This window comes from Oryctolagus cuniculus, chromosome 10, assembly GCF_051225735.1.
Source record: "Oryctolagus cuniculus isolate XC-2025 breed Fujian yellow rabbit chromosome 10, ASM5122573v1, whole genome shotgun sequence".
Classification (NCBI taxonomy): domain Eukaryota; kingdom Metazoa; phylum Chordata; class Mammalia; order Lagomorpha; family Leporidae; genus Oryctolagus; species Oryctolagus cuniculus.
Window position 1 is genome coordinate 18,782,366 of NC_142876.1, and position 119,390 is coordinate 18,901,755.

General features: G+C 47.9%; 2 protein-coding genes and 3 long non-coding RNA genes across 12 annotated transcripts; 2 read left to right on the forward strand and 3 right to left on the reverse strand.

The window, feature by feature from the left end:
• Window positions 1-32,937: 32,937 nt before the first annotated feature.
• On the reverse strand, window positions 32,938-38,054 carry LOC149123692 (uncharacterized). Of its 3 annotated transcripts, XR_016213927.1 has the most exons (6): window positions 37,227-38,054; window positions 36,299-36,391; window positions 35,875-36,051; window positions 34,922-34,980; window positions 34,722-34,839; window positions 32,938-33,875 (listed from the first exon to the last, which is right to left on the reverse strand). It is a non-coding gene; the product is annotated as an uncharacterized LOC149123692 (long non-coding RNA). The 3 variants fall into 3 exon arrangements; XR_016213928.1 differs by lacking the exons at window positions 34,722-34,839; window positions 34,922-34,980 and having other exon boundaries at window positions 37,227-38,041; XR_016213929.1 differs by lacking the exons at window positions 34,722-34,839; window positions 34,922-34,980; window positions 35,875-36,051 and having other exon boundaries at window positions 37,227-38,024.
• Window positions 38,055-49,510: 11,456 nt separating this feature from the next.
• Window positions 49,511-90,760, reverse strand: LOC103349392 (uncharacterized). 3 transcript variants are annotated; one of them, XM_089305023.1, is made up of 4 exons: window positions 61,950-62,086; window positions 55,237-58,858; window positions 54,292-54,438; window positions 49,511-53,469 (listed from the first exon to the last, which is right to left on the reverse strand). In XM_089305023.1, the coding sequence occupies exons 2-4, from the start codon at window positions 55,292-55,294 to the stop codon at window positions 53,390-53,392; spliced, it is 285 nt and encodes a 94-aa protein (XP_089161149.1). In that variant the 5' UTR covers window positions 55,295-58,858; window positions 61,950-62,086; the 3' UTR covers window positions 49,511-53,389. The 3 variants fall into 3 exon arrangements, with proteins under 3 accessions (XP_089161149.1, XP_069906193.1, XP_008259644.1); XM_070050092.2 differs by lacking the exons at window positions 49,511-53,469; window positions 54,292-54,438; window positions 61,950-62,086 and adding exons at window positions 59,683-59,829; window positions 90,304-90,760 and having other exon boundaries at window positions 56,997-58,858; XM_008261422.5 differs by lacking the exons at window positions 49,511-53,469; window positions 54,292-54,438 and adding an exon at window positions 59,683-59,829 and having other exon boundaries at window positions 56,997-58,858; window positions 61,950-62,089.
• On the forward strand, window positions 62,606-75,364 carry LOC108177148 (uncharacterized). 4 transcript variants are annotated; one of them, XR_016213925.1, is made up of 4 exons: window positions 62,607-62,744; window positions 63,008-63,140; window positions 63,865-63,997; window positions 74,649-75,364. It is a non-coding gene; the product is annotated as an uncharacterized LOC108177148 (long non-coding RNA). The 4 variants fall into 4 exon arrangements; XR_016213926.1 differs by lacking the exon at window positions 74,649-75,364 and adding an exon at window positions 64,475-72,837; XR_016213924.1 differs by lacking the exon at window positions 63,865-63,997.
• Window positions 90,761-90,832: 72 nt separating the features above from the next.
• LOC149123693 (uncharacterized) lies at window positions 90,833-94,626 on the forward strand. Its single transcript, XR_016213923.1, has 3 exons — window positions 90,833-91,096; window positions 91,897-92,043; window positions 92,871-94,626. It is a non-coding gene; the product is annotated as an uncharacterized LOC149123693 (long non-coding RNA).
• Window positions 94,627-102,092: 7,466 nt separating this feature from the next.
• Window positions 102,093-107,113, reverse strand: LOC149123694 (uncharacterized). The gene is made up of 3 exons (XM_089305024.1): window positions 105,621-107,113; window positions 104,676-104,822; window positions 102,093-103,851 (listed from the first exon to the last, which is right to left on the reverse strand). The coding sequence occupies exons 1-3, from the start codon at window positions 105,990-105,992 to the stop codon at window positions 103,795-103,797; spliced, it is 576 nt and encodes a 191-aa protein (XP_089161150.1). The 5' UTR covers window positions 105,993-107,113; the 3' UTR covers window positions 102,093-103,794.
• Window positions 107,114-119,390: the final 12,277 nt, after the last annotated feature.

Below are 119,390 nucleotides of genomic sequence, written 5' to 3' on the forward strand. Positions count from 1 at the left end.
CTTTTTTCTTCTGGTGTTGAGAGACACCAGCGCTGGCTGCAGTTAACCAGCCCTGGGAGCAGCCTCTGCCCCCAGCCTTGTCAAAGGCCAGTTTTAACTGGCTGGGTTCTGGCCGCCCCTCCACCCTGAACTCCCTCTATAATCTGATGCAGGTGCTGACCCAGAAAAAGGTCACCAGTGTTCAGCGACGCTGGGCCTGATGCCTGATTTTGTCACCTTCGTAAAGCCTGTTTCCTCATTTAGAAGACAAGATTCGAACATGATATCATAGAATATTACGTAAAGATGTACTGGAAATGCATACTTGGACCAAAAATTTTCCTACTGTCATTGGCATTAGTATAACATAAGGGCTCTTCCAAAAGTTCATGGAAAATGCTTATTAGGGGAAAACCGTGTAGATTTCAAAAATGTTTTGCACCCAAATAAACTCCTTTAATGCCATTTTTCCACAAACTGCTTTTTGGAAGTGCCCTCCTGCTCCTGCGGAAATACAGCAGATTCCTAATACAGAAAGCACGCACAGCTTTAAATTTAACAAGAACAAAGGGAGACTTAACACTTCTTCAAGGTAAAAATAATACTCTTCAATAGACAAATTTTAGAAAATAGCTTTTAAATGTTAGTTCTTTGCAAGAAAGATACCTGAGAAGAGAGGAAGTGCCTCTTCTAAAATAAGATGACTTTTGAGACCAAATGTCTTTAAACCTCAGTATTTCTAAATCCAAGTCTTTGAAACAAACTTAGTCAAAAATTGATCCATCCCCTGAGCAACGGACTGCCCTGCTACACCAAGTATAATGCCTGAGATTCACTTCTGTCTCTTTGTAGCTCTGTCATTTTGGAGACTGTCTCCTCCCCAGGAGGGAGATGAAGGAAGCCATGACCAAAATGTTTTTTCGTGACCCCTGCCTGGGCTGTCCCTATCTCCGGTCAGCAAACAGCAGCTGCTTTTGCTATCCAGTTGCTGGTTTCCTCTGCACCTGCCCATCTCAGCCAACGGAGATCATGTGCAGCAAGCATGGCCTCAGAGCTGGGAGCTTGGCAGCGTTCCAGAGTCTTGTTATCTTGATAGTGAACAAGGTCTGGCCTCAGCATATGACGTTCAGTCTGGCTTATAGACAATGTTAATGAAGTAGCTCAAAAAGTATCTACGAAGAAGAAATTTGTGTTAGGGACCTTGGGAAATACTAAAGAGGCAGAGGAAAGACGTGACTGTGTCTTTTCAGTCCTTAGCATCCCTGTCCCTGTGGTATGGCTGTTGCGTTAAGTTTTTATGATACTGAAATCCTGTTGCACATATTACTTAGCCATAAAAAGGAATGAGATTTTGATATATGCTACAATATGGATAGACCCTGACACCATGCAAAATGAAATAAGCCAGACACAGAAGGAAAAACATTGCTTGTTTCCATTTAAATGATAGGACTAGGTGGGCAAATCTGGAGGCAGAAAGTAGAATAGAGGTGACCATGGGAAGAGGGGTTGTTATTTTCTAGTGGGTACAGAGTTTATGCATGATAATGATAAAACGATGGTGAAAAAAGTTCTGGACATAGAGAGTGATGCTGATTACACAACACTGAACACATGTAAGGCCATTGTATTGTATACTTATAAATGCCTAATTATAAACATTATCTTTAACACAATTTTTAAAAGCAATAAAAGCACTAGTTTGGGGGGAAAGCTGCTAAGTTCAGTTTCTCAGAGAAATCAGAAGCTTCAAATCCAACTTAAAGAACAGTGATGTGAGCACGTGTACAGGTATCATACACCCCAACTTCAAGATACAGCTTATCTTTGGGAGGGTGAGAAGGCAAAGATCAATGGAGAGTTACCTTGGCTATCTCTGTGACTCTTTATTTACAAAATAAATCTGAACAACTTATGGCAATACCTTACCTGTTCAATCGCAGTGATTGTTGATAAGCATCTGTCACACACACACACACACACACACACACACTAAATAGATACAGTTTTCACACCCTCGGTTCTTTCCTGGTATCTCCAGCATCCTCCCCAGCCTCACTTACTGCTGATGACCTTGGTTTCTACTTCTGGAAAGACATCCATTCGGTTGGAACTCCCCCAGCCTCCCCAGCACATCCACCCACCCCTGCATCTATGCCCACACACTCTGCCCTTCCTGCCGTTACTATGGAGGAGCTATCTTAATGCGATTTTTTTTGCTTGTGCATTGTCATTCATCTATTCAAGACTAGATCTGAAGTAGCTCTTTAGGGCCTCTCTCCTCTGCTAGAACACTTTCTCCACAAAGCCACAGATTTTTGTCCATGTGGCTCCCTGATGTACCCCAGACGTAGAGATCAGTCCCTGGTCTGCGGTAGACTCTCCATAGAAACTGATTATGTGAATGAGTCTTTTCTTTTTCTACATCTTTGAAATATTTCAGTTAGTTTAATAATTGAATACTCGAATAGAAAAACAGAACTTAAATGCATGAAAATATTTGAAGTAAAGTCCTCTGTTATTCTCGTAAACCATTAAATTCTCAGAAGTGTCAGTATTTCAACATCTAGGCTACATCTTCCAGAAGTCACACCCAAACTACTCAGTAGTCTCATTGTTCCCACTATTTGTCCAGAAGTTGGTGTCTCCTTCCCCCAGCATGGTGTGTTTGGACCTCTAGACACCAGAGAACCTGTCCACATTCCAACTCTCAACATCAAAGCCATCCAAATACAATGAGTTAAAGGCTGGATACACTTTTTACACAGTAGAAATTGCCAAAGTAAGTTCCATCTGACTGATTGTAAAGCTGAACATCTTGATTCTGAATTACACACGCTATGCATCTCAAAACACTAAACAAAATGTAGGCTTACGGTACAGAAGTGGTTTTTTTTTCTTTCTTTTTTTTTTTTTTTTCTTTTTTGGCTCCAGGTCTACACTCCTTGTCATCAAAGCAAGAGATAAAAGTCACCATTGAAGAATTGTTGTTGAGGCCGGCACTGTGGTGAAGCAGCTAAAGCCACTGCCTGCAGTGCCAGCATCCCATATGGGACACCAGTTCGAGTCCTGGCTGCTCCATTTCCAATCCAGCTCTCTGCTATGGCAGTAGAAGATGGCCCAAGACCTTGGACCCCTGCACATATATGGGAGACCCAGAAGAAGCTCCTGGCTCTTGGCTTCAGATTGGCGCAGCTCCGTTGTTGCCATCTGGGGAGTGAACCAGCAGATGAAGACTCTCTCTCTGCCTCTGCCTCTTTGTAACCCTGCCTTTCAAATAAATAAATAAATCGTTAAAAAAAAAAAAAGGAATTGTTGACTGACCGGAGAACACTCTGAAATGCTCAGTTGTAAAACACTTTGGAACCTTGTGGATGTTGGCCTTAACCTCCACAAGTTACAAAGCTGCGGGGGTGGGGGGGGTGGGGGTGGGAGGGGGTGTCTCCAGGCAAGGCTCATTCACCAAAATTGCATGCATCTTTTTCAATTTAAAAAATTTCAATTCTAGTGATTTAAATGAAGTTAGAGGCTTGGTACAGTCCCTTATGTTCCTCTCTAAAATATAGTTAGCAGAATTTTAGACTGAACGGGAGCTAACAATAATTAACTTGTACTTCTAAATATTACATGCTTATTATTAAACACTATAGCTAGCTATTCCATAGTATCTTAAGCCAAAAAAGCTTAGTATTTGAGTAAGAATTTTTAAACATATTTTTTTCTATGGTACATGGTGCTTTGATGTTGCTGAAGCTGCCTTGTGAGCATTTTGTGGGAGAGGATTAAGCTTTAAATTAAAGAATAGGACTTCTTTTCTAGCCAAAATTATGTTCTATGACCTAATTTAGGGGAAAACCAGACCCAGGGGCCAGAACAGCTTGTTAAGACGGAAGAATTCTAATCATCTCTCCGGGCTTGTCTTCAATCTAAAGCATTAACAATTGCTTTCACTTCTCTGTGGCTCCATTTCTACATCTCAAAAGTGGAATGCTACACTCACCACCACACAGATGCCTCCCTGAGTTTGCTGGGCAGTGGATTCAATGGATCCTGGTGCTCTCTGCAGGGCTCCGCCCAACATGAACATTCAGGATTGACAACAAAGCTGAAGTCTATCATTGTCTGTGCCACCAAATGATTTATGTTCATGAACTTCCTTGTTCTTGGCACAAGAATGAGTAATTTTTTATTTCTTTTTTATTTGCACAAGTAAATATTTACAAAGGAGACTCCAGTCTGCTATTCACTATGGCATAAAATAGAGATATAGAGTTGAAACCAATTAATGTGAAAGATTTTGTCTTTCAGTAAGTTTCTTTTCAAACTATCTGAAACTTTAATCAAGTAATCATTTATGAACATTCAATTCAAGTCAATGAGTCATTGAAATACAATTTTGTCAGCTACCATTAAAATAAAAAATGTCTTCATTGATAAGAAGAGTTCATTGTAATACACAGTTGATATCAGAGTGCTTATAATAACACATTAATATTAATTGTTATATTGGACATCAATATTGTTAGATAGAAACATACGTAGGTAGGTGACTCATCTTTATGATTCATTATGAGGTTACTAAAAAAACTCTAGAACTCATATATATATATTTGTATTTGCTCTACAATAATGTATTTCCCTTCAAAAAGCAACATTTTTAAAAATTATTAAACCTCCTCACTTAAGAACTCCAAATCTCTTCTGAAGTAGATGTGTTTTTGAACAACCATGTCTCATTAATCAGGGAATAGTTTAGAGATAACTACCTTAAAGTTTTTTCAAAGGAATCAATGATAAGGGAAATGTAGGCTTGGAAACATATCAGGTTTTTACGCACTCCTGCTTTAAAAGAACATAAGGTATAAGGGGAAGAGAATTTCTGATTAAAAATAGGGGTCTAAGCCTGAGTCAACCTTGCCAATCTCATGACTGGAGTTCTGGAAGCAAATTTTGTAGTTACCTTAGTTACTCAAAGATCACCATCTGTTGGTAACCATCTACTGCAGCAGCTCCACTTAACTTTCTAAAATGAGTAATCCCACACACTCCAGGAGACTGCCTTTCACATAATCCTATGGTCTCTTCTCTCCTGCCTTTGCCCAGAAAGCAGAGTATGCTCAGCAGGGTTCGGTAGGAGAGACATTTCGCTCCCCCCTGGAGATCTCAATCGACTGCAGAATCTCTTGCTTTCATACCTTAGCCATGGCCTTAGAATCTGAAGCCAATCTTTTCCCAGCTGTTTTTAATGAATTTCCTGAAAGTGTGCTGTGTGTGTCCAGACGCTGAAATCTACTGCCAGGTGAGGTGTCAATGTCAATAAAATATATGTAAGAACATTAAGATAGGCCTGTTTGTCAGAGAGAATTTAAAATCAGTGTCCTGGGGCCGGTGCTGTGGCATAACAGGTTAAGCTGCTGCCTGTAACGCAGGCATCCCACACAGGTGCAAATTCAAGTTCTGGCTGCTCCACTTCCAGTCTACTCCTAATGCACCTTGGAAAGCAGCAGAGGATGGCCCAAATGGTTGTGTCCCTGTGCCCACCCTGGAGACCCCTGTGCAGCTCCTGGCTCCTGGCTTTTACCTGGCCCAGTCCTAGCTGTTAAGGCCATTTGCGGAGTGAACCAGCAGATGAAGACCTCTCTTTCTCTCTATCCCTCTCTCCTGCTTTCTTTCCCCTTTTTCCTCTCTGTGTAACTCTGCCCTTCAAATAAATGCATCTTTAAAAAAAAATAAAATAAAATCAATGTCTTAGGGAAACCAGCAGAAATTTCTGTTATCTGATTTCTTGCATCATATGGTTCAATGCACTACTAACGGTTTCTATTTGAAAAAAAGCAAAATCATTTAGAGAGCTGTTTTGTAAGACAAATAAGAGGTCTTAATGTTTTAAGAACACCAGTTCTTTAGAAATCCGAGCGATTCAATCCGAGAATTGCCAGTCATAGGTTCTAAACATAACTCAACAGTACTTTGTTTTACTTGAAGTGGTAAACGCTAGACCATTGATGCACAAATGGGGATTCACATACATACCCCTCAGTGAACTCGTGTGCAAGAGATAGAGGTAAACAAGCACAGACAGCTTCATGGATGACCCCATTTCTTAGAATGTTTGCCTCAAAGCTGCCTCAAGAAACCTCTCACTGTACAAAGAAGGAGCCTCCCTCCACACTGGTGCATTCCTTCAGGGGCTGAACATGTCAGTCACAATTTGGAGATTAATGATAAATTCGCTATAAACCTGCCTTGCAATATATATTTTAAGGAAGACCAAAGAGCGCCTTTAGCATGGGGATATTTTGGCTGAAATCAGAATGAACTGTACTCAGATGTGTGATAGAGTACACTGTTGGAAGTGAATTTTCCTTGTTCCTACTCTCATTATTTTCAAGCAGTAAATCTCTCTTTCAGGAGAAACCCTGTGAGCAAAAACAAAAGAACCCTCAAACTGAAAATGGCTGCTCCAATATATGTAAATGTAATTGAATAAGAGATGGGTTTTCAAATGTTATGAGGGGCGGGTTGTTAGGCCTAATGGAGTAGACACTCACACCCAGTGTCAGAGGATAAGGGTTCAATTCACAGCTCCTGACTCCAGTCTTCCACCAGTATAGACCCTTGGAGGCAGCACTTATGGCTCAAGTGAATGGGTTCCTGGCATCCATATAGGAGAGATGGATTGAGTTCCTGGCTTTAGCCTGGTCCAACCACAGTTGTTGCTGGCATTTGGGGAGTAAACCAGCACATGGGAGCTCTTTGTATCTCATGCCCTCTCTCTTTGCCTCTCAAATGAAAATTTTAAGTGCTATGAAATGTGACCTCTTGCATGAAATTGGACTCCGATGTTTTAATATGAGGGGACTTCAAAAAATTCATGGAAAATTGAATTAAAACATGTAAGTGAAAAATAAAATGCATTTCTCCATATAAGCTCCATCAAGTTCCAGTTTACAAGAGATGATAGTAGTCATTCCATCCGTCCCTAAAGCACTGACGCTCTTGGGAATGTAACCAGTGCTGCCTTTTGTACACTATTAACTGAGAAGGAGTGGGTGTCCCTTCAAGAACTTTGTTAAGATTAAGAAACCAAAAGAAGTTGGAAGTAGACAAATCAGGATTTTAAGGTGGATTCCTAGTGAGTTCTCATCAAAACTTCCACAAAGTTGCCCTTGTTTGGTGAGAAGAATGAGCAAGAGCAGTACTGGGATGGAGAAGAACTCTCTGGTGAAGGGTTTACAAGTATTTTTCTGCTGAAACTTTGGCTGACTTTCACACAACACTCTCCTAAGAAATCTTTGACCCTCCAGGAAGTCAACATGCAAAATGCCTTCAGTATCCTAAAAATCGATGCTGGTATCTTTGCTCCTGGCCAACCCTATTTGCTTTGACTGGACCACTTCACATCCTGGTCGCCATCGCTCTGATGGTGCTTCGCCTTCAGGATCAGACTGGCAAAGAAAAGTTTCATCTCCTGTTACAATTCTGTAAAGAAATGCTTTGGGGCCGGTGCCACGGCTCACTAGGCTAATCCTCCACCTTACGGCGCCGGCACACTGGGTTCTAGTCCCGGTTAGGGCACCAGATTCTGTCCCCGTTGCCCCTCTTCCAGGCCAGCTCTCTGCTGTGGCCAGGGAGTGCAGTGGAGGATGGCCCAAGTGCTTGGGCCCTGCACCCCATGGGAGACCAGGAGAAGTACCTGGCTCCTGGCTTCGGATCAGCGTGGTGCGCCAGCCGCAGTGCGCCAGCCGTGGCGGCTATTGGAGGGTGAACCAACGGCAAAGGAAGACATTTCTCTCTGTCTCTCTCTCTCTCACTATCCACTCTGCCTGTCAAAAAATAATAATAATAATGCTTTGGATCTTGATCCCACTTATGAAAAAATTTCTGATGAAACCTCTGCTCTTGTCCTCAGCTGATCTGGGTGCAACAGTTTTGGTACCTGTCAAGTTCACTCAACTTTAATTTTTCAGGCAGGACTGTGTGAGCTGTCAGTTGTGTTGGCTATTGTTTCTGCTGTTCATCATTGCCCCCCTTCAATTAGGACATGAACAGATTCATTTTTGCCTCACAAATTGATGATGGATGTTCTGCGGCTGTGGACTTCATCTTCAACACCCTCTTGTCCCTTCTAACATGAGTCATCAACTTGTAACTTGCAGATTTCTTTAGTGTATTCTCCCTGTATACTTTGCGTAAGTTAGCAGTTTCCTCTTCCTTCCAACCAAGTTTCATCACCAATTCATTTGTTCTTGCTCTAGTTTTAGCAGAATTCATGTTACTCTGACAGGAGCTTCTTCCAGGTCTCCCATGTGGGTGCTGGGGCCCAAAGTAGTTGGACCACTTTTCTCTATTTCCCAGGCACATTAGCAGGGAACTGGATTGGAAGTGGAGCAGCCAGAATTCTAGCCTTCACGCATATGGGTTACACAAGCAGTGGCTTTACCCTCTATGCAACACTGGTTCCATAATACGCATTTTCTATGAACTATTTGAAGACTCCTTGTTGTCGCTCCCCCTCTTCGTGGAGGAACGACACAGGACCCTGCACTGTTCTTTTGTCTGCTCGGCCCTCCCCGGGTTTGCTGCTGGTTCTTCCCGGGTTGGCTGCCGTCCCTTCCACCTTCGTGGAAGGGCGGTTCCCCCTGGCCACTTTCCCCACTTCCGCAGGGGAGCGGCACACCGCCGGCCGGCTCTCTCGGGGGCTGCACAGGTGTTCCCCTTAGATGTTCCTGGTGCATGTTGTCTCTCTCCTCCTTTATAGTCCTTTTCCACCAATCCCAACTCTGCTACCCACACGCCGAGTACGCTGCTCTCCTCCAATCAGGAGCAGGTCCTGCTGTTTATTAGTTGAACTGGAGGCAGCTGTGTAGAAGCTGCTTCTCCCTTCTCAGCGCCATATTGTGGGAGAGCAGATGCATAGAATAAGTCTTAATTCCAGTAACTTAGTCTAGTCCGAGTTGCTCCCCACACTTGTAGTTAACATGTATCTTTGTCTCTATTTATGGTTTTGAGCCAATTTTCTTAGAGTAATTTGCTGCCTTAATAAGTAGAAGGTAAACCAATTTAGAGTTTAGAGTTTGATGCCTGGAAAGATAATTTCACTTTGGAGTAATTGAGCAGACTGTAACCTTGAAGAGTCTATTTTAATTATACCTAATCAGGGGCTTCAATTTATTTATCTTCAAACACCATCTTGTATTTACATTACATTTTACAATTTGTAAGCATTTACCCTATGTAATTTTTTTATGTGTGTAACAATTCTGCATAGTGAGCAGAGTTATTTAGTTAAAGAGATTGAAGCTCAGATCAGAAATCTTGAAGCAGGAACCACACCCAGGTCTCTAAACTCCTGGAACAATGCTCTTTCCATTCTATCAAACTGATTCTCAAAGTTAGATGAAATCCTCCTATGAAAGCTTACAACACTTCTTCCTTTCCAAATCGCCATTTGGGGCCTATGCCTGCATCCTTATAAGGAAAACCATGACAAAGCAGAAACGAATAGGCAAGATACTAAATACAAAATATATTAACACTAATATAGTTGACAGTAAAAATTTGCATGCTATATGCGGCAGTTTTAATCCACTATTAAACTATACATTTTAGCAAATACTTTGATAATACAAGAATTGGATTTTTACCCAGTACTCCCATTACATCATTGTGCTCTTGGAGACTTAGAACAATGATGTTCTAAAGTGGGCTTGTGTGATTGTCCCAGAGCTGAAGCAAATTAAGGCCCATCAAACTTAAAACAGATAATACTTATAGTTCGCCAGTGCTGTGGCTCACTAGGCTAATCCTCCGCCTGCGGCGCTGGTACTCCAGGTTCTAGTCCCGGTTGGGGCGCTGGTTGCTCCTCTTCCAGTCCAGTTCTCTGCTGTGGCCAGGGAGTGCAGTGGAGGATGGCCCAAGTGCTTGGGCCCTGCACCCCATGGGAGACCAGGAGGAAGCACCTGGCTCCTGGCTTTGGATCGGCACTGCGCACTGGCGGTGGCAGCCATTTGGGGGGTGAACCAACGGAGGGAAGACCTTTCTCTCTGTCTCTCTCTCTCTCACTGTCTAACTCTACCTGTCAAAAAGAAAAAATTTTAAAAAAATTTTGAAAAGATAATACTTACAGTTCATAAATTATACCTCAGTAAATCTGTTAAAACCATATACACCCTATATGGGCTGAATTTTGGCCCCCAAAACATTCTTGTGTTTTAGTCCTAACCCCCAACACCTGGGAATATGACTGTGTTTGGAGATAGGTCCATTAAGGAGGAACGGGAGAGACAGACATTTGGCACAGCAGTTAAGACAGCTTGAGTGGCCCTCACCCCATATCAAAGCTCCTAGGTTTGTGTCCTGGCTCCCTTCTGATACTGGCTTCCTGCTAATGCACACCCTGGGAGACAGTAGGGGAAGCCTCGGATACTTGGGATACCCCATCACCCTCATGGGAGAGCCGGATTAAATTCCTGGCTCCTAGCTTTGGCCTGGCAGTGCCCTTGTTGATGTAGGCATTGTTGAGTGAACCAGTGGATGGAAACTGCTGTGTGTGTGTGTGTGTGTCTGTTTCTTTGCCTTTCCAATAAAGAAAAGTAAAAAGTAAGAGGTGATGGAATTAAAATGAAGTTGTTAGGGTAGGTTCTTGCCCAATAGGACAGGTGTCTTCCATGAAGAAGTTTAGACACAGACAGACACAGAGGGAAGGACCAAGTGAAGGTGCCAGGAGAAGACAGCCACCAGCAATGCAGAGAGAGGCCTCAGAAGTGACCAACCCTGCTGGTAGCTTCGTCTCAGACTTCCAGCCTCAGGAACTGTGAAAAACAAAGTCCTGTTGTTTCAGCCACACAGTCTTTGCTATGGCAGCACCCCCCCAGCACCCCTCCATACTTTGTTCCCTAAGATGCACTGTATGGAAGCCTGCCTTGATGAGGAGATACTCATTTTTACTTTTCCCCTGGGGGGCTTTATCCTCATGAAATTTGTAACACTTAATTTCAATTGTTTTTATGTTATTGTTAATTATTATATAGATTTTAACAATGGACTACCAAAATTTACCACGTAGGAAAGTTACAGACAGCAGGTTAAGCCGGCACTTGAACCACTTGGGACACTCACATCCCATAATGCAGTGGCTGGTTTGAGCCTCTGCTGCTCTGTTTCTGATTCAGCCTCCTGCTGATGTGCACCCTGGCAGGTGGCAGCTGGCCTCTGCCACCCGCATGGGAGACTGGGACGGATTTCCAGGCTGCAGGCTTCAGCCTAGCCCAACTTTGGGTGTTGCGGGCATTTGCAGAGTAAAGCAACTGATAGAAGATTTCTATCCCACCCCACTCCACCCTCCAGCCTTTTTGTTCTGCCTTTCAAGTAGACAAAAATAAAAATTTAACAACAATAACAGGTACACAGTTTCATTAATTTTTTTAAATTTTTTTTTTTGACAGGCAGAGTGGACAGTGAGAGAGAGAGACAGACAGAAAGGTCTTCCTTTTGCCGTTGGTTCACCCTCCAATGGCCACCACGCTGCAGCAGGCGCACCGCGCTGATCCGATGGCTGGAGCCAGGTACTTCTCCTGGTCTCCCATGGGGTGCAGGGCCCAAGCACTTGGGCCATCCTCCACTGCACTCCCTGGCCACAGCAGAGAGCTGGCCTGGAAGAGGGACAACCAGGACAGAATCCGGCGCCCCTACCGGGACTAGAACCCAGTGTGCCAGCGCCGCAAGGCGGAGGATTAGCCTAGTGAGCCGCGGCACTGGCCAGTTTTATTAATCTTTAAAAATAGAAATTAACTGTGACTCCAGCATCATTGGTGAGGACTTTGAATACTGGGCTCTAATATCCTTATGAAACCCCAAAGCACACTGATAGTGACAGTGGGGGGCTGCCCAAAAGCTGGACCAAAGAAGTGGAAGATGGAGGTCAGAGCTGTGGCTCAGTGGGTTAAAGACGTGGCCTGCAGCTCCGACATCCCATATGGCATCCTGGCTGCTCCATTTCCAATTCAGCTCCCTGCTAACGCACCTGGAAAACAGCAGAAAGTAGCCCAAGTGCTTGGGCCCCTGCACCCACACAGGAGATACAGATGAAGCTCCTGGTTCCTGGTTTCCCTTTCTCCCTCTCTCCCTCTGCCTCTCCTTCTCTCTCTGTAACTCTGACTTTCAAATAAAATTTAAAAATCTGAAAAAAAAAACAAAGGGAGGCTGACATTCTCACAATTATGATCATACAAACTGCAGATGTCATGTAATTAGAAAGTACAGAAACCGTACAACGAAGGAAGCACAATTTCTTACTACACATCTTAACAGTAAAAATTTCCCTTGTTTCAATTCCCTTCCTAATTGTTCACCACAGTAACATGCAGCAGTTTGATGAGATCTTGAAATGACAGGAGAGGGGGGGTGAAGTACTGTTCTTACTCAGATGAGCCCTGCGTTGGGCAGCAGTGAGGCTCAACATCAACAGGAACTGAGGCGTTTCCTTCATGTGCCTGTCCCCACGCTTGCAGGGACACATTGGAGTGTGTGGCTGTGTTGGCCCTGTAACATCGTGCAGAACCCTTTGCTTTTTGAATCACAAATGCAACCAAAAGTCTAACTGACATAAAACAAGCATAAAAAGTTTATGAATGATATTAAAAGCACAAACATCATTCCCCGCCCCCAAGTTACCACATTAATTAAAGTAATTGGTTTTCTGTAGTCCTCAGGGAAGAAAAATTCTCCAGCAAACAGAACTGGGTACCTTGTAGAGAAAAGATAATGGCTAATCCAATGAAATGCTGGGTGGCATTTTACAACCAGAGATCTGCAGCCCTGCATTGGTTTTGTTTTCTCTTTAAGTTTTTATTTTGACAACTCATCCTATTCCATTTCTTAGAGTTTATAGAATGAAGACCAGTGATGCCATCTGCCCCTCAACACAATCACAAATAAGTTCCCAAATGTCCCAAGGTACTACCCCACAGCTCTCTGCCTTCTGATTTTCTCTATATTGACAGTCTTTAACAGCCACCACTTGGAACTTCCATTAAAGAAAGTATTTCCATGAAATGCCAAATCTCTCAAAATCTCAAATCCTGGTTTACAAAGCTCACTCATGTCCCATGTTAGCTGGCCAGTGAGCTTGAAATCGTCTGTATACTTTATCTCCATGCAAATGATCTGCACTTTCAAGAACATGCCAACCACAGGCTCCACTTCACAGACAAAGCCAACTCTTTTTTAAAGAGTTATGTATTTATTTATTTGAAAAGCAGAGTTACAGAGAGGCAGAGACAGAGAGAGAGGTCTTCCATCCGCTGATTCACTCCCCAGATGGCCACAACAGCCGGAGCTGCGCCAATCCAAAGCCAGGAGCCAGGAACTTCTTCCGGGTCTCCCACATGGGTACAGAGGCCCAAGGAGTTGGGCCATCTTCTACTACTTTCCCAGGCATGGCTGGGATCTGAAGTGGAGCAGCCAGGACTAGAACCAGGGCCCATATGAGACGCCGGCACTGCAGGCAGCGGCAGCTTTATCCGCTATACCACAGCGCTGACCCTGCAAAGCCAACTTTCCATTCATCAACCTGTGCAGCAAAGCTCATGTAGTTCCCTTGCACCTTTAAGGTTTTCTCGATATTGTGATCATCCAAGTAAGCACATTTGGACCATAGGACAGAAAATTAAAACACTAAGTCCGGTGTTCGATTACACGTTACTATGCTTAGGTTACTGCCAAAAGCTCAGTAGCTATGCTTTCATGATCCAGTAAAGTAAGGACTAGACTAAGAAATATGGTCTTTGGTTTCCATTTTAGCTCATAGCAGTGTGAGGAAAGGACTTTGCCTTGCCATTCTACCCTGCTTCCCAGTGTTGGCATCTAAGGGACCCATTCCAAGAACACCAGTTTGCCATTTCTGGAAATATACTTGCAAACAAGGAGCCCACTCTGTTATAGAAAAAATTTGAGGGTATCCAACATGAGGTTTGGGCTGAGAATAAGAGGAAGAGCTGAAAATTATATCTTTTTAAAATTTATTTGAAAGAAATACAGAGAGAGAAGGGGAGGGAGGGAGGGAGGGAGAGAGGGGGTGAGAGAGAGAGAGAGAGAGAGAGAGAACCTTCCATCCACTGGTTCACCTCCCAAATGGCTGCAATGGCCAGAGCTGGGCTGATCCAAAGCCAGGAACTTCTTCTGGATCTCCCAGGTGGGGTGCAGGGACCCAAGCACTTGGTCTGTCTCTGCTGCTTTCCCAGGCATATTAGCAGGGAGCTGAATCATAAGTGGAGCAGTAGGAACACAAACTGGTATCCATATGGGATGCCAGCACTGCAGGTAGAGGCTTAACCTTCTATGCTATAGCTCTGGTTCTGAAATTACATCTTAATAGATCATCGCTTGTTATAGTAATTCCAATACTTTGATTATAGCATCATCACATAAAAATATTATCCATATCTCAAGAAAATCACCAAAACTAGGAAAGGCATTGTGGCATAGTGGCTTAAGCCACCACTTGAGACTCCTACACATCTCGTATCAGAATGCCTAGGACAGAGTCCTGCCTTTACTTCTTTTTTTTTAACTTTTATTTAATGAATATAAATTTCCAAAGTACAGCTTATGGATTACAAGTAACTGATGCTCACTTGCCAGCAGCCATCTTGGCATGGCCTTCTCATTCCACTGATATTTATTTATTGTAGATAAAGACAGTGGGGATTGACCCACTGGGAACCCCTGCAGGAAGTTCGAAGTGAGGCTTCATTCTCCTTTTCAGTGTCTTAATAGATTCTTTTACCAGACTCTTAAATATACTGTTCTTTTAAAAAAATATATATTTATTTATTTGAAAGGCAGAGTTACAAAGAACAAGGGAGACAGAGAGAGACAGATTGATGTTCCATCTGCTGGTTCACTTCCCAAATGGCCCCAACAGCTGCCTTTACTTCTAATCCTGCTAATACACCCTTGGACGCAACGGATGGTGGCCCAAGTCGTTGACTTCCTGCAACCCAAGTGGAAGAACCAGATGGAGTTCCTGGCTCCTTGCTTCAGCCTCTGCCAGCTCTGTTGCAGCCATTTGGGGAGTGAGCCAACAGATGGAAGATTCTCTCTCTCTCTCTCTCTCCCTCCCTCCCCCACTTTGTCTTTCAAATAAATAACAATAAACATTTTTAAAAGTTTCTAAAGAAGGCCGGGGCGAGGCTCACTAGGCTAATCCTCTGCCTTGCAGCGCTGGCACACCGGGTTCTAGTCCCGGTCGGGGCGCCGGATTCTGTCCTGGTTGCCCCTCTTCCAGGCCAGCTCTCTGCTGCAGCCCGGGAGTGCAGTGGAGGATGGCCCAAGTCCTTGGGCCCTGCACCCCAAGGGAGACCAGGAGAAGTACCTGGCTCCTGCCATCGGATCAGCGTGGTGCTCTGGCCACAGCACGCCGGCTGTGGCGGCCATTGGAGGGTGAACCAACGGCAAAAGGAAGACCTTTCTCTCTGTCTCTCTCTCTCACTGTCTACTCTGCCTGTCAAAAAAAAAAAGTTTCTAAAGAAAATCACAAAAAATCCATTTTCTTATATAGTTTAGTAAATTAGCATAATTTTAAAAGCATTCATGAGATGAAGAAATATAATATTTGTAATTTTGAAAGCAATGCAGTTTTTTCACAATATGCATTTTTATGGCTTTTGAAGACTTCCTCATACTCATGGACTTCAACATGTTTGCACCAAAGCAAATGTATTTTTTAGTTCAGTTCTCCACGAACGTTTTGAAGCACTGTCATACTTTCAGACATAGCAGTGTAGGATGTTTCTGTGCCAGGTTCAATTTACAGAAGTTAAAGATACCATGAAGCACACCAAATCTGCCTCTATTTAAAGTGGAAGGTCATTTCTGTATTTGAAAGGAGGTCTATTAGCTACATTTCAGTAAACTTGGAAGCAAGGAAATTGTGAACTTTAATTTTCCTGCAGGAAGCCTGTTGGGTTTCTTCAGGCTGCTCTTGGTCACAATGGTATTTAGGAAACATCTAAACCATCACAGAGATCTTACCTACAGATTTCGCCCAGCCTAACTACATTGGTTTCCTAAGGCTGTTCTAACAAAGTTGTGCAAATTTGGTGGCTTAAGCAGTAGAAACTCTCCCACAGCTCTGGAGGCCAGAAGTCAGAAATCAGTGTTGGCAGAGCCAGGCTCTTGCTGTGGGTCTAGGGAAGAATCCTTCCTTGCCTCTCCTCTAGCTTCGGACAGTTGCTGTCATTTCTCAGCACTGAATACCTGCCCCATGCTTACACGGCATTCTCTCTGTGTGTCTCTGTCTCTGCATAGACTTCTCAGGTAGACGTGGATCACTGGATTTAGGGCCAAGCCTCATCCAGTATGGCCTCATCTTAACTTGATCACATATGCCAAAGACCTATTTCTTTTTTTTTTTTTTTTTTTTTTTTTTTTTGACAGGCAGAGTGGACAGTGAGAGAGAGAGACAGAGAGAAAGGTCTTCCTTTGCCGTTGGTTCACCCTCCAATGGCCGCCGCGGCCGGCGTTCTGCGGCCGGCTCACGGCACTGATCCAATGGCAGGAGCTAGGTACTTTTCCTGGTCTCCCATGGGGTGCAGGGCCCAAGGACTTGGGCCATCCTCCACTGCACTCCCAGGCCACAGCAGAGAGCTGGCCTGGAAGAGGGGCAACCGGGACAGAATCTGGCACCCCTACCGGGACTAGAACCTGGTGTGCCGGTGCTACAAGGTGGAGGATTAGCCTAGTGAGCCGCGGCGCCGGCCGACCTATTTCTAATATCAGCACATTCAGAAGTTGCAGGTAGGAAGGGATTTGGGGGACACTATTTAAGCCAATGCATTAATTGATGATAAAAGTATATTGTCATCATCAAATATCTTCTAGCAATCCATAATTTCTAAACATGTGTGCTCTGTTTAGAGTTCCAATGCAAGTATTGCTTTCAAGTTTCTTTATCTTCAAATGACTGAAATTACACCTAAGCATCAGACAACTTCCCATGCTCTGGATACAGCAATCGTTCCTTACTTTGTGATTTTTTTCCATCTTTCTACTATTGGTATTAACCAAAGGTAGTTCTTATTTAGACAAAAAAAATGCTACCAAAAAATAATCCAAATTAAAAATGGTCTATAGATCTAAACACACATCTCTCAAAGGAAAGCCTACAGGTACATGAAAAAATGCTCAAAAGCAGGGAAATGCAAATCAAAACCGCAATGAGATATCATCTCACTGCCTTAAGATGGGTGATCATCATAAAAACAAAAGATAGCAAGTGTTTGTAAGAACACAGAGAGAAAAGAACAGTCGCACACTGCTGATGGGAATGTAAATTAGTACAGCCATTGTGGAAAATGGTATTGAAGTCCCTCAAAAAACTAAAATTAAAACTACTGTGTGCCGGCGCCGGGGCTCAATAGGCTAATCCTCCACCTAGCAGCGCCGGCACACCGGGTTCTAGTCCCGGTCGGGGTGCCAGATTCTTTCCCGGTTGCTCCTCTTCCAGGCTAGCTCTCTGCTGTGGCCCAGGAATGCAGTGGAGGATGGCCCAAGTGCTTGGGCTCTGCACCCCATGGGAGACCAGGAGAAGCACCTGGCTCCTGCCTTCAGTTCAGCACGGTGCGCCGGCCGCAGCGCGCCAGCCATGGCAGCCATTGGAGGGTGAACCAACGACAAAAGGAAGACCTTTCTCTCTGTCTCTCTCTCTCACTATCCACTCTGCCTGTCAAAAAAAAACTACTGTGTGATCCAGCAATCTTGCTTCTGGGAAATGAAATCCACCTGCTGAAGACACAATCTGGCTCCCACGTTTGTGGCAACACTGTTCACAGTAGCCAAGGAAATGGAAATAACCAAGGTGCCAATCCACTGGTGAATGGATGAAGAAAATGATAGAATCTTAGCCATTAAAAAGGATGGAAGCTTGTCATGGATGGACATGGATGGAACTGGAGTCATTAAGTTAAGCGAAATAAGCCAAGCAGAGAAAAATGTCATATGATCTCACTCATACGTGGAGTCTACAAGTGGGTTGTCTTGTAGAAGTTATACATATAGTAGTAGTTATCAGAGGTTGCAGAGGGGAGAAGGGAGGAGGAAGTGGGGAAGGTTGATCCACAATTGCTAGGTTGCAACTAGACAGGGATAAGAAGTTGTGGGGTTCTATTGCACAGTAGAGTGACTATAGATAATGTACTGTATGCCTTTCTATTTAAAAACAGAAACCTAAAATATAGTATTTTGAATGCTTTCACTATAAAGCAATGCTAAATACTTGAAAAGATAAATATACTTATCCTAATGGAATATTACACAATATATATGGGTGATGAAACCTCACATAGTACATACACTGTAAGTATGTAATTACAAAAAATAAAACTCACCACAGAAAAACAAAAAAATGCTCCCACTGCAGGATATGCATATGCATATATATAGGTATGCATTGATATATATACATATATATGGAAGAATAAACTTAACAACCTGCAAAAGGCTATGCATTTTAGTTCCTTTTTCTCTGTTATACAAATCCACATCACTAAAAAACCTTTTTGAACATTTTACAAACAAAATATATCTAGTCATTATTTTTTAACTGCTTCTAATTCAATTCATTTGACATTTTTATGGCTAAGATACAAGTCTGTATGGAGACCCAGTACCCAAATGGGTGCTCTCTGGGGTAGCAGAGACATCTCAAAGTCACAGCATCTCAGTTCCACACATAATCTTCCCAACTCCAAAAGCATAAATTCAAAACTCCTGCTTGGATGACTGTCTCCTCCCTCCCTGGTCCCATTGTTCTCCATCCACATTCAGACCTTTAGGTACATGAGCCCTTTCTTTTCTACACATGCGCCGTGCCTCACTATCTTCTTTATCCTCCATAGACATGGTAGCTCCTCACCTCACATTGTTTCCTGCAAAGATCTCCTGTTCCTTTGTCCCAGGCAATGCCATGCCAACCCAAACTTAGCCAACAATTCCCCTTCCTGTCGTAGCAGGCAGCTGGAGGAAGCCCAACCACCCACAGATTGCAACTTAACATTGATCTTGCACAACAGCTATGTTCTCCTACACAGCTGTTCCCTTCATGCTCCAGTGGCTATTTTCAACCTCCCACCTCCCACCCTGGAAGAGCAGAGACAGCCAGCTGAGGGGCCCACCAATGCCTGCTATCTCCCAGGACACTCAGGAAAACTCGCGGCTCATCCCCTTGCTCCCAAGCTCCAGTCATGGGATGTGAGCAAAAGTGATGTCCTCTTCTCCCAGACCTTGCCTAGCCAAACCTCCCATACAGGCCTCTCTATCTCCTCCCCACCTGCAGAGTGGATGCTAAGGTTCGTGGCTGAGTTGGAAACCACCCGTTAGAGAACCAGAGATTTGTTCATCTGTGCACATGAATGACTTTGTGAAGAAAAATGGTGCACACACAGCCCAAGTCCTGCCCACTCCACTGTGCCAAATGAGCTTGGCCTGAATGAGAAATAAACTCAGGTTAACCACTGAGACGGGGTGGGGAGGACGCCAGTTGCAGCTGCAGGGCTGCCTTGCACAGTCACCCTCCCTTCAGTCCCTCCTACACAGCAAGTGGCCTTGCCTCCTGGTTCTACTGAAAAAGAAACATGAAAATATATTGTGTTTTCTTCTAAGTGTGGAGATCAGCTTACTGTAGCCCAAGTAATCGGTGTTTAAGGACAATTTTGGCATCAGGGAGAAGACGTCTCCTTGGGTGTAAGAGCAGCAGTCATCCTATGGCCTGCAGCCTCTGAAACTCAGCCCAGAGCAGGAGATGTGAGGGCCAGCGCTGAGGGGGCATTCACAGACCCTGCTCTGATGTGTCTTTCCATCCCTACCATGGGGTTATAACCTAATGCAAGTTTTTATTGATCTTCCTTATGTTTTTGTAGCATTATGAGGTACACAATTGAAATTTTATTTTTTTTAATTATTTTTTGACAGGCAGAGTTAGACAGTGAGAGAGAGAAAGACAGAGAGAAAGGTCTTCCTTCTGTTGGTTCACCCCCCAAATGGCTGCCACAGCTGGCATGCTGCGGCTGGCGCGCTGTGCTGATCCGAAGCCGGGAGCCAGGTGCTTCCTCCTGGTCTCCCATGTGGGTGCAGGGCCCAAGCACTTGGGCCATCCTCCACTGCACTCCCGGGCCACAGCAGAGAGCTGGCCTGAAAGAGGGGCAACCGGGACAGAATCCAGTGCCCCGACCAGGACTAGAACCCGGTGTGCCGGCACCACAGGCAGAGGATTAGCCTAGTGAGCCGCGGCACCAGCCCACAATTGAAATTTACAAAGTTGTATCCTTGGACCAGTATTGTAGTATAGCAGGTTAAGCCACCAACTGCAGCACCACCATCCTATTCTGGAGTGTTGTTTCAGGTTCCTGCTGCTCCAATTCTCATCCAGCTCTCTGCTAATGTGCCTTGGAAAACAGTGGAAGATGGTCCAAGTGCTTGGGTCCCTGTTATCCACATGGGAGCTTCAGGTTCCTGGCTTCCATCTGGATTGGCGCCAGACATTGTGGCCATTTGGGGAATGAACCAGCAAGTGGAAGGGCTCTCTCTCAAATAAATAAGTAAATAAATAAATATTTCCTCTGAATATAAATTTTTGGTTTTTTTTTTAAATATTTCGTTTGAAGGGCAGAGAGTCAGAGAACCACACACACACACACACAGAGAGTGAGAGAGAGAGAGAGTGAGAGAGAGAGAGAGTGAAAGAGAGAGAGAGAGAGAGAGAGAGATCTTCTGTCTACTGGTTTACTCTTCAAATGCCCACAACAGCCAGGGCTGGGCCAGGTAGAAGCGAGGAGCCCAGAACTTAATCCCAGTCCTTCACCTGGGTGGCAGGGACCCATGTGCTTGAGCCATCACCTTCTGACCCCCCCCTCACCCCCCGGGAAAGCACCAGCAGGACGCTGGAATCAGGAACTGAGTGCAGACTTGCAAGCAGGCCCTCTGATAGGGGATGCAGATGCCCCAGGTAGGGACCTTAACTACTACGCCAAACCCCTGCACATGCACCCGTAGGCACTGTGTTTTACTTGCCCCCACAGCACCAGAGGCAAGACAAAAAGTGGTTTCTCCTCAAACTGCTGAGTCCATGGACGCCAGCCTGCCCCACCTGTCTCCTCAGCATGCCAAGGGTGCCTTCCTCTCGGTCAAGGCTGACTCCCCCTCTTGGACTTGGAACACATCCTCCATGGACTCTTCCAGGATCTCCCATTTAAATGCCACTATGACTCGTAGTATCGCCAACCTCTGAGGTACCTTTCCTTTACTGTTTAAAAATGATGATTTTCCCCCTAGAAATCCATGAATCCAGGGATCTTGAAGTTCTCACAAAATGCATATCATAAGGGCCGGTGTTGTGACACAGAAGACTAACCCACTGCCTGTGACACTGGCATCCCACCTGAGCACCAGGCCCAGTCCCAGCTGCTCCACTTCCAATCCAGCTCCCTCCTAATACACCTGGGAAACCCAGAGAGGGTGCCAGGCTTTCGGTTTCTGCAGCCATTGAACCAGTGAATGGAAGATCTCTCCCTCTCCTCTCTTCTCCTCTCCTCTCCCCTCCTCCCCTCCTCCCTTCCTCCACTCTTCCTCCCCTCCCCTCCTCCCCTCTTCCCCCCCTCCCCTCCTCCCCTACTCTCCGCCCACTCCAGGATTTTGGTAAATATTTTGGTATTCAGGCAGGTTTTTACCTTCCAAAGTGGGCGCTGAATTATTGCCTCCTCTCCTCCCCATCTCTCCTCCCAACCTCTCCTACCCTACCCTCCCCCTCCCCCTCTCCTCTCCTCTCCTCTTCTCTCCTCTTTCTCTGTAACTCTGTCTTTCAAATAAATAAAAAAATCCTTTGGGGAAAAATGTGGATCATAAAAAACTATGCATGGTCTGGCGCCGTGGCTCAATAGGCTAATCCTCCACCTGCGGCGCCGGCACGCCGGGTTCCAGTCCCGGTTGGGGCACCGGTTCTGTCCTGGTTGCTCCTCTTCCAGTCCAGCTCTCTGCTGTGGCCTGGGAGTGCAGTGGAGGATGGCCCAAGTGCTTGGGCCCTGCACCTGCATGGGAGACCAGGAGAAGCACCTGGCTCCTGGCTTCGGACTTCGGATCAGCGCGGTGCGCCGGCCCGGCGGCCACTGGGGGATGAACCAACGGAAAAAGGAAGACCTTTCTCTCTGTCTCTCTCACTGTCCACTCTGCCTGTCAAAAAAAAAAAAAATCTATGCATGGATTTTAAAAAATTTTTGCACCAAAATCTGCTTATCCTGTAATTCCATTTTTTCATGAACTTTTTAAAGTAACTTCAAACAGCCTTGAGTAAGGAAGGCATTTCTAAGAGGTGATACCAAGTGAATTCTGTTGGCATGGAAACATAAAACTTACATTTACGTAAAATGTATCTTCAATAAATAAAGGTAAAGAGCAAGCAATGAAAAGGTCCAAACGACTCGCTGAATTCAGTTATCAACTCTAGCATTGCCTTTTCCTTTCCAATATTTGTTACAGGTATTTAATCTTTTGTTGCACTAGCTATAACTTCCAAAATGATGTAAGAATACTAAATAAGTTGAGATGGCAGATTCCTGTTTTTAATTCAATTGACTTAGGCTAATCCTCCGCCTGCAATGCCGGCACCCCGGATTCTAGTCCTGGTTGGGGCGCCGGATTCTGTTCCGGTTGCCCCTCTTCCAGGCCAGCTCTCTGCTGTGGCCCGGGAGTGCAGTGGAGGATGGCCCAAGTGCTTGGGCCCTGCACCCCATGGGAGACTGGGAGAAGCACCTGGCTCCTGCCTTCAGATCAGCGCGGTGCACCAGCCACAGCGTGCCAGCCGCGGCAGCCATTGGAGGGTGAACCAACAGCAAAGGAAGACCTTTCTCTCTGTCTCTCTCTCTCTCACTGACCACTCTGCCTGTCAAAAAAAATTTTTTTCAATTGATTTTGGTATCATGTTTGCTTTTGGGCTTTGGTAAAACTTTTTTTAGGTTTTTATTATTATTATTATCTATTTATTTGACAGGCTCAGTTACACAGAGAGAGAAGGAGAGAAAGAGAGATGTTCCATCCTCTGGTTCACTCCCCAAATGGCCGCAATGACCAGGGCTAGGCCAGGCTGAAGTCAGGAGCCAGGAGCTTCTTCCGGGCTCCCACATGGGTGCAGGAGCCTAAAGATTTGGGCCATCCTCCACAGCTTTCCCAGGCGCATTAGCACAGAATTGGATTGGAAGTGGAGCAACCATGACTCAAACTGGCACACATATGGGGTGCAGGTGCTGCAGGCCATGGCTTTAACCTGCTGAGCCACAGCGCTGGCCCCTGGAGCCAGTATCTATTTTTATTTGTTTGAAAGGCAGAGTGACAGAGACAGAATGAGAGGAAGAGAGAGAGAGAGCTCTTCCATCTGCTGATTCACTCCCCCAAATCCAGCAACAGCTGGGGCTGGGCTAGGCTGAAGCCAGGAATCAGGAACTCCGTCCATATCTCCCTCCTGGGTGGCAGGGACCCAGTCACTTGACCCCACCAGCTGCTGACTCCCATGGTGTGCACTAGCAGGCAGCTGGACTGGAAGTGAAAACCGGACTCAAACCCAGGTACTGCATTATGGGATGTGGATATCCTAAGCAGCGTTTAACTGCTGTACCACAACGCCCACTCCAGGATTTTGGTCAATATTTTGGTATTTAGGCAGGTTTTTGCCTTCTGAAGTGGGCGCTGAATTATTGCCTGTCTTCTGAAAACCTATGAATATAATCTTGTCAATGTTTAAAATAATTGCTTGGAAAATGTTTTATTACTGTGCTGTATTTGTATGTTTTGTTGAGGTACAGTGCAATATTTCAATGCAGTGTGTGTTTTTCTTTTGGTTTACTACTGTCATCAATCATTATTTATAGATTTTTTAAAATGTTGAGCAATTCTTGCATTCCAGAATAAGCCTATTGGATCTTGGTGTGTTACTCTTCTGACATGATACTGCATCTGATTTGAGAATATTTTATTTAGAATTATTTGGAATTTTCCCCTCTATTTCCATATGTGAAACCAGTTTGTAGTTGTACTCCAGACTTTTTGAGCCATGGACCCATGAAGAGTGTATAGAAGGCATCAAGGTGCTGGAGGGTGGTGCACCTGGCGAGGGCATAGAAGCCCTGGGCCTCTTTCCCCACACCCCACTCTCGGCACCTCTTCGTGTACTTGCTCGTGAGTTGTGTTCTTTATAATAAGCCATTAATGTAGGCTAGCATTTTCCTAAATCCTCCAAGTTACACTAGCAAATTATCAGACATGAGAAGGATAGCATGGGCATGAATTCCTGATTTATAGCCAGTGGGTCAGAGCCCTGTACAGACGGCTAACTGGAATGTCTGTCTGTCATGTGAAGTTGGGGAAGTCTCATGGGACTGGTCCCTTCATCTCTGGGGTCTGCACTAACTCCAGAATTAAATTGAATTTTAGATCATCTGGTTGGTGTCCAGAGAGTTGAAGAATTCCTAGATTTGGGGGGAGGGGGGGGCAAGAACGGCAGATGTTTGGTGTCAGAGTGGTGTGAGCAGACAGCCAGACACCAGGGAGCTGCTGGAACAGTGTCCATGAGTTTCCCCAGCTGGCTTGTGCAATGCCCCAGGTGAAGCAGAGGAAACCAGCACCCTTTTCTCCTTTCTGTCTTTTTCTCCCCTGCTGGATTAGGCAAATTGGAGGAGGGATCTGAATTTGTTGTTTCCTCATACCTGATGCAGCTGGCTGCTCTGCATAGCATCCTATTTGTTTAGAAGACAAGAACATGCTTCTGCTGCCAACCTCTGGAACTAGAATATTTGCTTGCCGTTCAAATGCTTCAATAGAGTTTTCAAAAAGCTTTTATTTATTTATTTGAGAGGCAGAGTTACAGACAGAGAGAAAGAGAGACAGAAAGAGGTCTTCTATCTGCTGGTTCACTCCCTCAATGGCCCGAGCTGGACTGATCTGAAGCCAGGAGCTAAGAGCTTCTTCCGGGTCTCCCACATGGGTGCAGGGGCCTAGGCATTGCTTTCTCAGGCTCTCAACAGAGAGCTGGATCAGAAGTGCAGCAGCAGGGACACAAACTGGCACCCAAATGATATGCCAGCACCGCGGGCAGAGGCTTAACATACTACGCCATAGTGCCAGCCCCAGTTTGGTAGATTTTACAATGCCTATTCTCAAGTTGGTACATGGAGAGTTTAATTGGTCCAAGTTCACACGGCAATGTAGTATCAGGGTCTAGCCTATATATTAGGCCCTGTTTCTCCTGTACAGCTGAATTCTACGCTCTCTGCACAGTTAAAGTAAAGAGAGTTTGATTTCTATTTTAGGGATTGCTACTGAATCATCCCATATTCGAAGGTCTTTCGTCCTTCTCGTCTGCATACCATTCCTGGATTCCCTGCCCTGGAGCTCTGGTTCAGTGTTAATTGAGGGAGCTATGACAGCTCATTCCACCAAGTCAGGTTAGAGTAGGGAGGAGGGAGCCAACTACAGGGTAGGAAACTGTCCCCTGGTCATGAAATGAGAATGGGAAAGTGGGCCAGGTTGAAGGGTCTGAAGCTTTCTTTGTTTTTTTTTCAAAGATTTATTTGTTTATTTGAAAGTTGGAGTTACACGGATAGAGGAGAGGCATAGAGAGAGGTCTTCCATCTGCTGGTTCACTCCCCAATTGGCCGCAATGGCCAGAGCTGCTCCGTTCCGAAGCCAGGAGCCAGGAGCTTCCTCTGTGTCTTCCCGCAGGGGTGCAGGGGTGCTAGGACTTGGGCCATCTTCTACTGCCTTCCCAGGCCTTGGCAGAGAGCTAGATCAGAAGTGGAGTAGCCAGGACTTGAACCGGCACCCGTATGGGATGCCAGCACAGCAGGCAATGGCCTTACCCGCTACACCACAGCGCCGGGCCCTCTGAAGCTTTCAATCCCCTGCATGTGACTCTTCCAATCCCTGTGGAAAGACTCGGAAGCAGAGGTCATGGGGCAAATAGTGGTGTCCTGCCCTCCCCTGAGTCTCAGTCACTACCTCCTGGAGCAAGTTCTGCTCTGACTCAGGCCTAGAGCTGGAGTCCTGGACACTCCCATCCGCACTTGCAAGCCCAGGCCTCGACCTCCAGATGTATCTGTTTAGAGATTAAGCTCACCAATTAAAGCTTCCTTTCTCTGATGAACACAACAGAACTCTGGTGCCCTTACTAGAGGGAGTTACAACACCATGCCGTGTCTTGCCCATTGGGTAAAAAAATCGGTGACTGCAATAGGAACAATGGTTTTAAGCATGAATCTTTCTTAAAGGAGTAGAATTCCAAAACACCTGCTAGGAAGCACATCTGGACTAGTGACTCTCCGGACTCATTTTCTCATCTCAGCTTCTTGTGTGATTGTCCTCATGTGTAATTAGCACTTGATATTTCCTTACCCTAAGTAGCTTCTACTCTTCCTAGAAAATGTGATGGTAAAACAGAAAAACAATAGCAAGTTGTTTTTTTTTAAGATTTATTTATTTGAAAGGCAGAGTGTCACAGAGAGAGGAAGAGTCAGAGAGAGAGAGAGAGAGAGAGAGATCTTCCATTCTCTGGTTGACTGCCCAGACGGCTTCAATGGCTGGACCTGAGCCAGGCTGAAGTCAGAAGCCTGGAACTCCATCCGGGTTTCCCACAGGACCCAAATTCTTAGACCATCTTCTACGGCCTTCCCAGGCACAATAACAAGAAGCTATATCAGAAGCAGTGCAGCCAGGACTTGATCCGGCATTCCAATATGGGATGCTGACATTGTAGGCCGTAGTTTAACCTGCTAAGCTGCAACACCAGCCCCCCATTCATGGGCAGCTTTATGGAAGATGATGATACCCAGCTGGGTATTAACTGTCGCTCCCCCTCTTCGTGGAGGAACGACACTAAACCCTGCCTAGGCTTCATATCCGAGTCACAGCACCATTATGTCGCTCCCCATCTTCATGGGGGAACGACACAGGACCCTGCGCTGTTCTTTTGTCTGCTCGGCCCTTCCCGGGTTTGCTGCTGGTTCTTCCCAGGTTGGCTACCATCCCTTCCACCTCCGTGGAACGGCGGTTCCCCCTGCCACTTTCCCCACTTCCGCGGGGGAGCAGCACACCGCCGGCCGGCCGGCTCTCTCGGGGGCTGCTCAGATGTTCCTCCAGATAGATGTTCCCCTTAGATGTTCCTGGTGCATGTTGTCTCTCTCCTCCTTTATAGTCCTCCTCCGCCAATCCCAACTCTGCTACCCACACGCCGAGTACGCTGCTCTCCTCCAATCAGGAGCAGGTCCTGCTGTTTATTGGTTGGACTGGAGGCAGCTGTGTAGAAGCTGTTTCCTCCTCTCCCAGCGCCATATTGTGGGAGAGCAGATGCATAGAATAAGTCTTAATTCCAGTAACTTAGTCTAGTCCGAGTTGCTCCCCACATTAACAACAGTAACAGTAAAGCACTTAAGTAACACTTATTGTGTACCTGACACTGTGCTAAGTTCTTTCCATGCAGTAAGTCTTTTCACCCACAACAATGCTGTGAGTTGGTTCTATCATCACACTCACTTCACAGATGGGAAAACCCATCTGTAAGCCACAGAGAGGGGAGGTGACTTGCCCACCTATGAAGTGATGAATTGGATTTGAACCCAGAGCCTTTGACCTTGACCTTGCTTCTCACGTGGTATATTCTGAATAGGATCCAAAAAATCAACGATGTTAGGTATCAATGGAAACTGTAATTCAAATTTTGGGATCTTTTTATTCTCCAAATACCCACCCAAAATATTAAAAAAGGTTTTTGGTCAACTACTCATTTCTAAACACTTCTTACTGTGGTTCTTTTGGTGAGAAGAATAATGGCAGAAATGAGAAGGTGTCCATCAACTGCTGACTCGGTCAAGAAAACATGATGCACACACACACACACTCACATGCATGATGGAATAACAGCCACAAGAAAGAATGAAATCCTGGCATTTGCACAAAATGGATGTAACTGGAGATCATTATGGTAAGTGAAATTAGACTCAAAAAGAAAAATATCACATTTTCCCTTATTTGTGGTAGTTACTATATATAGATATACTACGATAGTTTAGTGATCTGTGATTGCTTTAAAATTTACTGTATAGGAGTGAAATGGACACTCTTTCTTGTGATTATTGTTGATAGCCCTTGCCTATACTTTTGCTGAATAGTGGTATTTTCACATCATACTTGTTGAACTCTTTATTTAGTGGATCTAAGCTTTTATCTATAATGTAAATTTTAAAATATGCTATCTCAAATATTAGGAAAGGAAGGAAGGAGGGAAGGAGGGAAGGAGGGAAGGGGGAGAGAGGATAGGCAGTATCATATTCTTGGAACTGTATCTATCAACTACATTGAATCGATTCTCTTTGTAGTAATATCACATTAACATACATGATAACTGTGTGGTAGCAATTATCATGCATTTGCTGTGTCCCTGAAATCTAATATATTGATAAACTCCTTTAAAATAGAATAATTATGAATGACCACTAATGGATCCATCACCATTGGTGACTAAATTCGGGACCAGGGAAGAAGGCACAGTAATACATACGACTTACAGGCTTGGCACAGATAGGATTCTGCCTCCCTCGTCTGTTCGTGGAGTAATGTCAAGGTGATTGCGGTAATTAATGAGAGCTGCCATAACCAAATACCACACACTGCATGGCTTACAGTCATTAATGCTCTCACAGTTCTGGAGGCTGAAGGCTAAGGTCAAGGTGTTGGCAGATTTTGTTTCTCCTTAGGCTTCGCTTATTGGCTGGCAGATGGCTGCCTTCTCATGTGTCTCACATGGCCTTTCCACTTTGTGTGCACATCCCTGGTGGTGTGTATGTGGGGGAGGGGTGTGTTTAAATTTCCTCTTCTTATAAGGACACCACGCAGATTGGATTGGGGCTCACGCTAATGACCTCATTCTAACCTAATCACCTCTTTAACGGTCCTGTCTCCAAATGCAGCCCTGTTCTGAGATATTTTGAGTTAGGGTTTCGACACATGACCTGGGGGAAGGCACAACTCAACACCTCACAGTGACCTTGAAGCCAGAAAACGGTGGGAGCACAGGACGAAAGGGCACCGTGGGTACCAGAATCCTCATCCCTTGGAAGACAGACACCTGGGAAGCGCACAGTGAGGAGCCTCAGTGGGAAACTTCAATTTCAATGAGACAATGAGTTTCAGGTTTTGATACGCCACTTAGACTGTGCAGCTATTTATAACAGTGAGCCTACCTACGCTAACCAATAATCAAATGAAAGAAAATTCAACCTCCCACCACCATCACCATCACCACCGAGTGTGTCTAATTAAGTCATATTTTGACATGCTAGCATCAGGTGATGAGGAAAGAGTAGAAGCACATCATGTGTCACTTAACGATGGAGATCCATTCTGAGAAACATATCATTCAGCACCCTCATCACTGGGTGAGCAATGTAGTGTGTGTGCACACAAACCATTGCCACACCCTCCTATACACCTCGTGGTAGACTATATATAGCATAGGCTGTTGCTCCTGGGACCGTGAACAAATCACATGAGATTAAATCAAGCACAAGAGGAAAAGATGCAGACAAACAGGAGATGGAAGAGGCTGCTGGTGGTGTAACAGGGCATGCTGTTTTGTAGCATACTTTTTCAAATATTTATTTATTTATTTGAAAGAGAGAGAGACAGAGAAAGAGATATCTTCCATTCACTGGTTCATTCCCCAAATACCCCCAGGCTGAACCAGACCAAAGCTTGGAGCCCATAACTCTATCTGGGTCTCTTACATGTGTGACAAGGACTTGAGTGTTTGAACCATCATCCATTGCTTCCAATGTACATTAGAAGGAATCTCTATTGGAAGCAGACTAGCAGGGACCCAAACGAGGCCCTCCAGTATGGAATAAGAGCATCCACCACAAGGTCGGCCTTGCTTTTTTTTTTTTTAATAAGTAGAAGAAAGACACACTAAAATAATGATAAAAAAATAAACCAGTAGTATGGTCATTTATTATTATGCATTTACATAATTTTGGGTGCCACATTTATACTCTTGTATGACTAGCACGTGCAGTAGGAATGTATGAACCATCATCGCCACACACACAAATGCATAATGAACAACAGCAATATGTTATGACGGTCATAATATCACTACGCAGTAAGGATTTTTCAACTCCATTATAATCTTAGGGCATCACTGTCACATATGTGATCAAAACTTTGCTATGAAATACATGCCTAGAAACAGAAATGATTCTAGAGATTTACCCTCCAAAACTGATTTGGTGAAACTGGCCATGCACATTAGGTTGTGTAATGAATTAATATATTAAGTAATGCTAAGTGCTAGGGATCATTTCAGCTAAGTTTTAAGTTTCTTATTTTTTATGATTTATTTCATTTATTTGAAAGTTAGAGAGAGAGGTAGAGACAGGGTGAGGGGGTCTTCCATCCAAGGTGCAGGGAACCAAACACATGTGCCATCTTCCACTGCTTTCTCAGGCCTATCAGCAGGGAGCTGGATCAGAAATGGAGCAGCCAGGAATTGAAGTGGGGTCCATATGGGATGCCAGTGCTGCAGGCCAGGGCTTTAACCTGCTGTGCCACAGTGCCAGCCTCTTTTCTTATTATCTTAATTGTACGTATTTATGGGGTACAGTGTGATAATTCAATAAAGGATTCAGTGTGTGTGAAAATGTATAATTATTAATTAATTATTAATTAAGTTTTCTTCAGATTTTTATGGGTAATTCCGGTTCTTAGGATTACAGAATTAGCACTTTGCAATTGTTTGGTAAACTGATTATGCCCCATCTTGGGATAACCGCATGTTTTCTACTAGAGCTGTTGGATGTGACTGTGGGAAACAGAGGCCAGTGAGCACCCAGTACTCCTCCCAGTGGTGGTGAATTTGGATTTTAAGGGAAGAACAAAGAGGAACTAGAAAGGCAGCTTCCTTCCCAGTGGCCTGAATACACCAGGCTGCTGATACAGGGTTCCCCCAGCGAGCCATGAGAGGCTGGAGAAGTGTCACCTTGATTTTATGTTTGGTTGAGAGGAAACAAAGCCATCACCTAAGGAAAATATTTATACCACAGGCAATCTGTGCTCCCTCGGCTACAGCAAGTTTTGCTCAGGAAAAGCCACGCTGGGACGAAGGACTCCCAAGAGCCGTGGGAGGGGAAAGGTGCTCCTGAATGGAGGCTTTCTCCCAGCTTCCTGGTGCTGGAGACAGACAGTGCTTGCTTCAGCTGTCCACAGCTGGTCCCCTTGTACCAGCCTCACTCAGCTCCGCCCGTCTTCAAGGCTTTTCTGACTTGGACAACTGTATCTAATCTCCGGTGGTAGGAAACCTGACTCTGCTTGGCCACCTATTCTTCCAAATCTTTTGCATCTTACACCTGGCCATTGGCCTTTGAAACGAAACACCAGGAGTTTGTTTCAGACCTGATTCTGCTCTGGCAATTCCCCCTGGAGGCAGCAGAGTTTGGTTTCTAGCTGCCTAACAGCAGGCAGTCCATGGAGCAACACGAACGAACGAACGTCACACACAGGAGAAAGCTGCAGCTAATACATCAAAGCACCCTCCTGCTGCACCATCAAACAGAGTCGGAGGAGCCTCACCCTGATTCACGTTTGGTGGAAGAGAAAACAATCAAAGATACAGCCCATTATCTAAGGAACGCTTCTAGCCAAAGGCAATCTGTCCTCCTGTGGGAATCCTTGGCAAGGAATGAGAGGACAACATGGTCATGCTGTACCTGACGGTGAGCTTGCCCGCTATCAGGTGAAATAGAACTCCCCTCAGCGATGAAGCAAGGCCTATCACCCTGGCTTCCTCCTACAAGAGAAGCATGGTCACGTTTGGTGGCATTCCAAAAGCACGTGTCACTCGGGGTGTTCAGGTCAACCATGAAGAAGAAATCTGTTGTTTGGATTACATGACAACAACAAGCAAGGATTAGAAATAATACATTTGACATAGAATTAAACATTCTCCCATTCCAGGTGACTTATTTCTACGTTTCCTAGAAAGCTGATTAGATAAAAGTCAAGTTCACAGCACGTTTCAAGCATTAGAAACTTGAAATAATCTAGGAGTGGCAGTAACTGGCCAAATTTCAAGACTAAAATATTCTAAAAAGTTCTCATCATTTTAAGACATTTTCCTTTTGAGACACCAGGAAGCCACCAAGTGAATATGATTATTGGCCCCAGTTCAGTGTATAGCTTAGGGCAAGGTTGAATCCTCAGGTTTGTTATTCTGTACAGATGGCAGGCTCTGAAGAAGACCAGAGTAGTGGAATAGAAATAGCCAGAGATCTGCACAAACATACTCAAAGCTTCTCTGGGCGTTGTCTTTCACAGCTGGAATACCGGAGACATGACTGAGACAGAGTTTCATTGGTTCGGTTGATTGGGTTAGTCAGAAGGTGGGTGGTTTGGCCTAGTTTTTTTCCTTCTACTCAATTAATAGAATAAGTGGCAGATCACAAGAAAATTAGCAAGGGTCACGAATGGTTAGTAGGGGTGGATGATTTATGCCCTCTTGCAACCCTGACACTTTCTAGACGTGGACATTGACATCTGGCCGATGAGAAGCTTTCCAAGGTCTCTCAGCAGGCTTGTTGCAGCATGCGGACAAGAACCTGGATCTCCCGTCTCCAAGCTGAAGGCTTTTCCCACTTAAAAATATTGCCTTTTTGGTGGCCTTGGGTTTTATCATAGAAGCTACCCAACAGTCAAGCCATCTCCACGACTACCACAACCACAGTTTTTGCTCACAGTCCTGAAATATCAGCACAGTGAAAACACATGAGCAGGATGACAGCCAAACATTGCAAGGTTCTAACCAAGACGGATGCTGGACACACAGCACAGAGCAGGTGTTCAGTAATTATATTTATTAACTAATATATGAATATGTGCATAAAGTACAGTGGGTTGTCAAAGCATTCACTTTATTAAACATAAGCAACCACACAGTGCAGGAGAAGCTTCCTTTTAGGTCTAATGTTCTTAATATATTTGGAAAAGAATTAGCTAAAAATGCCAAACTGATTCACGATGATAAGCAAAGACCCCAAATTAGGGTCACTCCAGAGTTCAAGCACTTTAACTACAGTGTTAAAATTCACAACAGATGGGATGAAATGAGTGTTGGCTAACCTTTGTTACTAAACTAATCATTAAATCATCATTTAATCATCATTAAAATGTCAAGTTATTTTAAATGTATTAACAGTGATTGTTGTTGGGACTGGCATTTTGGGTGGGTGAATTTCTCCCCTTATTTCTTGCCTTTCACTATATTCTGAATTATTTAATATTAAAAGTGCAATTTAACAAGAGTAGACTCTGTTGAGAATGAACAGAAGGTCAAGAATGCTGATAGCTAGGGCAGCCAAGTCCTTCCTTAATCCTGGGCATAGAGCAGTACACGGAAAAGCCAAGGCTCCTGCCCTCAGGGTCCTACATTCCAGAGAGGGAACAGACTATGACAACTCAGCAAATCGATCTGAAGTGGTGGGGAAGAGTGAAACAGGACTGGGTACCATGAGTGATGCAAGGGGCTGCAGGCTCTTCTGATCAGGTGACACCTGGAGAAAGCCAGAGGGAGGAGCCAAGGCCAAGCAGGGAACACGTTCGGAGGCTGCCATTCCACCCAGGGGAAGGACAGTGCAGGTTCTGAGTGGAGCAGACAGAGAAGGGTTGTACTTTGTCCATGCTTGGGAGGCACAGCTGCCAGGATGTGCCAATGGAGGGACAGAATGAAGGGTCTAGAAAGGGAGGGGTCGTGGGTGAGCTGCAATGTCTCTGTCTGGCCTGCTTCTACACCAGTCCAGTCCAAATCCAGGCACCTGCAAGAGATGAACCAGGCCTCACTCCTGGAGAACCTGTCACTGCAGCACTCTGCCCTATGCTTTCCCTCGCCTAGTTTCACAATAGTCTGGTTCTCTCCATTTTGTAGATTAAAAAAAAAAAAAATGGTATCCCAGACTCAATAGATCAGCCATGATCACATCCCTCTGGGGAGAGAACTGACACTAAATGAATGTTTTCCAGTGGACTCCAGTGGTTCTCCTAGAGCCCAGGGACGCCCAGATAACACAGGCCAGGTGCTGGAGCCTGGTGTCCTCCACAGTGCCCAGCACACACCTGGCGCACTGCAGGCCCTCAGCAAATGCACTGAGGGAATTCCCAGCAGGCAGCTGTTTTGTGAAGCTGGAGGAGGCAGTCTAAGCCCTGTCCCGGCCTCTGCAAACAGGCCTCCGATTCTGATTTGGAGCAGCTTCCAAACCTACTAACCTCCAGTTCTGTCCCTTGTTAGAAAGAAGAGAGAGAGAGAGAGAGAGAGAGAGAGAGAGAGAGAGGAAGAAGAAGACGAAGAAGAAGGAGGGGGGAGGGGGAGAGGGAGGGGAGGGAGAAGGGGAGGAGGAGGGGGGAGGGGGGAGGGAAGGGAAGAAATAATCATATTTAGTACTCAGAGTTGTTGGAAGGAGTAAATGAAATTATACCTACAAAGCACTTAATCCATGAACGGCCACACATCTAACCATTATTAAAATAAGGCAGTCCCCAGACTACTTAATCCTTCCTCACTCCTCGGTCCACACTTCAGATCCTACCAAAACCAGCTAGAAGATTCTGTGGCTTAAAATAGAAGCGCTGGAGGAAATCTCTTCGCTCAGCTGCACTGGCCTCACCCTGCCAGGCCTGCCCAGTTGGCTGAGTCATCCCAGCTGCTGGCGGGGAAATCTCAAGTCCCACGGAGCCATGTGTGCCTGACCAGATCCACGGCACACCCACACGTCGCTTTCCTGTCTGTGGAGAGAGAGGTGACGAATGGGGAGGCCATGTGAGTATCTGGGTGTCTAGGCAATCAGCTGCGGGACAGCCGTCTCACCTGAGTCGCTCGCCAGCCATGGGCTGTGCTATTTCTGCCAGAGAGACAACAGGCCTCCTCTGCGGGGAAAAGTAGAGGCAATGTGTGGGCCATTTGAGTGTTTTTGTGAGCAGCTAGTTAATCAGTTAAAGCTGTTTCCGGATCTGACATGAGAAACTAAAATGTTTTTCTGTATTATTCAGTTGGCTATTCACACGGTCCCCTTCTCTGGCTCATTAGAAAAAGAGAGAGAGAGAGAGAGGGAGAGGGAGAGGGAGATGGAGAGGGAGAGGGAGAGGGAGAGGGAGAGGGAGAGGGAGAGGGAGGGAGAGGGAGAGGGAGAGGGAGAGAGAGAGGGAGAGGGAGAGGGAGAGAGAGAGAGAGGGAGAGGGAGAGGGAGGGGGAGGGGGAGGGGGAGAGGGAGGGAGAGGGAGGGAGAGGGAGAGGGAGAGAGAGAGAAACATGACTTCCTGGAAATGCACCTGCTGAGTCACCCCCTACAGGCAGCAGGGCCCCATCTTTCCCAGAGTCACATTAGAGGACCCATCCTCAGCACCTCTCACTGGCCACAGGTTTTTCCCCCCGACCCCCTGACCCCTAGATAACAGCCCTGGGGAGGCTCACGTGGCAGCTTCCCCTCCCAGAAGCCATAGGTCTTCTTCCTCTCTGGATCTGATTATCCCTGAAGGCACAACAGTAAATAGGAAGGGGGAGTGGCCACAGGAGCCAGCCACCTGCCCCTGTGTAGCAGAATCCACCAGAAGCCCAAGGGAATGTCCTGAAACGTCCACTGGAAGTATCTTAACTCCTAACTCCTGGTCCAGATAAGCCCTCCCCGTCTGGCATGGAAAGTTTGGCTGGTGAGGCCACATTGCTTATGTCAAGGGCAGTGGACCCCAGACCCTGAATTTTAGTGCCAGAAAGGTGAAGGGGTGGAAGAAGCTTGTGCAGGGCTTTCCAGCCCAGCTGCATACCATGGTCTCCTGGCAACTTAAAGTTACCGGTGTTCAGGCCCCACCTCTGACCAAATCACATAAGAATCTCCAGGGTTGGGACACAGCGTTGTCAATCTGTGCAGGTGATTCCAACATGCAGCCAAATGCAGGAAACCTGGACCAATAGCTCGTAGGTATTACTGAGTCACAGACCTTCTGTGAAGAAAAAATAACCCCTGGATAAACAACTTCAAGGGAGATGGTAACTGCTAAATGTTGGAGCAAATGGTTACAGCAAAGTAGAAACCAAAAATGGAATCAACTCAGCAAACAGCTACCCCAAGAAGGCCTCAGAACCTCTTGCCAAACACACTCGCACCTAGGCACGCGTGCACACACGCACTGAGTGAGCTTGTTCAGAGCTCTATAGTTTTGTTTAATCACCTCCTAGAATCATACTTACAGAATTAATTGTGTTTTTGAGTTGGTGCTTCCATTAGACTTTGAAATTTGAGGCTTGGTTCTTCTATATCTGTAGCTCCAATGCCAAATAGTTCTTGGCACATAGGGATAAATAATAATTAATGGATGAATGGATGAATGAATATCACTTTGCTAAGTGAATCCAAGGCTAAAAAGCTACATTAGATCAGTATTATACCTGTAGGAGTTTATAATCAACTTGGTGAGGCAGAAACAAAATTAATAAAAATGTAAATGAATTCATTATTAGATCATGATAAGAAAAATATGCCATGAGGTCCTACCAGGTAAAATATTCTTTCTAATCTGGGCACTTTATAAGGATTTCTTCTAGGAAATGGATATTGACACAGGCCTTGAAGGATACCAGAACTTTGGGCAGCAAAGTGAAAATGAGAAATATAAACAAATCCTAGAAAGTGAAGAAATCTAGCAGGGAGACAGAGTCAGGGGGAAAAACCAAGCAGAGATGAAAATTGGAAGTCAATTAGATTGAAGAGGACACAGAAGGGCATTAGCCTGGGAGACATTGCTTCAAAGTGGAAGCTTGTGAAACACACTTAGAAGAGGGGAGAGGAACTTGCTAAACAGAGTTAAGAAGACACAAGGCAATGGAGTCACGTGCTGATCCCTTTTCTAAGCTTAAAGCAGGAGGGTACACTCAGAGGCTTAGCATGATGCAACAGAAAGAGAGGCCTTTCCATGTGGCTGAGACCTCTGGTGACCTTAAAGAGAGTGGTATCTGTGAAAAAAAAAAAATGGAGATGGAAGACAGATTACAAGATGCTGCGAAACACGATTTGAGGAAGTCCGCCAAGCAAATTAGCCTTTGGTCTCAGTGATAGCTTGGTAGACATGCTCCTTCAGATTTCTCAGTCACTGGTGGTTTGGGTAAGAAAATAACTTACCTGTTAGGGAAAATGACGAAGGTGCAGCAGGGAGTCGCGAAGGAATCAGACACTAAGGAGCCAACACCGTCCATGCCAATTCAGCATGGCTGAAGACGGCACATTCACGCCTCCTCACGCAGCCAAAGCACTTGAATCAGGTGCCACTTCTTGGAGATTACCAGGTGCACTGCAGCCGTATCTGAAAGCCCGCCTCCTCTGGATCTCACTCAGGGCCTGCCTAGGGAAGGATGACCGCAGTGACCGCAGCCTGGGTTTGGGGCCGTGTTCTCTCTTATGGTTGCTGGTGCTCAGGCTTCATTGCATACTACTGCTTTGCCTGGCAACTCTCTCTCATGAGAGTGCCCACAGTCCAGCCGAGTATGTACTGTCTTTTTGCCTTTCAATAAATCCTGCTATTCTGTTTGCCTCTCCTTAGTGTCTCAGCTATATTTTTTTAAAGATTTATTTATTTATTAGAGAGGCAGAGGCAGAGAGAGAGAGAAAGAGGGAGGCCTTCCATCCGCTGGTTCACTCCCCAAATGGCTGCAATGGCTGGAGGGGTACTGATCCAAAGCCAGGAGCCAGGTGCTAGGAGCTTCTTCCATGTCTCCCACACGGGTGCAGGGTCCCAAGGACTTGGGCCATCCTCCACTGCTTTCCCAGGTCACTGCAGAGAGCTGGATTGGAACTGGAGCAGCAGGGACTCGAACCAGCACCCATATGGGATGCCAGCACTTCAGGCAGTGACTTTACCCACTATGCCACAGCACCGACTCCTCAGCTGTATTCTTACAAAGTGGGAAGATAAGAATCTGCATAAGACTCAGCTGGGGGGTCTCTCTACGCCCAACTAAGGCTCGTGATCCCTACAACATAATTTGGGGATTCCCTCCCCACAACGAAACCAACACATTTCTTCATTAGAAATAAAATAATAAAAAAAAATAAGTGATCTTTCCTGACGTGTCTTGCAGGGAGCGCTTTCTTGGTTTATCACTGCTGCCTCTGGCCATCGGACAACTGTGAATGGTGGCACGTCTCTGTCTCCTCAACCCAACTGGCTTCCTTCTTGTTTCCACTCAGCCAGGATTCACCAATCCCAACAGCAACCATGATGACATTTGGCTTTTGCCAGCTCCTTTTCTTCTGTCTACTAGGGGCTTACTGACAGGCTAAGAACTTTGCCTCTAGGATATCTCTTAATTCCCAAAAACTTTGTGATAGGATCAGGGCTGAGGAGTTGTGAGTATCGCCTTCTCACAAATAAGTCAAAAGTGTCCAGGTGGGGCAGGGTTGGGGGGCGGCAGGGTGGAAGGAGGTATAGTTTATTCTGATGCAAACCCCCAGAGATAACTCTGCCAAGATGAAGGTGTAACCACAGACAAGCCTTCCAGGGTGATCAACTGTCCCAGTGCCCAGGACCTCTAGCTCTCAAACTGGGACAGCTCCATGCAGACCTGGGCCAAAGAACTCCCCACATTGTTTAAGGGTGAAACAACAAAACGCTGCCCTAACGACAAGGGCTGGAGCAGGCACGTGGTGCCCACACCCCATACTGGAGTGCCTGGTTGGAGGCCTGGCTACATGGCTTTGTGTGCAGCTTCCTGCTAATGCACACCCTGGCAGGCAGCAGACAATGGTTCAAGTACTTGGGTCCCTGCCACCCATGAGAGAGATCCAAGCGGAATCCCTGCTCCTGGCTTCCGTCTGCTTCAGCCCTGTTTCTTGTGGGCATTTGGGAAATAAACCAGCAGGTAGAAAAGATCCCTCTCTCATTTTCTGCCCTTCAAATAAAATGAAAATGCGTAAGTAAAATTCTAGGATAAAACTTCAAATTATATATAGTCAGAGAGAGAGAGAGAGACAAAAAAAAAAGGGTTGATATCTACAACCTACCTGCAATATTTTTAATCACAAGAAAACCAAGGTAACTGTAAGATTTTGGGTGAAACTTATGGCAGAGTGTGTTTCTGAATAGGTTCCGTACAGTTTCTCATTCAGCCGGCTTACTCTAAAACAAATGTGGTGTGCAGCACTGCTCGGCCATGCCTTATTCCTGCTGTTCTTCCTTGTTCAAGAGATTTTAAGTCTGAAGCAAATCCCAGCTTTGTTGTGTTGGCTGGGTATTTTCCGAGGCCCGAGGGAAGGTTCCTCCTTGGCTTCCACATCATCTCAGGAGTCCTCTGCAAAGTAGAAGCCTGACTTCCTTCTATTCTTGCTTAACTACATTTTGAAAATGAAAGTTTATGTCTCAGTCTCAGGTAGCATTCTTTTTAATGAGCCACTAGTAAAATGCTTTAAAAAGGAATAAAGGAGCCATTTTCTCATGTCAGTAGACAGATATTGTGGTGCATGAGTGGTCTTTCTTCGGGTGGGGAAGGGGGAGTGTCCTGATGAACTGATAAAACGCCTGTGTTCTCTGAAGACAGAGCACCCTGAATCTCTTACTGAAAAGTGACCTTTATCAGCCAGAGGATTTCAGACACAGCCACCCCTTGATCCCAGCCCTGCCCCCAACACCTGGCTAGCGTTGAGTCATCAAAACGCAGACGGGTTGATTTATGTGATTTGTGTTTCTTGTATTTTTTTTAATGAATAGGGGCCAGCGCTGTGGCGCTGTGGGTTAAAGCCCCACCCTGCAGCACTGACATCCCATATGGGTGCCGGTTTGAGTCCCAGCTGCTCCACTTCCAATCCAGCTCTCTGTTATAGTCTGGGAAAGCAGAGGAGATGGTCCAACTCCTTGGGCCCCTGGACCCATGTGGGAGACCTGGAGGAGGCCCCTGGCTCCTGGCTTCAGATCAGCTCAGCTCTGGCTATTGCGGTCATTTAGGGAGTAAACCAGCAGAATGGAAGACCTCTCTCTCTTCCTCTCTTTCTCTCTCTGTGTAACTCTGACTTTCAAATAAATAAAATAATTCTTTTTAAAAAAATGATGACAACAGCTCCTTCTGCCTTCAGAACTTCTGCTTGGATGTGGTAGTGGCGATGGCAGGGATTTGACAGAGTCCACATCGCTGTTTTGATTTCATTTACTTAATCCTTTTCTTTCCTAGTGGCAAGTAGGTCCTGCCAGGTCTGTCTCAGTAGGTGCTATTTGGGCTTTAGCTGATAAGAAGTGAGCCAGTGAGTAGTATATCTTTCCTGATTAATTTTATCCTCCACTACTAACACCCTTTAGGGATGGATTGCTGTATTATCTTCCCTGGTTGGCTCGCTCTGACTTCTGGGAACAACATGGGCCCCTTTACTGAAGCCCGATCACTCCTGTTGCTGGAGATTGCAAAACCCTGCACTGGAGGAGTGGGAACCAGTGCTACCCTTATCTTTTTTTTTTTACAACTGTCAACTGGCTTAATCATCAGCTTTCTCCCCTCAGAAAACCCAGGGCTATAAAACGTGGCTGTACTTAATGAGGCACTGGGCTGGAACACAAACCAACTTTTCACACGGAGCAGGTCAGCAGATAGGAACCCCTCCCCCATCTCAAGGGTGAGAGGCAGCTGTATTATGGCAGCAAGAGAAGACAGTTTTGAGGTCAACAGGGCTGGGGTTCCAATCAGTTTGCCAGCTGGGGAAATGGCTGATTCTGGATGCTCTTTCCATGGCTATATGAGGAGAAGGATAACCATGCCTTCCAACCAGGAGTGTTCTGTGGGCCATCAAAGAGGGCAGTACCTTTCTCTGAAGGGAGGAGAGAACTTCCACTTTGAATATGGCCTTATCTAAATAAGATTGGAGTTCGTGAACTCAAGAGGCTTCCATAGTCTTGGCAGCTCATGACAAGAACCTCGAGTGATTACTGATATCATAAATAAGGGCGTCTATTGTTAAATCAACAATGGGAGTCACTGTGCACCTGCTCCCCATATAGGATATCTGTCCTTAAGTGTTGTACTATGTAAATTAACTGTATAACTAGTACCCAAACAGTACTTTATACTTTATGTTTCTGTGTGGGTGCAAACTGTTGAAATCTTTACTTAGTATATACTGAATTGATCTTCTGTATATAAAGATAATTGAAAATGAATCTGGATGAAGAATGGGATGGGAGAGGGAGTGGGAGATGGGATGGTTGCGGGTGGGAGTGTGGTTATGGGGGGAAAAGCCACTATAATCCAGAAGTTGTACTTTGGAAATTAATATTTATTAAATAAAAGTTAAAAAAGCAGTGTTCTGGGCAGTAGCTGAATGGTACAATGGTGTATCTCTAAAGCACCTGCCCATCACAGGTAGCAGGTAGTATGTGTCTTGTGGGAATTGTGTCCTTATGAATAATGAGCAGTAAAGCCAAAAGAAAAGCCAGCCTGCATTTGAGCCCAGTCCTCCAAATCCTCAATTTTCGTGTTTCAAGAAAAACCCTTCAGGACCTCCTCCTGAAAAAGCTGCCTTCTGGAGCCATTTGCTGAATCTCAAAGCACCGGACAGTGACTTGCTCTGAATTTCTGTGTGATGTAAGTCAGGAGCTGCATTTTCATATGAATCCAAGCAAGGGGCTAAGACAGTGAAACAGCCTGCATGGAACCCATCACACACCGGGTGACCACCACAAGTTGACCATCACAAGCAGTTTACAATTTAAGAACAATGGCCACTTCCCTCACCTCCCACTGCCCTGTCACCTTCCGTCAAAAGGCCCCATTTTATTATTTTTTTACTTTTTTTGACAGCCAGAGTGGACAGTGAGAGAGAGAGAGACAGGGAGAAAGGTCTTCCTTTACCGTTGGTTCACCCTCCAATGGCCTCTGCAGCCAGCGCGCTGTGGCCAGCGCACTGCGCTGATCCAAAGCCAGGAGCCAGGTGCTTCTCCTGGTCTCCCATGGGGTGCAGGGCCCAAGGACCTGGGCCATCTTCCACTGCACTCCCAGGCCACAGCAGAGAGCTGGCCTGAAAGAGGGGCAACCGGGACAGAATCCAGTGCCCCAACCGGGACTAGAACCCGGTGTGCCAGTGCCGCTAGGAGGATTAACCTATTGAGCTGCGGCGCTGGCCAAAAGGCCCCATTTTAGTCCAGTAATCCTAATTGGGCAAGACCTTTGTTAGCTTTGTAGGAAAGCTCATAGGGAGAGCTGCTGGACATCCACTGAGCACCGACCAGGAGCCAGACACTGTGCACATTCTCATCTGGTTTGACTTTCTCTAAGATTTGAGACACATCTTTTACTGCCTTCGAAGATAGCAAAGATAAGTGTTTATTTAGAGCCAACCAAAGAGTAAGTGGCATAACAACAGGCTGATTACAAAGCCAGAGCAGTGGTAACTGTGGGGAGAGGAAGCTTGTGGATTTGAAAATAACTGGGTACAGATGTGAAGCTGCAAGTGGCCAGATCTTGTAAGTTCTGTTAGCCGTCACGACGAATAGAAGACACGCCTTTTCTGAAAACACAAGAGGGGTCGAGGGGTGATGTTTGTGTTCTATGTTATTCTGTCCTGCTCTATGACATAATCCAAGCCCAGGCCCCGACACCAGGCACAGGGCTGTGGCACCTACACAGTGTACACCCAGTGAGTCTATGGGGAAGGAGGGAGAAGCGTGGGTCTCAGAGCCTGTGGTTAAGTAAAGAAGTCATAACCCTCCTCTGGAACTCCCACCAGCTCTCGCACTTCTCTGGAATGTTGGAGGTTAACATATTTGTCGGAAACATCACAGGGAAGAAATCGTACGTGAGTGTGGATGCTTCAGTCTGAACTTGCTGAACTGACTTCTGAAAGTTCATGGACGTTACAGAGGGTGCTTGACTGTATGGACAAAGGTTTGGCTCCTTAGTCACGACTTGCTGGAGAATATTCATGTGATTACACACGAGGGTGTGTGCTGTCAGCTGACTCCATTTATTTTCAGGTGCAGGCAAATAACTCGAACAGTGACACCTCCACCAGGGGAAACCTGGGTGTGCATGGGAATCCTCGTGGCCTTGAGAACGGTTCCAAGTCTGAGAAGTTCCTGCCCCATTCTAAGACTTAGAAGCAATGTTTCTAAACATTGGGAGAATTTAGAAAATAGTTTTGTTTTGTTTTTTTGTTTTGACAGGCAGAGTTAGATAGTGAGAGAGAGACAGACAGACAGACAGACAGAATGGCCACTATGGCCGGCACACTGCACCGAGCCGAAGCCAGGAGACAAGTGCTTCCTCCTGGTCTCCCATGTGGGTGCAGGGGTCCAATCACTTGGGCCATCCTCCACTGCCTTCCCAGGCCACAGCAGAGCTAGACTGGAAGAAGAGCAACTGGGACAGACTCCAGCGCCCCAACCAGGAGTAGAACCTGGCGCTGCAGGCGGAGTATTAGCCTAGTGAGCCGCGGCACCGGCCATTTGTTTTCTTTTAAAATCCCACTCCCTGCTTCCTTGTGCAAATCCTTGAATACCCTCTTGCACTGTGTGAACTGAGGCCAGGACAGGACTCAGAGGACTTGGACTGTGGTGGGAGACGGCCCTCACACCCCTTCACCATCACACAGATTCAAACCACAAGAACCCTTGGGGATGGTCAACGTCTCTGGATTTCAGAATAGCTCTGGCTCAGACGTTGTCTTGGCCAAGGTTACACTGAGGGTTTTGTCTCCAAAGTCCAGCTTCAGGATTCCAACCTGGGGTGCTCTTTGCCTCGCCTCACTCACAGTTACCATTCTGTGCTTACGGGGTCACTTACCTTCCTGAAGGGATGAATCTGACAAAGGAATGAGCAATTGGTAGGATTTTCACCAATGATGCTGTGTCTGCCCTGGGATGGGGGTAGGATTTAAAGAGTTATTGCAAGTTTGAAAACCCAAATCATAGCACTTAGGTTTTTAGACTGAAGAACCACATATTTCACTCATTGATAGGTACACAGATACAGCAGTGGATAAACTTCAAATATACAGACTAAGAAGGCTTTCTTTTAAATACAGATGCAAGAGGAAAATGTTATTTTGAGGAGTCAAAGAATAACAATGACACCTTGAAAATTTTCAGCCTGTATTCCTCACAGGAAAGAGTACAAAGGGTACTGTTAGCAAAACAATTCTGCCCTACCATCTGAGGAGCAGGGGCTGCTCTGGTGATTTCTCTGTCAAATCAGATGGTGGGGAGTGACCCCAGAATCTCTACAGCCAATTCCTCCTCTGGCTCCTGTGACTCACACAAGCTAGGGCACTGCTCAGGAGCCTTCAGCTGATTGGTCTTCTCTTCTTCCCGTCACCGCCTCCCTTCCTCACCCTCTACCAATGACGTCAGTTCACTGTTTCCAAGCGAAAGGGTAGCGCATACACGTGTCTCCTAGATGCTAGCTACAAACAAGGGGTGTCTCTATAGCTCTCATTCTGAAACAGGAAGCAAGCTACGCCTTCTTCTACACAGGATTTGGCTACACATGAAGCAATTCTTGCTCTGTAGGACTGGGGGCAGAGGGAAAAGTGAGAGGTCACCTGCAGCTCCTCTGGTCTGGCAGGTCCACCCAGGAACAGTCCAGGGTGCAAGCTCACTGCTTCTCCAATTAGAAGTGGAGTCTCCGGAACCAGCCATCTTAAAGAAATCCCTTTGGGGCATTCATGTGGAGTTTTAAGCAACCCTTAAGACTCTGCCTGGGATTAACTTCCTATTTCTCACCATTTCCCTTCCCAATTAAAGTGTATGTTCCCTGGGGCTGGTGCTGTGGCATAGAGGGTAAAGTCGCCACCTGCAGCGCCTGCATCCCATATGAGAGTTGGTTCAAGACCCAGCTGCTCCACTTCTGGTCCAGCTCTCTGCTATGGCCTGGGAAAGCAGTAGAAGATGGCCCAAGTGCTTGGGCTCCTGCTCCCACGTGGGAGACCACAGAAGAAGCTCCTGGCTTCGGATCGGTGCAGCTCCGGCCACTGCAGCCAATTGAAGAGTCAACCATCGGATGGAAGACCTCTCTCTCTCCCTCCTTCTCTCTCTCTCTCTGCCTCTCCTCTCTCTGTGTAACTCTCACTTTCAAATAAATAAATAAATCTTTTTTTAAAAGTGTATGTCCCTTAACAACCAAAAATCATGCGAAATGCTCCTGTATTTTCTACTCCTACCTTGGAGCTGAACAAGGGAAATGATGTGGTCAAAAGACACATGCCAGTGGAGATCAGTGAAGATATTCTAGGTTGATAATGAACACGTACTAGTTCATGTCGTGAAAAAAATGAATATGGAGAATGGTGATCACTTTAATAGTTTATTGCCACAGTATCAACTTTTGCTTGTGTACTTGGTTAAATTCATTCCAAGGTATTTGATTATTTTGGGACCTATTGTGAACAGGACTGATATTAAAAGTCCTTGCTCACAGGCCATCAAAGAAGGAGGTACCTTTCTCTGAAGGGAGGAGAGAACTTCCACTTTGAATATGGCCTTGTCTAAATAAGGTTGGAGTTCGTGAACTCAAGAGGCTTCCATAGCCTTGGCAGCTCATGACAAGAGCCTTGGGTGATTACTGACATCATTAATAAGAGTGTCAATTGTTAAATCAGCAACAGGAGTCACTATGCACCTACTCCCCATGTAGGATATCTGTCCTTAATGTGTTGTACTATGCAAATTAATGGTAAAACTAGTACTCAAACAGTACTTTATACTTTGTGTATCTGTGTGGGTGCCAACTGTTGAAATTAAGTTGATCTTCTGTATATAAAGATAATTAAAAATGAATCTTGATAAAGAATGGGATGGGAGAGGGAGTGAGAGATGGGATGGTGCGGATGGGGGGGGGGAAGCTGCTATAATCCAAAAGTTGTACTTTTGAAATTTATATTTATTAAATAAAAGTTTTTTTAAAAAAAAGTTCTTTCTCAACCATGGCATTGTCTGTGTATACAAAGTCTATCAATTTTATATCCTGTCACTTTACCAAACTCCTTTATGAGTTCCAATAGTCTCTCAATGGAGTCTTTTGGATCCCCTATATATAGGATCATGTCATCTGCAAATAGGGACAGCTTGATTTCCTCCTTTCCAATTTGTATCCCTTTGATTTATTTTTCTTACCTAATGGTGCCAGCTAAAACTTCAAGGACTCCATTAAATAGCAATGGTGAAAGTGGGCATCTTTGTCCAGTTCTGAATCTTAGGAGGAATCCTTCTAAATTTTCCCCCGTTCAACAGAATGCTAGCCATAGGTTTGTCATAAATTGCCTTGATTGTGTTGAGGAATGTTCCTTCTATACCCAGTTTGCTTAAGGTTTTCATCATGGAAGGATGTTGTATTTTATCAAATGGTTTCTCTGCATCTATTGAGATAACTACATAGTATTTTTTTCTTCAATTTGTTAATGTGATGTATTACATTCATTGAGTTGTGGATGTTGAAGCATCCCTGCATACCAGGGATAAATCCCACTTGGTCCGGGTGAATGATCTTTCTGATGTGTTGTTGAATTCTATTAGCTAATATTTTGTTGATGATTTTTGCATCAACGTTCATCAGGGACACTGGTTTGAAGTTCTGTCTCTCTGTAGCATCTTTTTCAAGTTTAGGATTTAAGGTGATGCAGGCTTCATATAAGGAGTTTGGGAGGATTCCCTCTTTTACAGTTGTTTTGAATATATTGAGAAGAATTGGAATTAGCTCTTTAAATGTCTGGTGGAATTCAACAGTGAAGCCATCCGGTCCTAGGGTTTTCTTTGTTGGGAGTGTCTTTATTCCTGATTCAATTTCCGCCTTGGTTTTTGGTCTGTTTAGCTTTTCTATGTCTTCATGACTCAATTTTGGCAGATTGTATGTTACTAAGAATCTGTCTGTTTCATCGAGGTTTCGCAATTTGTTGGCTTACAGCTCTGTATACTAATTTATGATGATGATTCTTATTATTTCTGTGGTATATGTTGTTCCATTTCCTTTTTCATCTCTGAATTTATTGATATGGATAATCTTCCTCCTTTTTTGTATGTTTTTTGTTTCAATCTTATTCATTTCTTCTTTAATTTCAATTATTTCTTTCCTTCTACCAATTTTAGGCTTTGTTTGTTGTTGTTTTTCTAGGTCCTTGAGATGCATTGATAGCTCATTTACTTGGTACCTGTCAATTTCTTCATGTAGGCACCAATTGCTATAAGCTTCCCTCTTAACACTGCTTTTGCTGTTTCCCATAAGATTTGATATGATGTGTTGTCACCTTCATTTGTTTCCAGAAATTTTTTATTTCACTTTTGATTTTCTCTACAACCTGCTGTTCATTCAGGACCATGTTGTCCAGCCTCCACGTGTTTTCTATATGATATAGAGGTTTTTTTGGACAAGCAGAGTGGACAGTGAGAGAGAGAGACAGAGAGAAAGGTCTTCCTTCCATTGGTTCACCCCCAAATGGCCACTATAGCTGGTGCGCTGCAGCCAGCACACCATGCTGATCCGAAGCCAGGAGGCAGGTGCTTCCTCCTGGTCTCCCATGTGGGTGCAGGGCCTAAGCACCTGGGCTATCCTCCACTGCCTTCCTGGGCCACAGCAGAGATCTGGACTGGAAGAGGAGCAACCGGGACTAGAACCCAGTGCCCCAACCAGGACTAGAACCCAGGGTGCTGGTGCCACAGGTGAAGGATTAGCCAGGTGAGCCATGGCGCTGGCCGATCTAGAGATTCTTGAGTTGTTGATTTCCAGCTTTATTCCACTGTGGTCAGAGAAGATGAATGATTTGATTTAGGATATTTTGAATATGCTGAGACTTGCTTCCATGGCCTACCATATTGTCTATCTTAGAGAAAGTTCCATGCACTTGTGAGAAGCATGTGTATTCTGCTGCTGTGGGGTGAAAAGTTGTGCAGATATCCATTAGGTTCATTTGGCCTATAGTGTCAAATACCTCTGCTGATTCCTTGCTGATTTAGTGTATGGGTGATTTGTCCATTGCAGAAAGTAGTGTATTGAAGTCCACCATTACTATTGCATTGAAGTCTAAGTCTCCCTTTAGATCTATTAACATTTCTTTTAAATTGGGTAATTGGTATATATACAATTGGGTATATATACATTTATTATAGTTACATCTTCCTGGTGAATTGATCCCTTAATTATTACATAGTGCCCTTCTTTGTCTCTTTTAACAGTTTTTATGTTAAAGTCTATTTTGTCTAATATTAGGATGGCAACACCAACTCTTTTTTGGTTTCTGTTAGCATGGAATATCTTTTTCCATTACTTCACATTCAGTCTGCATGTATTTTTTTTTTGACAGGCAGTTAGACAGTGAGAGAGAGAGACAGAGAGAAAGGTCTTCCTTTCCGTTGGTTCACCCCCCACAAATGGCCGCCACGGCTGGCGCACTGCGGCTGATGCACTGCGCCAATCTGATCTGAAGCCAGGAGCCAGGTGCTTCCTTCTGGTCTCCCATGTGGGTACAGGGCCCAAGCACTTGGGCCATCATCCATTGCCTTCCTGGGCCACAGCAGAGAGCTGGACTGGAAGAGGAGCAACCGGGACTAGAACCTGACACCCCAACCGGGACTAGTACCTGGGGTGCCAGTGCCGCAGGCAGAAGATTAACCAAGTGAGCCACGGCGCCAGCCTGCATGTATTTTTGTTGGTGAGATGTGTTTATTGTAGGCAGCAAATAGATAGGTCTTGTTTTTAACCCATTCAGCCAGTCTGTGTCTTTTAACTAGAGAGTTGAGGCCATTTACATCCAAGGTGACTATTGATGAGTAACAACTTGGCCCTGCCGTTTTTCCATAAATATTCCTATTGTGTACTTTGGATTTCTTTTTTACTTCTATGGGGGGGGATTTTCTGCCTTCCCATTCTTTCTTAATGATATCTTTCTGTGTTTCTGTGTGTAGCACATCTGTAAGCAGATTTTATAAGGCTGGCCTAGTGGTGACATATTCTTTCAGACTCTGTTTGTTAGGGAATGTCTTTATTTCACCTTCATTCATAAATAAGAGCTTTTCAGGGTACAGTATTCTGGGTTGACAGTTCTTTTAACACTTAGACTATTTTGCCTGTAGGGCTCCTGGTGATAAGTAAGCTGTGAATCTAATTGGAGATCCTCTGAAAGTAATCTGGCATTTCTCTTGTGCACATTTTAGAACCTTTCCTTTATGTTTTGCTGTGGAGAGTTTGACTACAATGTGTTGTGGTGAAGATCTTTTCTGATCATGTCTCTTAGGATTTTTATGTGCTTCCTCTATTTAGGTGTCCTTTTCTATCTACAAATTGGGGAAGTTTCCTGTAATTGCTTCACTAAATAGGCCTTCTAGGCCATTCTCTCTTTCCACACCTTCAGGAATTCCTAAGACCCATATGTTTGGTCATTTGATAGTATCCCATAGATCTCTAACACTGTTTAAGTTCTCTATTTTCTTCTTTCTCTCTCTCTCTCTTTTTTTTTTTTTTTTTTTTTTTTTGGTCTGTAAGATTTCCAAAGATTTGTCTTCTATTTTGTATATTCTATCTTCTGCCTTGCCAAGTCTGCTGTTAAAGCTTTCCACCACATTTTTATTTGATTTATTGAATTCTTCATTTCTAATATTTCATTCTGGTTTCTCTTTAAAATCTCAATTTCATGGGGAAGAAATTCATTCATGTCATGAACAGATTTATTTAGTTCATGAATTGGCTTCTGATTGTTTTTGAGTAATCATGTGATTAATTTTTGATTCCAGGCTCTGGCATTTCCTCCATCTCTGCATCTTCATATTCTCATATTGAAATGTGTGTTCCTTTGGCGGGGACGTGGTGTCTTCCTTCTTGTTTCTTGAATGTCTGCATTTGTTTTTAGGCATTTGTGGAGTTAATTTAGGTTTTTTCCTTTGCAGCATTTATCTTTGAGTTATGTCTCTGTGGCTTAGTGGAATGTCTACATTCTCAGTGAACACCAAGAGCTATGTGGTGGGTGTGGCCAGGAAAATATGGTCAATGCTCCAGGGTGAGGTAAGTATCCAGAATAACACCCAAGTTGGGTATGGTATATCTCAACACCCATCTTCATCCTGCACCTTCTACGTAACTACCAAGTCCCCACAGTCTCAGGAACAAGGCTCCCACAGTTGATGGATCAGAGGTTTCTCTCTGCCCTGCCAGCCTGTCTAGTCAACAGAGAGGCAGATATTCCCCAAGACAGCTGTGCTTAGGCGTCTTGACCCTAACCATCCCTTGCCCCACCATCCCACAAGGCTGCCCTGCAATCTCCCAGCAAGGCTCAAAGGCAGTTTCCTCTGTTAGAATTCCTGGATCACATGGACACACAAAAACCACTGGCCAAATCTTGCTACCTGCCCACCACTGCCACCAGAACGGCAGATTAGGTGTCCCTTTCAGTAAGCTGCTATGGCTGTGCACAAAGGATTCCATAGCTGACAACCTAGCCAAAAATAGTGCCTGCCCTCGCTCATCCCAGAAGTGGGCACTGCTGTGGGGAAGTTGGAGCAAGACATACATGTCCCCTCAACTTCCACTGGGTCCAGAGTCAACCACGGGCAACCACCAGCACCCAGGGCTCCAGTCCAGGTCCAGGACATGCTCTCCCCCTGGCTATATCCCCATGGGTCGCTGCAGTCTGCTCTCACCTCTGTCTCCAAGCTGACGCTCGCTCCAGCTCTCCCCCACTGCAGCTGTGCTCATGCTTGTACTGTGCGTCTGCTCCCTCCACACAGGTCCATGGCCTTCCTGCTCTTCCCTTAAGCCTTGCAGTGAGTTTCCTCTCCAGTTCTCCACCAGAGAGTGCACTTCCTACACTTTTCTCTTCACTGTTTATCCTTAGCCCAGCTCAGCCTGTCACTCCCTAATCCACCCTCTTGGAATTCCATCTTTCTTGTTGTGTAAGTGTATGTATTTCTTTGAAAGGCAGAGTTGCAGACTAGGAAAGACAAAGTGAGTAAGAGAGAGACAGAGATCTTCCATCTGGGTTCACTCCTCAAATGGCCACCAGTACTGAGCTGGACAGGAAGCCTCAAACTCCATCCTGATCTCCCACATGGGTGGCAGAAGCCCAGGTACTTGGGCTGTCTTCTGATGCTTTCCCAGGGGCATTAGCAGAGCAGGTTGGGAAGTGGCTCATATGGGATGCCACTGTTGCCAGTGGCAGCTTAACCCACTGTGCCACAACACCAGCCCCATCATTTTTTTGAGAATAGCTGACTTGGCAAGTGAGGCAGTACCTCACTGTGAGTGTAATTTGCCATCCTGGTAATATATGTAGAGCATTTTCCTATGCCAGTTAGCCATTTGTATGTCTTCTTTTGAGAAACATCTATTCGGATCATTTGTCATTTTAAATAGGATTGTTTCTTTATTATGGAGTAATTTGAGTTCCTGTTCATAGCCCAGAAAAACACACACACACACACAACTCAAGAAACTCTTCTGAGAATCTATGTACTATTCTAAGGCAAACAATCAATACAGGTATCCATTTAGGTATGTGTATATATGGGAGTGCCTCAAAAGATTATGGAAAATGGAATGAAAAGTTTAAGTGGTTCTGGTGCTAAATAACTTGAAATCCATGCAAATTTTTGATGACTTCTCATGTACATGGGCTTTTAACTGTATATCAGAAATATAATTTCTCTTCATTTACTTTTTAAGAATTATTTATTTCAAAGGAATAGATACAGGCAAAGTAAAGCACACACAAGGGATGGGGGGAGACAGAGAGAGACACACAGAGAATTTTCCATCTGCTTTACTCTCCCCAAATGTCCCCAGGGGCTAGAGCTGGGCCAGATCCATGCCAGGAGCCTGGAACTCCATCTGGTCTCCAACATGGTGCATGGGCCCAAGCGTTTGGGCTATTTTGTGAGGCTTTCCCAGGCACACTGGAGGGAAACAGATTGGAAGTGGAGCCACTGGGACTTGAACAGGCACCCATATTGGATTCTGGCATTGCAGGCCATAGCTTAATCTGCTGGAACACAACACCAGCCCCAATCTTTTCCCTTTTGAAGAACAATGCATTCAATTTTGAAAACATTCATAATTTCTCCTAGAAGATGAGCTTTCAGAGCACAGACACTGACCAGGCGAGGAAATGCATTTTACAGTTTGTTAGAACTGAGCACTTTTTTTTTTTTAACTAAATCTTGATTAAATCATTGAGGGTTGAGTCCTGTTCCTCTTAACCCTGGTTATAAAAATATCCCGCACTCGTTATCATTTAACATTCAATCTGTAAGAGTTCTACAGCCAAGAGGTAACTCTTGTGTACTTGTATTCAATTCTTTCCAAAGTTCTTTTCCAGTTCTCCATACTTTCTAGGAATCCCCACAGGAGCACATAAAGGGAAAGGTCATCGGAACAGCAACCAATCGACTTAAGTTGCAAAATGAATTATCAAACTATTTTACCTTCTGTAGTGACCTAGAAAGTCAGCATTCACTGTGATGTTCAGTGTTTCCAGAATGAAATTTTCTTTGTATCAAGACAACATATGAACACCAAGTGTACGACAGGCTGTGCTGGAGTTCTCCAAAGAAAGCACAGCCAGAACCCCTCCTGCCCTGTCAGTCCTCTCAGCTGCTCTCACACCAGCTGGACAGCAGCCTTCAGCAAAAACACAGGGACGCTGAACAGACAGAATCCACTGGAACAATTTTCTAAGCCAAAGACATGCATTTCAAGTTTCCTCCATTCTACAACAAGTGGTTTAAGTTCTTATATCCCCAAATGGCTTCTGAGAAACGCCTACGCAAAACTCATTTATAACACATTCTACCTCTTTTTCTTTTCTTTTTTTTAAGGATTGATTTATTCATTTCAAGGGAGAGTGACAGAGACGTGAGAGAGCTGGGCCAATCTGAAGTCACGAGCCAGGAGAGTCTTCCAGGTGTCCCAGGAGGTGCATCTCTGGGTTCACACCCTAAATGGCCAACAGGCCTGGAGCTGGGCAGATCTGAAGCCAATAGCCAGGAGCTTCCTCTGGACTCCCACTCGAGTACAGGGGCACAAGGACTTTGAGCCATCTTCCACTGCTTTCCCAGGCCATAGCAGAGAGCTGGATCGGAGGTTGAGCAGACAGAACTCAAACCTGTGCTTGTAGGTGATGCCAACCAGCAGGCGGCAGCCAGCCCCTCCATCTCTCATCGCAAAGGCATCCCAAAGCATGCAAATGATCTTCCACAGTCTTCTCAGTGATAATGAAGTCTCCTTTAAATGAGGAAACTTGCACAAGCTGGGGAAATGGCTCTTTTTTTTTTTTTTAAAGAGGTTGCTCAAAACATTAGCCTAAAAAATGTCAAGTGACTAAGCTAAAGAGCTTAGCTACCAGATTCGGCACTTCCTGCTCAAGTCCAGTTGATCTCCGATGATCCTGAGTTGAGTGGCACATTCGACTTCCAGCTCTAAGAAAAAGCAAAATATCCATATTAACACGGGCAGTACTCCCAGCTGTACCTGCAAGGGCTAAGACAGCCATCCAAGTGACAGGCTGAATATCCCAGGGCATCCTGCTATTCCATCCAACCACAACTTTGGCAGCCCCAAACTGAGATAAGGAAAACGGATCCCTTTCACCAAAACAGGTAGGAAGTACCCCCAGTGTGTCCTGAATGTCTGGATCCCGTCCCACACCTATAAATGGGTTGACAGCTAATGAACTGGGGAAGGACACCTGTTGCTGTTGTTCTCAGGAGCGAGGTGTGCAGGACAGCAGTGCTCTGTCCTCTGGAGCTCAGTGAGCAGCACTGGAATGCTGTGCACAGGTTGGATCTCTCAGAGCTCTGGCCAGCACGGGACATCACCTGTGCGGGGCACCACTCCCTTCACCTGGGCCCAGCTCCGGACATCCTGCCAGGGGCTCAGGTACCAGCACCATGACCTGACCACACTTCCAAACCACAGCCTCAGGCCCTTCCTCCTAAACCCCTTAGCAGGTGGCTTGTGCCTTTGATGGGATCTCTCTGGGGGAGAGGAGGTGAGGGGGCTACCCTGAAGCCTGCCAGAATAGAGTGGGGAATGCGGGGAGGTGGGGGAAAGAACACTGGGGACCAGCTCCCACTTCAATACCACTGCCCACCGCACTGGAGAAAACTTCCTGGAGGGTCCCTAAGTCACGGACCAGGCTGCAAACCTGGCCCGACCTTGACCTCCCATAGCTTAGACCCTGCCCCCTGGGCTGACAGGTTAGGGCACCCAGGGCTCTCTCGGGGCGGCGGGGCTGGTACCCGACAGAGGGCGCGCCGGCCTTGGCTGGGCGTTCTTCTGTGCCTTCTTCCCAGACTTCTCCGCCAGGGCCACTGCTGAAAACTCCGCAGACACGGGGAGGGGCAGTCCCGTTCCGGAAAGCTGAGCGCCACAGCCACCTTCCAGCTCTACAAGGAACGCACAACTGGAGATGAGCATTGAGAAGGTTCCAAATGGGACTGGCGGGAGCTAAGTGGGGACAGCCTGCTGCCCCGCACGCCGATGCCCAGCCCGCGGGCACGCCAGTTTCGCGGGCCGGCGTCCTATACTCGCGTGTGTGGGAGCGCAGATACTGTGCAGGGAAATCCCGCAGAGAACTACCTGGGCGCGTGCTGGAGGCGCGCGCCAAGGCGCCAACCTGGCCCGACCCTGCGCACCCGGTGCTAGGGAATCTTCTAGGACCAGGCGCGGGGCTTGTGTAAGGGTGAGCGATGGGCGCCTGCTGTGGAGTCACCCCTGCAACCTCAGGCTCGGGTAATGCGAATGGTCTAAGCGCGACGGGGCGCGATGAGCCAGCCAGGTATCCTAGGGACTCCTCCCGTGACATAGAGAAGCCGGACTATATCCCCGGTCCGACTTCACCTCGGGGCAGCCTCCTCGCTTTCACGTTTCCTCCCCGTGGACACAGGGAAGTGCACACGGATGAATGGGGAAACAGCCCGCTACCCGCACGCCTGCCGTGCGCTGCAGGACCGTCGCCGCTGCTGTCCTCACACTGACTGTGTAGGAGACCAGAAGTCATCCCGGGAAAATTCCCCGCGGAATTACCTGGGTGCACAGAGGTGGCGCGCGCCAAGGCGCCAACCTGGCCAGACCTTAGAGCTCTTGTGGTCTGAGCCCGAACTCCAGGGCTGACCCTGCCTCTAAAAGACCTTCTCCCCGACCCCCTCTAGTCAGGGTCTCCGCAAGCCAGAACCGGTCCGTACCTGCTGGCGCTCGCTTCGGACTCGACTGAGATCTCTTGCGCGCCCTCTTCCCAGGCATGGTCAGGAGGACCGCTGGGACGTGCGCCGCCGGTGCCAGGGACTCTTCCAGGCTCCGGCGCTAGGGCCCGCGGTGATAAGATGCTCGCGCTAGGGTGTGCGAAGATCCCTGTGAGCACACGCGCAGCAATGTTCGCCCTGGGGAGCCGGAGAGTGCCGAGAGCGCCAGGGCACGCTGAGCCAGCCAGGTCTTGCAGGGACTCCGCCTCCGGTGACAGGGAGAAGCCAGACTCCAGGCCCCGCCTACGGCCCCGCCCCACGCGCACCCGCGCTGCTAGCGGAGAGTCTGCGATCCCCCGGAGCCGTGGCCATCGCGTCCTGCCTGTGCCGCGACCGCGGAGACCCAGGCGTCCTGGAAACGCAACTGGACGCGAGGCGCTGGGCACCACAGACCCTGCTCAGCCCCACAATTACTTCCTTAGAACGCGGGTGCGCTGGGCTTTAGGATCCATAGGGAGCGCCTTGCCTTGGAACCCACTGCCCGCGTCGCGGGGACTGGGGGCGGCTGGAGGGGAAGGCTTTCCAGGGACAGGTGGAGGCAGCGAGAGGCCTGGCGCCGCATCCTCCTCGGCCATTGGTCCTTAAGGGACTCAGGACGAGGCAGCGAGTGGCTGAGACCTGAGAGAAGCCCGCGTTAGGAACCGCAGAGGAGAGGCCAGCGGCCCTGGAGAAACAACCAGCTCCAGACATGACTCACTTCTAAACGGAGACTTCGGGCTCCCATTCCAGCGCCAGGACGGAGAAGCGTGGGTCCCCGCGGGGAGGGTGAGTGCGGCAGCGGGTGCGGGTCCTGGTTTTTAGTAAAGAGACGTCGGGTTTTCGGGGGTACAGGGACAGGAGACTCCGGGAGTGTTGTGGGCACAGATGGCAGTGTGGGAATGGAGGCAGCACCTGGTTGCGCAGCAGGCAGGCGGGGCTGCCTTGTGCCAAGCGCTGTGGCTCTCAGGTTCTCATTCTGTCCTGGAAATAGCCCAGGCTGCCTTGGAGGTGCAGTACCCACGTAGGCAGGGAGCTGACGCCCTCAGAGCCCAGGCCCACAGGGAGCCACAGCACTGACCCAGCAGTGACCAGTGGACCCAGTGACCAGAGGACTCCCTGGACAGCGCATGGTCTTCTGTTGACCTGTGCAGTTCAGGCTGTGCTTCCCGTTGGGGCACAGCGTTGGTCTGCAGCAGGTTTGTGAACCTCTGATGGGTTACCAACGGTGGAAAAATCGAGAAGCCTGCATTAGAAGCCTTGAGTTCACTGTTCTGGGCAAGTCCTAGGGCCTGACAACCTGGGGTCCACTGTGCAGATGTGCAGAGTAGTTCAGATGTGGTCAAGCCCCTCCTCCACAGCCCTGGCAGCTCCTGTTCCCCAGAACACAACCTGCTGCTTGCCTTTCTCACCTGCATTATCTGCACGCAATAGACATTGTTTGTCTTAAATCATGCAATGGCCACAAACTAGCAAATGTGTATTTCTTTCAGGGCCCTGCAGAAGGTATAGACAGGTCTATAAGCATGGAATAAACCACTCTTGACTTCAAACAGCTTAGTTTTGAGACTGATGTAGGGTGTTTGTGTGTGCAGCCAACAGGTAGATACAAACATTAGGTACACTGTGGCTTTTAGGGGATGGGAAATTCCACCTGCTGGGGGAAAGAAGGAGAGAGGGGCAGGAGGCCAGATGCAGAGTGGGCCAAGGCAGCTGCATGACTTCTATTTGTTTTATAAGATTTATTTATTTGAAAGGCAGAATTAAAGGAAGAGTAAAGCCCACACAAAGGATGGGAGGAAGGGAGGGAAGGAACCAGAGAAAAAGAAAGACACACTCACAGAATCTTCCATCTGCCTTTTCACTCCCCAAATGACCACAGTGGCTAGGGCTGGGCCAGGCCCCAGCCAGGAGCCTGAAACTCCATCCGGGTCTCCAACATGGGTGCATTGGCCCAAGTATTTGGGCTACCTTCCAATGCTTTCACAGGCACATTAGCAGAGAGCTAGATTGGAAGTAGAGCCACTGGAATTCATATCAGCACCCATATAGGATGCAGGCATTGCAGGCACTAGCTTAACCCGCTGGACCACCTTAGCAGCTCCAATCTTTTCCCTTTTAAAGAACATTATATTGCAATTGTGAAAATATTCATAATTTCTCCTGAAAGATCAGTTTTCATAGCATAGCCAGGTGGCAAAATGCATTTTACAGATTTTTATAACTGAGTACTTGTTTTACTAAATCTCAATTAAATTACTTAGGATTGAGTCCTGTTCCTATTATCGCTGATTATAAAAAACAAATCCTACTCTTTATCATTTAATATTAAATTTGTAAGAGTTCTACTGCTAAGAGGTAACTCTTGTGTACTTGTTTTCAATTCTTTTCAAAGTTATTTTCCAGTTTTCCATACTTTCTATGAATCCCCACTGGAACACATTAAGTGAAAAGTCATCGGAACAGGAACAAATCGATTTAAGTCAAAACAAATGAATTATCAAATTATTTTACCTTCTGTAGTGACGTAGGAAATCAGCATTCACTATGATATTCAGTGTTCTGAGAATGAAATTTTTCTTTGTATCTAGATAATATATAAACATCAAGAAATACACATTGTGCTAGACAAAGCAAAGACACTGCACTCTCTCTCCTGCCCTGTCAGTCATCTCTCAGCTGCTCTCAGGCCAGGCTGGGCAGCAACCTTCAGCAAAAACACTGGAGATACCACCAACAAGAAAAAAGCCACTAGAACAATTTTCTAAACAAAAGAAATGCAGCAGTAGTTACCCTCCTACTATCAAGGCTCTGACATTCTTCCTTTCAACAACTGGTTTACGTTCTCACATTTCCAAAAATGGTTTCTCAGAAATGTCTACCCGAAACTCTTTATAACATTTTCCACCTCTTTTTCTTTTCTTTTTATTCTTAAGATCATTTATTTGAGAGGCAGAATTATAGAGAGAAAGAGAGAGAGACAGAGACAAGACAGAATCTTCCATCTGCTGGTTCACTCTCCAAATGGCCCATAGCTGGGCTGATCAGAAGCCAGGAGTCAAGAGCCAGGAGCTTCTTCTGGGTCTCCCACATGGGTACATCTGCTGGTTCACTCCCCAAATGGCCACAATGTCCAGAGCTGGGCTGATCTGAAGCCAGGAGCCAGGGTCTTCTTCCAGGTCTCCCACGTAGGTACAGGGGCCCAGGGACTTGCTGCTCTCCCAGGCACATCAGCAGAGAGCTGGATTGGAAGTGGAGCAGCCAGGACTCAAATTGGTACCCACATAGGGAGCCAACAGTGCAGGTGGCGGCAGCCAGTCCTTCCATATCCTTTTCCAAATGCATCTCAAAGCTCACAAATGATCATCCACAGTCTTCTCAGTGATAATGCAGTCTCCTATAAGTGATGAAACTTGCACAAGATGGGGAAATGGTATTTTTTAAAAAAAAGTTGTCTGTCCAGCAAATAGCACAGAAAAATGTCAGGGGACGAAGTTGAAGAACTTAGATATGAGATTCAGTAGTTTTCTGCGCAAATCCAGTTTATCTCCGATGATCCTGAGTTGAGTGGCACATTCGACTTCCAGCTCTAAGAAAAAGCAAAATACCCATGTTAACATGGGCAGTACTCCCAGCTGTACCTGCAAGGGTTAAGACAGCCATCCAAGTGACAGGCTGAATATCCCAGGGCATCCTGCCATTCCATCCACCCATGGCTTTGGCAGCCCCGAACTGAGATAAGGAAAACTGATCCCTTTCACCAAAACAGGTAGGAAGTACCCCCAGTGTGTCCTGAATGTCTGGATTGCTGTCACACACCTATAAATGGGTTGACAGCTAATGAACTGGGGAAGGACACCTGTTGGCTGTTGTTCTCAGGAGCGAGGTGTGCAGGACAGCAGTGCTCTGTCCTCTGGAGCTCAGTGAGCAGCACTGGAATGCTGTGCACAGGTTGGATCTCTCAGAGCTCTGGCCAGCACGGGACATCACCTGTGCGGGGCACCACTCCCTTCACCTGGGCCCAGCTCCGGACATCCTGCCAAGGGCTCAGGTACCACCACCATGACCCACCCACACTTCCAACCCACAGCCTCAGGCCCTTCCTCCTAAACCCCTTAGCAGGTGGCCTGTGCCTTTGATGGGATGTCTCTAGGGGAGAGGAGGTGAGGGGACTGTCCTGAAGCCTGCCAGAATAGAGTGGGGAATGCGGGGAGGTGGGGGAAAGAACACTGGGGGCCAAGCCCCTCTCCATTGCCACCGCCCGCTGCCCCAGAGAAAACTTCCTGGAGGGTCCCTGAGGCACGCGCCAGGGCGCAAACCTGGCCCTACATTGACCTCCCACAACTTAGACCCTGCCCCCTGGGCTGACAGGTTAGGGCACCCAGGGCTCTCCCGGGGCGGCGGGGCTAGTACCCGACAGAGGGCGCGCCGGCCTTGGCTGGGCGTTCTTCTGTGCCTTCTTCCCAGACTTCTCCGCCAGGGCCACTGCTGAAAACTCCGCAGACACGGGGAGGGGCAGTCCCGTTCCGGGGAGCTGAGCGCCACAGCCACCTTCCAGCTCTACAAGGAACGCACAACTGGAGATGAGCATTGAGAAGGTTCCAAATGGTTACTGGCAACCGTTCTCATAGGCACATCCAGCGGCAAGTTAAACATCCCAGAGGCGTCACTTCACTTCAGTTTCATATGCACCTGTTTTCACTACCAATGTTGCTGAAAATAGGTGCACGTGTGTGTGGGCGCACACACACACATGCACACATATACACACACGCACACACACATGCACACGGATAAGAGAGCTAAGGCTAAGAATAAGGGCTCAGTAAATCATAGTTTAGATAGAACCTTCATTAATAGATGAATCAAAATTTGCTATTTTCCTCATGAAAATTTTTTATATTTCTCATAAAGGAATCAGAAAAATCTCCTTCCAAAATTAATCTATACTCTCCAATATAATTTCTAAATTGACATTTTACTCAAAGCCCACTTATGTCTGCAAGCCCAGTGAGCACCAACTCACTGCCTGCCTTGAGAAGAGTTAAGCAAAAACTAAGTGATGTTTAATCACCTGTTTACTACTTTTTAAGAGCTTAGGCATGATAAAGCCTGTTTTAAAGACAACAATGCCTACAACCTAAATTCCAAGTATTCTTTTGCAGTAAGTGAATATACTAATCACTATTTTTTCTAAACCATGATTTATTCGAGGTCTTTTTATCCACTTCAAGATCATGACCATGAAAATTCACATTATCCTGTCCATTTTGTAAGCAGACAATGCAAACCTCCTACTTATGTTCAAGATAAATAAAAACTGTAACTACATAGTAAGCTTTTAAACTAATTTCCCTCTCCACATGAACTGAGTTTATTCCTTACAAATCACTAGCCAAAGACTGAGTAAGTCTCTTAAAATGTCCTTCTTTATGGGCTACAGGTGCAGCATCTTGAGAGGTATTTACATTCTATTAACCGTGAGAGGTATTTACATTCTATTAACCATCTTCTTCGTCTTCTTCGAATGCTCCACTCAGCATAGGAATTTCGCAAGTCCTATGAGGAAAAACTCTTTCACCCAAAAAGGCACACAATGGCTCCCAAAGGTTCGCTGAATTTTTTGATTTCTATTATACTTGGAAGCGGACTTGCATCTAATCGAATTCAGGATGGGCTCTCTGCTGTCCAGGGTCCCCAGGGACGCAGCGGGATCTGAGGATGCTATGCACAGGTTATGTCTGGGAAGCACGGTCGGGAATCGGGACGTTACAAACATCGAGCAACGCAGTCTCCAGCCAGGCGACAGCAGCCCGGTGCCAGTCTGGCCAGGGCCACCTCTGCAACACACCACTCCCTACGCACGCCAGTGCGCTCCGCACAAAAGGGGCCATGGTCAGCTGACTCATCAGCTCCTCAGCGGCTCCGACTTCCTGCCCAGGGCGTCGCCTGCTTTCCAGCGGAGCCCTCAGCTCCTGACGTCCCATCAGATGGGACCCATGGAACGCGGGGGCAGAGAGGGTGAACCTCAAGCGCAGGGACACTGCCGATGCGGGACGGGCGTGCAGCGGGCGAGATGTGAGTGAAAAACCTCCGGGGTCCAACACACTCCCCAATCCGCATCCCCGTCCCGCACAATCTCGTTGTCTATACCGCTGTCCTCTGAACTCAGACGACTTCTGGGCTCCTCCACACGCGAGTGACGGCGAGGTGGCTTGAAGCCGCCATCAGTCTCGCGTGGAGCAGCGGCGGTGCAGGTCGGAACGGGGCAGCGATGAGTGCACCCGGGGACCCCAGGGGTCTCCGCCAGAGGCCAGGGGGTCCCGCAGCATCGCCCGCCCCTCCGTGCGAGGAAGGCGACTTCGCATCGGGGCAGCCGCCTCGCCTGCTCGTTCCCTCCCAGTGGCCGCGGGGAAGCGCACGCGGGGGAGAAAGGGGAACAGCCTGCTGCTCCGCACGCCAAAGCCCAGCCCCGCTCTCCAGCCCGCCAGCCTCCGCGGCCATCGTCCGGGGAAAATCCCCCGCAGAACTACCAGGGGGCGTACAGGAGGCGCGCGCCAAGACGCCAACCTGGCCCGACCTTGGAGTCGGAGCCCCAGGAGCCGCCGACCCCGCCTCGATGAGACCTTTGCCCGACCCTCGCCCGGCCAGGGTCTCCGCGCACCGCAACCGGACTGTACCTGCTGGCGCTCGCTTCGGACTCGATTGAGATCTCTTGCGCGCCCTCTTCCCGGGCATGGTCAAGAGGACCGCTGAGAAGTGCTCTGCTGGTGCCGGGGACTCTTTTAGGATCCGGCGCTAGGGTGCGCGACGAGCGCGGGGATTGGCGCTAGGGCGCGCGAGGAGAGCGGAACTGTGAGCGCACGCACCGCACCGGCGGCCCTGGGGATCCGGAGAGGACTGAGCGCGCCAGGGAGCCTGGAGCCCGCCAGGTCTTGCAGGGACTCCGCCTCCCGTGACGTAGAGAAGCCTAAACCCAGGCCCCGCCCCACGCGCGCCCGCGCTGCTAGCGGCGAGTCGTGGGGAGCCGCCGCTACCGCGCCCTGCCTACCCGGACCTCGGAGTCGCCTGGTGGCGCCGAAACGCAGCAGGGACGCGGCGCGGGGGAAGACGGGGCAGACCCTGCTCAGCCTCAAAATTACGGCCTTAGAACGCGGGCGCGCTGCGCGTTAAGGATCCGCAGGCAGACCCGGACCTGGGACCCACTGCCCGCGTCGCGGGGACCAGGGCTTTCCAGGGACAGGTAGGGGCAGCGAGAGGCCTGGCGCCGCGTCCTCCTCGGCCTTTGGCCCTTAGCGACTCAGGGCGAGGCAGCGAGTGGCAGAGACGGGAGAGAAGCGGGCATTAGGAACCGCAGAGAAGACGCCAGCGGCCGTGGATAAACAACCAGCTCCACACAGGACTCACTTCTAAACCGAGACTTCCGGATCGGAGCCCTGCGCCAGGACGGAGAAGCGTGGGTCCCCGCGGGGAGGGTGAGTGTGCGGCGCTGGGCAGGTGCAGGGCCCTGGTTTTCGAAAGGCGAAGTCGGGTGAAGCTGCGGACCTGTGGCTCCAGGCCAGGCATTGGCCTAGGGAGCAGAGGCGGTGCCAGGCTGCGCAGCCGGCGGTCTTGTGGGGCTGCCTTGTGCCACAGGCTGTGGCTCTCTTTCACTCTGTCCTCAAAACAGCCCCGGACGCTTTGCAGGTGCAGAACCTGAGGTTTGCGTAGATCAAATCCTATCCCTGAATTCCCACAGGCAGGGAGCCCAGGCCCACAGGGAGCGACAGCACTGACCAGGCAGTCACCACCCCAGGGACAGTGTGTATCCTGTGAGGATCAACAGCTGAGGATGATGATGTTGGAGCACCAGATGGACGCAGCATTGGGAGGTACACGGTGTTGTGACTGTGTGGCTTTTGGGGGATGGCAAATTCCACTTGCTGGGAGAAAGGAGAGAAGAGGCCAGAGGTGGGCTGCAGGATGGGCCAAGCCAGCTGGGTGACTGTGGACTGGCAGTGCTCGCTCCATCGACTGCTTTTTTCACATCTAACGTACGTTTTAGGGAATTAGGAGCCCAATGTGCAAAGCTCTTCTTAATTGTCTTCCTGTAGAAAAGTCGTGTATCATTTAATGTTGGGCTTGAAAAATACAGTCATAAAGATATCTTGGCCACTGAAGTGAGAAAATAATGGAAATAACTCTCAGGAAGCAGTAGAACCCCCTACTAATCTGTATGGGAAACAAAGGGGGAGGGACTGGTGACGATGACCGCTTTTAAAACTGTCTCTAGCTGATCCTCCTGATGGGCCAAATAGGAAATGACAGTGCAGATCTGCCCATGTCTGTGCTGTGGCTTAGAGTGTTATTAAAGTTACATGAAACAAGCATGATTAGTAATAGTCATTCATGCATTTATGAAGAAAATGGAATTGGACTGCTGAACATTATTGTGATACAGGAGGTGGTGTTTAGAGGAAGCCTGTGGTGAAATATTCAGGCTGCGGACCTCATTTTGGTAATTGTAATAAAGAGGGACTTGGTTTATTTCTATAGCGCATGTTTGGTAACAGGAAATTCATCTGATGCTGCCTTCTGTTAAATATCTATTTTAAGGTAGCCATTGTGCTAGGCTATGGGAAGACAGTGCACCCTGCCTCCACGGTCCTTCCCACCATAGAAGGACAGGGACCTCACTAACGTCCTGTGCTTGAGGATCACTTCAGAGGTCCTTGTTGGTGCCCAGCAGGTGAGCCCCCTGCTGTAACGCCCACATCCCATAGGGGTCCTCAGTTCCTGTCCCAGCTGTTCTGCTTCCAGCCCAGCTCCCCACTAAGGCACCTGGGAATGTCCTGAATGGTGGCCTGTCGCTCCCCGTCTTCGTGGGGGAACGACACTAAACCCTGCCTAGGCTTCATATCCGAGTCACGGCACCATTATGTCGCTCCCCCTCTTCGTGGAGGAACGACACAGGACCCTGCGCTGTTCTTTCGTCTGCTCGGCCCTCCCCGGGTTTGCTGCTGGTTCTTCCCGGGTTGGCTACTATCCCTTCCACCTCCGTGGAAGGGCAGTTCCCCCTGGCCACATTCCCCACTTCCGCAGGGGAGCGGCACACCGCCGGCCGGCTCTTCTCGGGGGCTGCACAGGTGTTCCTTCAGCTAGATGCTCCCCTTAGATGTTCCCCATAGATGTTCCTGGTGCATGCCGTCTCTCTCCTCCTTTATAGTCCTCCTCTGCCAATCCCAACTCGGCTGCCCACACGCCAAGTACGCTGCTCTCCTCCAATCAGGAGCAAGTCCTACAGTTCATTAGCTGAACTGGAGGCAGCTGTGTAGAAGCTGTTTACTTCTCTCCCAGCGCCACACCGTGGGAGAGCAGATGCATAGAATAAGTCTTAACTCCAGCAACCCAGTCCAGTCCGGATTGCTCCCCACAGTGGCCCACGTACTTGGGGCCTGCCACCCACATGGGAGACCTGGATGGAGTTTGTGACTCCTGGATTCGGCCTGGCCCAACCTTGCCATTGTGGCCTTTTGGGGAATGAATCAGAGGGAAAGAAGTCTTTCTCTCTCCGTCTCTTCCTCTTTCTGTGTCACTGTACTTTTCAAATAAATAAATAAATCTTTAACAAGAAATCACTTGAGTACATTCTTGATGTGCAGACTGGTCCTGGAGCTCTGGTTGGACCTGAGATTCCGCATCATTTTTTAAACAAATGTTTATATATTTTACGTAAAAATCAGAGGGGGGAGGGAGGGAGGGAGGGAGAAAGAGAACTTCTATCATGTAGTTTACTCCACAAATACCCACAACAGCCAGGAACTTCATCCATGCTTGCCACATAGGTTGCGGTGCCCCAAGCTCCTGCTGCCTCCTAGGATTCACATGAACTAGAAGCTGGATTGGAAGCAAAGTAGCTGGGACTGGAACCAGGAGCTCTGCCACAGGATATATGTTTTCCAAGCATCACTTTCCCCTGCTAGGCCACAATGCCCACCCCAGGCCTCTGCATCTTGGGTGAACTGGTGATGGTGATGCCTCTGGTGAGTGGACACTGAGTAGCCAGGCCAGAGAGGGCAGAGATGGTAAAGCAGCCAGTGCAGGGAACAGTGCGACGGTGCTCTGCCAGGCATCTGTGACAGCTGCAGAACTGCAGGGCGGCCAGGAGCAGGAAGAGCGTCTACACAGAGCCCCAGGGCTTGGCTGGGACTCTGTGAAACCTTGGGGCCCAGGGAATGAGGGGGATTCAGCAGTGTGAGGTGGGGAGAAGGGAGTGGTGAGTACAGAAATCCACTGGAGGAGTCTGGTTGTTATGGGCAGCCAGTGGGGCCCACTGAGGGCTCTAAGCAGGTGAGTGCTATGATCACAGTGTAGATTCCAGCGGTCTGGATTCTCTCAGCCTCAGTGTGAGCTGCGTAGGCAGGCTTAACCCAAAGACCCTGCCATTTGAAGCTATTACATTAATTCTCACAGGACATGATACTGTCATCCAAGACAGCCACGGTTGCAACCTGTCTTCTGAGAATTCCCACGTTTCCTGTCCAGGGTAGGACCACCTCCTGCTAAAGCATGTCTCAGGTTGTTACTTTCCCACCATACATGTGGTTAATATCCTATCCTACACTCAGTCCTAGGGCTGTTGTAGAAAATACCACGAGCTGGTGGCTTGAAGCAGTGGAAAAATGTCTCTCATAGTTCCGGAGGCTCAAGTGCAAAGGCAGGCTGTTGGCAAGGCCGTACCCTCTCTGAGACCCGTGAGGGGTCTTCCTGCCTCTCTCAGCTGCTGGTGTTGCCTGCGGTGGTCATTTGTCAACGCTTCCCGGAACCTCTGCTTTTGTGTGCATATGGCCTTCTCCCTTGTGAGCCTGCATCTGAACTTCCCTCTTAGGAAGACATTGTTGTTGCAATACAGCAACTGCACTAAGCCAGTAGGACTGCATTTGACTTACTGCTCTGCAAAGACCCTGCTTCTAAGTAAAGTGACCTTCACAAGGTGGAAGGTTGGGACCAGGACTTTATATATCTCTGGGGCTCCGTAATTCAACCCCAACATTTCCCTTTATAAGTTGCCTTTAAATTTTTAAAAATCTTCTATGGAAACATTTTTTCATCCCATTGCATTCTGCAAACCTTCATAAACCTGGCAGCTTGAATTAAACCTCAGGAACAGTGTAGACTGAGTGAGGAATACATCGGTTGCCCTCTGAGGGAACAGATTTATGACACCTGTCATCCAGGAAATGTGTGTATCCTACATGGTGTTCAGTGGAAGTTGTGGTGGGACACACTCTCCACACCTCCCTCTCACAACTCAGCATTTTTTCAGTAAATGCTTTGAAAGAACTTAAAAGTAAATTGAGTTTCTATTAGTGTAACATACACCCACATTTCAAAATCTGAAAAAAATTTAATATCTGAACACAACCTTTATAAGGTATAAGTGCCTTAACAGATATCTCAAAACATATCTCAAATTATCAAGGTTATGTGTGACAAACCCACAGTCAATATCACATTGAAAGCAAAACACTGCAAGCATTCCTCTCAGATCCGGAATAAGACAAGGAAGCCCATTTTCACCACTCTCATTCTATCTAGGGCTGAAGTGTTAGCAAGAGCAATTAAGGAAGTGAAAGAAACAAATGGCATTGGCATTGGACAGGAGGAGGCAAAATATTCACATTTGTATGTGTGATGTCCTACATACCCTCGACATGCCACCAAGGGCTATGGGAACTGATACCAATTCAGTAAGGTCACAGGATACAAAGTCAACACACACACAAAAGGCGGCATTTCATCACCACAGTGTTCTTGCAAAAGAAAAATCAAGAAAGAAATCCCACTCACAATAGCTACACCCAAACCATTGAGAAATCGATGTAATCCCCTACAAAGTGCCCAACAGAAGATCAGAGTATCTCACGATTTAGCAAGGGGAATAATAAGTGTGCTGGGCCTTGTGGTACACTGGCTGAGGTGCCACTTGGGATGCCCCCAGCCCAGGAGAGCCCAGCGACTCTGCTTCTGATTCAGCTTCCTGTGAATGGATTCTTTTTTTTCTTTAAGATTTATTTATTTATTTGAAAGTCAGAATTACACAGAAAGAGGAGAGGCAGAGAGAGAGAGAGAGATTGGTCTTCCATCTGATGGTTCACTCCCCAGATAGCTGCAATGGCCGGAGCTGTGCCAATCCGAAGCCAGGAGCCAGGAGTCTCTTCCTGGTCTCCCACGTAGGTGCAGGGGCCCAAGCACTTGGGCCATCTTCTACTGCTTTCCCAGGCCATAGCAGAGAGCTGGACAGGAAATGGAGCAGCCGGGTCTTGAACTGGCGCCCATATGGCAGGCCGGCAGTTCAGGCCAGGGCATTAACCCACTGCGCCACAGCGCCGGCCCCCCTGTGAATGGATTCTAAGAGGCGCAAGTGATGACCCCTGTGCTTGGGTCCCTGCCACTTAGGTGGGAGACCCAGGTGGAGTTCTTGGCTCCCAGCTTCAGCCTGGCCCTGTTTTGGCTGTTAGAGGTACTTGGGGTGGGAACCATGGATGAAAGTAGATGAAAATAATTTTTTTAAAAGAATGTGTGTGTGTGTGTGTGTGTGTGAGAGAGAGAGAGAGAGAGAGAGAGAGAGAGAGAGAGAATGGAGAAAGACAAACAGTAGTGAAATTTTTTTTTCTTTTTTTTTTTCTTTTTTTTTTTACTTTTATTTAATGAATATAAATTTCCAAAGTATAGCTTATGGATTACAATAGCTTTTTCCCCCCCATAACTTCCCTCCACCCAAAACACTCCCCTCTCCCTCTCTCTCTCCCATTCACATCAAGAATCATTTTCAATTCTCTTTGTATATAGAAGATCAATTTAGCATATATTAAGTAAAGCTTTCAACAGTTTGCACCCACACAGAAACACAAAGTGTAAAATACTGTTTGAGTAGTAGTTATAGCATTAAATCTCAATGTACAACAAATTTAGGACAGAGATCCTACATGAGGAGTAAGTGCACAGTGACTCCTGTTGTTGACTTAACAAATTGACACTCTTGTTTATGGCATCAGTAATCACCCCAGGCTCTTGTCATGAGTTGCCAAGGCTATGGAAGCCTTTTGAGTTCACCGACATCAATCTTATTTAGACAAGGTCATAGTCAAAGTGGAAGTTCTCTCCTCCCTTCAGAGAAAGGTACTTCCTTCTTTGATGACCTGTTCGTTCCACTGGGATCTCACTTGCAGAGATCTTTCATTTAGGTCATTTTGTTTTTGCCATAGTGCCTTGGCTTTCCATGCCTGAAGTACTCTCCTGGGCTTTTCAAGCTGGATCCGAATGCCTTAAGGGCTGATTCTGAGGCCAGAGTGCTGTTTAGGACATCTGCCATTCTATGAGTCTGCTGTGCATCCCGCTTCCCATGTTGGATGGTTCTCTCCCTTTTTTATTCTATCAGTTAGTATTAGCAGACACTATTCTTGTTTATGTGCTCCCTTTGGTTCTTAGTCCTATCATTATGATCAATTGTGAACAGAAATTGATCCCTTGGACTAGTGAGATGGCATTGGTACATGCCACCTTGATGGGATTGAGTTGGAATCACCTGGCACATTTCTAACTCTACCATTTGGGGCAAGTCAATTTGAGATTGAACATGTCCCAAATTATACATCTCTTCCCTCTTTTATTCCCACTCTTATATTTAACAGGGATCACTTTTCAGTTAAGTTGTGCATTAATTACAGAGTTCAACCAATAGTATTAAGTAGAACAAAAAAAATACTAAAAGGTTGATAAAGTATTAAGTTGTTCATCAACAGTCAGGGGAAGGCCTGATCAAGTCACCATTTCTCATAGCGTCCATTTCACTTCAACAGGTTTCCTTTTTGTTGCTCGGTTAGTTGTCACCAATCAGGGAGAACATATGATATTTGTCCCTTTGGGACTGACTAATTCACTCAGCTTGATGTTTTCAAGATTCCTCCATTTTGTTGCAAATGACCAGATTTCATTGTTTTTGACTGCTGTATAGTATCCTATAGAGCACATGTCCCATAATTTCTTTATCCAGTCTACTGTTGATGGGCATTTAGGTTGATTCCAGGTCTTAGCTATTGTGAATTGAGCTGCAATAAATATTAAGGTGCAGACAGCTTGACAGCTTTTTTGTTTGCCAATTTAATTTCCTTTGGGTAAATTCCAAGGAGTGGGATGGCTGGGTTGTATGGTAGGGTTATATTCAGGTTTCTGAGGAATCTCCAGACTGACTTCCATAGTGGCTTAACCCTTTTTTCCCACATCCTCGCCAGCATCTGTTGTTGGTAGATTTCTGCATGTGAGCCATTCTAACTGGGGTGAGATGAAACCTCATTGTGGTTTTGATTTGCATTTCCCTGATTGCTAGTGATCCTGAGCATTTTTTCATGTGTCTGTTGGCCATTTGGATTTCCTCTTTTGAAAAATGTCTATTGAGGTCCTTGGCCCATCTCTTAAGTGGGTTGTTTGTTTTGTTGTTGTGGAGTTTCTTGATCTCTTTGTAGATTCTCGTTATTAATCCTTTATCTGTTGTATAGTTTGCAAATATTTTTTCCTATTCTGTCGATTGCCTCTTCACTTTCCTGACTGTACCTTTTGCAGTACAGAAACTTCTCCATTTGATGCAATCCCAAATGTTAATTTTGGCTTTGGCTGCCTGTGCCTCTGGTGTCTTATCCAAGAAGTCTTTCCCAGTGCCAATATTTTGCAGGTTTTCTCCAATGTTCTCTAATAATTTGATGGTGTCGGGTCATAGATTTAGGTCTTTAATCCATGTTGAGTAGATTTTTTTTAACTTTTATTTGATGAATATAAATGTTAACCATGGTGATTTGGTGAAGCGTATATTCACGGTGTTATCCTTCAATTCTGTAAATTCTCATTTTGGGAAAAAGAAATGCCAAACTTATGAGCTATTTTGGACGTTCACATTTAACGAATGAATGTTTTTAAAATGAAAATACAGGAGCCTGGTTGTGGCTTAGCAAGTAAATCTGCTGCCTGCAGTGCCAGCATCCCAGATGGATGCCGGTTCATTTCCTGGCTGCTCCACTTCCGATCCAGCTCTCTGCTGTGGCCTGGGAAAGCAGTAGAAGATGGCCCAAGTGCTTGGGCCCCTGCACCTGCGTGGGAGACCAGGAAGAAGCTCCTGTCTCCTGGCTTTTAAACTTGGCCCAGCTCAAGTGTTTGTGGACATTTGGGGAGTGAACCAGCAGGTAGAAGACACTCTCTCTCTCTCCCCCCCCCCATGCCTCTCTGTAATTCTGTCTTTCAAGTCATAAATACATAATTTTTTAAAAGGAGTTGAGTGGTTTAGCTGAGTGGCACAGTTGCACATAGCCATTGCCCTCTGTCTTCACTCTGTTTGCCTGGAGCCTCATGCACTGTGCTGCCAAGTACACTGCATACCTCCCTCAGCACAGATGTGGGAATGCGCGCTGCTGTGCTCAGCTCAGCTCAGCGCCTGCAGCGCATGGCCGTGGCCTAGGAAGCCTAAATCTGTGTCAGGAGGGTTTTGTAAGAAACTCCTATGAAGCACAGAGCCCACATACAAACCTGAGCTGTTGCAGGTTTTACCTGGGATCTGGGCTATCCGTGATGTTACTCTCCTCACTGCTGCACAGTGGGTCATGAGCATGAATGCTGTGGGGAAAGATGGTGTGAATGGTGGAGGGAAGGAGCACACGGTCCCAGAACCAGAACCCGTTCCTTCATCATCACAAGCCTGCATTCTTCTCATTGCTGTTCTCTGCTCTAAGTCTTTCTGCAAAATAGCAGCCTTGGGAAGAATGAGAGGGTTCTCACTCTTGTGCATAGTGGGGAAAGCAAGGAAATTATTTTCTTCCCATGCATGTACTCAAAAAGTGAACACTTGGGCTGGTGCTGGGGCATAGTGAGTAAAGCCACCGCCTGCAGTGCCGGTATCCCATGTGGGCGCCAGTTCAAGTCCTGGCTGCTCCACTTTCGATCAGCTCTCTGCTATGGCCTCGAAAAGCAGTGGAAAATGGCCCAAGTTCTTGGGCTTCTGCACCCACATGGGAGACCAGGAAGAAGCTCCTGGCTCCTGCTTCAGATCGGCGCAGCTCCGGCTGCTGTGGCCAACCGCAGAATGAAGCAGCAGATAGAAGGCCCCCTCTCTCTCCCTCCTCCTCTCCCTCCTCCTCTCCCTCCTCCTCTCCCTCCTCCCTCCTCCCTCCTCCTCTCCCTCTCCCTCTCCCTTTCCCTCTCCCTCTTCCCTCCTCCCGCCTCCTTACTCCCTCCTCCCTCTCCCTCTTCCTCTTCCCTCTCCCTCTCTCTCCTCCCTCTCCCTCTCCCTCTCCCTCTTCCCTCTCCCTCTCTCTCCTCCCTCTCCCCTCTTCCCTCTCCCTCTCTCTCCTCCCTCTCCCTCTCCCTCTCCCTCTTCCCTCTCCCTCTCCCTCTCCCCTCTTCCCTCTCCCTCTCCCTCTCCTTCTTCCCTCTCCCTCTCCCTCTCTCTCCTCCCTCTCCTCCCTCTCCCTCCCTCCCACTTCCCCTCCCTCTCCCTCACCTTGTCTCTGTGTGCAATTCTGGCCTTCAAGTAAATAAACAAATCTTTTTTAAAAAAAAAAGTGAACACTGCCAAGTTTCGGTTTTTCTCTAAAGCATTTTCATCTCCAGAAGTGTATGTGCTGAGCCGAAGCTGTAATTCACATGGATTTATTTTTTCAGTGCATTGTGAGTTGTAGCCAAATTATGATCAGTTTAAAACAGCGCAGCTCACTAGGCTAATCCTCCGCCTTGCGGCACCGGCACACAGGGTTCTAGTCCCGGCTGGGGCGACGGATTCTGTCCGATTGCCTCTCTTCCAGGCCAGCTCTCTGCTGTGACCAGGGAGTGCAGTGGAGGATGGCCCAAGTCCTTGGGCCCTGCACCCCATGGGAGACCAGGAGAAGCACCTGGCTCCTGGCTTCGGATCAGCGTGATGCACCAGCAGCGGCCATTGTAGGGTGAAACAACGGCAAAGGAAGACCTTTCTCTCTGTCTCTCTGTCTCTCTCTCTCACTGTCCACTCTGCCTGTCCAAAAAAAAAAAAAAAAAAAACTACAGTAGCAACAACAGTTGCAACAGGGAAAGGCCAAGCCAGCAGCAAATATTCACATTTCCTACAGAAAGGCTAAACGTGTCCATGTGCGTAAATTTACCCAAGACAAAGGCGCTTCCTCCACTGAGTGAGAAAACGCTTGTGCTTGCACGACCTAACCTCAGCCTCCCAACGTGCGGGGCCAGGGCAGGCCTCGGTGATGGCTGTCCTGACTGCAAGGAGAAAATCTCACCCCTGACTTGAAAGTCAGCTTGTTATGGTGCACCATAAAACTTTCGGCTCCTGCTGGAGACCCGGCTGTGCCAACCCAGTGGTAAAGGACAGACAAGCCTCGTGCCTGTTGGCACCTCAGCACGTCTGAGTTAAGTGGCTTGGATAGGCTCCTAGACGCTTAATTGGTCTGAGTTACCCTTAGTAGTCCAATCAAAACTCATGAAGGGGCAGGCAGGAAGGCCGGCGCCCCTTGACCACCTGGGCTGCGTCTGCCTCCAGCTCTGGGTCTCATGCCCCCGCCTTCCCTTGGCTGCCTCGCTGAGGCAGATTTGTCCGCAGGTGCTTCAGAAGTTGTCTCAAACTTCCACAGCACTGTCCGGGCTTAGGGAGCACAGCAACACATACGGAACACACAGGCCTGCTTCCCTCTCAGTCAAGGGCCAGCTAGAATGCCTGGTTCAGCTCCTGGGAACTGGAGGAACTCAGGAAACTGCCGAGCCACTGTTTCTTCCTCTGTGAGATGAAGCAGAATATTTGTTCCGTGAGCAAGCATCTCCAAGGTGTTTTAAGGACGCCTCCTTCTCTTTCTCTCCCTTTCCTCCCTCTGTCTCCCTCTGTCCGTCCATCCCTCCCTCCCTGCCTTCCTTCCTCCCTCTGCACTAGGTCTGGCTCTGAATACTAATTGGTACTGCAGCTCAAACATGAGTTTCTCTGTGATCTCCCAGACGGGGCCTGTGTTTTCTCCATTGCTAGCTATCCTCGGTGCCGGCTGTCTGACCAACACTCAACCTCAAAATTCCCTTGCTTCTCTCTTGCCAGTCCCCGTTCTGAGACTGGAAGTCCAGTTCCTGACACCAGCTGTTGCTCTGCAACTGGCACTGGGTGTGGCCAGGCTCTGGAGGTATCCCTGGGTGGCACCTTGTTGATGGTGGCAATCATATGGCTCCACCTTGTGCCATCGCTCATACCAACATTTTGCTGAAATGGACCTAGCAAGACATGAGCAAATGTTTCAGGATTACCGGATGGTTGGCTCGTCCTCCATCCATATCAGGCAAAACAACTCTATCGTTCTTTAATTTTTATTTCTTAGGTACCTGTGTTCCTGGCAGTTCTTGTTTACTGTTTACTTATCTGAAAGGCAGAAAGAGGTGGGCATTGTGGTGCAGTGGTTCAGCTGGGACTTGAGATATCCACATCCCATAATGAAATGCTGGCTCAAGTCCTAGCTACTGCACACATCCTTCTGAGAGTCTGCTACTGCACCTAAAAGGCAGTGGGTGACGGCCCCAGTACTTGGATTCCTGCTACCCATGTGGGAGACTGGGATTGAGTTCGTGTTCCTGGCTTTAGCCTGGCTCCAGCCTCAGCAATTGCAGGTATCTGGGGAGAAAACCAGTGGATGGAAGACTTCCTTCTCTCTGTCCCTCTGTCATTCAGTCTTCTAAATAAATAAATAAGTCTTTAAATGAAGAAGAATAAAGGCAGAGAAATATAGAGACACATCTTCCATGACTGACTCACGCTCCAAATGCCCTCAGGCCAGGAGCCAGGAATTCAATGCAGGTCTCCCACAAGAGTGTCAGGAACACAAGGACCTGAGCCATCACCCAGTGCCTCCCCGGATGCCCATCAACAGGAAGCCGGATTGGAAGCAAGCGGGACTGGATCTGAAGCCTTCTGACATGGGATGCAGGAATCCTAAGTAGCATTTTAACCACTGCGCCCAAGGCCTGTCCTATGCTATAGTACTAGAAAAACAAACAACAGAAAGCAGTAACTGATTCTGAAACAGCCTGGGGTATAAGGCATCTGTACAGGAACCGGGTTAAACGATTTGAATGTGACGGGTTGAACTGTGTCCACCTGAAAGATGCTGATGTCTGGTTTGAAGGTTTGGCCCCCAAGTTCAGCAGACATTTAATCTTCCAAGTCATAGGCTGGTGGCTCAGAGAGGGTGCAAGCTTCGCCCCACCGCGGTTTTCAGAAGCAGGCCTCCTAAGTGCGCTCCCCAAGAAGTTCTCCTGAGCAGTTTGCTTACAAAAGCCCAGTCTGATTCAGCCCCACGCCCTGCTTCCTGCCTCACCATTGTTCTGCTTTGTCACAGGCTCTGCATTGCCACTCTCCAGCCTCACCACCCACCATACCCCTGGGGTCCACCGACCTTGGACTACATAATGAAGACTCTCAGCCAAAATTCTCCTCCTTCCTGCCTGAGTCATCTGTGGCTGCCTTTTACTTACAGTGAGGAAAGCTGATCAATACAAAGTCCTAACACCCAGTGTATATGACTGTGACCTTATTTGGAAACAGAGTCTTTGTAAGTGGAGTTAAAATGAGATTTTGGGGGGTGGGCAATAATCCCACATGACTGATGTCCATACAGAAGGGGTCGTTGGACACAGAGACAGACACACACAGGGAGAAGTCCAGGTGGAGATGAAGACAGACATTGGAGTGATGCTTCGAGGGTTCAAAAACACCAAAGGTTCCCGGGAAAACACCAGAAGAGAGGAGAAAGGCGTGGAATGGGTTCCTCCCCTCAGCCCTCACAAGGAACCAGCCCTGCCAGCACTTTGATTTGGGACTGCCAGCCTCCAGAAGTGTGCAACAACACATTCACTCTTTGTAGCCACCCCACTGTGGCGCTTTGTAACAGTCACCCTTGCAACAAGCACAGTCTAGCCTGCAGGAGATGACACCAGCATTGTCTACACTACCTGTGACTGCTGTGAAAAATACAAACATCTACCAACCACTGTCTTATGTGGCACTGGGTTACTCAATATTTTTATGTATTTAATAAGTATAGATTTGCGCACACATATGACATTATGATTTCCTTTTATCCCAATTAAGATATATAGGAGAAGTGGAAGTAAGACACAGATAATTAGAAATTTGCAGCAAACTCTAGCAACTGTGTCTCTGGGACAAAGATTTTCACAGACAGAAAACTCAGGAGTCAAGTCTACAGTGTACTAAAGCCTCTGAGTTCCTTCACTTGTGGATTCCATCCCTCTATGCCTGCAGACACCCAGGGGGCAGGGAAGCTCTGGTCCCCGCTGTAGAAAAAAAGGAAGTCAGCATCCAGCACTGTGTCCAAGGCTTAGAGCTTTGTTGCAGCTGAGTCATGAATTGAACACTGGCTACTTCGGAAGACCTTTCACTGGCTTTCAACACGGGGAGTAAACAAACCCTACCCTCCTCTGTCCACACACACACACACACACACACACACACCCTCCCCTCGTCGTTACTCATCGCTGGTTCAGCCAAGCGTTCCAGGGGAAAAGAAGCAGGCAGCAGTAACTAGGAGACAAAAGCGGAGCTTGGAGAATCGTGTGTACACATGCTCTCAGGTCCTCTAACGCATCCCGTGCCCGTGATGCACACAGGCTGGGAAGCAAACCCTCTTCCTCCAGCAGAGGCCTTGCCTGGGCTGAATGGCTTAAAATACATGCTCAGGTGCATCAGGGACTCATGCCAGGCCAGGGGATGCAGGCTGCAGGGTAGACAGCACTTCTGGACTCCAGCAGAGATGGGTAGGAATGCGTTCATTCTACATTCTGCATTGCTCCGGGGTCAGAGCAGAGAGCCCAGCACTCCTCCAGGTTACTGAAGGAAGACCAAGGGTTAGGGTTCTGACCAGCAATTTCCACCCAGCCTACCTCACTAAGTCAGGCATTGCTCTGAGTATAGTTCTAAGTTCAGTCTCATTTGAAATGTCTCAGATAGTTTTGGGGTGTGGCTTGATGTCAGAGAGGCTCCAAGAGATTTGGAGACAAATGAACCTCCTGGCATTGCCACTCACAGGGATGTGGTTTTAGGCAAGCTGCCCCAGTTCTAAGAGTAGCAGTCTTTTCTTGGGTAAAAACGTTACTTAGTCTCTGGTTTGCAAGGCAGCTGCACAGACAAAAGGATTCGGTGTCTACTCTGCACTTGTTGGAGACCTTTAGATGGCAGCCATCCTCCATAACTGGAGAGACTGAGGTAGCTCTGCTGCCCAATCGCTCTCACTCCCCAGGACCCTTCCACTGCAGGCTCACCCCCTTGGTCCACCCAGTCCCTGTGGAATAGCAGCCTTGAAGCTGGGCACAGGGGGCTTGAGGCCAGCAGCAGGGATCCCTCCTGCAGAGATGAAGTCTCCTGCAGAGCACTGAGACTTGACCTGCAGGCTGTAAGCAAGGAGATACAGATGCAGATACACAGTGTCTTTTCCACAGATAAAGTTGGTAAACAGACTTCTGGGCCTGGCCTCTGCAGAGCCCCTGCCTTAAAGAGCCAGGAATTAGCGAAACAAAGGGGAGTTGAGCCTGCTGATCTCTGGAAGACCTCTGCACAAGCATCAAGAAGAACCAGGGAGTTCTCCTTCCCTGGGGCACAGGAGGCCTGAGTCTGGTGAGGTCAGGACCAGAGCTCTCCCTCTGCCTGCAGCCAGGGTGAGAGTGAAGGTTCTGTGAACGTGTCCAGCTGCTGGACAGACTCTGATTGGGCAAAAGGCCACCCTCCCTCTGCCTGAGGCCCAGGAAGCACTGCCAGCTAAAGGCCTGCTTCCTGGACCCCAGGGCAAGGGATCAACATTGGCGCCCTCTCCTCAAAACGTTCAGGCCCACAGAAGCCTTCCAGGGAGGAGAAAGTCCTATGTCAGGACACAAGGTTCCAGTCCCCCAGAATGCACCGCACTCAGGGTGATGTGGATGTCAGGGCAGGTTCATGGGGGTGACAGATGCGCCACCCGGTGCCCGGGGGCAGCCTGAGCCTCTGCTGGCAGGAGACTTTCAGGAAACCTCTGCAGCTTCCTCATGTTGCTGTGAACCTGATGCTGCTCTAAGAAACCATCTCGAAGAAGGTTGTTCTGAAATAGTCTTTAGAGGATTCAGACTGGGGTGGGCATTGGAGGCAGTGGACAACGTTGTCCCTTGCGGACAGCATTCCATGTGGGGAACAAGTCTGGCTCTGGTCGATGTGCACCCTGAGACACAGCAGGTGATTCCTCAAGTACTTGAAGTGGTCCCTGCCACTCACGAGGTAGACCAGAAAGCTCCTGGCTTTGTCTGGCCCAGCCCAGGCTGTTGCACACATTTGGGACTTGAACCAGGGGATAGAAACTCTTTCTCTCTCTGCCTTTCAAATACAGGAAGATGAACATTTTTTTAAAAATGGTGCAGATCTCCCAGACCAGAGGAGTCCTGGACACAGGTCAGTTCTGTCCACAGTGCCTACAAAGATGCCCATTGAAGAAAATCCAAGTCAGCTGGGAGAACTCACTCAGAGCCAGGAGTCTCTGGTACCCCAGAAAGGCTGCCTGCACCTGCAGAGATCCTTAGCATAAGCTGTTACATAACAAGGAGCCAAGGCCCTGGAGGCACAGGCCTGTAGCTCTGCCCTGGTGTTTACCTTCATTTGTATGGAAAGTGGTTTTGTACAAGAATGAGCCTCTGGGAAACAAAGTTTGCATCACAGATTAGATGACTGGGCTCCTTGCTCTTCAAAGCAGCTTAGACAAGGTGCCTGTTATCTAGCAGTGACTTACCACTGACTAGAGACACAAATCTGAGCAGAGGCCAAGGCCAGAGTGAAAAGCACCTGTCAGTAAGTAAAACAACAACAATAATAATAACAGACCAAAGACTTGATTGCTAACAAGTTCTAGGGAAGATAATTTTAAATCTGTACAATGAGATGATATTGTGTGCTTACAAAGTGATTATATGACTACATGGTTACTTAAGAATAAGAGGAACTTGAGAAAATAGTAATAATCATAGTTATTATTACTTAATATTGTTGCCAGAAAGGAAACAGAAGTTTGTAATTGGCATTCGGGTTACAGTGTGACTTAGGCTTCCTGGAAGTCTGCAGTGAGCAGAGACAGCTGCCATGATTCCATCACTCAGGACAGCACCCACTGAAAGTATCTGGTATGGGGATGGGGGTGGCTGCCTCAGGGAAGACAAGCCTCCCTGGGGGCTCATTACCTCTCCTGATTGTAGGCTGCCAGTCTAAAACAAAGTGTTTTACTCTAGCAATACAGATTTCCACAGTCACCTCCATCCACTACCTCTCTTGGAGTCTCCAGTCTCTACCCTAACCTTGTTGTCCAAACTAGAGGGGAGTTCAGGGTCTACTGGTGTCCTTGCCCTGCTAGCAAGGAAGTGTGCAGCCTGGGGTTAGAACCCTGTGCTCAGAGCGTTTTACACTCTCTGCAACAGAGCATGCAGGAACCAGGAGGCCTCCCTCCTGTGCTGCTTCTACAGAACCAGAGCTCCTCCAGTGCTGCTGGAAGGTGAAGCCTGTGGATCCCACCCTGCAGCCCTGCCTGCTCTCCTGCCTGACAGCTGCTGCCTGCTCCCCTCCCCTCGGGCACTCTCTTCCCCTGGACTTAACCTCCTCATGGGTCAGAGCACAGCTGAGCATGACACCTGCAATGCAGACAGTGAGGGGAAGACACACGCGCTCCCCTTCCCTGCCAGTCCAGGTCAACCACACTTTTCCAAATGACCTGATGGGAGGAGATGACTTTTCCTTCCACGTGCGGGATCCCCTGCTTGGCAGGAAGGTTCCAGGCACAGGGAGCCTTTCCTTGACCGCATTCTTCTTAGGGAGTCTTATGTGCACTTAAAGTAGGTCTGAGGCTCAGGAATGGGGTAAGAGGCCAGCTGTGACCACTGAGCGCCAGTGGATTTCCTGTTGCTGGGGGTGCTTGCAGTGGGGGTGAGAGCGTGTATGTAGCAGGGTTTTGTAGCAGGGTTTTGTTTCTCCGCCAGGATGCCCCACAACTCCTTAACACAGAGGTGAGAGACAGGCTGATCGCATGCAGAAAGCTTTCCAACTGCCCTGCTATCAAAAAGGTTACAAAGTGTTTAGTGAACAGGATCCTAATACCTGCTGATACAAGAAAGTACAGCGAGTATTGACAAAGGCCACATCAGGAGAGTTATCTGGCGTGACTGTGTTAAGGCTGTGCACTTGCAGCAAGTGTGCAAAGCAGGTTGCTCCTGGTACTGCTGCCTAGCACGGAGACACCGTGCACACAGCAGTGGAAATGTGTACACAGGGTAGGGGATTTTTCATGTTTTGGTTCCTTGTGTGCGTACATTCTAACATTCTAATTAGAGTTAGAAACACAAATGACGTTGTTACACACAAGCTAGTTAGATGTCACTGTGACAGCTACAGGATCCCCTTGGACATCACAGCTTTCGCACAGCAAAGAGACTCTGAGCACCAGAGGCAAGACTCACCGTATAAAAGCACTTTATTTCCTGTGTTGGTGAGAAAGGCACTAGTGCCTGATTGCTGATGGTGGGAGTGAGAGGAGTATAACTTGGAACTAATCAGCTTCATGACTGTAGAACTCTGGCACAAGGACAAAAGCACGTTTCTATCCCAGTGCACTGTGTTCTGTGCATGGATTTCTCTGCTCTCACTTGTGCATCACATGGGTAAATCAGGCTCCGCCCCCTCCCCCCAGACCTGGGAGTTTCCCTCAAGCCTCCCTGCCTTCTAGTAGTTTCCCTTTCAGTTTCTCCTGTGGCCACAGCAGATGCACACTAGCAGCAGAGGGAGTCCTGCTTTGGCAGGCTTTGCCCTTCCAGGGGCTGCTTCCTCTAGTCTTCCCCTCTCCCTGTCTCCCTGCCCTCATCCCTCTTGTTCACCTCCGGTCAAAGGTCAGATCTCCTGATCCCTGATCTGAGACATCACCCCTAGACTGCCACGGACAGCTGAAAGTGCACCTCAGAAGTTTTGCAACAAATTTGGGCACTTCACAAAGTTCAAGGAATAATTGGCTGCAAAGCTAAGTTGATTAAAGCAAAACAAACAAACAAACAAAAAAAACATGCACAGTTGTTTCACTATATGCATTTTCCATGACCTTTTTGAAAATCTGTTTTTATGCAAAGATTTCAACATGTATTTCAACAAGATGAGTCTGACTTTTCTTTTTATCTCCACAAATGTTTTTCTTTTACTCTTATTTATTAAAAAGCAGAGAGAGATATTTTCCTTCTGCTGGCTTACTCTCTAAATGTCTCTAGTACGAGGCTGATGTCTGTTAATACCAGGCTCTAATTTTCCATGCTGAAGCCAGCTGCCCTGAGCTCCATCCAAGCCTCCCATGTGGCTGGCAGGAGCAAGAAGAACTTGGGCCGTCCTTTGCTGTCTCCTAGGCTGGGCATTAGCAGAAAACTAGAATTAGAAGCAGAGCCTGGATTCAGTCTGAGGCACTCGGATATGGGATGTGCGCATCCCAAGTGACAGGTTAATAGCTGTGCCAAATGCCAGCATTTTCATGAATGTTCTAGCTCTCTCATACATAATTTCAAAAGGGCCCATATATTTTCCAAATCTTGAGGTGGATGTCTATGAAAACCTAGAGAGCTCTTGCAGAGCCATCACACACACACACACACACACAAATATCCAGCAGAAAGGGAAACCAAGAATAATCTAAACAATTTCCAGGAGGAGAAATAAACACGGTTGGTAAGCATATTTAAAAGATCAGTTTTCTGAGAACCGGGGGCAATATGAAGTACAGGAGGGGGACTTGTTCTTGCTCTTGCCAGATTGGCAGATACTAGAAGGAGACCATGCTGAATATTTTTAGAAGCTTGGTGGAGTAGCGCCTAATACAGTAGCACCCAGGCTAAAGCAAGAAAGAGAAAGAAATCTGGACACCTAAAATATTACAACTTGATGAAAAATAGGGATGGGCTTTTGCCCATGGTTGGGCTGCTGTGTGTGATGCTCCCATCCCTCTCGGAAGGTGTGGGACCGAGTCCTGGCTCCACTCCTGATTCCAGCTTTCTGCTACCCCACAGCCTGGAGGCAGAGGGGGTGCCTCAAGGAATGGGGATCCTGCCACCCGCATGGAAGACTCAGAAAGAGTTCCTGACTCCTGGCTTTGGCCTGGCCCAGGCTAAGCTATGGCAGGCATCTGAGGAGTGAGCCAGTGTATGGGAGATGGCAGTATATAATGACAAAGTCAAACACAAACATGCAGTTTGAGAAAAGAGCCTTTGGCAGACAGAGTGCCTTAACGAATCTCAAATGCCATGAGAGGGAACGTAAATGACACATGAACTTTCCACACAGTAATAGGTGACCAAGGAAAGTACACCGGATTCAACAATCCCACCTAGAATGTCTCCATTCAGATGAATGAATGAAGCATGTTAAATTGCCATGCAAAGGATGTTCCTGGTAATGTGTGTAAACAAAACAATGAACACAAGATTTTTATCATGAGCAGAATGGTTGTTATGATGGTGTGATCTCACTGAATGAGATAGACTTAAGGAAAAGATGTTAACAGTCTCACTAGGTGTAGCTAGGAGATTAAAAGCTGGTTATGCAGTAGAAAAATTCTAAATAGCTACCTATAGGTGCCTGCGTTTTGTGGTAATATAACAAATCTGGAAATTGTATATCAAAATTAAAGAAGAATTAGAGATGGCTGAGTGCGATGACTGGGGCTTTATTTCTCAACTCTTACATTTCTATGCTTTTGAAAATGTTACAATGAATAGACACAACTCCTTATGTGAAGAGGAAACTATGCTTACATTTTAGTAGTAAAAGTGTGAAGAGGGGCCGGCACTGTGGTGCAGCAGGTTAAAGCCCCGGCCTGAAGCACTGGCATCCCGTATGGGTACTGGTTCTAGTCCTGGCTGCTCCTCTTCCAATCCAGCTCACTGCTGTGGCCTGGGAAAGCAGTGGAAGATGGCCCAAGTGCTTGGGCCCCTGCACCCATGTGGGAGGCCCAGAAGAAGCTCCTGGTTCCTGGCTTCAGATCGGTGCAGCTCCAGCCGTTGTGGCCATCTGGGGAGTGAACTAGCAGATGGAAGACCTCTCTGTCTTTACCTCTCTCTGTAACTCTGTCTTTCAACTAAATAAAATAAGTCTTTTTTTAAAAAAAAAAGTATGAAGATGAATTAGATCTTTCCCCCATTCTTTCTATCTCATGTTTTTCAAATTCTTCCTATTCATCTAATGATATTGAAATATTGTGCTCTCTGTAAATGATTTTACCCAAATTCCACCTGACAAGATAGGACTGTAATTTAAAGACATAAGGGGAAGGAGAAAATTCTCGTCATAGCATCTTCTATGTTGACACGCAGGAAGCAGTTTTGCTGCATATTTTATTCAGTTTTCATTATATAACTTCATGTTCTGAAAGCAACATGGTTATCAAAGAAAAAACATGCATTTTCAAGTAAAGGGAGCATGTTGAAACAAAAGGAATTTCCCGATTCCATGACTTGGCTAAAAGTGCCTCAACATGATGAATAGCATGTTTTATGACGTGGGCGTGGAACAGAGTGAAGTTGAGAAAAGAGCTACAGGAGCAGATACGCCATGGTAAGACGGTGCCTTCTGCTGAGTCGGCAGTTGGCCTTATTAGGCCTGAAGGATGAGAGGTCTTCATTCAGATCATTTTTAACTATGCAGTTAAAATGCAGGAATCTGATACAGGGAATAAACAAGGCTCAAGTCCTGGCAAATAAGTATTCACAGAGTGTTAATTCCCCGGGAGTTCATGAGAGAGCCAGTCTCTAGGATCACACAGGGAGGGGCAGGTGTTTAGCCCCATGGTTCAGATGCCACTTGGGAATGTCTGCACCACTTATCAGAAGGCCTGGGTTCAAGACCCCACTCTGAGTTCTGGGCTCCTGTCCCAGCCCCAGCTGTTACAGAAATTTGGGAAGTGAACCAGAAAGTGAGATCTCACTCTGCTGCCTCTGTTTCCTGGCCTTTCAAATATGTAAAACTAACTGCCAGGGGTGAGCATGGCTGCAGTGCCCAGCGAGCCGGACACAGATCGTCAGCGCCAGTCATGACCCAGGCCGCAGAGAAGCCACCTCAGGGCCTGCTGCCAGCAGCAGGAGGGAAGCCACAGGACAACAACAAGGGTGGGACCCTGAGAAGAGACAAGATGTCCCCTGGGCTTCATCTGGAGCTGGGATCAGCGGGGCAGATCCCTGGGCCTTGGCTAGAGTCCTGGAGGACTCAGATTAGAGAGGAGGGGTGCATGTGTGTGTGTGTGTGTGCATGTGTGTGTGCGTGTGCATGTGTTCATGCTTGTAGTGTGCTTGTGTGTTTGTGTGTGCAGGCCTGTGTGTGTGCGCACGTGCGTCTGTGTGCATGTGTGTGTGTGTGTGTTTGTACGTGTGTGCAGTTAGGAAGGCAGCCCCTGCTGTCCCCGACTTTATGACAGCCAGATCCAAACAATTAAAGATGAGGCCACACAGAGCACTCCTGCAAACCCAGGGCACATTCTTCATTTCCCCCTCTGCCCTGCTGTTATCACTAGCGAGGACTTCCTGTCTGTCCTTAGAGCCGACCTTTGACACTGCTGCCCAGACACTGGTTTTCCTGGTGGGTCCTTTAGCTTCACAGGGATAACCAGCGGCAGAACCGGCAGCTCAGGAAGTGGTGAGGACTACCTCATACTGGACCCCACGGTGCCTGTAGCAGCAAGGAGGAACTGACTCTTGGACACAAAACAGAAGGAGCTTTTAGAAGGCCAGCCTACCAGGACCAGGCAGACTCAGCTGGGGGCCAAGCGCTCCGGGGCTCACTTCCAAATCTATGGTGAAGAGCAGCAGAAGCTCCATGGCCAACTGGCAGTGGCAGACATCCTGCGGCTTTTGAAGTCTGAGTTGAAATAAGAAGAGAGGGAGAGGCTGAGAAGAGCAGGAACATTGGGGCCTGACTCACAGATGTGGACTCTCAGCTTCTGTGGTCTCCACTCAAAATTATCTCTGTAATCAGCTTGGCTGGTTTCACTTGATAGCCTAAAAACAACAGAGATTAATGTGGAACACTGTCTTTTTCTTCATCCATCATTCATTCAACATTGTTGTGAATCAGATAACTTTGGTGAGTGGAGGGAATGTAGAGAGCAATAATCAGTCTATGTCTTCATTTTACAGGAGGAACTGGCCCAGGGAGGAGGAGAGCAGAAAGAAGGCCAACGGCAGAGTTTGGCTGCCACTACTGCTAATGGGTGATCAGACAATTCCCGGCTCCTGCACTGAATACCTCGGGCTTACTTAACACAGTCGACTTGGAGCATCTGCTGCCAGCCACATGCAGGAGGAAGAGGAGGAGGCAGTGGACATGACCTTCACCTCACCGAGCTTAGTCTAGGTGGGAAGATCAGTGAGAGTACAGAATCAGGAACCAGACCCCAGTTCTGATGCAACTATCACTTCTGCTGTCTGTAAAAAAATCAAACAAGAAACAGAAGAGGTGACCTATTTTGGGGTAGATGCAGAAGAGTCGTCAATGGCATTTTGGGATGGCATCTTGGCAGAGAGGTTTACGTCTTCACTTGTGACACCAGCATCCCATATGAGCACCTGCCTGCACCCGGCTGCTAGCTCCCGGCTTTGTGTCTGGGAAAGGAACTGGGGTTCAACCACTGTTCTGGTCGTCCTAATCAAAACTCTTTGGCTGTCCCAGACCCAGCTGCACCAGCCTGCCTGCTGCCCCCACCACGGCTGCTGTCAGCAGGTCAGTGCCACTGCTTGGGAGGGGCCCAAAAGGCAGTTTTGTCTGAAGCACTGTGGGATGAGGATGAGGTCAGATTGCCTCTCCCTCGCCTTTTCACAGGAAGAACTTCTCAGAGGATTAGCGCAGTGGTCTGCTGGTTCAGGACACTCAACAAACGCAGATAGGGTCTCTCCTGTGATTTCTCTCTTCACAGCTCAAGGTCATGCAATGCACATTCTCAGCCAAAACAGACCCCACCCCCCGCCCAGACACAAAACCATGGTGGATGGTCACCAGCCAGAGACAGGTGTAGTGCGGAAGGTTGCTATTCCAGTCCATTCCCTGAGGAGGGCCACTACCTTGCCCCACCTTCCCGTCCCCAGGGACACAGCCTAGGGCAGCCCTGGTCATATGATGGAAGAGTCCACCCCACACAGCACTGCGCAGGAGGCAATGTCAAGCCCCAGTCTCCTTTGGAGAAGCACACTGTTACCAGGGCCTTGCGAGAATGGGAGGTCACTCCCCCCTCTCTCGGAACTACCACCGTTTATCAAGTGACTGCTTGGTAACCACACTCTACTTGGTTGAACCACTCTCTTAATGATGCCAGAGTCCGTGATATGCATGGCTCTACAGCTAGAGCCTGTTTCTGCGTCTACACTCTGTCCTTACAGTGTTCACACCAGCACTGACCACAGGGGACAGCTGTGCCCCCGGGAGGCAGATTCTCTTGTCTGAGAACATGCTGAGATTGAAGCAGCGGCGTCTAGAACAAACTATTTCTCTCCTTAAACTAGGTACTCTTCCTGCATGAAGGAGGCAAGGTTGACATCTCACAGAGACGACACTAAAACTGACAGTGCCTTCACACGTGTCCCTCTGCCTCTTTAAGGCCACAGAGCGCTCCCTAAGAGGCAGCGGGGATGGCTCAAGTAACTTGGCCCCATCAGCCATGTGGGAGACCAGGACAGATTTCTGCTCCTGGCTTTTCAGCCTCACCCAGATCCAGCTACTGTGGACATTTGGGGAGTGAATCGGAGGTTGGGAGCTCTGTCTTTCCCCCTCTTTCAAATAAATGAATCAACTGTAAATTAAAAAAAAAAAAAAAAAGAACTACTGCTGGACAAAGGATCTGTGTTTTGTACCAGGGCCCCCTTGGGTCAGAGCTCCATGGAGCCTAGTCCTGGGACCTCTGAAAGGAGAGGGGGAAGGGCTGACACTGTGGCACAGCAGGTAAATCTGCCTGTAGCACCAGCATTCCTCATGGATTCTGATTCCAGTCCGGTTTACTCCACTTCCAATGCAGCTCCCTACCAATGCACGTGGGAAAAGCAGCTGAACATGGTCCAAGTGCCCAGCCCTGGCTGCTGCGGACATATGGGCAGTGAACCAGTGGGTGGAAGATACCTTTCTCTCACCCCTTCTCTCCTCTCTCCCTGTATCTCTGCCTTTCAAGTAAAGAAATAAAAACACTCACACACAGGAAAAGAAGTGGGTGAGACTCCCTCACTTCCCAACACCGATTGGAGATCCCACACCGTTTCCTGCAAGACATTCACTCGATAACGTCAACTAGGGTATTTGGTTAGGAGGTTTCCTAAGAGAGAGCTTAAAAAAAGCCACCTTGTTGATGCTGATGTGCTACTCCACCCGGCCCCCAGCCTGTTCCTGGACTTGTGGTCTGAGGCTCTGAAGGTGATTCAATTCCTCTTTGGATTTTCGTTTACTTTCTCTGTCTGTCGGCTCTTTCCATGCCTGAGGACATCAATAAGAACACTTCTGTGGATCGACATGGGGTTCCGATGACCCTCAGCCTGTCTAAGCTCCACACAGCACAGTGGCTGGCCAGGTTTCCCTGGCGATGAGGAAGGCACCCAGTGTGGATGGATTCCAGGACTTTCTGGGTTGGGACTGCCTCCCTGACTGCCCTCTGTCCTGCAGGTGGGCCTGGTGGAGTCGGTAGAAAGGAGGCCCCCAACCCCGGAGCCTTCCCCCTCTGATGGAAGCTGTGAGCTGGGTGTCCTGCAGGAAGCAGGGAGGGGCCCGAGCCCTGAGCCCTCCCCATGTGACAGGCACCTGTGAGCTGCTTTGCCTGTCTTACTGCTTCTAGGCCTCACAAAGGCCCTGTAGGGAGGTGTCACCATTAGTCTTCTTCCTTTTCAAGTTAGGAAAGAGAGGCTCAGAACAGGTCAGCGTTGCTTATCTATCCAGGAGACAATGGAGCTGGCATGCAAAGAAAAGGGGAAAATATGTGAGAGCTGACACCAGCTTCCCCACAGGAAGCTCTACAGTCCCAGACTGCTTTGCTTTGTCGGAGGAGATTAGTTTAGCTGTTACTATGTTCCTAGAGCAGGAACTTGAAGGGATTGGGAATAAAAGTTGGGTAGAAGAAGCAGTGAAAATATTGTGGAGGAAAGGGCAGCCCTGCTCCTGGGGCATGAGCAGCTTACTTGAAGGCGCCCACAGGTCAATGTAGGACATGCTGTCCCAGTGAGACGCTGAGGGTGCTGAGCAGACCTGTTTGGGTGGCACTGGCACTTTCTAGAATTTACCTGCAGGGAGTGATCTTAGGGAACTGGAGTTTAGAGACAGAAGGAAGGGTGAGGGCTCCCCAGGCACAGAAGGTGTGGGAAGTCTTGCAGATGCCAGGTGCAATACCGCTCGCTGTGGAGAGAGGAACTGGAGAAGGAAGTGCCCAGGGATGCTGACAGCAGAATCACAGGGCAGGAGGCAAGTGCCGATGTCGGGCTGGGATCCTTGTCCCAGTGTGTGGCACGGGAAGAATTATGCCTCAGGTTCTGTAAGTGTGGACTGGAAAGGGCAAGTACCTGGCAGGCAGAGGCTTGGGGAAACCCTCCCCAAGGCCTGTCTCTGTGCTTTTCCCAGGCCTTGTGTCCCAGCACAGAGACAAGAACAGGCAGGTGGGAGGGTGGGGGCGGGGCTCCCGCAAAGCCCTGTGCACCTGTCAGGCCAGGGTTCCCTCTGGGCCCCTCATGCAGCTGTTTCTCCAGGGGGTGCCCTGGGCAGCCCGCAGGTTGGCAGACTCCCCACCCTCAGCTCTGTTCTTCAGGAGTCTGCTCTCAGCCTTGACTTTGCTCACAGTCATCATACACAATGCAACTCCCCTGCAAACTTCTACATTTCTAGAAAGCCCAGTATGTCCCAAAGTCAAATCTAAGACTGAATAACGTTAGTGGTGATTGATTCAAGTGCTTCTTAACCTGCTTGATATTTACACATGAACTGTGAACCTCTGGAGTTGGTTTCTATTCAGATAAGGAGGTGGTTCAGGTAGTATTTTTTTCTCTGAATACACAGTCAGTCCTCTTAAAGACACTAAGGGAAACATCTTTCTTCCCTGGATTCTCCTCCTCAGCCCTGCCCTTATTCCCACCTGGGTCACTACTAGGGAGCAAGAAAGAGGAAAACATGAAGACAGGCAGATGGACTTGGATATAACAGGAACTGGGAAGCAGACAACAGACGTTTAGTTTGACCTACAGAATTTTATGCATACTGCATGCAATTCAAGGTTTTCTGAATCTCTCATTGAATGTAAGGTGGGAAGCCTATCTAAGGAATTCATGTAATGCTTGTGTTAAGGTGCAGACATTAAATCTTTTTCACATTATGCAATGTTGTGTATGTTATCCTATTAGAAATGCACTTCAGTTTTAAGTTCCTTGAAAGCATTAATTGAAAGAATACTTAGTGTTGTCAGCGGGAAGCTTGTGCAGTGTGGAAAGTGTGTCACAGCACGACTTCCACTGAACAGCACCTTCCTGGCTGACAGGTGTTCTAAATGCGTTCCCTCACAGGGCTACCAATGTATTCCTTACCCGGATACACTGCTTCTGAGGGTATTAACCACAGTTATGCTGGGAAAAGTAACACCCTGAGACATAATTTAACAGGAAGTGTTCCTATCCTGGTCAGGAAACGTGGAATCACAACACAGACATGGGCAGATCTGCACTGTCATTTCCTGCTTGGCCCATCAGGAGGATCAGCTGGAGACAGTTTTAAAAGCAGTCATCCTCACCAGTCCCTCCCCTTTTTTTCCCATGCAGATAGTAGGGGGTTCTACTGCCTCGTGAGAGTTACTTCCATTATGTCCTCACTTCAGTGGTCAAGATATCTTTATGTTTGTATCTTGCAATCCCAACATTAAATGATACACTACTTTTCTACAGACAGATGATTAAAAATGTTTTTGCACATTGGGATCCTTCCTAATTCCCTAAAACAAATGTTAGATGTGATAACATAGTCAATGGCGCACTGACAGTCCACAGTCACCCAGCTGGCTTGGTAAATCCTCAGCAGGACTCCTGCCCCTTGCTGCTTCTTTCCCTCAGCATGGAATTTCCATTCCCTCCCTAAAAGCCACAATATTCCTAAAGTTGTATCTACCTGTTGGCTGCACAAGTAACACCTACATCAGTCTCAAAACTAAGTTGTTTCAAAGTCAAGAATTGTTTATTTTCATGCTTATAGACCTGTGTGTACCTTCTACAGGGCCCTGAAAGAAATACACATTTGCTAGTTTGTGGCCATTGCATGATTTAAGATAAATTAACACTCCAATGCCTACTGGGCGCAGATAATGCAGGTGAGAAAGGCAAGCAGCAGGGAGTGTCCTGGGGAACAGGAGCTCAGGAGGCTAAGGAGGAGGGGCTTGACCACCTCTGAACTAATCTGCACATCTGCACAGTGGACCCCAGGTTGTCAGGCCTTCGGACTTCCCTAGACACAGCGAACCCAGGCTTCTAATGCAACCTTCCCGATTTTTCTAGAGTCGGAAACCCATTCAGAGGTTCAGAAGTCTACTGCAGACCAACACTGCGCCCCAACCCGAAGCGCAGGGTGAACTGCACAGGTCAACAGAGGGCCATGCGCTGTCCAGGGAATCCTCACTGCTGGGTCCTGCTGTCGCTCCCTGTGGGCCTGGGCTAAGAGGGCGTCCAGCTCCCTGCCTGCATGGATACTGAGAATGGACTTGACCTCTGCGAACCTCAGGTTCTGTACCTCCAAGGCGGCCTGGGCTGTTTCCAGGACAGAAGGAGAACCTGAGAGCCAAAGTGCTTGGCACAAGGCAGCCCCGCCTGCAAGGTGCACAACCCAGAGCTGCCTCTGCCCCCACACTGCCATCTGTGCCCAGGGCTAACACCGTTCCAGGAGACTCCCATCTCCGGACCCCGCTTCACCTGCCTCCTTACTAAAAACCAGGGCCCCGCACCCGCCGCCGCACTCACCCTCCCCGCGGGGAGCCGCGCGTCTCCGTCCTGGCGCTGGAATCGGAGCCCGAAGTCTCTCCGTTTAGAAGTGAGTCATGTCTGGAGCTGGTTGTTTCTTCCTCGTCTCCTCTGCGGTTCCTAACGCCGGCTTCTCTCATGTCTCTGCCACTTGCTGCCTTGTCCTGAGTCGCTAAGGGCCAAGGGCCCAGGAGGACGGGGCGCCAGGCCTCTCGCTGCCCCCACCTGTCCCTGGAAAACCGCCCCCAGGCCCTGAGACGCGGGCTGTGGGTTCCAAGGCAAAGCGATCCCTGCGGATCCCAAAGCCCAGCGCACCCGCGTTCTGAGGAAGTAATTTTGGGGCTGACCGTGGTCTGTCGCGCCTCTGCCGCGTTTCTGGGATGCCTGGGTCTCCGCGTTCGCCGCACAGGCAGGACGCGATGGCCACGGCTCCCTGGATCGCAGACTCTCCGCTAGCAGCCCGGGCGCGCAAGGGGCGGGTCCGTGGGCGGGCCTTGGGGTCAGTTTTTCTCCCCGTCACCAGAGGGAGATCCCTTTAAAAGCTGGCTGGCTAAGCTCGCCCGGGCACACTCAGCGCTCTCAGGCTCCCCAGGGCGAACATTGCAGCGCGTGCGCTCGCAGAGGCAAAGTATTATCGCGCACCCTAGCGCGAGCTCCATATCTTCGCTCGCCCTAGCGCCGATCCTAGAAGAGTCCCCGGCACCGGCAGCGCACTTCGCGGCGGTCCTCCTGACCATGCCTGGGAAGAGGGTGCGCAAGAGATCTCAGTCGAGTCCGAAGCGAGCGCCAGCAGGTACGGACCGGTTCTGGCTTGCGGAGACCCTGACCAGATGGGGGTCGGGGAGAAGGTCTTTTAGAGGCAGGGTCAGCCATGGAGTTCGGGCTCAGACCACAAGCGCTCTAAGGTCTGGCCAGGTTAGCGCCTTGGCGCGCGCCACCTCTGTGCACCCAGGTAATTCCGCGGGGAATTTCCCCGGGATGACTTCTGGGCTCTTGCACAGCCCGTGTGAGGACAGCGGCGGCGACGGTCGAAAGGCACTCCGCATAGGCGTGCGGGCAAGGGCTGTTTCCCCATTCATCCGTGTGCACGTTCTCGGGGCCACGGGCAGGAAACGTGCAAGCGAGGAGGCTGCCCCGAGGTGAAGTCGGACCAGGGATATAGTCCGGCTTCTCCACGTCACGGGAGGAGTCCGTACGATACCTGGGTGGCTCATCGCGCCCCGTCGCGCTCAGACCGCTCGAGTTACCCGTTCGCTAGGTTCCCGGGGTGACTCCACAGCAGGCGCCCATCGCTCACCCTTACACAAGCCCTGCGCCTGGTCCTAGAAGATTCCCTAGCACCGGGTGCACAGGGTCGGGCCAGGTTGGCGCCTTGGCGCGCGCCTCCGGCACGCGCCCAGGTAGTTCTCTGCGGGATTTCCCTGCACAGTGTCTGCGCTCCCTTTACGCGAGTATAGGACGCCGGCCCGCGACAACTGGCGTGCCCGCGGGCTCGGCATCGGCGTGCGGGGCAGCAGGCTGTCCCCACTTAGCTCCCGCCAGTCCCATTTGGAACCTTCTCAATGCTCATCTCCAGTTGTGCGTTCCTTGTAGAGCTGGAAGGTGGCTGTGGCGCTCAGCTTTCCGGAACGGGACTGCCGCTCCCCGTGTCTGCGGAGTTTTCAGCAGTGGCCCTGGCGGAGAAGTCTGGGAAGAAGGCACAGAAGAACGCGCAGCCAAGGCCGGCGCGCCCTCTGTCGGGTACCAGCCCCGCCGCCCCGGGAGAGCCCTGGGTGCCCTAACCTGTCAGCCCAGGGGGCGGGGTCTAAGCTATGGGAGGTCAAGGTCGGGCCAGGTTTGCAGCCTGGTCCGTGACTTAGGGACCCTCCAGGAAGTTTTCTCCAGGGCGGCGGGCGGTGGCAATGGAAGAGGGACTTGGTCCCCAGGGTTCTTTCCCCCACCTCCCCGCATTCCCCACTCTATTCTGGCAGGCTTCAGGGTAGCCCCCTCACCTCCTCTCCCCTAGAGACATCCCATCAAAGGCACAGGCCATCTATCTGCTAAGGGGTTTAGGAGGAAGGGCCTGAGGCTGTGGGTTGGAAGTGTGGGCGGATCATGGTGCTGGTACCTGAGCCCCTGGCAGGATGTCCGGAGCTGGGCCCAGGTGAAGGGAGTGGTGCCCCGCACAGGTGATGTCCCGTGCTGGCCAGAGCTCTGAGAGATCCGACCTGTGCACAGCATTCCAGTGCTGCTCACTGAGCTCCGGAGGACAGAGCACTGCTGTCCTGCACACCTCGCTCCTGAGAACAACAGCAACAGAGCGTCCTCCTCCAATTCATTAGCTGTCAATCCACTTATAGGTGTGGGACGGGATCCAGACATTCAGGACACACTGGGGGTACTTCCTACCTGTTTTGGTGAAAGGGATCAGTTTTCCTATCACAGTTCGGGGCTGCCAAAGTCATGGGTGGATGAAATGGCAGGATGCCCTGGGATATTCAGCCTGTCACTTGGATGGCTGTCTTAGCCCTTGCAGGTACAGCTGGGAGTACTGCCCGTGGTAACATGGGTATTTTGCTTTTTCTTAGAGCTGGAAGTCGAATGTGCCACTCAACTCAGGATCATCGGAGATCAGCTGGACTTGAGCAAGAAGTGCCGAATCTGGTAGCTAAGCTTAGTAGCTAAGCATGTAAAATGCTTAGTCACTTGACATTTTTGAGGCTAATGTTTTGAGCAACCTCTTTAAAAAAAAAAAAAGAGCCATTTCCCAATCTTGTGCAAGTTTCATCATTTAAAGGAGACTTCATTGTCACTGAGAGGACTGTGGAAGATCATTTGCATGCTTTGGGATGCCTTTGCGATGAGAGATGGAGGGGCTGGCTGCCGCATGCTGGTTGGCATCACCTACAAGCACAGGTTCGAGTTCTGTCTGCTCAACCTTCAATCCAGCTGGCCTGGGAAAGCAGTGGAAGATGGCTCAAGTCCTCATGCCCCTGTACTCGAGTGGGAGTCCGGAGGAAGCTCCTGGCTATTGGCTTCAGATCTGCCCAGCTCCAGGCCTGTTGGCCATTTAGGGTGTGAACCCAGAGATGCACCTCCTGGGACACCTGGAAGACTCTCCTGACTCGTGGCTTCAGATTGGCCCAGCTCTCCCACGTCTCTGTCACTCTTTCTTGAAATAAATAAATAAGTCCTTAAAGAAAAAGTGGTAGAATATGTTATAAATGAGTTTTGGTTTGGCGTTTCCCAGAAGCCATTTTGGGGATATAAGAACTTAAACCACTTGTTGAAGAAGGAAGGAAACTTGAAATGCATTTCTTTGGCTTAGAAAATTGTTCCAGTGGATTCTGTCTGTTCAGCGTCCCTGTGTTTTTGCTGAAGGCTGCTGCCCAGCTGGTGTGAGAGCAGCTGAGAGGACTGACAGGGCAGGAGGGGTTCTGGTTGTGCTTTCTTTTGAGAACTCCAGCACAACCTGTCGTACTTGGTGTTCATATGTTGTCTTGATACAAAGAAAATTTCATTCTGGAAACACTGAACATCACAGTGAATGCTGACTTTCTAGGTCACTACAGAAGGTAGAATAGTTTGATAATTCATTTTGTAACTGAAGTCGATTGGTTGCTGTCCTGATGACCTTTCCCTTTATGTGCTCCTGTGGGGATTCGTAGAAAGTATGGAGAACTGGAAAAGAACTTTGGAAAGAATTGAATACAAGTACACAAGAGTTACCTCTTGGCTGTAGAACTCTTACAGATTGAATGTTAAATGATAACGAGTACGGGATATTTTTATAACCAGGGTTAAGAGGAACAGGACTCAACCCTCAATGATTTAATCAAGATTTAGTTAAAAAAAAAAAAAGTGCTCAGTTCTAACAAACTGTAAAATGCATTTCCTCACCTGGTCAGTGTCTGTGCTCTGAAAGCTCATCTTCTAGGAGAAATTATGAATGTTTTCAAAATTGAATGCATTGTTCTTCAAAAGGGAAAAGGTTGGGGCTGGTGTTGTGGTCCAGCAGGTTAAGCTTGGCCTGCAATGCCAGAATCATATGGGTGCCGGTTCAAGTCCCAGTCGCTCCACTTCCAATCTGTTTCCCTCCAATGTGCCTGGGAAAGCCTCACAAGATAGCCCAAACGCTTGGGCCCATGCACCATGTTGGAGACCAGATGGAGTTCCAGGCTCCTGGCATTGATCTGGCCCAGCTCTAGCCCCTGGGGACATTTGGGGAGAGTAAAGCAGATGGAAAATTCTCTGTGTGTCCCTCTCTGTCTTCCCCCATCCCTTGTGTGTGCTTTACTTTGTGTGTATCTATCCCTTTGAAATAAATAATTCTTAAAAAGTAAATGAAGAGAAATTATATTTCTGATCTACAGTTAAAAGCCCATGTACATGAGAAGTCATAAAAAATTTGCATGGATTTCAAGTTATTTAGCACCAGAACCAACTTAAACTTTTCATTCCATTTTCCATAATCTTTTGAGGCACTCCCATATATACACATACCTAAATGGATACCTGTATTGATTGTTTGCCTTAGAATAGTACATAGATTCTCAGAAGAGTTTCTTGAGTTTTTTTTGTTTTTCTGGGCTATGAACAGGAACTCAAATTACTCCATAATAAAGAAACAATCCTATTTAAAATGGCAAATGATTCGAATAGATGTTTCTCAAAAGAAGACATACAAATGGCTAACTGGCATAGGAAAATGCTCAACATCTATTACCAGGATGGCAAATTACACTCACAGTGAGGTACTGCCTCACTTGCCAAGTCAGCTATTCTCAAAAAAATGATGGGGCTGGTGTTGTGGCACAGTGGGTTAAGCTGCCACCGGCAACAGTGGCATCCCATATGAGCCACTTCCCAACCTGCTCTGCTAATGCCCCTGGGAAAGCATCAGAAGAAGGCCCAAGTACCTGGGCTTCTGCCACCCATGTGGGAGATCAGGATGGAGTTTGAGGCTTCCTGTCCAGCTCAGTCCTGGTGGCCATTTGAGGACTGAACCAGCAGATGGAAGATCTCTGTCTCTCTCTTACTCACTTTGTCTTTCCTAGCCTGCAACTCTGCCTTTCAAAGAAATACATACACTTACACAACAAGAAAGATGGAATTCCAAGAGGGTGGATTAGGGAGTGACAGGCTGAGCTGGGCTAAGGATAAACAGTGAAGAGAAAAGTGTAGGAAGTGCACTCTCTGGTGGAGAACTGGAGAGGAAACCCACTGCAAGGCTTAAGGGAAGAGCAGGAAGGCCATGGACCTGTGTGGAGGGAGCAGGCGCACAGTACAAGCATGAGCACAGCTGCAGTGGGGGAGAGCTGGAGCGAGCATCAGCTTGGAGACAGAGGTGAGAGCAGACTGTAGTGACCCGTGGGGACATAGCCAGGGGGAGAGCATGTCCTGGACCTGGACTGGAGCCCTGGGTGCTGGCGGTTGCTCGTAGTTGACTCTGGACCCAGTGGAAGTTGAGGGGACATGTATGTCTTGCTCCAACTTCCCCACAGCAGTGCCCACTTCTGGGATGAGCGAGGGCAGGCACTATTTTTGGCTAGGTTGTCAGCTATGGAATCCTTTGTGCACAGCCATAGCAGCTTACTGAAAGGGACACCTAATCTGCTGTTCTGGTGGCAGTGGTGGGTGTGGGGAGCAACCCGGACTGGACTGAGTTACTGGAATTAAGACTTATTCTATGCATCTGCTCTCCCACAATGTGGCGCTGGGAGAGGAGAAAACAGCTTCTACGCAGCTGCCTCTCGCCAACTTGAGTGATGACCTCCAGGAGCTGATCCTGCTCCTGATTGGAGGAGAGCAGCGTACTGGGCGTGTGGGCAGCCGAGTTGGGATTGGCGGAAGAGGACTATAAAGGAGGAGAGAGACAACATGCACCGCACCAGGAACAACTAAGGGGAACATCCCCTGCGGAAGTGGGGAAAGTGGCCAGGGGGAACCGCCCTTCCACGGAGGTGGAAGGGACAGTAGCCAACCCGGGAAGAACCAGCAGCAAACCCGGGGAGGGCCGAGCAGACAAAAGAACAGCGCAGGGTCCTGTGTCGTTCCTCCATGAAGATGGGGAGCCACAGTGGGCAGGTAGCAAGGTTTGGCCAGTGGCTCTTGTATGCAGGTCTGATCCAGAGATTCTAGTGTAGGAATGGTCCACAGTCCCCACTGCCTTTGAGGCTGGCTAGGAGCTGGCTGAGCAGCCACGTGGGACACCCATATCCTCCAACTTTCAGGACTCCTAGGTAGAGTTGTCTTGGGCAATGTCTGCTTCTCTGTTGACTAGGCAGGCTGGCACGGTGAAGGGAAACCTCTGGACTCGGTGACTATGGGAGCCTTCTGTGCTGAGACCATGGGAACTCGGGGGTTACTTGAGAAGGTGCAGGAGGTAGCAGGTATTGAGATTTACCATGCCCAACTTCGGTGTTACCCTGGATACTTACCCCACCCAGGAGCACTGATTAGAGATCCCTGCCCACTTCCACCACACACCTCTTGGTATTAACTGAAGATGCAGACATTCCACTATGCCACAGAGGTATATATCAAAGATAAAAGACATCAGAGTAAAAGAAATACCAAAATCAACTCCACGAATGTCTAAAAACAAACATAGACATTCAAAAAAAAAAAAAAAATAAGGAAGACACCATAACCCCCGAAAGGAACACAACAATATTTCAGTATTACAACATGAAAATGAAGAGATTGATGAAATGCAGGGAATGGAATTCAAAAAATTAATTAGGATGACTCAAAAGCAATCAGAAGCAAATCCACAAACTAAAGAAAACCATACACAACATGAATGAAAATTTTTCCCATGAAAAAATTTTAAAGAGAATTCAAAATGAAATATTAGAAATGAAGAATAAGAAAAGATAAAATAAAAAATGTGGTGGAAAGCCTTATCAGCTGACTTGGCATGGTAGAAGAATGAACATCTGAACTAGAAGACAGATATTCGGAAATCTTACAGTCAGACGGGGAAAAAAAAAAGGAAAATAAAAAACATAAAAACAGTGTTGGAGATCTGTGGGACCCTATCAAATGACCCAACATCTGGGTCTTAGGAATTCCTGAAGTGGAACAATAGTGGACTAGAAGGCCTATTTAGTGAAGTAAGTACAGGAAACTTCACAAATTTGGAGAAAGAAAATTAAAAAATACTAAAGAAAAAATACAAGACGACATTTAAAAATGCAAAAATCTTCTATGCTCATGGATTGGAAAGATCATCAAAATGTCCATATTACCAAAAGCAATTTACAGATTCAATTATGATTGCAATCAAAATACCAATAATATTCCTTGCAGAACTAGAAAAAATGATGCTAAAATTCATATGGAAACACAAGAGACTCCAAGTAGCTAAAACTATCTTATATAACAAAACCAAGGCTGGAGGCATCACAATACCTGATTTATTTTATTTAATTTGCATACATTTCATAAATACAACTTTAGAAACATAGTAATTCTTTCTACCATAACTACCCTCCCACACACTCCCACCACTCTACTTCTTCCCTTTCCTGTTGCCAGTCTTATTTATTACTAGGGTCTATTCTCATTTAACTTTATACACAGAATATTTACTCTATTCTAGGTAAAGAGTTCAGCACTTTGTATGAGGGAGAAAAAGAAAAAAAAGATAAAAACAAAAAAAACATGGGGTGAGGTGAAACCTCATTGTGGTTTTGATTTGCATTTCCCTGACGCCTAGTGATCCTGAAATTTTTTTTTCATGTGTCTGTTGGCAATTTGGATTTCGTCATTTGAAAAAATGTCTGGTTAAATCATTTGCCCATTTCTTCACTGGGTTGTTTGTTTTGTTGTGGAGTTTCTTGATCCCTTTATATATTCTGGTTATTAATCCTTTATCAGTTGGATAGTTTGCAAATATTTTCTCCCATCCTGTCGGTTGTCTCTTCACTTTGCTTGTTGCTTCTTTTGCAGGGCAGAAGCTTCTCGATTTTATGTAATCCCATTTTTTGATTTTGGCTTTTATTTCCTGTGCCTCTGGGGTCTTTTCCAAGAACTCTTGTCTATGCCAATGTCTTGAGGGTTTCCCCAATGTTCTCTAATGATTTGATGGTGTCCAGTCATAGATTTAGGTCTTTAGTCAATTCTGAGTGGATTTTAGTGAAAGGTGTAAGGCAGAGATCTTGCTTCATGCTTCTGCATGTTTAGATCCCGTTTCCCCAGCCCCATTTGTTGAAGAGACTGTCTGCTCCAGGGACTGATTTTAGCTCCTTTGTCAAAGATGAGTTGGTTGTAGATGTTTGGATTGATTTCTGATTTTTTTCCTGTTCTGTTGGCCTAATGATCTGCTTTTGCACAATACCAAGCTGTTTTGAACATAACTGCCCGGTAGTATGTCTTGCAGTCTGGTATTGTGATGCCCCTGACTTTGTTTTTGTTGTATAAGATTGCTTAACTATTTGGGGTCTCCTGTGCATCCGTGTGAATTTCAGCACTGTTTTTTCTATACCTGTGAAGAATGTCTTCAGTATTTTGATTGATATCACATTGAATCTGCAAATCACTTTCCATAGTATGGACATTTTGATGATCCTTCCAATCCATGAACGTGGAAGATTTTTCCATTTTTTTGTTCTTCTTCTATTTATTTCTTTAATGTTTGTAATTCTCATCATAGAGATCTTTGACATCCTTGGTTAAATTTATTCTAAGGACAATACCTGATTTCAAGACATACTACATGGCAATTATAATCAAAACAATCTGGTACTGGCACAAAAACAGACGTGCACACAAATAGAAACTCCAGAAATCAATCCATGCATCGACAACCAACTTGTTTCTGACAAAAGAGCTAAAATCAATCCCTTGAGCATGGACAGTCTAACAAATGGTGCTGGGGAAGCTGAATCTCCATGTGCAGAAGTATAAAACTAGACTCCTACCTCACACCTTACACAAAAATCCTCTCAAAAAGGATCAAAGACAAAATTCTATGACCTGATACCATCAAATCATTAGAGAACATTGGGGAGACGCTGCCAGAGATTGGCATAGGCAAAGACTTCTTGCAAAAGACCACAGAAGCAAAAGAATCAAAGCCAAAATTGAGAAATGGGATTATATCAAGCTGAGAAGCTTCTGCACTGCAAAAGAAACATTCAGAAAAGTGAACAGGGGGACTGACAGAATGGAAGAATATATTTGTAAAGTATGAAACTTAGAAAGGGTTAACTTCCAGAATCTATAAATGGCTCAATAAATTCAACAACAACAAAACAAATAATCCAGTTAAGGAATGGGCAAAGGACATTGAACAGGCATTTTGCAAGAGAGGAAATTCAAATGGCTAACAGACATTTGAGGAAATGCTCGGGATTACTAGCCATCAGGGAAGTGAAAATCAAAACTACAATGAGGTTTCACCTCACTCCAGTTAGAATGGCTCTCATACAGAAATCAACAGATGACAAATCTGGCGAGGATATGGGGAAAGGTTCCACTGTTGTGGGAATGTAAAATGGTGTAGCCACTGTGGAAGACAGTATAGAGACATTTCAGAAATCTGAATATAGACCTACCATATGATCCAGCCATCGTGGGAATTTACCCAAACCAAAATAAAAAAAATCAGTATATGAAAGAGTTATCTGTACCCCTATGTTCATTGCAGCACAATTCACAATACCTAAGATATGGAATCAACCCAGATGTCCATCAATTGTTGAATAGATAAAGAAATTATGATATACATATATACACACACACACACACACACACACACACACTATGGAGTACTACCCACCCATAAATAAATTAAAACCCTCTCTTTTGCAACAAGATGGTCACAACTGGAAACCATTATACTTAGTGAAACAAAGCAGTCCCAAAAAAGAAAGATACCATATGCTTTCCCTAATCCGAGTTAACTAATAGAGTACCTGAAATGTAATGTATTGAAATGAAATAGATATTTTAGAACTTATGGTTGTTTATAGACTTTGTCTGTTCTGTTTCTTCTTTCTCTTCATACTATTAGTTGAACTCTTTTACTGAGAGTAGGGTTAACTATATGATCATTAAGTATACTGAAAATAGATCATTGTAAAAAATTAGAGTGGCAATCCAAGAGGGAGGGGAAAGAAGGATTGGAGCATGGTTAGGAGGCAGGGTAGGTGTAACTATGTTCCTAAACCTGTATATATGAAATTTATAAAATTTGTATAAATTAAATAAAATTTTTAAATGGTAAAATGAAAGAAAACAAAAAGAAAAGATGAAAAATGAAACAGAGATAGAGAGAAAAGGGATATTCTGACTGCCCATTGTTCTGTTGTAATTAGTGAAGCCATTTTTGAGATGCAATATGAAGCTAAAAACTAAAAATAGAGTTACCATCCAATCCAGCAATCTCACGACTGGGCGTATACGCAATGGATTTGATATCAGTGTGTGGAAGAAGTATCTGCATCTTCATGATCATCATAGCATTATTTACAGTAGGTAGCCAATATAATGGACTCAACCTAAGTGTTCATCAAGGGATGTGTGGATAAAAGTAGTGTGTGTCCCCAGTGGAACAAAATCCAGAAAATTCTATCATTCTTATGACATGGATGTGCACAGAACACACGGTAAATGAAATAATTTTGGCATAGATGACAATGTGCGGATACAAGAGAAAGGTCTAAAGTGAAACGCATATTAGAAATCAGTAGAATGGGCCAGCACCGCAGCTCACTTGACTAATCCTCCACCTGTGGCGCTGGCACCCTGGGTTCTAGTCCTGGCTGGGGAGCCGGATTCTGTCCCGGTTGCTCCTCTTCCAGCCCAGCTCTTTGCTGTGGCCCCGGAAGGCAGTGGAGGATGGCCCAAGTGCTTGGGCGCTGCCCCACATGGGAGAACAGGAGGAAGCACCTGGCTCCTGGCTTTGGATTGGCGTAGTGCGCCAGCCGTGGGGGCATTTGAGGGGGGTGAACCTACAGAAAAGGAAGACCTTTCTCTCTGTCTCTCTCTCATTGTCTAACTCTGCCTGTCAAAAAAGGAAGGGGAAGGGGAAGGGGAAGGGGAAGGGGAAGGGGAAGGGAAGGGAAGGGAAGGGAAGGGAAGGGAAGGGAAGGGAAGGGAAGGGAAGGGAAGGGAAGGGAAGGGAAGGGAGAAAGAGAGAGAGAGAGAGAGAGAGAGAGAGAGAGAGAGAGAAATCAGTAGAATGGTTGTTGCCAGAGGCTGAGGTGAGTAAAGCAAGTTCAAAAGGTAGAAAGTTGTATGGCAAAGGGGTCTGGTGTTCCATTGCACAGCAAGGTGACTGTAGTTAACATTTGTTTCAAAATAACTAAGAGGATTTTAACTGTTTTTTCTCCAATTTAAAAAAATTTTATTTAAGTCATACACAGATTAAGGAACGTAGTGATACTTCCCACTCTACCCTCCCTCCCGCCAAGCTCCAACCCTTCTTCCTCCTCCCTCTCCCATTCCCACTCTTAATTTTTACAAAGATCTATTTTCAGTTTAATTAATGATTGTACACTAGGTAAAAGAGTTCAACAAATAGTGTGAAGAAAAAACACACTGTTCCTCAACAGAAGAAAAAAAGGCTACAACCAATCATGGTATCTCAAAATGGCCATTTCACTTCACACAGTACATTTCCGGTACTCCATTAGCTACCTCGGATGAGGGAAAATATATGGGCGTCCCTTTCTTTCCATCATTCCACAACGTATACACGTATTGAACATCACATTGAATTCTGTAAACACACACACACACACACACACACACATCAAATTGTCAATTAAAAATAAAACAACAAAAAATACTTCAGGAAATGTCATAATCAAATCAGGAATAATCTTTATTTTATTTCTTTAAATTAAAGGATCTGCTTAGTTTGAAAATGAGTATTAAAGTAGCCTTTTTAAGTCAGGATCCAAGAATTTCAAAGCACTTGAATTCTTGCAGTAAGAATTTGAGTGTGGGCTATCGTTCCTATACATGGAAGCTACTGCAGAATCAGCTGTGCCTCAGTATGATTTACAACCATTTTATTTCATTGTAAGGATTTTTAATTTTCTTCTCAGAAACTGAACTTTGTCCTTTGATCTATGAATATATTTATACATTTGTACACATGCAAAAGTTGTTACTGTGGCAATAAGCTATTAAAGTGATCACCATCCTCTGCATTCATTTTGTTCACGACATGAACTAGTACGTGTTCATTATCAACCCAGAATATCTTCACTGGTCTCCATTGGCACGAGTCTTTTGACCACATCATTTCCCTTGTTCCAGCTCCAAGGTAGGAGTAGAAAATACAGGAACATTGGTGTAACTTCTGTTGTTAAGGGACATACAATTTAATTGGGAAGGAAAATTGTGAGAAATAGGAAATTAATCCTAGGCAGAGGTATTGAGGGAAGCTCAGTGCTCCACATGGATGCCCTGAAGGGATTTATTTAAAGTGGCTGGCTCCGGAGACTCCACTTCTAATTGGAGAAGCAGTGAGCTTGCACCCTGGACTGCTCCTGGGTGGACCTGCCAGACCAGAGGAGCTGCAGGTGATCTCTCACTTTTCCCTCTGCCCCCAGTCCTACAGAGCAAGAATTGCTTCATGTGTAGCCAAGTCCTGTGCAGAAGTAGGCGTAGCTTGCTTCCTGTTTCAGAATGAGAGCTATAGAGACACCCCTTGTTTGCAGCTAGCATCTAGGAGACACGTGTATACGCTACCCTTACCCTTGGAAACAGTGAGCTCACATCATTGGTAGAGGGTGAGGAAGGGAAGCGGTGACGGGAAGAAGAGAAGAACAATCAGCTGAAGGCTCCTGAATAGTGCCCTAGCTTGTGTGAGTCATGGGAGCCAGTGCAGGAATTGGCTGTAGAGATTCTGGGGTCACTCCCCACCATCTGATTTGACAGAGAAATCACCAGAGCAGCCCCTGCTCCTCAGATGGCATGGCAGAATTCATATTCCACCACTTTTTCTTTCAAGGATTGATTTATTTATTTCAAGGGAAAGTGACAGAGACGTGGGAGAGCTGGGCCAATCTGAAGCCACGAGTCAGGAGAGTCTTCCAGGTGTCCCAGGAGGGTGCATCTCTGGGCTCAAGCCCTAAATGGCCAATAGGGCTGGAGCTGGGCAGATCTGAAGCCAATAGCCAGGAGCTTCTTCTGGACTCTCACTCGAGTACAGGGGCATGAGGACTTGAGCCATCTTCCACTGCTTTCCCAGGCCATAGCAGAGAGCTGGATCTGAGGTTGAGCAGACAGAACTCGAACCTGTGCTTGTAGGTGAAGCCAACCAGCAGGCGGCAGCCAGCCCCTTCATCTCTCATCTCAAAGGCATCCCAAAGCATGCAAATGATCTTCCACAGTCCTCTCAGTGATAATGAAGTCTCCTTTAAGTGAGGAAACTTGCACAAGATTGGGAAATGGCTCTTTTTTTTTTAAAGAGGTTGGCCCAAACATTAGCCTCAAAAATGTCAAGTGACTAAGCTAAAGAGCTTAGCTACCAGATTCGGCACTTCCTGCTCAAGTCCAGTTGATCTCCGATGATCCTGAGTTGAGTGGCACATTCGACTTCCAGCTCTAAGAAAAAGCAAAATACCCATGTTACCACGGGCAGTACTCCCAGCTGTACCTGCAAGGGCTAAGACAGCCATCCAAGTGACAGGCTGAATATCCCAGGGCATCCTGCCATTTCATCCACCCATGACTTTGGCAGCCCCGAACGGTGATAAGGAAAACTGATCCCTTTCACCAAAAGAAGTAGGAAGTACCCCCAGTGTGTCCTGAATGTCTGGATCCCGTCCCACACCTATAAGTGGATTGACAGCTAATGAACTGGGGAAGGACGCCTGTTGCTGTTGTTCTCAGAGCGAGGTGTGCAGGACAGCAGTGCTCTGTCCTCCGGAGCTCAGTGAGCAGCACTGGAATGCTGTGCACAGGTTGGATCTCTCAGAGCTCTGGCCAGCACGGAACATCACCTGTGCGGGGCACCACTCCCTTCACCTGGGCCCAGCTCCGGACATCCTGCCAGGGGCTCAGGTACCAGCACCATGATCCGCCCACACTTCCAACCCACAGCCTCAGGCCCTTCCTCCTAAACCCCTTAGCAGATAGATGGCCTGTGCCTTTGATGGGATGTCTCTAGGGGAGAGGAGGTGAGGGGGCTACCCTGAAGCCTGCCAGAATAGAGTGGGGAATGCGGGGAGGTGGGGGAAAGAACACTGGGGACCAGCTCCCACTTCAATACCACTGCCCACCGCACTGGAGAAAACTTCCTGAAGGTCCCCGAGGCACGCGCCAGAGCGCAAACTTGGCCAGACCTTGACCTCCCATAGCTTAGACCCTGCCCCCTGGGCTGACAGGTTAGGGCACCCAGGGCTCTCTCGGGGCGGCAGGGCTGGTACCCGACAGAGGGCGCGCCGGCCTTGGCTGGGCGTTCTTCTGTGCCTTCTTCCCAGACTTCTCCGCCAGGGCCACTGCTGAAAACTCCGCAGACACGGGGAGGGGCAGTCCCGTTCCGGAAAGCTGAGCGCCACAGCCACCTTCCAGCTCTACAAGGAACGCACAACTGGAGATGAGCATTGAGAAGGTTCCAAATGGGACTGGCGGGAGCTAAGTAGGGACAGCCTGTTGCCCAGCACGCCGATGCCCAGCCCGCGGGCACGGCTGTTGTCGCGGGCCGGCGTCCTATACTCGCGTGTGTGGGAGCGCAGACACTGTGCAGGGAAATCCCGCAGAGACTACCTGGGCGCGTGCCGGAGGCGCGCGCCAAGGCGCCAACCTGGCCCGACCCTGCGCACCCGGTGCTAGGGAATCTTCTAGGACCAGGCGCGGGGCTTGTGTAAGGGTGAGCGATGGGCGCCTGCTGTGGAGTCACCCCTGCAACCTCAGGCTCGGGTAATGCGAATGGTCTAAGCGCGACGGGGCGCGATGAGCCAGCCAGGTATCCTAGGGACTCCTCCCGTGACATAGAGAAGCCGGACTATATCCCCGGTCCGACTTCACCTCGGGGCAGCCTCCTCGCTTTCACGTTTCCTCCCCGTGGACACAGGGAAGTGCACACGGATGAATGGGGAAACAGCCCGCTACCCGCACGCCTGCCGTGCGCTGCAGGACCGTCGCCGCTGCTGTCCTCACACCGGCTGTGTAGGAGCCCAGAAGTCGTCCGGGGAAATTCCCCGCGGAATTACCTGGGTGCACAGAGGAGGCGCGCGCCAAGGCGCCAACCTGGCCAGACCTTAGAGCTCTTGTGGTCGGAGCCCGAGTCCCAGGGGTGGTCCCTGCCTCTATAAGACCTTTTTCACGACTTCAGCGGGTCAGGGTCTCTGAAAGCGAGAACCGGTCCGTACCTGCGCGCCCTTTTCCCGGGCATGGTCAGGAGGACCGCCGGGAAGTGCGCTGCGGGTGCCAGGGACTCTTCTAGGATCAGGCACTAGGGCGTGCGAAGACAAGGTGCTTCCGGTAGGTCGCGCGATGATCCCTGTGAGCGCAGGCGCAGCAATGTTGGCCCTGGGCAGCAGGAGAGCACCGAGTCCGCCAGGGCGCGCTGAGCCAGCCTGGGGTTGCAGGGACTCCGCCTCCGCCGACGGGGAGAAGCCAGACTCTAGGCCCGGCCCACGGCCCCGCCCCATGCGCGCCCGCACTGCTAGTGGAGAGTCTGTGATCGCGGGAGCCGTGGCCATCGCGTCCTGCCTGTGACGCGACCGCGGAGACCCAGGCATCACGGAAACGCAGCAGGAGCGCCAGGGGCTGGGTGGGACAGACCCTGGACAACCCCAAATATTACTGCCTCAGAACGCGGGTGCGCCTGGCTTTAGGATCCACAGGGATCGCCTTGCCTTGGAACTCACTGCCCGCGTACGCGGACTGGGGGCGACGGGGAGGGGAGGCTTTCCAGGGACAGGTGGAGGCAGCGAGAGGCCTGGCGCCGCGTATTCCTGGACCCTTGGCCCTTAGCGACTCAGGACGAGGCAGCAAGTGGCAGAGACGGAAGAGAAACGGGCGTTAGGAACCGCAGAGGAGAGGCCAGCGGCCCTGGAGAAACAACCAGCTCCAGACATGACTCACTTCTAAACGGAGAGACTTCGGGCTCCGATTCCAGCGCCAGGACGGAGACGGAGAAGCGCGGCTCCCCGCGGGGAGAGTGGGTGCGGCGGCAGGTGCGGGTCCTGCTTTTTAGTAAGGAGACATCCGGTGAAGCGGGGTCCGGAGACACAGGTCTCCCGGAATGGTGCTGGCCATGGACACAGATGGCAGTGTGGGGAGCAGAGGCAGCGCCGGGATGCGCACCTGGCAGGCGGGGCTGCCTTGTGCCAAGCGATTTGGCTCTCAGGTTCTCATTCTGTCCTGGAAACAGCCCAGGCCGCCCTGGAGGTGCAGAACCTGAGGTTCGCAGAGGTGAAGTCCATTCTCAGTATCCATGCAGGCAGGGAGCTGGACGCCCTCCTAGCCCAGGCCCACAGGGAACGACAGCATGACCCAGCAGTGAGGACTCCTGGACCGCGCATGGGTCCAACGCTGAAATATCCAGAAGGTTGCATTAGAAGCCTGGGTTGTCAGGAAGTCGGAAGGCGTGACAACCTGGGGTCCACTGTGCAGAAGTGCAGAGTAGTTTAGATGTTGTACAGACCCCTCCTCCTTAGCCCCTGAGCTCCTGTTCCCCAGGACACTCCCTGCTGCTTGCCTTTCTCACCTGCATTATCTGCACCCAGTAGACATCGGAGTGTTTATTTATCTTAAATCATGCAATGGCCACACACTAGCAAATGTGTATTTCTTTCAGGGCCCTGTAGAAGGTACACACAGGACTATAAGCAAGGAAATAAACCACTCTTGACTTTGAAACAACTTAGTTTTGAGACTGATGTAGGTGTTATTTGTGCAGCCAACAGGTAGATACAACTTTAGGAATATTGTGGCCTTTAGGGAGGGGATGGAAATTCCACCTCCTGGGGGAAAGAAGAAGCAATGGGCAGGAGGCCTGCTGAGGATTTACCAAGCCAGCTGGGTGACTGTGGACTGTCAGTGCGCCATTGTCTATGCTACCACATCTAACATTTGTTTTAGGGAATTAGGAAGGATCCCAATGTGCAAAACCATTTTTAATCATCTGTCTGTAGAAAAGTCGTGCGTCATTTAATGTTGGGCTTGCAAGATAGAAACATAAAGATATCTTGACCACTGAAGTGAGGAAATATGGAAATAGCTCTCATGAGGCAGTAGAACCCCCTACTATCTGATTGGGAAACAAAAGGGGAGGGACTGGTGACGATGACCGCTTTTAAAACTGTCTCCAGCTGGTCCTCCTGATGGGCCAAGTAGGAAATGACAGTGCAGATCTGCCCATGTCTGTGTTGTGGCTTTAGTGAATCTGGATGTTATGGACAGCCAAGGGGCCCACTGAGGGCTCTAAGCAGGTGAGTGATACCATCAGAGGGTAGATTCCAGCGGTCTGGATTCTCTCAGCCTCAGTGGGAGCAGTGTAGTCGGGATTAAGCCAGAGACCCTGTCATGTGTAGCTGTTACATTAATTCTCATAGGACACGGTACTGTCATCCACACAGCCACTGTTGCAACCTGTCTTCTGAGAATTCCCACATTTCCTGACCAGGGTGGGGCCACCTGCTGTTAAAGCATGTCTCAGGTAGTTACTTTCCCACCATAAATGTGGTTAATACCCTCAGAAGCAGTGTATCCGGTAAGGAATACATCGGTAGCCCCGTAAGGGAACCCATTTAGAACACCTGTCAGCCAGGAAGGTGCTGTTCAGTGGAAGTTGTGCTGTGACACACTTTCCACACTTCCCAAGCTTTCCGCTCACAACACTAAGTATTCTTTCAATTAACACTTTGAAGGAACTTACATCTGAAGTGCATTTCTAGTAGGATAACATACACAACATTGCATAATGTGAAAAAGATTTAATGTCTGTAGCTTAACACAGCATTTCTTGAATTCCTGAGATATGCTGCCCACCTTACATTCAATGAGTGATTCAGAAAACCTTGAATTGCTTGCAGTATGCATAAAATTCTTTAGGTCAAACTAAACGTCTGTTGTCTGCTTCCCAGTTCCTGTTATATCCAAGTCCATCTGCCTGTCTTCATGGCCTTCCTCTTTCTTGCTCCCTAGGAGTGACCCAGGTGGGAATGAAAGACATGGCTGAGGAGGAGAATCCAGGGAAGAAAGATGTTTCCGTTAGTGTCTTTAAGAGGACTGACTGTGTATTCAGAAAAAAAAAATACTATCTGAACCACCTCCTTATCTGAATAGAAACCAACTCCAGAGGTTCACAGTTCATGTGTAAATATCAAGCAGGTTAAGAAGCACTTGAACCAATCACCACTATTGTTATTCAGTCTTAGATTTGGCTTTGGGACATACTGGGCTTTCTAGAAATGTAGGAGTTTGCAGGGAAGTTGTGTTGTGTATGATGACTGTGAGCAAAGTCAAGGCTGAGAGCAGACTCCTGAAGAACAGAGCTGAGGGTGGGGAGTCTGCCAACCTGCGGGCTGCCCAGGGCACCCCCTGGAGAAACAGCTGCATGAGGGACCCAGAGGGAACCCTGGCCTGACAGGTGCACAGGGCTTTGTGGGAGCCCCGCCCCCACCCTCCCACCTGCCTGTTCTTGTCTCTGTGCTGGGACACAAGGCCTGGGAAAAGCACAGAGAAAGGCCTTGGGGAGGGTTTCCCCGAGCCCCTGCCCGCCAGGTACTTGCCCTTTCCAGTCCACACTTACAGAACCTGAGGCATAATTCTTCCCGTACTGCACACTGGGACATGGATCCCAGCCCGACATCGGCACTTGCCTCCTGCCCTGTGTTCCTGCTGTCAGCATCCCTGGGCACTTCCTTCTCCAGTTCCTCTCTCCACAGTGAGCGGTATTGCACCTGGCATCTGCAAGACTTCCCACACCTTCTGTGCCTGGGGAGCCCTCACCCTTCCTTCTGTCTCTAAACTCCAGTTCCCTAAGATCACTCCCTGCGGGTAAATTCTAGAAAGTGCCAGTGCCACCCAAACAGGTCTGCTCAGCACCCTCAGCGTCTCACTGGGACAGCATGTCCTACCTTGGCCTGTGGGCACCTTCAAGTAAGCTGCTCATGCCCCAGGAGCAGGGCTGCCCTTTCCTCCACAATATTTTCACTGCTTCTTCTACCCAACTTTTATTCCTCATCGCTTCAAGTTCCTGCTCTAGGAACATAGTAACAGCTAAACTAATCTCCTCCAACAAAGCAAAGCAGTCTGGGACTGTAGAGCTTCCTGTGGGAAAGTTGGTGTCAGCTCTCACATATTTTCCCCTTTTCTTTGCATGCTAGCTCCATTGTCTCCTGGATAGATAAGCAATGCTGACCTGTTCTGAGCCTCTCTTTCCTAACTTGAAAAGGAAGAAGACTAATGGTGACACCTCCCATGCAAGGCCTTTGTGAGGCCTAGAAGCAGTAAGAAGGGCAAAGCAGCTCACAGGTGCCTGTCACATGGGGAGGGCTCAGGGCCCGGGCCCCTCCCTGCTTCCTGCAGGACACCCAGCTCACAGCTTCCATCAGAGGGGGAAGGCTCCGGGGTTGGGGGCCTCCTTTCTACTGACTCCACCAGGCCCACCTGCAGGACAGAGGGCAGTCAGGGAGGCAGTCCCAACCCAGAAAGTCCTGGAATCCATCCACACTGGGTGCCTTCCTCATCGCCAGGGAAACCTGGCCAGCCACTGTGCTGTGTGGAGCTTAGACAGGCTGAGGGTCATTGGAACCCGAAGTTGATCCACAAAAGCATTCTTTTTTTTTTTTTTTTTTTTTTTTTTTTTTTTTGACAGGCAGAGTGGACAGTGAGAGAGAGAGAGAGACAGAGAGAAAGGTCTTCCTTTGCCGTTGGTTCACCCTCCAATGGCCGCTGCGGCCGGTGCACCGCACTGATCCGATGGCAGGAGCCAGGAGCCAGGTGCTTTTCCTGGTCTCCCATGGGGTGCAGGGCCCAAGCACCTGGGCCATCCTCCACTGCACTCCCTGGCCACAGCAGAGGGCTGGCCTGGAAGAGGGGCAACCGGGACAGAATCCGGCGCCCCGACCGGGACTAGAACCCGGTGTGCCGGCGCCGCAAGGCGGAGGATTATCCTAGTGAGCCGCGGCGCCGGCTTACAAAAGCATTCTTGTTGATGTCCTCAGACACGGAAAGAGCCGACAGACAGAGAAAGTAAATGAAAATCCAAAGAGGAATTGAATACTTTCAGAGCCTCAGAGCACAAGTCCAGGAACAGGCTGGGGGCCGGGTGGATTAGCACATCAGCATCAACAAGGTGGCTTTTTTTAAGCTCTCTCTTAGGAAACCTCCTAACCAAATACCCTAATTGTCGTTATCGAATGAATTTCCTGCAGGAAACAGTGTGGGATCTCCAATCGGTGTTGGGAAGTGAGGGAGTCTCACCCACTTCCTTTTCCGTGTGTGTGTGTGTGTGTTTTTATTTCTTTACTTGAAAGGCAGAGATACAGAGAGAGGAGAGAAGGGGTGAGAGAAAAGTATCTTCCACCCACTGGTTCACTGCCCCTATGTCCGCAGCAGCCAGGGCTGGGCACTTGGACCATGTTCAGCTGTTTTTCCCAGGTGCATCAGCAGGGAGCTGCATTGGAAGTGGAGTAAACCGGACTGGAATCAGAATCCATGAAGAATGCCGGCACTACAGGCAGATTTACCTGCTGTGCCACAGTGCCAGCCCTTCCCCCTCTCCTTTCAGAGGTCCCAGGACAAGGCTCCATGGAGCTCTGACCCAAGGGGGCCTTGGCACAAAACACCATCCTTTGTCAGCAGTGGTTCTTTTTATTTTTTAATTTACAGTTTATTCATTTATTTGAAAGAGGGGGAAAGACAGAGCTCCCAACGTCCGATTCACTCCCCAAATGTCCACAGTAGCCGGATCTGAGTGAGGCTGAAAAGCCAGGAGCAGAAATCTGTCCTGGTCTCCCACATGGCTGATGGGGCCAAGTTACTTGAGCCATCCCCGCTGCCTCTTAGGGAGCGCTCTGTGGCCTTAAAGAGGCAGAGGGACATGTGCGAAGGCACTGTCAGTTTTAGTGTCGTCTCTGTGAGATGTCAACCTTGCCTCCTTCATGCAGGAAGAGTACCTAGTTTAAGGAGAGAAATAGTTTGTTCTAGACGCCGCTGCTTCAATCTCAGCATGTTCTCAGACAAGAGAATCTGCCTCCAGGGGGCACAGCTGTCCTGTGTGGTCAGTGCTTGTCTGAACACTGTAAGGACAGAGTGTAGAATCAGAAACAGGCTCTAGCTGTAGAGCCATGCATATCACGGACTCTGGCATCATTAAGAGAGTGGTTCAACCAAGTAGAGTGTGGTTACCAAGCAGTCACTTGATAAACGGTGGTAGTTCCGAGAGAGGGGGGAGTGACCTCCCATTCTCGCAAGGCCCTGGTAACAGTGTGCTTCTCCAAAGGAGACTGGGGCTTGACATTGCCTCCTGCGCAGTGCTGTGTGGGGTGGACTCTTCCACCAGATGACCAGGGCTGCCCTAGGCTGTGTCCCTGGGGACGGGAAGGTGGGGCAAGGTAGTGGCCCTCCTCAGGGAATGGACTGGAATAGCAACCTTCTGCACTACACCTGTCTCTGGCTGGTGACCATCCACCATGGTTTTGTGTCTGGGCGGGGGGGGGGGGGTCTGTTTTGGCTGAGAATGTGCATTGCATGACCTTGAGGCTGTGAAGAGAGAGACCCTATCTGCGTCTGTTGAGTGTCCTGAACCAGCAGACCACTGTGCTAATCCTCTGAGAAGTTCTTCCTGTGAAAAGGCGAGGGAGAGGCAATCTGACCTCATCCTCATCCCACAGTGCTTCAGACAAAACTGCCTTTTGGGCCCCTCCCAAGCAGTGGCACTGACCTGCTGACAGCAGCCGTGGTGGGGGCAGCAGGCAGGCTGGTGCAGCTGGGTCTGGGACAGCCAAAGAGTTTTGATTAGGACGACCAGAACAGTGGTTGAACCCCCAGTTCCTTTCCCAGACACAAAGCCGGGAGCTAGCAGCTGGGCGCCGGCAGGTGCTCATATGGGATGCTGGTGTCACAAGTGAAGACGTAAACCTCTCTGCCAAGATGCCATCCCAAAACGCCATTGACGACTCTTCTGCATCTACCCAAAAATAGGTCACCTCTTCTGTTTCTTGTTTGATTTTTTTACAGACAGCAGAAGTGATAGTTGCATCAGAACTGTGGTCTGGTTCCTGATTCTGTACTCTCACTGATCCTCCCACCTAGACTAAGCTCGGTGAGGTGAAGGTCATGTCCACTGCCTCCTCCTCTTCCTCCTGCATGTGGCTGGCAGCAGATGCTCCAAGTCGACTGTGTTAAGTAAGCCCGAGGTAATCAGTGCAGGAGCCGGGAATTGTCTGATCACCCATTAGCATTAGTGGCAGCCAAACTGCTGCTGGCCTTCTTTCTGCTCTCCTCCTCCCTGGGCCAGTTCCTCCTGTAAAATAAAGACTTAGACTGCTTATTGCTCTCTACATTCCTAAGGACAGACAGGAAGTCCTTGCTAGTAATAACAGCATGGGCAGAGGGGAATAAATTAGAATATGTCCTGGGTTTCCAGGAGTGCTCTCTGTGGCCTCGTCTTTAGTTGTTTGGTGCTGGTTGTCATAAAGTCTGGGACAGCAGGGGCTGCCTTCCTAACTGCACGCACACACAAACACACACACACACATGCACAGACATGCACGCACACACAAACACACACACACACATGCACAGACATGCATGTACACACAAGCACGCGCACACAGACACGCACCCCTCCTCTCTAATCTGAGTCCTCCAGGACTCTAGCCAAGGCCCAGGGATCTGCCCCGCTGATCCCAGCTCCAGATGAAGCCCAGGGGACATCTTGTCTCTTCTCAGGGTCCCACCCTTGTTGTTGTCCTGTGGCTTCCCTCCTGCTGCTGGCAGCAGGCCCTGAGGTGGCTTCTCTGTGGCCTGGGTCATGACTGGCGCTGACGATCTGTGTCCGGCTCGCTGGGCACTGCAGCCACGCTCACCCCTGGCAGTGGCCTGTGAATGACTTTGTCATGGTTTCCTGAGCCTCAGAACTAGCCTCCCAGCAGAGGTTTGTTATCAGAGGAGCTCATGGCCATAAACAGCTGCGGATGCAGTCTGCTGGGTCCCACTGCAGGGACTGACCCCCTTGCTTTTGCTGAGTGACAAGGGATCCAAGCAGTCCATGTGGGATCACCATTAAACCCTGAATGGCAGACATCAGGAAACTGATCTATAAGAAGGTTCACCAGTGGCCTGTGACTGGAAAAGATTGTACCCTCTGCCAAGGATTCTTTGTTTTGGTTAATTTTTATTTATTTTCTTCATCTGCAAGGTACCAGGACACACAGAGAGAAACAGAGACACAGAAAGATGTCTCATCTACTGATTCTCTCCCCAAATGTCCCTAGCAGCCAGACTGGGCCAGGCTGAAGCCAGGAGCCCAGAACCCAACTACCTGTGCCACCATCGGCTGCCTGCCAGGGTGCATGTGAGCAGGAAGCTGGAATCAGCAGAACTAGGACTCAACTTCAGGTGTCCTGATATGGGACCCAGCTGTCCCCAGTGACATTTTCACCACTGTGTCAGATGCCCCCAGCACCTCCCGGTGTTCTTCCAGAAAGGAAATTCCCACATACAGAACACATTTACCTTTAAAAACAGATTTATTTATATTTATTTGAAAGGCACAGTTACAGAGAGAGAGAAAGAGTTCCAGCTGCAGATTTATTCCCCAAATGGCCACAATGCCTGGAGGAAGGCAGGATCCAGAAGCTTCTTCTAGGTCTCCCACATGGGTGCAGGGACCCAGGGACTTGGGCCATCTTCTGCTCTTTCCCAGGCACTTTAGCAGGGAGCTGGTTTGGAAGTGGAGCAGCTGGGACTCGAACTGGTAACTAAATGTGATGCTGGTGTTGCAGGCGTCAGCTTTACCTGTCTCACCACAACACCGTCTCCCGTATTTACCTTTTTAAAAAAATTTCTCCCATGTTAACAAAATTCACAAACAGTGAAAACCTATGACAAGATTTAAATGTGCTTAAGACATTTTGTAAAGTAAGTGTATGAACAAATGAGTTGTTTAATATCACTTATGTGTGAATGAGCAGTACTGATTCCTTGGCCTTTGGGTGTGAGTACTTGGTACCCAGAGCCAGACACCTGCTACCCAGCATGACTGCCATTCTGTGTGGTCAGGTAGGGGAGCCTCAGCCATCCCTTTTGACTAGATCTGGAACTGCTCTCCTGGTCACTCTTGGGTTTACTTTGACACTTCAGAAGGCTTTCGCAGTGGGTGAGGGGAGACTCTGGCATCTGGGAGCAGAATGCGGTGGGAAGGAGTTGCCCTGGAGTTTCAAATTTAAAGTTAGTCCTCAGGGTGGTCATTTGATCTAGAGGTTAAGACAATGCTTGAACCCGGGTCCTGGTTCAAGTTCAGGCTCTAATTCCAATTCCAGCTTCCTGCTAATGCATACCCTTGGAGCTGCTGACAATGACTCAAGTAGTGGGGTCCCTGCCACACATATAGAGAGACAGATTCCAACCTCGTAAATTCAGTTCAGCCCAGAATCAGCTGTTTTGAGTGTTTGGTTTGGTGACACTTCTCTCTCTCTCTCTCTCTCTCTCTCTCTCTCTCGATCTTTCAAGTAAATAAGTTGAAATAACATTCTGCCTAATTTTCTTTAAATATTTATTTTATTTATTTGAAAAGCAGAGTTACAGAGAGAGAGAGAGAGAGAGAGAGAGAGAGAATAATGAGAGAAAGAGAACTTCCATCCACTGGTTTGCTCCCCTCAAAATGGCTGCAGCATTGGTATGGGCCAGGCTGAAGCCAGGAGCCAGGAGCTTCCTCTAGGTCTGCTACATGTGTGCAGGGGCCCAAGCACTTGGACCATATTCTGCTGTTTTCCCAGGCAAATTGCAAGGGGCTAGATTGGAGGTAGAGATTCGGGTCTTGAACCAGCACCAACATGAGATGCTGGCATCATATACAACTGCTTTATCCACTTTCCCACAACACCAGCACAAATTCTACTTTCTTTAACATATGTAATACTAAATATGTACATTCTCCTCTCAAAATATTAATCCTAATGCTTCCTGTCTCTTAAACATTTTCCTACTTCTTCCACTCTTCTTGTGGTTGAAGAATATTACAGAGGAAATGCTATTAGGAAGAGCTTGAGAAGGGCCGGTGTTAGTTCCTCTTTAAAGGTTGGGTAGAATTCATCTGTGAAGCCATTGGGTCCAGGGGCTTTCTTTGGAGGACACTTTGATTTACTGATGGAATATCTTTACTTGACATTGGTCCGTGCATATTTCTAATTTCCTCATGATTAAGTCTGAGTAGGTTATGTTGATCCATCGTTTAAGTTGTCCTATTTGTTAGTGTACAACTATTGATGGTAGGTTCTTAGGACCTCTGTATTTCTGTGATTTCAATTGTGCTGTCTCCTCTTTCATTTCTGATTGTTTTAAAAGATACTATTTATTTGAAAGGCAGAATTACAGAGAGACAGGAGAGAGAGAGAGCGCGAGTGTGTGTGTGTGTGTGTGTGTGTGTGTGTGTGTGTATGTATGTAAGAGAGAGATAGATTTTCCATTTGCTGGGCCATTCTCCAAATAACCTCAATGACCAGAGCTAGGCCAGGCCAAAGCCAGAAGCCAGGCGGTTCATCTGGGTCTCTTGCAAGGACTTGGGCGTCTTCTGCTGCTTTCCCAGGTGTGATAATGGAGCTGGATCAATCACGGAGCAGAGGGAACTCAAACAGCACCAACATGGGATGCTGGCGCTGCAGACAGCAGATTAACCCACCGTGCTACCCCAACCAACATGACATGTTTTCCCTTTGGACTGCTAAAATGACACAGTAAGAGAAGAATTACTTTGTAAACCCTTAACCAACTTTATAAGATAAGAGTATTTATAGGACTTGCACTTGCATTATTTGTTACCTGTTGCTGATTCAGTCTTCCCTCGGCGCTAACCTGGGACAGTGTCATTCCACATAAACGGAATATAATGGCTGTGAGGATTTCTAATGGAATCAGGGACTGGCGTTGTGCCTCAGCATCCCATTTCAGAGGACCAGTTCCATATGGGCTTCTCAGTATCCAATCCACTTTCCTGCTAACAGCCTGGAAAAGCAGTAGAAGATGGTCCATGTGCGTGGGCCCCTGTACCAACGTGGGAGACCCAGATGGAGTTCAGGCCTCCTGGATTCGGCCTGGCCCAGCCCTGGCTGTTGTGGCCATTTGGAGAGTGAAACTTGGATGGAAACTCTCACTCTGCCTTTCCCGTTTCTCTGTGTCACTCTGCCTTTCCCGTTTCTCTGAGTCGCTCTGCCTTTCCCGTTTCTCTGAGTCGCTCTGCCTTTACAATAAATATGAAGTCTTTAGAAACAATTTCTAAGGGAATCATAGTCATTTTGGCCTTCAAGGATTAATGTGACACAACAATCATAGTAGCTAATAGCTTCCAAGCTAGGAAGCGGTCTTGGGGCCTCCTTTGTCTCTGGAAAATTTCCAGGGCTTTTCTTACTGTTTTCCATTTTTTCTTTGTGGAAGATGGGGGAACATAACTTTGGAACAAATTGCAAGTTTTATTCTGGTGTAGCATTAAAAAGAAATAGTCAACCACATTTACAGAAAAATATACTTTTGTGTTGTTTATAACTTTCAGAAATGGTTGCTAAAATGTATATAACCCATAATGTTTTTTAGAGAAAACAGAAGAGAGGCAGGTATGTGGTGCAGCGGCTTAGGCCTGGCCCAGCCCTGCCTTTTGTGGGCATTTGGAGAGTGAACCATGGATGGAAGGTCTGTGGGGATCCCACAGGAGTTCCAGAAGAGTTACAGAGCACCACTAACCCAAAAAGAAAGAGAAAAAGCAAAACCAAAATGGAGTCACTTAAGCTAAGCCCACTAAGCACCAGGACCTGCCCAGAGCATCTGTCTGAACAGACACAGGTGGTGAGGCCTGATAGGGCCTGGGGGACATTACATCATAAGAAGTAGCCAACTGGCTGGTGCTGTGGCTCAATAGGCTAATCCTCCACTTGCGGCACTGGCACACCAGGTTCTAGTCCCGATCGGGGCACCGGATTCTCTACCGGTTTCCCCTCTTTCAGGCCAGCTCTCTGCTGTGGCCCAGGAGTGCAGTGGAGGATGGCCTAGGTCCTTGGGCCCTGCACCCCATGGGAGACCAGGAGAAGCACCTGACTCCTGGCTCCGGATCAGTGCGGTACACCCGCCACAGCGGCCATTGGGGGGTGAACCAACAGCAAAGGAAGACCTTTCTCTCTGTCTCTCTCTCTCACTGTCCACTCTGCCTGTCCAAAAAAAAAAAAAGTAGCCAACCAGCTGGCTACTGCATTACTCCACCCTCACCACTGCACCACGATTGGCCACACCCAGAACACCCCTAACGCACCATTGGTCACACCCAGACACCCACATCTGTTGCTGACCCCCAAAACGATAAGTCTGTGATTGGTGATGCCCTAGAGCACCCTCACTGCCCACCAATTCCAGAGAGGATAAAAAGGCCAGCCTCACAGCTGCCTCATCCCCTGAGGAACATGACTCAGAGTGAAACTCTGCCCATGTCTCTACTGACAGAAGCTCTGCTCACCTTCGCAGTCGCTGCCGGAGCTGACATGGGAGCCCGACCGGACCTCTCATCAGTGACCTCTCCAACCCTCCACCTTCATCTTGGAACTTGGAGACTACTGCCCAGAGTGCCAGTCATCCCACGACTCCTGCCCATAAGTGACTGCTCTGAGATCCGTCTCTCCAAGTGGTAACAGAGATTTTGGACTCTGGACTTTGAACCTTGACTTTTCATGACCATGATAGGAACCTTGAGAATGGAGCACACATATTTCACCCTTAGCCATGAGTAAACGTTTAGATTGATTATTCTTTATGCTTTGTTTGTGTTATACTTATTACCATTGTTGGATATTGTTAGATTGTTTTACTCCTAGATGTGTGTTATGACCTGTGGGCTAATAACAGATTGTGTGGTATTGACCTTTAGATATGTGCATTGAATAAATACATTGAGTGGTATTTAGCAATAAATTATATTGAAAAGCCTATCTCGATTCTGTGTGATTTTTCTCCCCGTGCTCGACTGTTGCATTAGCCTTGTCGAGCTGTGTGACAAGTGGCGCTCACGACAAGATCTTTCTTCACTCTCCCTCTCTCTCTCTAAAGTAGATGAAAATAATATAAACATTAACAAACACAGTGAAGTTAAGTAAGTTTAGGATACTCTAACTCAATGTGTGATATTAGAATTTCTATTTCTTGGCATGAATACTGCAGTGCAGGTGGTTAAGCTTAGTTAAGCCTCATCCCCTCATCTGAGTGCCTGGTGGGGTCCCAGCGACTCTGTCCTTCCAGCTGAGCTGCCTGTAGTGCAACATAGAGGCGGCTGATGGTGGCATGTTCATTCACATTCCCTCTGATGCCATTTGAGATCCACTGTCTGTACTCTGCCAAAGGCTCTTTTCTCCAATAGCATGTTTGTGTTTAACTTTTGATTTTATACTGCCATCTCCCATACACTGGCTCACTCCTCAGATGCCTGCCATAGCTTAGCCTGGGCCAGGAGTCAGGATCTCCTTCTGAGTCTTCCATGCGGGTGGCAGGATCCCCATTCCTTGAGGCACCCCCTCTGCCTCCAGGCTGTGGGGTAGCAGAAAGCTGGAATCAGGAGTGGAGCCAGGACTCGGTCCCACACCTTCTGAGAGGGATGGGAGCATCACACACAGCAGCCCAACCATGGGCAAAAGCCCCATCCTCATTTTGCCATTTAGTTGTAATATTTTAGGTGTCCAGATTTCTCTCTCTTTCTTGCTTTAGCCTGGGTGCTACTGTATGAGGCGCTACTCCACCAAGCTTCTAAAAATATTCAGCATGGTCTCCTTTTAGTATCTGCCAATTTGGCAAGAGCACGAACAAGTCCCCCTCCTGTACTTCATATTGCTTCAGGTTCTCAGAAAACTGATCTTTTAAATATGCTTACCAACCGTGTTTATTTCTCCTCCTGGAAATTGTTTAGATTATTCTTGGTTTCCCTTTCTGCTGGA

Excerpts from the sequence above, each read along its gene's own strand:
- LOC103349392 (XM_070050092.2), bottom strand. The coding sequence starts at position 90,443 with ATGAGAGAAGCCGGCGTTAGGAACCGCAGAGGAGACGAGGAAGAAACA. Across the intron at positions 59,830-90,303 it reads CGCGGCTCCCCGCGGGGAGG|AGCTGGAAGGTGGCTGTGGC; the intron begins GTGAGTGCGGCG and ends CGTTCCTTGTAG. Across the intron at positions 58,859-59,682 it reads GCCGGCGCGCCCTCTGTCGG|AGCTGGAAGTCGAATGTGCC; the intron begins GTACTAGCCCCG and ends GCTTTTTCTTAG.
- LOC149123694 (XM_089305024.1), bottom strand. The coding sequence starts at position 105,992 with ATGCCTGGGTCTCCGCGGTCGCGTCACAGGCAGGACGCGATGGCCACG. Across the intron at positions 104,823-105,620 it reads CCCGGGAAAAGGGCGCGCAG|AGCTGGAAGGTGGCTGTGGC; the intron begins GTACGGACCGGT and ends CGTTCCTTGTAG. Across the intron at positions 103,852-104,675 it reads GCCGGCGCGCCCTCTGTCGG|AGCTGGAAGTCGAATGTGCC; the intron begins GTACCAGCCCTG and ends GCTTTTTCTTAG.